Raw genomic sequence first — 144,179 nt, 5'->3', positions numbered from 1 at the left:
GTATGTGTTCTACTATGTGCTCAATATTTGTGAATCACTACGTGCTTCCGGGCTTTCTCTTCCTCCAACAGGACACAGAATCCATTACCTTTGTTATATTACAGCTCTCTGAATAATTAAAATACTGAGATGTATATTTGATATAATTTTCATGATGATAGGAGTTAAAGCATGTTATTAAACATGGGAACACGGTGGCGCAGTGATAGTGATGAGCTGGCGCCCTGTCCAGAGATTGTTCCTGCCTCACGCAAGATGCCTGTGCCGTGCGTGACCTTTGATGAGATAATCTATTGCAGCAGTACTGTCTCTTTCAAACGTACTAACCCCCAATTCCTGTCCTTCCTTTCATCAAATACCCAATCACCACTCAATCAGCTCACTAATGGACGTTAAGCCATCTATAAGCTTTGTGATGGACAGCCGGGTCCCATGCCCAGCCAGGACACCTCTGCCGCATATGTTCTGGGGGAGCCACTTTGGGCAGCTCAATACCTCTCCCGGGACGCTTGGTGGCAGCCTCCCTGGCCAATGTTCGTTCCCCAGTCTCCTGCATGGCTCCTTGGGACATGGAGTCCTCCACAACCTGGGTGGGAGCTGGGGAGGCCGCTAGGGGTGCTGCAGAGATTCGAGAACCCGGCTGGACGAGTCATCAGCCCCACCCGGAAGTGCAATTGGGACCAGGTGGTCAAGTACCTGGATCACTTCCGGGTGGGCTATAAAATGGGCCAGCCTCCACCACTGAAGGGCCAGAATCGGGAGGAAGAGTACGAGGTTACCTGAGAGGAGTGGTGGTGCAAGGCGGAGAGTTGATGCTTTTGGGACTGTGTTAGGCCTGTGGGACACGGGGAAGACGTGTGCCCACGGGTGAAGAAAAATAAAAGCCTGTGTGATTTGTACACGTGCCTCTGCGTAGTCTGTGCTGGGTCGGGCGCTATATAGCGCCTTTATCACAGCTTAGAACTCTGATTCTTCAAAACTTTTAAGGATCATTGAAATATCTTCGTAGTACATGTTTAATTATTCTGTTCATCTATCCTTCCAGTGTCGCGCCAGCCCCAGCAAGAATACAGCGCGAGGCAGGAACAACCCCTGAACGGGGCGCCAGCTCCTTGCTTGCGCTGCAACACCGTGCCCACACATGTTGAATTATTAACAATATAGATTATTTAAATGATGTTAACATTTTATTTGTATAATATAATAGACATATTTTGCTGCATTTCTTCTTAAAAATGATATCGTCATCATATGTAAATACGTGCTTTATAAAGTGGTGCAGGTTGTACAATATTATAACGGTATCACAGGTTTACAGTGAGGTAATTCTACTTATAAGTACAAACAGTTCTACAAGGAGCAGACTGAATGATTGCGTTTATAGTTTTTGGAATGAAACTGTTTCTGAACCACGAGGTCCGTACAGGAAAGGGTCTGAAGCATTTGCCGTATGGGAGCAGTTCAATGGACTGTGCACATGTGCTTGATGCTGTATACCGATAATTCTCTTTCTGATCAGCTGCTGTACATCTGTAATTCACACTCAGATACAGTGATATAAATACTCCGAGTGGTGCAGTGAGAGTAATATGGAAAAAGATGATCCGCTGTGGCAACCCCTAACGGGAGCATCTGAAAGAAGAAGAGGAAGAAGGTGCAGTGAGTGTAACAACGCTAAATCAGTTATGGTATTTGGAATAGTTTGACCATTCTGTGGACCATTATATTGTTACGGGCTAATTACAATCAGATGCCTTAAACTAATAAACAATATGCAGTTAATTTCAGTGTATATCATAAAGCCGCGTCAGGGATGTGGATCTAAAAAAGAAAGGGAAACCACACTGGAACAAAAGCACTGCTTTGACGCTGGGTGCCGCCAATTTGCAAAACTGAGCAGAGAACTTGCGTACGCCAGGGTTTGAGCTACTGTGAAAATGTGCGTGGCTTTACGCCAAGTTTAGGTTTTATATACTGCAATTTCAGCGTGGAAATGGGAGTACTCAACATTTTTGTGTGTACGCACCGTTTATACACGAGGCCCCTGAAATGTAGAAACAAAATGCTGTAATGCAAAAAATTTATTGACTCATACATTGCAAGTGTCTCTTTATTACTGAAAAAATAACAGAAACCCTAAAGTGTTTCCAAATAAGACCACTGGTCTGAAAACAAGGAGCCCACGATAGGCAGTGCATGGTCGGCATTTGCCATTTGTGTCCGAATTTGGTCTTTTCAGGTCAGAGGTCATAGTTTAATTGTCATTGATGGCTCATCGCACACCTGACTTTGCAGTGTGTTCTTAAAATTGCCTTTGCAAGTGTGTTTTTACCTTGAAAGATTAAGAGTTCAAACTATGCTAGGTAGTAGAATGCTAAATGCATAATCCTGCTTTCTGCCACCTTTCAATCAAGAGCCTGCATGTTCATTCCAAAAAGTCTCTCATTTGCCTGTCATTCCCATAACCTTCTGAGGAATTAGTGCTAAATAAATCATTTTAAGAGATATGTATTTTGTCAGTCAAGGGGAACAGTGCCTCCTTTGTCACGGGCCATTTGTTTTGACAGATCCTTGCTATTCACTCACACACTGAATTACATCAAGTGTGTTTTTTTTTTCTTTTTCCTTTGCACAGTATGAATTGCAACCAATATCTTTCCTAAGGGCTAATGGGAAACAATCAGCTATTGTATGTTTCTTTAAAGAGTGTCACTTATTTGAAAACAGCTAAGGCTGGGAGTAACTCTCGGACTGGCAGTGATATGAGCTGCACATGTCGGGCATAATAACCTTAAGCATAAATAATATGAACATGATGCAAAAAAATGTAAAGAAAAATATAAAGAATGATGTTGAGAGCAGTATGTCCTCTATCATGAAGAGCATGCAAACCGCAAATGACAGTTTTCCTGCAGCCATATGGCAACACACCGGACGAACCAAATATTAGGAACTGCACCTGGAAATGTGTTTGTTGGAAGTTTTTAGGCGGCCCACCTGTCAATTCTCAGCCTTCCCATTTTCAAAGTGGAACTGAGCTGTGTGAACTGTATCATGATTGGTTTATTTCTAATAAGCTTTCCAATGAGAATATTGCACTAAGTGATCCAAACATCTAATTCCATCGTGCTTGTTGAAGCAGTTCTCATGATACAGCTCAGCTCAAGGCTATTTTCCTCATTCCTTTTTATTTGCATCTTCTTACAATATCACCATAAAGATGTCTTTGGACAGTTTTGTAGTCCAGGTGCCCACATGTCAATTATGACTAGGGCATATGTCAGGCAATTGCATAAGTGACTTTACCAGAGATTTTTGAGCACATTATGGAGAGGATCCATGCTCAGGATTGGGGCTCTATATAATAGTAGTGGGATAAGAGCTTGATGATAGGAGCAAAGGGAAATCTGACAGGAATGGAGCATATTGCCACACCAAGGAAAGAGAAGAAGTAATGCTTCAAGGTACCTTGAAAGTACGTAGTAACTTCACAAGACACTAACAAAATGGGGGGCTTATTCAATAATGTAGTAGAAGATGAAAGGGTGCATTAATTAGGTTCTCTGCTGTATTTGGTTTTGGGAATACTACCTACAATTTGTGTGACTGTTACAAGGTGAGCTAAGTGGCTTAAAAACACCTGGATCTGATACTGAGAACTCTAAGAAGACAGGCCAATGACATCCAGAGGGCATTTCTAAACTAATGGACACACCTTAGAAGTAATTTCCTAAAAGTATAATTGCATGCCATCCAGAAAGGTAAAAGTCTATTGTACTTAGAAATCAAGTGTACTATAGAAATGTCAATGTAGATGCTTTCCAAAGCTTCAACTATTGCTTTTAAACAGCCCAAATTTACGTACAAGTCTATTGATCAGGATAAAGTGATACAGAAGTGCAGTAGTTAGTATTGCTGCTCCGTAATTGCATTTTAGAATGCATTTGTACATTGTTTTGCATTAATGTATTTATGTTTTTTTTCTCTGAATTCAATCTTTTGTATCATTTGCAATGCCCGTTCACTTCTCCACTCAAATGAAGAGTGATGATCCTATTGGTAAGCACTGGTGTCACAAATGTGCAGTGCCTATAAAACGTATTCACCCCCATGGAAGGTTTCACATTTTATTGTTACATAACATTAAATCACAATTAAGTTAATTAGCTTTTTTTGACACAGATAACAGAAAGACTCTTTATTGTCAAAATGAAAACAGATCTCAGTAGTCTAAATTTATAAATCTAAAACAAAATAGTTGATTGAATAAGTATTCAGTCAGGATATACCGTATATACTCGCGGATAAGTTCTTCAGCGGATAAGTTGGGACTTGATTTTACCATATAATTTCTGGTACTTTATAATGTCAGTCGTATAAGTCGAATGCGGAAAACTCACGCTATTGGTACAAGGGATTATGATATGCTAATGCCCACCTGAGAGAGTAACCATGAAGCACGCTGCCATTTGTTTTCTATGTATTGTGCCTACGTGGCCACCTGGTAATACCCAAACTATTCCCAAAGCAACGTTTGCACTGATTTGTGTTTTTTGTATCTCACACCCTCATACACCTTTATCATAAGAGCATCCCTTATCTACAATGGAGTGTTTGATCAAAAGGAATATGAAGCTGGTTTTAAATTTAATATCGTTGAAGTAGCGAAAGAAATTGGTAACTGCGCCGCTGCAACACAATTCGATGCATCTGAGAAACTGATGCGAGATTGGAGGAGGCAAAAAGATGTTAAAAAAAAACAAAAAACTAAGTGTTGCATTTTTGAATGGGTGTATAATTCGGTGTCTGATTTTATGATCGATTTTTAGGGTTTCAAGACCCGACTTATATGTGAGTATAACAATAGTAGATGCACCTTATAGTCATGATGGAATTGACTCTGTATGCGTAGATCTCTCTCTGTCTTTCTCTCTATCAGATTTGTATATCTGAACACAGCTAACTTTTCCTATTTTTCTTTGCAAAATACCCCAAGACTTGCCAGCTTGCATAATGATAATGAGTGAGCAGCCTTTTCCAAGTCCAGCCACAAATTCTCAATTGTATTGTATTCTGGACTCTGACTTAGTCACTCTGGACATGGCCTCCTTAACGTATGGGCACTGACCGGGGGCCCACAATGTTTCTGTTTTGCTATCAAAATAGAGGATCCAGCACACTACTTTGCCCGGGGGCCTATGATGCTGTTAAGACAGCTCTGACTCCATAACATTAACATTGTTGTTTTCAAGCCATTTCTGCGTACCTTTGGCTTTACGCTTAGGCTTGATGTCTTGCTGAAACACAAAGCGTCTCCCAAAGTGCAGGTTTTCTCCAGATTGCATCAGGTTGTTTCCATCTCCTTTTTTAATATTTATTGCTTTTTCTTAAGTTTTCTAAAACACCTTAAGTTTGTCTGAACAGAAATAGATATGTACAACTTAATTTTTTTATAAAACTGTCTCCTTTGACAAAACAGTTTGGTTCTAAATTAGGGTTTGACACTTTTGTTTTTAAATCTTTGTTAATGAACTTGTTAATAGCAATAATATATTTTAACTTACTATATATTTTAAAAATATCTATTCTTTGCTTGCCTTCTGTGTGAAATTTCTACATGTTTTCTGTGTGGCTGTAGATAGTTTTCAAATAGTTTTCTTCCCACATCGTAAAGACAATGCGACTTGAAACTCTAAAACAAAGGTTAACACAGTTTCAGGGTCCAGTGGATTTTGCAGTTTAGTGCAAGTGATTCCCTATTTATTTTTTTAAAGGCTTTCTTATTATTAATTTACACGGTGATGCAGATGGTGCTGCTATTACCTCATAGCTCCATGAGATTAAAACTGGTTATTGTTTGTATGGTTTGTCTCTCTATGTCATTTTTAGTTTTTCTCTGCTACTTTAGTTTTAATAGCACACTGCACTAAAAATATTGTCAGCATCATTAACATTATCACCATTAAATTTGCAGGAAGTGTGGCATTTTAGATATGGAGCTTGAATCTGAACCTTGAACTTATTGGTTCAGTTCCTGTGTGACTCTGCAAAAGGTCACTTAACTGGCTGTAAGGGAAATTTTCTGTGTGCTTATCTCAATTGCACCCTGATGATGAAACCGTCTGATACTTAACTCTGTCATTAACTGTAGTATCTATATCAGTAGTTCTTACTCAACAAAACAATTTCTTCCCAAAAAATTTAATCTATCCAGATATTTTGGTGTCTTTTTCTATCCATACAAGGTATGTATAAGGTGTGAAGTGGACAAAATTATTCTCTTTTCTTTGATTGGAGCAAACTGTTGTGTTTTATAGGGATGTTATTAAAACTATCTCAGCCTTTATAAGTTCAAGTACTTCCATAAAAACACACTAGCCAGATGAGAACATTCATATGATTATTATTATCCAAAATCCAATGATTCATTTTTTACCTGCTTATCCAATTTATTATTATCGTTTGTCCTTAGGACTTATTTGCCCAGTGGTCATAACTTTAAGAAGCAGGTGGGCAGCTCCAAAGAGGGTGATCTTCTACACCTGGGCAGCACTCGGTTTGCTTGCCAGTTGATCTAATTATGACTGGAGTCAGACAAGCCTCTGTGTTCCACATGTGTGAAATCTCAATTTTGAGGTCTTATTTGCGGAGTTATTCTAGCACTTTGATATTCACATTGCCTGAGATGAGTAGACATCATTTCTTGCTTCTGTCATGGATAATGTGGTCTGGGTGGTTGACTCCAGTGGTACAATTGGTGTTCACAGCCTCAATGGTTTCAGGCTAGTGATCACATCAATGATCTAGCACTGGGAGGGCAAGCTCACTGAGCACTGACTAGATCATTTAGCTAGCTATCCAGTTGTATTGATGAGCATATTCCTTAGGCAATAGCATTATTATTATTATTATTATTATTATTATTATTATTATTATTATTATTATCTGGCAATTGATTTTAGCTCTTTTTATTTTATTGTTAACATTTTTCAATTATGACCTGGGATATGAAATATATACTCTCATAGCTACTTTCTCATTGCCCGAAATGAACAAACAATGCAATCCAAGACAAAGAAGCCTCACATCCTACCATCTCATACCAAAAACTGGACACTTGATTTTGTTATAGACCTTTTTTTGCCGTAAGGAGAAGCATAGGTTGTCCCAAAGCCTTTGGGAATATTGCCATCTGAACACTGAAATCTTTAACTATAGATGAAAGGAAAGCCAAACCTGTTGTAGCTCCTTAATCATTTACAAATGTTTAAAGCAACCTACAATTAAATGAACACTTCCTTCTCAATATTCAGTGCCATCAACCACAAATCTTTCTGTAGGGGCTGCAGCAGGAATTAAATAAATAACAGCAGCAGAAGGTTCACCATGTACAGTAATTTTGAGGTGCACAGCCATCATGTAATTGGGCTGCCATGTGTTAATGGGTCATTACAAGTAATTACGAAGATTACATCTTCAGCCTGCTGTTTATCTTGCCTAATCCTTTACAGAAATAACAAAAAAAGGAAGCGGGGGAAGAACCAATGAGAGGGCAACCTCAACTAAACTGATAATAAGGATGAATCATATTTAGAATTTGAAATTGCTCTGAATAAAATGCTTTTGATGACAGAAGACATGACCAATTTTATGCTTCAGCTTATCTGAAAAGCTCTCTGCATCAGTAATAAAAAACACCTGTTCATTTTAGTGTACGGCATGATGCAGGCTATAGTCGTTACGTTATTTTTACACATTAACGATAATGTGAATATAATAATATTCAAAGTCCTTACAAATTACAGCACATGACTCATTTCATTCTGTTGCTTTCAGTTAAAAAAGCATCATCCTGGAATGCAAGCAGCCATGAGAGAACAAAGGAGGTGAGCTGTACAGAGCTAACCTGATCTAAAAGAGGAAATTGACGCATGCAGTGTCCTTACAAGGATGACTGAGAGGCCAGAGAGTATGCATGAGTGAACATTACATTCAAATTATATACAACATGTTAATGAAATAGAAATATTGTAATATTGCAGGTGGAACAGCACCTAATGCTTCTGCTTTGCAGCTTCACTATTCTTGGCTCAGTTTCTGTCCCAGACATTGTCTTAGATGACTTCATGGCTTTTCTTTGGTTGGTCTGGTTTCCTTTACTGTCCTAACTGTATGTTGTTTACTTCATTCTTTGAGTGAGTTGCGTGTCCATCCCACCCCCTTAGAGGGAATGCCACTCTGTCTAGAGTTGGTCCCTGTCTATTTCACAAAGCTGCTGGATACAGTATGCTATGACTTTGGGACCCATGGGTAAAGAAAGTGGATGGATGGATGCAATCTAACTTCTACTTTATCCTCATTGCTTGAGATATAAAGATTGTATTGTCTGTATTCATTTTATATGGTATAATACTGTATTTCATTGTGAAACATTTTAATACTGTCCTATGAATAAAAGATTAATAAATGGATATTTATTAACTGTACCTAAACTAAAGAAGATTCATGTCCTACCATTCGTAATTGTACTTACTGCGTTTCATCCACTCATTCATTTTCTTCATCTAGGTTTTATTAACAAGGACATTACATTGTAGAATTAGTTTTATCTTTATAAAGCACATTTCCACAATACAGTATCTCTCTATTATAAAAAATAAACTTGTGACGAGACGTGATCTTTTGAAGCGAGACAGTAAAGTCACGTCATACTTACAACGTTTGGAAGCTAGTCCCATGATACACATGCAGAGCAGGTTAGAGATAATGGAACTAGGAAAATTCAAAAGTCTCAAAACAAGGGGAGTAAAGATTGCATTAGCGCAAACAAATGGAAAATATTACTCTGTGAAATAATGGAACAGCTAAAAGAGAAAGAATAGTGTTTGAGGATGAGGATGCCTGGGGAGAAGAGAGATGAAATGCAGATCACGCAACACAGCAGTAGCAACAAGCAAGCAACTGATCGAGCAAAGAGGAGGTAAAAAAAAAAACTGTATTTGTTTCCCATTGTATCACCATTTAAGAGGGGCTACGTAGGAGCGGCCGAGTCTCCTTGGGGTGCATTTAGCCACCCTGTTCACAATGGTGCGTAGCGCTGGCGGGGGAGGGGAATGGGGACAGGGGTTGGTGAGCAAAGTGCTGATCACACGGCACTGCAGCAGCAGCTGATCGAGCAAAGAGGAGGTAAAACAAAAACTGTATTTGTTTCCCATTGCAGCACCATTTAAGAGTGGTTTCAGAGGAGCAGCCGAGACTCCTTGGGGTGCGTTCAGCCACCCTCTTCACAACGGTGTGTAGCACTGGCGGGGGGCAGGGGAACAGGGTTGGCGAGTCAAGCCCCCTAGTCTCTAAAAAAAAAATTCTTTCCAGGGACCTGAGAATTACTGCCTCTTGAAGCTCATTTGCTTTCAGGTGTTTCCTATTTTATGACTTTGGTAGTTTGTAACAGTAACGGACATAGGATTAATTAGTCATAATAACTGATTTAACTTGTCGTTACTTTTTGCTAAACAGAATACAATAAATGTTCATTGACCTTCCACATTGTGGCACAATGCAGTAGACTCACATTTTGAGAGGCCTGGATTCAATTCTTCCAGCCCACTCACTGCCTGGACTGGGTTTGCATGTTCTTCCTGTCTCTGGTTAGTTTTATTCCAGTTACTTTGCCTTTCTCCTGCATTACATACTGTGTATGTCAGGTTACAATACTTGGAGACTATCCAAGCTGAATGAGTATAGAGCCAGCCTTGACCAATTTGGTGCCCTACAACAACAACATTTATTTCTATGGCACGTTTTCATACAAATGATGTAGCTCAAAGTGCATTACAAGATAATTAAAGAAATAAGAAAAAGTATAAAAATAAAATTTGGCAATGCTAATTAACAATGAATAAAGTAAGGTCCGATGGCCAGGGAGGACAGAAAAAACAAAAAAAAAACTCCAGAGGACTGGAAAAAAAATCGAAATCTGGAGGGGTTCCGAGGCCACGAGACCACCCAGCCCCCCCAGGCAAGATTTTAGCAGGTGCCCCTTATATTGCAGTCAGTTTCATTGTAAATAATTGTACTCATGCATTCAGATAGACACTGCAAAACTTTGTTTTTTGAATTTTTCTTTATTTTAATAATAAAAATTAAAAAACTGTAATAAAGTGGCAAGCAGCATAAAACAAATAAATCAAATATAAATAGGGCAGTTCACAAAATAAAATAATAAATAAATCAGTGCAGACCTAAAAGGACAAAAATGGAATATAAATAAGGGAATTGCACAAATCTATGTAAGGCAAACCACAGACCAATATGAATAAGCACTCTAAGTATTTTTCTATAGTTTTTCCCATCTTGCCTTGCTTCGAGCAAAGTCATCAATAACATCGTCCTAAGATAGCACATGTGAGACAGCATGATTAATACTAATGATGGAAAGTCCTGTGAGACATTCTTGTGTCATTGAAGACCTTAACTATGTTTTAATGAGTCTGAGCTTAGAGAAGCTCCTTGTAGCATAACCCAATGTAACTGGAGATTCTTAGAGCAACCCACATATTGGGGTAGATTTCTGATATTTCTTTTTCAAAAGTTCCATATTCATTATGCTTTTTGATGGCAAATTTGGAAAATTTTGCATTTCAATTGTATGTTCCCTGCCATCAATATCTGGCGGCTGCTTGTCATGGTTTAGAGCAGTGCTCAGGGTTTGACAGTCCTCTAGCAGCTCTTTTTTTGACATGCTGGGGAGGATGAGGAGATTCTACTTGTGTCTTTCACTTCCCCCAGGTTTTGAAATCTGTCTTGAAGTGAAGACAGTGCTACAGTATATCCACAGCCATATTAAAACTGTGTTTTCATTTTATTAAGTGCATAACCAATAGGCTCATCTACTGGAGCATCATAAGCAAAGTGCCTTTTGGTGGTTCTTAGCTATCATGTTCATCTCCTCACACATCTCCTTTGCAGATATCAGTGCATCAGCAAATCCATTGTTTCTGTGGGTAGGTCCATCTAAACTGCATTAACAACTGTATTTTTTTTATTGTACTATATATAATCTCTCTCTCTCTAACGCAGTATAATGCCAGCACAACAAACAACCTCAACAATACAAAATTGCATCACATGTGTTTGAAACAAAACATTTCACAAAGTTAAAAAAAAAAAAATGTAATAATCAACTTATAAAATTACACCTTTTACATAAAGGGTATGTCAAAACAAATTAAAGAAAAATAGCTTACAACTTATTATTAAGTTATGGAAATGGGAAAAAATATTTTAAGGTAAGAAAATGATAGCGTTGGATAATCCAATGTCAATAAAATTGTATGTGTTTTTCTTGAAGCATCTTATGTATGCTTTTGTGCAGCTCAACTAAAAGAAACAGGCCTAACTGTATTTCTGAAAATTACATTGTAAGCACTAGCATGTTATTTTGTCCTAAACAGTCAAGTAATTTTTTCTAACTTTTCCTATCAAATTTACTATTTTACTATATAAAATACAGTAATATGGTCATCCAAGGCAAGCTAGTACTGCGCTTCAAGGTTTAGACACTTTCAAATACAGTAAATAAACTGTACATTTACCTTTGTCTCTTTCCCACTTCTCCTCCTGTGCTTTTCTTCTTTTTCTTCCATGTGCACCAGAGGGTTTTGGTCTTTTTTTACACATTCTTATGTTATTTATAGTTTATTTTTAAACTTAGCCTAATCATTTACTATCGAGTTTGTTGGACACTCTCTGATTGAATGTAATCGCCCAACCCCTACGATTTTTGGGGTGGGTGTTGATTGTAGTGGAGCAGGGGTGAGGAGGGGTGGTGGTGTATTGCGAAAATCCGTAATTATATCATACCAGTAACGTCGCACTGCACAATAACATGCAGTAAATACGCTTGACTTATAGTTTTCATTCTCTTTCTTTATACATTTAGCATTCATTCGCTCAGAGGTTGATACGCTTGCTACTTCATGAGCAGCTCTTCTTTTCTCCACCCTAGCAGCCCACTTCTTCTCTTCTTCCATCAGCATCTTTTCGCATTAAAACTGATTAAGTCAGCTTTTGTGTTGCAATTACTTAGTGCGTTTGCTTAATTTTTCACTTAAGCTGTCACTTACATGTTCAATCTGCCTCAAGAATTATTTATAATATGAAGAGGTAGGGGAAGTGACGGCAAAAGATGGCTGAGATGATTATACAGAGAGCCGCCTCTGCATGGCTGAATTCTTATTTACTTTCCATCTACTCCAGCGTTTGTTTCCTTAAACCCTCTGCTGTTGGCTGAAAAATGTGAATTCAAAGAAAAATGAATTAATGTTTGGTAATCAATTCATTGTCAATTTCTTTTATAGTATTTTGTAGTATTAGGCCTTATCAGTAATGATGATTTAACATATACGTAAGAGATCTAGCACTTAATTATGTGGTGTTTCAACAATTACCTGGCCTTAAACATCATGATAACCAAGGAGCTCATTATGGACTAAAGGAAGCCACACCCTCATCTTCATTAACAGGACTGTGGCTGAGTGTTCCTCCAACTTTATGTTCCTGGGCTTTCACATTTCGAAGAATCTTTCATGGTCCTTCAGCAAGTCCACCCTGATCAAGAAGACACAGAAGCAACATTACATTCTGAGGAGGCTGAGGAAAGTCCAACTGTTTCGTCAGAGTCTAGTGAAGGTCTGTCTGTGCACTACCAAGAGCCTTGTGACCAACTATATCACAGTATGGTGGGGTAACTGCACACTGTCAGATCAGATGTATCTACAGCAAGTAGTGAAAACTGCCCAACACATCAATGGTGCCTTTTTTCCTGCTATTGATGGCCTTATTAGCATTACTTATATCTTGTGTCCTAAATACTTTGTTGATCACAAGGTGTGACACTGCAGGTATTTAATGAACATTCCCATTGATGGAAGTACTACTGAATATACAGTATCTAATGGTTCAACCTCTTTTTAACATACAGATACATTTTTTCCCAGTTTCCTAGATGTAATGTCACATTTATTTTTTCAATAAAGTGAATTGTTCAGGCCTTTAATGACCTCTTGGGCACAGCCATTAGCAGTGTGTCTGCTGCAGAGAGAGTATTGACCTCGTCGAGAGGCTTACTTACCTCAGCAGTGACATTCATGTCTCCGGTGACTCTTCCAATGAAGTCAGTAGATGGATTGGGGAGAGCATGAGGGGTTATGAGGTCGCGTGTGTGTGGTACTCCCGATATCTATGCAAAAGGACGAAGGTCCAAGTTTTTAGAGTCCTGGTGCTTCCTGTCTTGCTATATGGTTGTGAGACATGGACAATATCCAGTGACCTGACACAAAAACCGGACTCGTTCGGTACTGTGTCTCTTAGAGAGTCCTTGGGTACCACTGGTTTGACTTTGTGTCGTATGAGTGGTTGCTGAATGAGGCACATAACCTGCATTGTGAGGGAGCGTCAGTTACTGCACTACAGCCATGTGGCGTGATTCCTCAATGGTGATTCGGCTTGCAGGATCCTCACTGTTGAGGACTTGAGTGGCTGGACTAGTCCAAGGGGATGCCCACGTAACTCCTGGCTGCAGGAGACAGAGGGTCATTTCCAAATGGTGAGACTGTACCATGAGTCTGCCTGGAGGGTTGCCAACCAGGATCCCAAACTGTTTTCTTGTGTGGTGGGTGCAGCAACATGCTGTACTAGTACATGCTCCCCAACCTGACCTGACCTGAATTGTTGAGTTACATTAATATACTATGGACTGTATGAGCATGTCAAGCCCAGGCAAAACTTTCAGATTTCATTATTTTTATTTCCATTTCTTTTTTTCAGGTTGCATGACTGTTGGTCCACTCAAGAGCAGAATACGTTCAATGCCAAGTTTCATGAATTGTTTTTAGAGCACACTATTGTACTTGCAATGCTATTTCTATTTTTTTAGGTGAGCTATGTTCTGTTATAATGTTGTTTTTGTTGGAAACCAAGCCAACTCCATAAGGAAAGTGAGCAAGTTAGAATTTGAGCCACAGACTCTGGAGTAACAGTCCTAACCACTGCGCCACCATACTGTGTAGAATGCAAGGATATTATTTATAAAAGAAAACTGACAGTACCCGTGAAAATTTTGATTTGAAACATTCAGATGGGATTCAAATGTAGAAAAATCTCTAAAAAAGAAAAAATATTTATTCCTGCTGTTTTTCATTTATTTACAGGCATATATTTTGCTTTGGTTTCTCTCTATTTTTTTTTTTTTTGGTCAAATTAGAGCAGTGCTTGTTTTTAAGGTTTTATTTTTTCTATCTCTCACTTCCTCTCTCTCTCTTTTTCTGCTGAATTTGCCAGTGAGAAAAAAAAGGAAATAAATAAAGCCTTGACAAGATAATTATTTTGCCCGAGTTGCAGATGATGTACATATTTTTAAATTTACCTGCAGATTTATTGATTTGGCATTTCTTCTGCTCTGTATATGACCAGCCTCAATAAACAACAAGAAATTTTGACTCGGGTCAATAAATCTTTTTTGCAGTTGTGGAAAGACAAGATAATTGTGTGTGTGTGCGTGCACGTGTATACATGTGTGAATGTGTGAAATAAACTGAAAAATAAATCTTACGACAAAGGATGGCTGGGATTGGAAGGCAATGCAGACATAATTTATGATGAATATTACAATTGTAAATCTTTCATTTTTTTATTTCTGACAAATGACATGGCCCACACCAGCTTAAAGACTGCTGCTATGCAGACCTGAAAGCAGCTCCGGTGTCTATTCCAGTGATCGGCAAGGTTGGAAACCTGACATGGGTCAATGCTTATCTTCAGCTGTCTTTTGTTCTGTTGTAACAGGTTATGCAAACAAGTTTACATTTAGTTTCGACATTTAATGACAGTCGAGAAAGTTAAGTGAAAAGCTGGAAACATCACGTCTTCCATCTGACAAGCTCTTAGGCTGATTGGAACCATTCCAGCTAAACATAAGCAAGTTTATAACTGGTCAGGTGGAACAGAGAAAAGGCACAATGGGCTTATAGTTGTGAATGGATAATTAGAAAGAATGAGTCCACTCCTCGACAGGGTTATAGAACATGGGGAAGAACAGGGATGCCATTTAAAGAGACATCACACTCCAGGATGGACCTCCTGACTTTTATTATTATCCATCCACCCACTTTTGAACTTCCTTAATGCAGTTCATTGCTTCAGGGGTTGCAGCCTGTCCCAGTCCTGGACTACAGTGGATTCAGAAAGTACCTTCACCTTTTTGACATTTTTCTATGTTTCGGTCTTATGCAAAATACATTTTGTTTTCCTCATATAGCAATTCTCAATACCCCAGAATAACAAAGCAAACACAATACTTTAGCAAGTTTTGCAAATTTATTAAAAGTAAAAAACTGAAATATCCCATTGACACAAGCATTCAGACACTTTACTCTTTACTTAGTTGAAGCTCCTTTGGCAGCAATTACAGCATGGAGTCATCTTGGGTTTGAAGTGACAAGCTAAACACAGCTGCATTTGGGGGATTTTCTGCCATTTTTCTTTGCAGATCCTCTCAGTTGTTGTCATGCTGAGACACTGCATTGGTTCAGTTGAGCTAAAAGAGATTATTGGTGGACAGCTGCTTTCAGTTCTCTACAGAGATGTTCATTTGGATTAAAGTCCTGGCTCTGGCTGGGCCGCTCAACAACATTCTCAGAGCTGTTCCCCGAGTTGCACCTGTGTGGTCTTTGTTTTGTGCTTAGGGTCACTGTCCTGTTGGAGGGTGAACCTAATTTTCCAGTCTGAGATCCAGAGCATTCTGGACAAGGTTTTCATTAAGGATATCACTGTACATTACTCCCCTCAAACCTGACTAGTCTTCCAGTTGTTGCCACTGAAAAATAACCGCACAGCATTATGCTGACACCACCATGCTTCACAGTTGGAATAGTATTATGCAGGTGATAATCAATATCAAGTTCCCCTGGACATGATGCTGACCTTGCTTTTATAAAATCAGAAAATCTTGTTTCTTACAGTCTGTGAGTACTTTAGGTACCTTTTTGCAGACTTCAAGTCTTTTACTTTCTGGCTGTTTTGCCATAAAGCCAAGATCAGTAGAGCATTGCAGTGATGGATGTCCTCACCTCCACAAAAGTTCTCTGGGGGTTAGCTACATGGACCATTTGGATTATTGGTCACCTCTCTTACCAAGGCACTTCTCATTTGATTGCTCAGTTTGGTTAGGTCGCCAGCTCATGGCTTTTCCAAACTTCTTCCATTTACTGAGGTCACTGTGCTCATGGGAACCTTCAATTTTTTTTTTTTTGTAGGCTTTCCCAGATCTGTGTCTCAACACGGTCCTGACTCTAAGTTTTGCAGGCAATTCCCTGACCTCAGGGCTTGGTTTTTGCTCTGATGCACATTGTCAGCTGTGGGACCTTCTATAGACAGATGTGTGCCTTAACTAATCCTATCCAACCAATTGAATTGACCACAGGTGGACTTTAAAGAAGGTGTAAAAACATCTCAAGGATGATGAATAGAATGGGGTGCACCTAACTCAAATTTCAAGAGACATAACAAAGGGCCTAAATACTTATGTCAATGATACTTTTCTCTTTTTGTGTTTAATATTTTTGTAAACATTCCTAAAATCCTGTTTTCACTTTGTCATTCTAGGGCTGGGGTCCTCATTCATGGTCCTGAGGGGGCTTCAGTGGCTGCAGTTGCTTAATAAGAAGCACTTATTGCTCAAATGACACTTCTGCTTCACTTTAGTTGTCTCGCTTGTTAAGAATTTTAACCCTTACTGCTTATTTTAGTCTTAAACAGCTGTAGTCTTGGTTTTCAATTGCTCCTTATTAGCAATAACATGCAAATAACAAAAGAGACCAGCATTTCTCAATTTAGCTTCTTACCATTTACACCACTATGTATCTATCATGCACTATTGGCTTTAATTAAATACTTGGAAGGAAATTGAAGAGAAAAAAGTGAAGGACTGAGAATTACCCATCCATTTTAACCTTCAAGTCTTTTGAATGATATCCTTAGAAAGGGAAAGGAAATCTAGGGTATGCGAATTACCTGAGATAGGAGAGTTAAAGCACTAACAAGCCATGAAATTCAATTATTGGCAAGGATCACTTTCTAATTAAGCAACCGGGTTAGAACAAAAACCTGCAGCCACTGCAGCACACCAGGGGCCTCATGCATAAATGGTGCGTACGCACAGAAATGTTGCATAAGAGCGTTTCCACGTTCAGATAACAATGTATAAAACCTACACTTGGCGTAAAGCGACGCACTTTTCCACGGTACCACATACCCTGTCATACGCAAGTTTTTTGCTCGGTTTTGCAGACTGGCAGCACCCAGCTTCAAAGCAGTGCTACTGTTCCTGTGTGGTTACCCTTTGTTTCTTAGTACCACTAAATAAATACACTGCAACTAACCACATATTGTTGATTAGTGTAATGCATCTGATTGTAATTAACCTGTAACAATATAATCGCCCAGGGAATAGCCATAGTATTCCAAATACCATAACTGCCTTAGCGTTGTTACTCTCACTGCACCATCTTCTTCTTCTTTCAGCTGCTCCCTTTAAGGAATGCCACAGCAGAGCATCTTTTTCCATATTACTCTCACTGCACCACTCACAGTATTTATATCACTGTATCTGAGTGGGGAATCACAGCAGCAGCTGATCGGAAAGAGAATTATCGGTATACAGCATCAAGCACACGCTGCCAAAGCCACGGCAATACGTTTGAAAGCCTTCCCTGTACGGTCTTCGCGGTTCAGAAACAGTTTAATCCCAAGAACTTTAAATGCACTCAATCAATTGCTCCTTGTAGAACGGTTTGTACTTATAAGTACAATCACCCCACTGTAAATTTGCACTACAGTTATAATATCGCACAACCTGCGCCACTTTATAAAGCGCATATTTACATGTGATGACGATATCATTTTTAAGATGAAATGCAGCAGAATATGTTGATTATATTATACAGATAAAACTTTAACTTCATTTAAATAATCTTTATTGTTAATAATTAAACATGTGAGGACACGGTGTCACAGCGCTAGCAAGTTTGCGTATTGTTCCTGCCTTGCACGCTGTATATTTGCTGAGGCTGGCGTGACACTGAAAGGATAGATGGATAGAATAATTAAACACGTACAGTATTATGAAGATATTTCAATGTTCCTTAAAAGTTTTGAAGAATCATCGTTGTAAGCTTACAGATGGCTTAACGCCTATTACAGAGCTGATTGTGTGGCGATTTGGGGAAAGAAAAGTAAGGACAGGAATTGTAGGTTAGTATATTTGAAAGAGACAGTACTGCTACAATAAATTATTTCATTGAAGGTCGTGCATCGCGCAGCAGCATATTGCGTGAGATATGAACAACCACTGCGCCAACATGTTCCCATGTTTAATAACATGCTTTCATTCCAATCATCATGAAAATGATATCACATATACATCTCAGTATTTTAATTATTCAGAGAGCTGTAATATCACGAATGTAATGGATTCTATGTCCTGTCGGAGAAAGAGAAAGAACGGAAGCACTTAGTGATTCACACACATAGAGCACATTGAAGATCGAATACAAAACAAAGCATTTAACATGCTACTTTAGTTATGATGGGATTTGAGAAACTAGTAAATTAAATGAATTTAAGATGAACTTTATGATGTTCTACTTTAATGACAAAATAAACTAAATGATTAAAGTGGAAATTCCGAGATTAAAGTTGACATTTCGTGCTTTTTTCCTACTGTGTGCCTATTTTTTTTTTTTTTGTCTGTACCCTAATAAGCTCAGATGGTGGGCTACAACTCGCTTTTTCACGGCGACTTTGATATGTGACTTCTTTTTGATTTTGGCACTGTGTGACTTTGTGAACTTGAGCTTTCAAGTTTCTCAGACACGCTATGTCACTCGATCAACTTCCTTTTGTTGATTATACCACTCTTTAAATCAACAAATAGTATGTTTTTCCTTTGCCTCCACTTGCAATCACTGAAATTCTTATATTTTCCCCCGGGCTCTTTCCATTGTCTTTTCACAGAACGCTGAGCTTAAGAGCTATTTATATTGATTTGCAAATTCAAAGAGGCGTAATTCTAGGAGGAATTGGGGCGGGATAGCACGCGCGTGCATGAGCATTACTTTTCACGCTGACCGGGATTTATAGAGCGGAAGAATGCGAAAGTTGGAGTACGCACAGATTCCTGCATCTGGATTTTTCTGTGTGTAAGCACATTTCGGCTTTTGTGCTTATGTCATGTTATAGTGTGAATTCTACGCACAGCGTTATGCATGAGGCCCCAGGACTGTGACTGAGGACCCCTGCTCTAGGGTATCAAGTTTTGCTTGATGTGGAGAAAAATAAAATTTAAATGATTTTAGCAAAGACCGATATATAGAAAAATGTCAAAAAGGTGAAGGTACTTTCTGAACCCACTGTATGTGTTTAACTTTATTTTTTATATTGATGGAAAACAGTTTTAGTTGATGTAATAAAACAAAAATGTATTTATCCATCTTTTTAGACAGTCATCTTTGAGCAGACTTAGTCCCAATGTTGCATATCTCGTTAACACTGAGCACAGGGCAGGAAACAAACCCTTGAGAGAGCAATATATTTATCCATCTATCCATTTATTACTACACTTGAATAATGCAACTCAGTCTAGAAGGGGCCCACACCTGTCATAGCAGCATGAGACAAGTCAGGAAAGAAAGGAAACAGGGCATCTAACTTTTATTAAAATAAGTTAGTGTGACAAAACATTTGCATACCTGACTTCCTTAATTCAGAGTCTCGAAGGGATGGAGCAAATCCAGGCAGCAGTGGATTGAAGATAAGAGCTAATCATGGGAAGGGAATTTAATGTAACATTATCAAACCCATATAAGTGAATTCAGGCTTTTAGAAAATCAGAATTTATCCCAAGAATATTAGGTACAAAAACAGAACTAATCCTGCACAGGCTAGCAAACCTCTGCAGGGCCCACTCATACGGGCCAATGTAAACTACCAAATGTGTCTTAAGAAATCGTCTTTTGGATGTGAGAGAAAAATGAAATTTTATTCAACAGTAAGCTATCAGAAAATGTTACTGGGTGACATTTGTTTCCAAAAATGGTACAATTTGATCATAGGTAGCTTCAAGCTAAACACAAATATAATTTTAGATTGACTGTACCATGTAGAAATATGCAGAAACATGAAACTAACTTTTATTGAAACTGCTGTGTTTAATCACTTAATGATGCTGATACATTGCATTGGTTCAACTGAGCTAAAATGTTTTTGCTGCTGTTTTTCATTTATATTTAGTTGTTGCTTCTCATTTCTGTGTCCAATGATAGTCGGCCAGCATTGATGGATTCCACTTGCCCTAATAATGCCTATCTATCATTGTAATGTCTTGGTGAAACCTTTCACCATGTTCGAAATTGACTGCACCAAGATTAGCAGAAAAGAAGTCCAAGAGTAAATGCAAACAAGGGATCTTTAGCAACATGCTGCACTCCATAGTTTTATATGTTTGAAGCATGTTGTCATCCAGCTGGGCATATTCTGGTGCTCTATAGTTGTCCAGAAAATTCTCAACAACATCCCTGAGTGCCTTCCATTTGATTTCATCTTGCTCTTCGAGCAGATCTTCAAACTGCTTGTCATTGTTGTGTCTGATTTGTGGACCAACAACAATGCCTTCCTTAATCTTGGTATTAATTATCAGTGGGAAGATCTGCATCAAATGTCAAAATTCTTTACCTTTCCTGTTCATCGCTTTCATAAATTTTTCATCAGTCAAAGTTGCCACTTTTTTATCCTGAAACCAAATGCTTATGGGTCAATCTCGTCTGTATAATGTAATGAGACTCTTTAACATGGCTGTCCCATTTCACAAATGAAACAACAGGACCTGAGATATCTGAGCTGCCTTCCTAATAGCAGTGACACTACTTTTACGTCACCACAGATGCCCCAGTTGTAGTTGTTGTACTGTACAGTATATGTATTCTTTTATTATAAGAGGAAATTGCACAAATGGGAGATTGCAATAAAACTATAGACCGGGACAGGGAAATGTATTGGTGGTTTTGTGAACAATGGACAAAAATCCATAAAATACACGTGTTCAGGAAGCAAAATCTTCACTGCCCAATGATGCTAGTATTAAGACATTGAAAACAATTTATACATGTAAGATGGGAAACACTGAGCTTCAAATACTAAATTCTTAACAGAGATAGGGTGTTAATGTTGATGCAACCTTCGTAAGCCTCACTCTCTTAAAAAAAGCAATTCAAAAAGCAAAATAATATATTTTTAAAACTCTACCCATCTTTAGATTCCATTCATCCATCCATTTTTGCAGCCTTATTACTGGAATTCAGGGCATGCTGGCAAGGGAAAACCTTTGTTGCAGCATCGTGCAGATACCAGGACCACTTTTGGGCAGACAGCCAGACTCAATAATATTGTAAAAGTTGTACAATATAAATCAAGAGTACTATATTATGCTCCTACTTCACAAGACTGTGTCTTATTCTAGCTTTAACAATACAATGAAGACATACTCTGCAACAGAACTTAGACTAAATAAAGCAAACTCCGGGTACAATCCTCATCTAAAGGACAGCAGCCTCAAAGTCCTTGTTTAGTCGTAAGTAGAACGGATTTTGTGGGAGAGAGAGGGAGGTTAGGAACACACGCTGATACAGCGCATTGCCGCACCCACCACATGACAAACCAACTCAGTATTCCAGATTAGGACCCATGCAACAGGTGACACCTCAGCACCACATTAGTTCAGATGGAATGGAACCAATGTGAGGTTTTTTATGGTGGCCAGAGGCCAGAAGGTTGGAGAGCGTACATGCACTGCTGGATGCAGATTAACGTCATACTCAGGATGGAGCAATTGCAGGTTAAGGTCCTTACTCAAGGGCCCAACAAAGTAGAGTCACTTTTGGCATTTACAGGATTCGAACCAGCAACCTTCCGATTGCCAGTGCAAATCCCTAGCCTCAGAGCCATCACGCTGGGAACTACTGTTAAACTCAGTTGCTTGGCTCAACAGTGAAACTCTCTTTAAAAAAGTTGAAAATTGAATTTAAAGCAGAGGTGAATTGCACTCTGGTACTTTACCCACTCACAGCTATGTTAACACCCCTGGATGAGATAACCATACAAGTTGGTTGTTGTTGTAGCTAACCTAATTGAAGGTGTGAACTAATTGGTCCCCCGCTTGTTAATCCCCTTGTTTTTTAGTAATGCTTTAGAAGAGGGGATTTAAAGGCTTATTATAGACCATCTCTTAGTCACTTATTGCTACATAATAAAAACAAAGCCCCTGTTAAAATCTCGTTAAATGGCAGTAGGTGATTAATAGAGGCACTGTAACTGGCCCTTATTTGTAGTTTTGTCATTGATGCTTTACAAGTCTTTCGGTGTCAAGTGCAATGAACTGAAAGTAGCGTACTAAAGGAGTTCAACCCATAGTTACTGTGAAGCAGTGGACTAAACTTGTGAGCCATCATAACCTCAGCTGCAGCAAATCGTGGTGCTGAACTCCGTCCTCAGCACAGCACTAAAGCCATTCTCAACTTGCAATAAATGCAAAGCAACAGCTTTTGCCCTCTAGAAGTGACTAAAGTTTATTAATACAAATTGTCAAACACATGTGCTTGTGGGATATCTTTAGGGCTCTAATAACTTCAGAATAATAGGAATGGCGACTGGGGAAACACGGTTACTGACTGCTTTTCCCCTTCTACCTGTAGAGTGGAAGCAGAACCACCAGGGGAGCAATGATGTCACTTCCATTCCATTCAAAAAAGTCCTGCACCTTCTGCCTCAAAAAATATGTTAAAATTAAAGAGACTAGAAGACAGCATTCATGTCAGAATCCGTGTCTGAAGAAGCTTCTGGAATGACACTTTCTTATTTATTTTTGATCCTCATCCAGATTGGACTGATACTTGCCTAGTTTGTCATTTTGCCAGTTTCATTTTTCATTTTATCATTAACCAGGGTGCCGTGGAGGTCCTCAGTCATATATTCTATTTGTTTAGTCTAAGTAAAGCATGTATTAGTAAAAGTATCAGTAACACTCTTAGTTTAGATACTGCAAAAATGCATCTATTACACCTTTACTACTATGTAACAAGATCTTAATAAACACTTCTTTTGGTATTCATTACCTTTATAATCCAACCATCCATCCATCCATTATCCAACCCGCTATATCCTAACTACAGGTTCATGGGGGTCTGCTGGAGCCAATCCCAGCCAACACAGGGCACAAGGCATGAAACAAACCCTGGGCAGGGCACCAGCCCACCACAGTACTTTTATAATGCATCAGTAAACAGTTTATTCATCTCTGCAATGTAACCACCGAAGAGAAGGTCACTTTGAAGTGATCTGAGGTGGCCTAACTGAGACATATTTCTCTTGATATGACATGTAGTATTTAGTATAAGACCTGTGAATCTCTCATATTAAAAAGTCATTTTATCACCATGTCAATATGCTATGCTTCATAAAAAAAGAATAAATGATCTCCTGATGTTTTATAAGCATTATGAAGACCAAAAGTAGCCTTTCTTAAGGTCTTACGAGTAAATGAGGTATTAGATGCATTTTTGCAGTTCCTAAACTAAGGTGTTCTACCAAAGTATCATTGATTAATAAAGACGTTTAATACCATTTTGTATTAGTAGAAATGAAATACTTAGAAACTCACAGGGACAATCTTTTTTTCTTCATGTTATGTCACAATTTTAATTTCTAGTTCAGTTAAAAAAAAAAACTGTTGACGTTCTTTTGTAATGGCTTAGTAGTAACAATGAGTATCTTGTTAAATATGGGGAGTAATATCCCCAATATTATTTTGCTAAGTTAAAATCTGCAGTATCTCATTAGTTGCTACCTTCGTAATTCCAGTATTGCTTAGGGGAGATTTCATTTCTTAAGTTAAAAAGTAACAGGAAAAATATATGCACAAAAAAGGCAAGTTGTATTTACATATTGATGTAGCAAACATTTTATCTTGCTATAATTAGAACACTTGACAAGTTCTAACAGTGAGTTCTTATTACCAAACGAAGCTCAAATTCAGCTGTACTCCAACATTCCTCTGCATGTATTTAAGCAGTTAAGCTTAGAGCTGAAGTGATCTGCAGAAAATATCAAACTTAGTGGCCTGCAACTAAGCATGTGAATGTCAGCTAACTTCAGAGGTTTATTATAATCGATTCTCCTGCATAATAAACTATTTTATTAACATCTCATTACATATTAATAACAAACTAATAAAGGCTCCATAGGTAGGCCCTATTCTATAATAGCATTATCAGAGCCTTCATATGACCAAAGTGTTTATGAAGGTCTTGTTACATAACAAAGATTCACTATCTTCTAAAGTATTAGAGTTGGTTTCTCAGTCTTAAGACAAAGTGAAATATTTATAAAGTAACTGATTGACAGATGGACTAATAGTAGCCCCAGTTTTGTGGCTTAATTTATGTATTAATAATAATTCTTATTAGTAGCAACCGAAGCTTTTAAAGTCTTGCTACACTGCAACAATACTGGAACAAAACCTGAACCTTATGTATGCATCATTCTATACTGTTATAGATGCTGAGTTGTCTTAATAAAGCAAATAAGGGTTGGTGACATCACTTCATGAGAAGCCCACCAAATTCTCAGTTATCGGACGTACTCTGGACCCCTGCAGGTAGTAGGAAAGGAGAGAATTAAAACAAATGACTGCCAAATCAGAATTTTTTTTTTCATTTTCTTGATTTTTAGTCATTCTGGTGTGTCTCTGTGTATATACTGTATACTTATTTATCTATATTTTTATTTAAAGAACTTCTGTCTTCTTGGGGACAAATAAAGTTCTTTATTGTAGGCTTCACCACTGATGTGATCCTTAACTTGTAATCTTGTCAAGGAATATGAAAATCATGCTAAACACAGTACAGAGACTATCTATCTATCTATCTATCTATCTATCTATCTATCTATCTATCTATCTATCTATCTATCTATCTATCTATCTATCTATCTATTATATAGTGCCTTTCATATCTATCTATCTATCTATCTATCTATCTATCTATCTATCTATTATATAGTGCCTTTCATATCTATCTATCTATCTATCTATCTATCTATCTATCTATCTATCTATCTATCTATCTATCTATCTATCTATCCTTTGTTGCACAGCAGTTGTAGTTGTAGTAATAGTATTGTCATGTGTACAGAGTCGAACGAAACTCGTCATTATTCACCCCTAGTACACAAAGTGTACCGATTCTAGAGTCATATATTGCAGAGGCATCAGTTAATTCTAAAGAATTACCCAGGGCACAGGACGTGGACCAAAAGTAACGGAGGTGGTATTTTGGAAAATCTATGTGTTGTGATTACTACTAACTACCACCTGAATCCCTTGAGCTGCAACATCTAAGTTGACTTAATGTAATGTGAATTTTTTGGTGCTGATGTTCACTTGAGTGAACACACACACGTATAAAGCATTTGCTCATACAGAGCTTAGTCTACATGAATACATATGTTGCGGCATGATGTAATATGAATAATGCATACCCAGCAGTAGTAAGCTAGCATGCTGAATGTGTGTAGTATCTGATTGATAGGGAGATACTGGCCATACTTACTTACAAACCTAGCAAAACTCTCATAAACCTGTAAAGATATAGATTTTCATTTTGCCTCACAAACAACATTTGGGTTTGGCTGAATAGCACCCTCTAGAGACCACAACTGGCATACTTAATTAAAATGTTGCATACAGGAGTAGATTGTTGCTTGCATACCCAACCAACTTACAACATGTAGCCTCTCTCTAGTACCATGATAAACAAGAATGTAGGCAGTAAGTGACTAATGGGTGCACCTTTTCTAAAATATTACTTTTTTCTCATGCTGCTATCAACTCTAAAATTAAACTATACATTTGCTCTTCCTCTTAATTGGTTTACTGTCATTCACATAACATGTGTACCATAATGATTACAACCTCACAGCTCCAGGACAGTGAGTTTGAATTATTGGCCTGATCCATGTCTGCATGTAGTTTTCAAGTTCTCCCCACATATGCCTTAGATTTTCTGCCATTACTTCCGATTTCTCCTAGTTTAATTTCACTGGCAGCTAAATTGGTCCAGCATGTTTAAATGAGCCTTCAACCAGTCTTGGGTTGGTTTCTGCTGTGCCTTCAAGGCTTTCATGATAGATCTTGAAATTTATTTATCACGTTGATCAAATGATAAGGTGTATGATGTGTAGATGAGGGTGTCAGTAGCCTGCCCATGATACGTCGAGGAAAAATGCTACACATCAATTGATGGCATAGAAAATGAATTTAGGTTAATATCTTATGTTAGCATTCAAAACTGTATCTGATTTTAACATAAAATGCTTGTAACATTTTCAGTAATCAATTTTTGTTTTTGAAAGCAAATTATTTTGCATTTTCTTGTATTCAACATAACAGCCCACACAGGTTTTAGAGATGCAGCCTATCTCTGCAGCATAGGCACAAGGCAGGAACTGGACACCAGTCTATCACAGCAACTACTAACACACACAGACACATTCACCGAAACTGGACCAAGTTACAAATTCCAAGTAACCCTAAACATCTTTGAGATGTGAGAGGAAAAATAGACAACCCAAGGGGAAACTCACACAAGCCACCATTAGACATGATCCAAAGCCAAGATACTTGGGCAGTGAGGCAGCTGTATGCCAACCCTTTACTAAACTGGACAGATGCTGTTATATTTCCAACATTAAAATGAAAATCTTTGCAAATCACGTCTTTAACTTATAATTATGTATGCTGAGCAGTTGCCACAATTAATTTCTGACTTGCTCATCAGGCAATTTTTTACAGTTAGACCAACTCTTTAAACGACATGAAAATTCAATAAAATATACTGTATTTTAGTCGGTATTTATTGTAACGTTAACAGTAAATATAAAAATTGAATATAGTGCTATAGTGTCTTAAAAAGGCAGAATTAGATCCTGGAGTTTTAGCCAATTTTCACCCGATTTCCCAATGGCCATTTCTGGCTAAAATATTAGAAAGAATTATTTATAATCAATTGGTTTAGCACCTTAACTCCAATAATTTATTTGAGATCTACAAATCTGGCTTTAGGCGTTATCATGGTGTTGAGACGGCCCTCCTTAAAGTATTTAATGACATCTCTAGTATTACTGACTCAGGTGGTGCTGCAGTACTTGTCCTCCTTGACCTGTCTGCTGCCTTTGACACTGTTGACCATGAGATATTGCTGTTGCGGCTTGAACATCTTGTTGGGCTTAAAGGGGTTGCTCTTAACTGGTTCAGGTCATATCTAATTGGCGGACACTTTTCAGTGACTTTAAATTCCTCTTTTTCGCCTACTGCTCCTCTTAAATGTGGTGTTTCTCGGGGATCCATTTTGGGTCCTATTTTGTTCTCTACAGTGATCCCTCCTTTATCACGGGGGTTGCGTTCCAGAAAACCCCAACACCCACCACCCCCGCGAAAGGTGAAAATCCGCTAAGTAAAAACCATATATTCATACAGTATGGTTATTTTTATACTGTATATTCTAAGCCCTTATAAACTCTCTCTCACTCTTATAAACATTTCCCGCAGTTATACAGCATAAACCCTTTGTATTCTCTTAGATATTAGGTAAGATTCGTTTAAAGTATTATGTATGTAAACACACTGTTTATATACAGTAAAACCTAAATGTTATTTTAAAGATATCGCGTGTCTTCGATATCACATATGTTACAGCCATTACGATTGACAGATCATTTTGGAGCCGTAATGAAGGGCTTGACTATGCACAAAGATAAACACAAAAGAGCACCAAAGTTAACTCTTTACACAGCGAAACATGTTGATGCTGAATGAGCAAGACGAGGCTTCCTGGTTAACACAGCGCAACCAAATTCGGCGCTCTGTTGCTGACCCAATCAGCACACAGGGACTTAACTGCGTGCTCCAATAGCATCCCTTGTATGAAATCAACCGGGCAAACCAAATGAGGAAGCATGTACCAGAAGTAAAAAGACCCATTGTCCACAAAAACCTGCGAAGCAGCGAAAAATCTGCGTTATATATTTAGATATGCTTACATATAAAATCCGCAATAGAGTGAAGTCGTGAAAGTCGAAGCGTGATATAGCGAGGGATTACTGTATAATACATTCACCCTATTGGAGCTATTTTTAGGAAATTTAACATTTCTTTTCACTGCTATGCTAATGATACACAGGTTTATATTCCCGTCTGCAACTCTGCAATGAATTATCTGCACAACTGTCTTTCTGAACTAAGATCCTGGATGGCTAATAATTCTGTTGATCTAAATCAAAATAAAATGAAGGTGCTTACAGTGGGTCCATCAGTCTTTTGCAAACCTCAAGTCCACAATCTTGGTGTTATCTTTGATAGTAACCTCTCTTTTGAGAAACAAGTTAATTCTGTAGTCAAAAGTTGTTTTTTCCAGCTTCATCTATTAGGTAAGATCAAGCCTTTTTTTATCTTCTAGGGATCTTGAGAAAGCTACTCATGCTTTTATCTTTTCTAGTCTTGATTACTGCAACTTGCTGTATTCTGGGATTAGCAAATTAGGTTACAGTTGGTCCAGAATGCTGCCGCTTACTTTCTGGTTGGGGCAAGAAAGTCTGATTTTATTTTTTCAATAGTAGCTTCTTTACACTGGCTGCCTCTCAGTTTTTGAATTAATTTTAAAATCTTGTTGCTAGTTTTTAAATCTTTACATGGGCTTGCTCCTGCCTATTTATCCGAATTGTGTGTTTTACACCAGCCATCTAGAGTGCTTAGATCTTCTGGTCAGTTGTCTCTTGTTGTCCCTCATGGATAGATGGACTTTATTAACAAACAAAAGTGCCTTGAGCAGACTTTATTGTATATAATAGCGTTTAAAAAAATGTTAGAAAGTAAAGAAATAACTCCATATATTTTCTTATCTCGCTTATCCAGGGCAAGGTGGTGGGGTATCTGGAGACTAATCCACAATAATCAGGAGCAAACCCAGGACAGGGCAGCAGTCCATCACATTGTCAACACACACACTAGGGCCAATTTAGCAATGTCAATCCGCCTAAACTGCAAGTCTGTGGACTGTGAATTGAAACCAGGGCACCCAAAACAAACTGACATGGACACGGTGAGAAATGCAAACTCCAAACACGGAGTACCCAGGGCACAAACCCCAGACTTCTTATCGTGAGGCCACAGCACCACCATTGGACACCTGTGCTGCTCTAAAGAAATACAATCCACTACAAAGCAACAAGCGTGATAAATCCAGGAGTGGCAGTATATGGCTTTTTCAGAATATGAAGCTGCTTATCATTAGTTTGCCCAAGTGGTGCTCATTTTCAGCAATACATTGGACCAATTGAGAATTTGCACCTTGTTTCTGTGGTGTTGCTCTGGGTCCGGACATATCTGAGGCTGACTTATCAATTTGTATTCCATCCACAAGGTGGATCAGAGAGCTACAAGCAAAAGCAAGCACATTCACCATATCCACACAAAATCAAGAAGAATAAGCTGTTATGGAAGCTTCCTCAAAAAAGACCTCTTATAAAATGTCAGAAAACTAATACTTAATCCAAAAAAATCCATGACATTATTCTTATCAAAAAACTTAGGTATGGTGTGATTCCAAAGATTTTATTTCAGCCAAAAATTAGATTTCTGTTTAGCTAAAAAAATGTAAACAGAACTTGAATTATATTATAAGCCTTTTATTTATCTTAATGTATTTTGATGCATACTGAAAATGCCCAGTCAGACTAGACAGGATAAAGTGCTGAATGTCGGCTCCAACACCATGCAGAGTGGCTACTTTCCAGTTACTGACTGACAGCTGACAAAATAAACTGAAAAGTGCCCTCATTCAGCATGAAATCCCTGGTATTAAGACTTTTGGATCTGTAGCCAGATTGGCCAGGAGTAGCCACATGTCTAAAATTACACAGACAGAGTAAGTGAGAAACTCCCTGAATAATATACTGTATTAGATAGATAGAAGGAGCATAATAGAGAATAATAATATAAAAGGGACTATAAATAATTTCTTAAGAATATCCATAGCTCTGGATAGCTCTGCAACATTGGCAATGTTTGTGCAAGACCCAATGTGGTACAGGTGTACAGTATGTTTTACAGTTAATAAGAAAACTCTTTTCCTGCCATCCATCACTCCCATTTTCTCTTTTACTCATACACATACATAGCCTGAACTGAATAGATGGCACTGTGCCAAAGCTCCGGCAGATAAAATCTTGAAGGAAACATTACAGAATCACATATTTATGCAAATGACCCAAGTGTTTATAGCAACCAGCAGCATAATACAAGGCTGAGGTTTCAATTAGCAAAAAAAATGAAGCAGGCTGTTTATCCAACTGTGGTTTCTGATAGTTTTGACAAGTATTTAGAAAATGTTACTCAGGTGTTCACTGTTTTTGTAAAAGATGATGAACATTTAGACTCTGAAGTCCTTCAAATATAATATGTTTAAATTAAACAACAAAACATATAGTTGATGCTTCCAAATTTCAAAATTTGAACTGCAAGGAAAACAAAAGTTAAAAAAAAACAGTATAGCAATTATTGGCGTTCATCTGGTCACGCTTCATTTTAAGACTGGTAGAGATAATTAGACAGCAGACAGCTACATCTCATCTTTGTCCTAAATTGGACTGCAGTTTTAAAGATAGATAGATAGATAGATAGATAGATAGATAGATAGATAGATAGATAGATAGATAGATAGATAGATAGATAAAGTCACTGTTTACATTTTACCCCCTTTTTAGATTCTATAACTTTTTTTTTTTTTTGCTGAAAGATAACCTAGTATAGAAAGCTTGGTTCTTGGCTTCTGTTGAGTAATGTCAGGATAGGCAGACTGAATAACTGGATCACAAAATACATGGAAGGACTGATGGATGAATATTGCATTGATTCTGAGTATACTTCTTCTGTGGTTAAAATTCTGCAATGTACATTACTATTATAGAGTTTTTCTCTTATTTTTTTTCTACCTTGTGTTACACCCATTTATAATTATGACTTTTTATTACAGCCAGGTGTACATCTGTCACAGGTGATAATATTTTTCAAGATGGAAACTTGATGAACATTTTGTGTGCTGAAGCTTGTTTTTTCACTTTGGTATTCTTATATTTTGTACAGTGTGGCACCTAATGTGTGTGTGTGTGTTGTGTTACCATCTGCAAATTCTTAACAGCCTCATATTCTTTATTCTGCCATTCTTTTTCCTCTCTGCCCTGGGAGAATAACTTTTTAGGCTTGAGAGCTGTGTGTCTTTCTCTTCTTTCTGGCCTTTGCCACCCGTTAGTCTAACAATGCCCTTGGTCTGAAGCAATTAAACATTACTACAACACTAGAACAAGAAATACTACTGACTTATAAGTCTTTGATAATAAACCTGCTGTGCTTAAAGTAGGAAAAGGACAAACATGGCATAAAGGGTTAACCCAAAAAGATATAGGCACTACATCAACAATACACGTTTCTTGGAAAATTGGAAATGCTTTAATTAAGTTACTCAAATCTAGATCCCCACCACAACAAAAAGTGACTTTTTATACTTTTATGTAGCCTGCTTAATTACCGTTATTGTAGGTTACACCACTAAAGTGTTCATTAATTTGTAATCTATCTTTCTATCTATCTAGCTATCTATCTGGTTTACATAGTATCTATCTATCTATCTATCTATCTATCTATCTATCTATCTATCTATCTATCTATCTATCTATCTATCTGTCTATCTGGTTTACATAGTATCTATCTATCTATCTATCTATCTATCTATCTATCTATCTATCTATCTATCTAACATAATCTGCACAATATTAATATGCTTAATATGATCAGTTATGTAAGAGGGACGTTCAACAAGTTTCCACACTTTTATATTTTCATTCGCAACGGTGAAGGTGGGAAGAGTAGTTATTGGGAATTAAAAAGTCAGTATGACGCAGGGAAAATTGCATCACAAAGAAAGGTGACTATGTAGCAAAGTTCTCGTGATTTGTTTTTGAAATTCTTAATAGAGTTAAAAAAAAGTGCGGAAGTTTTTTGAACATCCCTCGTATTTCTAATATGCTCACAGATCAGTGTTATTCGTAAGAGTGAAATAGCATGAAGCTGTGGAGTTTTTCAATTTAGAATTATGGGCTCAACATCTTAACTAGGGGTTGTTGAGGAGATTGCTCCTTACATGGAGTTTGCGTGTTCTCCCTGTGTCTACATGGGTTTACTCAGGTGCTCCAGTTTCCTCCCACACATTAGGTGGATTGGCATTGGTAAATTGGCTTTTGTGTGTGTGTGTGTGTGTTCTCCTTGTAATGGAGTAGCACTCTGTTCAGGGGGTTTTCCCCACCTTTCACTTGATGATTGCTGGGTAAGGCTCCAGGATAAATGGATTAAGGAAATGGGAGGATCGATGGATTTCTTTACTAAATGTTACATCTGTAACATTTGTTCAACTGTACTATATGTGGTAAAGATTATCTAAAGCTCTTGTTTTGTAAATATAGTCCATCTCTCCATTTTTAGAACTGCTTCATCCAGTTCAAGGTCAGGTTGGGTCAGAAGCATTTCTTGGCAACATAGAGTGTAAAGGATGGATGGATGGGCATTTTAACTGGTAAATCACTTATCTGTTTAAACTGTTAAAGAAAAAGACACTTTCACAATACAATATTTTGAATGAAAGTTGAACATTTGTTTTACATAACATATACATCACCCTTTGCCAAATAACTTTTGCGTTTACACAGACCTGCTCCACACTGCCCAGTACTGTTGATATTGTTATTTCCAAGAGTGGAGATTTATTTACAGGCGTGTGATTTATACGCCAAGTGTTCACAAGCTGGGATGGCATTTCAGGGGGGTGCAACAAAGAGGAAGGCTGAGTCACAATTTGCCATAATTGCATTGAGGTGCATTGTTCAACTTTATTGTAGTGCAGTCAGTGTCTTGCAATGCACCATTATTAGTTAGTGCTCCTGTTCTATGATTTGAAAAGAATCAAGTATTGCACGTGCAAATGTCACCTGTGAATGAGCCACAGAAATGCCCGTTCTCACAGGTTCCTTGCTGCAGGCGGAGTGTTCATAAAGGCTAATAGCTTTTTTAAGAGAATGGAATTTGAACCTTGCAATGATCTGTAGTGAAGGGTGAGGTCTAATATTGATTTATATGCAGGCACTGATTGTGAAACATCATCGATTTAGAGGTTTGGATGACATTTTTTTCCTGGATTGGGGGCAAGGGGCCTGAATTGAATGCAACACCTGCTGCTTACACTCAGCCCATCTCTCCTACTGGTGGTACTGGCAGTAGTGCAGCAATTTTAAAGGTGTGGTGCATCTGTTTTTGAACTGTAGTGCAGGTGTTATTGGGGGATAAAGCTCGTTGACTGTATTTCATTGCTTAGCAGCGCACCAGCACCCCTTGCTTCACTAGGGTCTCCAGTCCTCCACACCTCTCGATCACTAATTGTGCATCATTTCTTCGCAGCACTTGATGCTTTTCGGGATACACCAGCCCTCAGATAATCAATTGAGTGTATAACCTTCACAGATAGATTGCTCAATTTATATTTAAATTTTATGCACCAAGTTAAAAGCTTTTTTTTTGAGTTCAGCTTGTTCACCTGGAGTACTGTATTTGGTTCAATTTGTTGAAAAATTAGAAATTTTACTTCTTCATATTCAAATGTGATATTACTTTTATAGGGAGTGTGAATGTAAATCAAACAATTTCTAAGGGTGTGAGGCATAGATAAGGCTGGGACCACTGATGCAGAGTTTACTGTTGCTGACACCTTCATGTCCTTTGTTGTTCCATAGCAATATGGATCCAGAACAGGTTTACCTGAGTACACTAAACTACAATTTCCCAAATGACATCTTCCACAGTATGAAAATATTCATGCCTTAGAGTTTTTGATAAACTGTTGCTGTTTTATCCCTCAGATCATCAGGCAGTTGTGTCTTCACACTCATGTTATGGTGTATAAGGTTGCAGTTTCCTAACGCACATGGGACGGCTGCCAAGGTTTTCAACATGGAGGTACACAGTTCTAAATGATAAAAATGTTTCTGAATGATCTGTAAAATGTGCTTCAATAGACAGGTGGAAGTTATCCCATGCAATGGAGAGTCTTCAATAAATCCATTTGGATAAGCAAAGAGATGCATGGCAGCATCTGGCTCAGGCAGACTTAGCATTGATTTAGAAGTTCAAACTTGAAACAGACAGACAAGTTCACATTTGCATTCTTTTGCGGAATGAAGTCTGTACTTCACAGTTTTGAAATGCTAAATTTGGCTAGAATTGTAAATGGTATGTAAGCTCTATGTGGTTACATATTTTTAAAGTCAATTTCTGCTAGTTTTCGCAAAGGTTATACAGGGGGTCCTCAGGTTACGACACAGTGATGTAACCTGAATGTTGGTGTAAGTCGAAACACACCCTAGCCTTAGTCACTTACCTATCCTAACACATTTGCGAAATCATAATCTAGAACATAAAAACACAACTAAGCCACAGATAAAGGAAAAAGACATAAATATACTGTACTGTAGTAACAGAAAAAAATGACAAAAAATGAGTGTAAAAAAATTCCTTACCTTCTCTTTACAATGTCTAATTTCACATCCATTGTGATGGCTTTCCTCTTTTTTGAAGCACTACCATCTGAAGATTTTGACTTTTGTTTAGGAGCCATGATAAGGGCCAAAAAGTCGCCAAACAAAGCAATTCAAATGGAACAGTTGTGCCGCGCACAACCAAACTAGTTTGCCAACTCTTTCACTCATACACCGTGTTACGGCATATTCTTCCACTGCGCACAACCAAACTAGTTCGCCCACGGAGTCTGTAAGTACAACACTAACGGCGTAAGCCGAGACACTCGCGTCTCAATTTTACATTTACATTTTTATGGGAGTGAGCATTGCAAACTCGAAATGTTGTATGTCGAGACATTGTAACCCGAGGACCCCCTGTATTGTCTTTGTAAGTGTAATTTTCTTTGAATAAATAATAATTGAGAAAATAACTGAATATTAATTAAAGAAATATGCTACTTGCTGCATCCTATGTTTACTATGTTACTGTTAAAAATAAGAAAAGTAAAGATGGCAATGGGAGCACACAAATCTGACGATATGTGTGCGTGAGGCTTTATCCTCGGCTTCCCACAGTGATGCAGAGCTTCTTAAATGAGCTGTTGATGAAACTCTGCAAGTAATATGATGGAAGAACATAGAAAATGATGATAATCCTGATTACTGTATCATTCCACATCCATTTCCAATTCAAATACAGTTTACCTCAAAGCTATCTGCCGTGTTAAACTGTCATTACATATTTTACATTACATATTAATTTACCTTATTGCATAATATTACATTTAATTTTATAGAGCTTCTAGTTGTATTAGTGACCACCATAACATTTTTTTTCAAATTTTATATAGTGAAAATGGTCATTTCACTGTGGGTCATGTTTTTTTGTATGGTATTATCATTGCATATCTGATCACACTGCTGTCTCCACCCCACGATTAGTGGAGAGCTCTTTTTGACTGTACCCAGAGTGGTGATGTGCTGCATATGCAAGTAAACATTTCACTGTACTCTGTACCGAAGTAGGGGGGGACATTCTGCCAGACTCTGAATTGGAGCAGAGTACCACACACTGCCCATTCTCCCCGGCATCGGCAAATCAACAGTGCGTACATTTTCATCAAGAAGATGGCCTTTGGGGTGGGTATATTTCCAAATAATTCAGATTCAAGCATTTAAAAGTAGGTCACTTTCAAGTTGCATATGACTTGATCGGATTTGGCACTGTAATAAAATTTGAACTAAATAAAATGTGGACTAAAAAAGTGTGATTCCATTTGTTTTTTGCTGTTCAAATTTGTTTAAATCAAATCTGATCTCATAGTCAACATACTGTGCCTATAAAAAATATTCACCCCTTGAATGTTTTCACATTTTATTGTCATGGAACATTGAATCATAATGAATTAAATTAGGCTTTCTTAATACCATCAAATCAGAGAAAGACCATTAAAGGTCAAAGTGAAAACAGATCACTGCAAAGTAGTCTAAATTAATTACAAAATACAAAGACAAAATTTAGTAGATGCACCTTTGGCAGCTATGACGGTCTTGAATTGGTGTGCGCAGGCCTCTCTCTATCAGCTTTGTTTAGCTGGACAATGCCATTTTACTCTAATCGCTACAAAACTGCTTAATCTCAGTCAGGTTGTATGAAGATCATAAGTGAACAGCCTCTTTCCAAAATCAGCCTCAAACTCTCAAACAGATTCAGACCAGGGGCCTCATGTATAACGCCGTGCGTAGAATTCGCACTATAACATGGCGTAAGCATAAAAGCCGAAATGTGCTTATGCACAGAAAAATCCAGATGCAGGAATCTGTGCGTACTCCAACTTCCACGTTCTTCCGCTACATAAATCCCAATCAGTGTGAAAAGTAACGCTCGTGCGTGCGCTTTATGTAACGCCCCAACTCCTCCCAGAATTACGCCTCTTTGAATATGTAAATCAATATAAATGACCCTTAAGCTCAGCCTTCTGTGAAACGACAATGGGAAAATCACGGGGGAAAATATAATAATTTCAGCGAATACCAAGTGGAGGCAAAGGAAAAACATACCATTTGTTTAGTTAAACCGTGGTATAATCAACAAAAGGAAGCTGATCGAGTGACATAGCGTGTTGGAGAAACACGAAAGCTCACGTTCACAAAATCGCACAGTGCCGGAAATAAAAAAGAAGTCACATATCAAAGTCGCCATGAAAAGTTGAGTTATAGCCCACTGTCTGAGTGTCATATGAAAGCTTATTAAGGTACAGAGAAAAAAAGGCAAACAGTGGGGAAAAAGCGCAAAATGTCAACTTCAATCTCTAAATTTCCACTTTAATCACGTAGTTTATTTTGTCATTAAAATAGAACATCATAAACTTCATCTTAAAATTGTTTAATTATCCAGTTTCTCAAATCACATCGTAATTAAAGTATAGCACGTTAAATGCTTTGTTTTGTATGTGATCTTCTATGTGCTCTACGTGTGTGAATCACTACATGCTTCTTAAACCGGCTCTCTTCCTCTGACAGGACACGGAATCCATTACATTCATGATATTACAGCTCTCTGAATAACTAAAATACTGAGATGTATACATGATATTATTTTCATGATGATAGTTTCCCGGCGCAGTGATTGTGTGCGACCTTCGATGAAATTATTTATTGCAGCAGTACTCATGGGCGGCTCTATGTCCAATAGAGAAAGTCCAGTGTCAATATGGTATCTTATGCACGGTGGATGACCACATCCGTTGCAGACACTTCATAGCCGCCTTGTGCTTAACTTTTGTCGAAATTTGCCGCTGCGTTTTTAGCTGTGCCGTCATTTTCTCTTTCTGTTTTATATTCAATATATTTTGGCATGGCCGCCCCTGCAGTCCTTGCTTTTCTTTCTCCAAGTAACCGATCACCACACAATCAGCTCTGTAATAGACGTTAAGCCATCTGTAAGCTTAGAGCGCCGATTCTTCAAAATGTTTAACGAACGTAGAAATATCTTCGTAGAACATGTTTAATTATTCTATTCTTCAAGCCAGTCCCAGTGAAGAATATAGATTATTTAAATGAAGTTAAACTTTTATCTGTATAATATAATAAACATATTTTGCTGCATTTCATCTTAAAAATGATATCATCATCATATGTAAATACACGCTTTATAAAGTGGCACAAATTGTGTAATATTATAACTGTAGTGCAAGTTTACAGTGAGGCAATTGTACTTATAAGTACAAACAGTTCTACAAAGGAGCACTTGATTGAGTGCGTTTAAAGTTCTTGGGATGAAACTGTTTCTGAACAGCGAGGTCCGTACAGGAAAGGCTTTGAAACGTTTTGCCATGGCTGAGACAGCGTGTGCTTGAAGCTGTATAATTCTCTTTCCGATCAGCTGCTGCTGTGATTCACATTCAGATACAGTAATATAAATACTCCGAGTGGTGCAGTGAGAGTAATATGGAAAAAGATGTGGCAACTCCTAATGGGAGCAGCTGAAAGAAGAAGAAGGTGCAGTAAGAGTAACAACGCTAAAGCAGTTATGGTATTTGGAATACTATGGCTATTCCCAGGACCTTTATATTGTTACAATTTAATTACAATCAGATGCATTACACTAATCAACAATATGCGGTTAGTTTCAGTGTATTTATAAAGCTGCCTCAGGAAAATAATGAGTAACCACACAGGAACAGTAGCATGCAGGTTTTATACATTGCGATTTGAACATGGAAAAGTTCTTACTCAACATTTCTGTGCATAAGCACCATTTATACATAAGGCCCCAGGACTTTGACTTGTCCTCCTTTGGAAATTAACAGTCATTTTTAAGCAATCCTTGTGTAGCTTTGGCTATATGATTGGGTCATTGTCTTTTTGGAGTGGAGGCTTCCTGCAGACAGCATCTATATATACAGTATATAACCGACAAAGTTGCCCGACCATGGGGTACTCACGACAGAGCCCCGCCCGCGAACTCTAACCCTCCTCCCGTGTCCACCCTCGCTCTCGAGGCACACGCACTGCCTGCTCATGTGCCCGCCTCCAACACCTTGCCAAACACATGTTTACACGCTGCATACAGCGATTCCCATCCGCGACAAACATACTTCTTCTTAGATGGTCCTGCTGGAACAGGGAAAACCTTTGTCTACAAAACCCTGATTCATACCATCAGAGCTAGGAAGCTAGGACCATCATCCTGCTTCCACCTCAAAACCGGTCCGGCCCACACGCAGCCGACATGGCATTTCTCGATTCCTATTTGTCCTCTTCCAAACCCCTCCCCATGCTGCCAGCGGCTCCTCTTCAAAACTGGTCCCACCCACACGTAGCCGATACGGCATTTCTCGCCAAGCTTCTGCAGTATGCTTACAAAATAAAGGAAACTCTACATGCAACAAAAATTTACTTCTCCAGCTAGATTTCATGCTCAGAACCATCAAACCGTTCACTAAATCATACAAACACATGTATAAAATCGCTCAGTCCAATCCAACAGCATCTGTATGAATGTTTTTCGAGGAATATCCTAGGCAGGATTTACGATGATACAATGCCTCGACATGTCACACCAATGTTGCAGCGATTTTCGTCGGAGAAGGTGGTGAACCGACTGCCGAAAGGGACATTTGCATCTGTCCCATAGGCAACTCCTGTAAACAGATTTCCACACTCAATATGAATTGCGATCCTATGGTTTACCCACTTTTATTCCCTTACGGAGACATTGGCTGACACAAAGATTTACAACATGTTCCCACTAAAAGAATCGCCAAGCAAAGAAGTCTTACTCAATGCCAATTTTATGCATACAGATTAGCAATGAGGACATTTGTATTTTGCACTCCAGCAGTGAACTATTCCAACAGTACGTCGTAGATGCGTATGTTAAAACAGAGGGCGCGCGTCTCAACTGTCTCAGATTAGATCAACAAGATTTGCACGTGGAACAATACAAAGGACTGTCAGACGCACTGCAAGCAAACGCTGAAAATAACAGCGTGTACATGTAGACAAAATGATCAAATTACCGTCCACATTTCCAAGATACATGCAACAAAACTAGCAGGATGCCATGACCATAGTACGTAAATTCGGACAGCCTCATTTATTTATCACTTTCACATGTAATCCTGCTTGGCCGGAAATTCTACATGCACTGTCGGATACACAAAGACAGGAGCACAGACCTGATATTGTAGTACGAGTCTTTTGGATTAAGATGCAGGAATTACTTAGAGACATTCTACAACAACATCTTTTTGAGGTTGTTATTGATTATACAGTATTTACGTAATCGAATTTCAGAAGCGCGGCTTTCCTCATACCCACATGCTGTTTACTCTTCACAGTAATTCTAACAACCAGTCTTCAGCCACGGTCAGTTGTACGTGGGTTTTTCTAGGGTTAGATCTTTCTACTCATTATTTGTCGTCACCACCAAAACACCTATTCATAACTGTGTCTTTCAAGAAGTATTTATTTCTTCTTGATTTCTGAATTCCTTTCTCACCGTTTTCCGTTCCTATTCTTACACTGCTGTATGCTACGGCGGGCTTCAGCTAGTTATGTTTTATTCCAGTATTTCCTCTGTATTTTGTTGCATTCATTTACCGTATATACTCGCGTTTACGTTCTCCTGCGAATGAGTCAGGGCTTGATTTTACTGTATAATTTCCGGCATTTTATAATGTCGGTTGTATAATTCAAATGCGGAAAACACACGTTCTCAGTCCAAGAGTTTATGATATGTTTTTTTTTCTATGTATTGTGCCTATGTGACCACACGGTAATACCCAAACTATTCCGAAGTGATGTTTGCACTGTTTTGTGTTTTTTGTATCTCACACCCTCATACACCTTTATCGTAAGAGCATCCCTTATCTACATTTGATCAAAAGAAAATATGAAGCTGGTTTTAAATGTAAAAGTCATTGAAGTAGTGAAAGAAATTGGTAGCTGCGCTGCTGCAACAAAATCCAATGTGTCTTAGAAACTGGTGCGAGATTGGAGGAGACATGAAGATGTAAAAAAAAAAATTAAGTGTCATATTTTTGAACAGGCATATAAGTCAGGGTCTGATTTTATGATTGATTTTTCGGGTTTCAAGACCCGACTTATACCCGAGTATATACGGTAACTCTCTACACTCACAAGCATGCTGCAGAAAAACATCCCTACAGCTTGATGCTGGCACCACCATGCTTCACATTGGGAATGATGTGTTTTTAGTAGTGTGCATTGTAACATGGAATTTAGTCTGTTGCCCAAAAAGCTCAAACTTGATTTCATCAGATCATATAACTTTCTTCCAACTGACTTCAGAGTCTCCCATGTGCTTTCTGGTAAATCCTCTGTGAAAGCAGAGTGGCACTGAACTTCTCATTGCTATTCTCCCATGAAGCTGTGCCTGGTGAAACACCCGGGCAACAGTTGTTGGCTGCGCAGTCTCTCCAGTCTCAGCTGCTGTAGATTATAACTGTTTCAGAATACTCTTGGATCATTGATGACCTCCCTCACTGGTTTTCTTTTGCACCATCACTCAGGCTTGGTGGTTGACCTGTTTTAGCAGATTTACAGCTGTGTCATACTCTTTCCATTTCTTAATCATTGATTTTACTCAACTCCAAGGGATACAAGGTAAGACACAAAAATAACCAGACTTGGCCTGGTGCTTTCCTGGAAAACCGTCTACAGGTCAGCTGGACGTGAATCATAAAACTATATCCCCTCCTACATGCCCTCTCAAACCGCCTGTCACCTAGGTATATCCAGTGAATAGCCCAGTCAGTATTTGCACAACAGTTGCTACACGAGTTGCCGCGATAATGTCAGGTGAAGATATCGAACAGTGAATCAACATCAAATTTCTCGCAAATTTTCTCTTTTTCCGTAATGCAGTTTTTGACTAACAAAAACATTCCTGTCCTTGATCATCCTCCCTATTCACCCGATTTAGTTCCCTCTGATTTTTACTTGTTCCCAAAAATCAAAAGTGACCTGAAGGGAACACATTTTTCTTCAGTGGTTGAAGTGAAGACAGAAATGGCAAGCCTGTTGAAGAGCCTCAAGCAAGAAGACTTCCAGCACTGTTTCAATCAATGGAAGATACATATGGAGCAGTGTAGAGATTGGGAGGGGGAGTATATAGAAGGTGACAATGTTGGTGACAATGCTGGAATTCATCAAAAAAAAATTTTTTTTTTATGTCTCACCTCGTATTTTGGTTATTTGGATATTTTCCTATCTCCTTCCCCTTACTTGTGCATTTACATAATTGTTTGGTGTATTCTTTAGTCTTCAGTGTCTTCATTGAACTGATTCTGTGACTTATAAAACCAACTGACTGTACTAATGCTTATTTAGGTGAATACTTACGCATCAGTAACTTTGTATTTTATATCTGTAATTAATTCAGACCACTTTGCAGTGATCTGTTTTTACTTTGACATTAAAGAGTCTTTTTCTATAGATCAGTGTAAAAAAGCCAGATGAAATCCACTGTGACTCAATGTTGCATAACAACACAACGTGAAAACTTTGATTACTTTTTAAAGGCATTGTAGTTGAATAGATCCTTTAAATTGCTCTTCATTTTCTTACCTTTGTTACCTTTCTTCCTACAAGACAACAGTCCCTTCTGTACTGCCCATGTGCGTTTTGCCACCCAAAATGAGTCTTTCTGCATCTCTTGCCACCACAAACCGTATGTGCAGTGCTTTTACTTATTTGTAATCTTAGAGGGAAAAAATGTTCATGTTGAGTAAATATTTTGAAATTTTCCAACAAATGATCAGGCTTGCTTTCGGACATCCTGAAAATGTGAACTTCATTTGTGGCCACACTCTGGCTGCATCCCCTTACATGGTAGAGACTTCAATCAATGTGCTCTTAGAGTAACTCAAGCTGGGTAACCTGTGATTCTGCCAGGTCCTGCAAGTCTATTTACAATTTAGAGAGCACAAAATTGTCTGTATATAGCTGTACCCGGTGATATTTTAGTGAAGAAGTGTCTATTCGTTTGCAAAGTGTTCTACCATGTCCATGTCCGCCCAAGTCACCAAGTTTCTGACAAAGAAAAAGTGGAATGTAGGAACCACCTTAAGATGAGATGGTAGTCCATTGTGTAGTACCCACATACCCACTCACTAAAACATTATACATGGCATCTTCCTGTTGATCAGTTTGGACTAAAGATCATTAAAGGTTGTTCCCTGCAGGAAATACCCATATAAACATCAATCTGTCCCGTGTCATACTGTCTAAACCATTCATCTCAGGGTAAAGCCACAGTAATGAGTTACTGTCAAAGCAGAGTAACAATATCCAGCTGATTTGAGCTGATCTTGATAACCCACTTGTCACTAACAGAATGTCTTTCCATATACACATTCAGTATTTTGTTTTTATGGTAGTGGCTGCCATCTGCCTGACAGACAGCTTATTAGCAGCGGAACTGTTTCAGGCAAAGCACTTCCATTATTCTGAACCTGAAGAGTGTTGGATGAGCTGATCGACTTTAGCCAAAGGCTATAAGGCATGAAAGACTGACTTGTTTGTATCTCCCTATGAAACACCTCCTCAACCCAGGGCACAACTGATATAAATCTTGCAATAAGCCCGTTATTATGTGTTGAGAAATAGATGATCCTAGAGTGACTACTGTCAGGTACTTCCTTTTGATTAATGGGACATATTTACAGTAACGCCGTAGGACAGGGTATGTTTTTTTTTATTATTATTGTTGGGTATTTGGGGGAGGGGAGGGAGGATTTTTTTGGATGTGGCACAGACCATTACCAGTACCTTCTTAGTAGCAAGGATGCCTTTACGCTAACACACCGCATTCCAACAGCTGGAAAAACAAAGGTGTGCCATGATCTGTAATAATGCTTTTTTTTATGTATTGTTTTTCAGTGTCATTACTTGTGAGTCTCTCTTCACCTATTCAGGTCATCCCATACATCCATCCATCAATCCATCAATCTACCTATTTGCTCATCCGGCTTGTTCCAATTAAAGAGTCACAGAGTTTACCCCTTGAAGATTTACCTAAACTTCACGGCTTTGGGATATGGGAGAAAAGACATGCAGAAAAGGCCACAGCAATATGGGGAGAACATGCAGACTCCAAACAGGATAGGACTTACACCAATTCTCATTCAGCTTGAGTTGCCAGTGGTAACTGTGGCACAACCCGTGCCAACTCTCATCTAATAGACTACAATTCTGAACAATCCTGTCCAATTCTGAGTGTCCTGGGAAGCAAATCAGGGACCAACTCTGGACAAGGAACCAGTTCATCAAATGGCACACCACAAATTTTGAAATTTAAGGTAGCATCATCTCAAATACTACACTTCATTATACCATAGACAGATTAAAATGGATATTATCCAAAAATAAGCTGTAGGCCATTCAGCTAGCCATCCATTTCCTTTACTCCTTTACAGACATTTTTAAAATAAAATTATTATTATTATTTTTTTTTAATATCATTCACTAGAAAAGGTTCACATAGCAAGGCAGGTTGTGGTTCTGATACCACACAAGTTTTAAAGAAGCACAATAAAAAGCTTAAGAGAGAAGGTACTTTGGGGATCTTTGGCGCTAATTACTCGTGGGTATCAGAACTGACAGCTGAAAGAATGCAATACCTCCCTCCTGAAGAAGAACTTTTCGTTGTTCGTATTTTGACCGCAGCATGAACTTCTGCCTCAGAGAAAATTACAGGGTTTCCAATGAGACAACAGATATTGCTGCAGGCTTTCTCGGCAACATGCCATTTACCAAACATTAACAGGACAATTACTTAGGTGGAGATAGCATTTTCCTGCTAAAACCTGTAGTTCTAAACTATACGTTACTGGGCTACAGCAGTATAATAACAAAAAATGTTCCATTTGTATCTCAAAATGGCAAACAATCTCCTCATTCATGGAGAGTTAATAGTACCTTATATCATTATTCCGATGAGAGTGTGAAACTCCAAACGGTTGGCTACAAACTCATATAGACACTGCATCACCATTTTAGAGTCAGACAGACAGCAAGTGACCAAACCAAGATATGATCTGACATATTCGTGTGAAACAGACGCTCCATTTTGAGTGACAAGGCCCACACACTCAGGTAATCAGTAATGACAGTGTAGCTAGAACTTAACTTTGGGGCCTGCCAATTTAACATATCCTCTTTTGGACCACCAGTAAGAAGTAGAGAAATGTAGTCATCTCATATTTTCGAAAGGAACAAGATACCAGGAACAAGATGGCCACCAGTGTTAAACTCTTAACAGTTTGTGTTGATTTCAAAAAAGCTGGCATTTTTACTCACTCAGATCCACCTGCTTTCAGGTTCAGGTTCAGGTTCAAAGCCGCTTAACCAATAAGCAACTCCTACATGTTCAGAGAAGTTTTTCAGCTTATCACACTTGGTTGTACTAAGATATGAGTTGATAACATCCTAGTTGTAAACCTATTAACCCGCAGGTATTCAACATCTTCATTGTGTGAAGTGCATCATTTTAATTGTTTATTATTATTTTTTGTGTAACCTTGGTGATGTTGTCATTTTGTTACATCATGCTATCTGTCTACATCTACCTGTTGGCATGGTGCCTTTGTGAATATGTCAATTGACATCATGATTGCTACATGGTTAATCTGTGAATAGTAATTAACAAAACTGACAAATTTAATTTTACATATAATTTTATTATACTGATGTTAAAATTAAGATTGTATGTGATATCACAATCACAATTATATTTTTTTTTTTTAGTTTTTGGGCTAGAAAACAAAGACTATTGCTCCAGATGGCCTAATTCTGTTTTTATCTATGTTTTATCAGCAAACATGGTGATAGGACACCAGTCAAATCAGTTCTATTCAATCACATATCATTATGGAGGAGTTCAGTGTGTTTATAAAAAGCATGACTTGCTGCATAATTTCAACATGAAGACACACTGGAAAACTGAGTATATGGAAGTAACCCCCTCATATCCTCCTCAAACCATCACCAAGAAATGACCCTTTCATGTTTCTGGATACATGCAAATGAAGATATTCATGTTGTAAGTGCTGTGGATCTTCAAGTTTTGTTTCTGTCCTAGACTCATCTTTAGGATTGTGGTTACTAAGTATGTCATCATAATTGGCAAAGTGGGCATTGTACGTCTAGAACAATCACAACACACATCTCATGACTCAGCTTCTTCCGTTTTGTTGTCATGTTTGAAAATTTTCTTTTCTCCATTAGAGGGTTTTGAACATTGTTTCTGCACTCGATTTTTCACTTGGGGATATTAAACGCCCTTGAGTTTAGTTGGGGTATTTTCCAAAACATTTTCAAGGGAACCATTATTTTTTAGGATCTTTGTATATTGCTTAGGCTGTTGTCGCCATGGGATAACCAAAGGTTGTGACCTGAGATGTCATCATGTCACAGTTCAAATGTCATCTCTACTCACTTCCTGGTATCTGAGTTTGGCTTAAAATGAAAGACTTCTTCATTGGAGTACGGATACCATGTTTGATTTTCTGGTACTCAAAATTCTTGCTTTGTTTTCCTACTTTGAATTTTTGATTACGATTAACTGCTTTGCTGAAAGATGAGACATCCTTTGGTTATCAGATTTAGGCTGTCTCACGTTTAATGTTTTTTTGGTCATTATTTTCCTCTGTGTCTGTTTAACTACAAACATAACAGTTTATACATGACACAAAATGAGTACGATGGTTGTTTCTGTTTTGGCACTAAATGCAGAAAAGGATTAAAACTTTATTTCTATCTCAATTGCTCAAATTGTGCAAGTCATAAAACACCATTTATTATGTATATATCTTTATTGTAACTGAAAACTTTGAGTTTTGCTATGAATTTAATTTTACACAAATTGTTTCATTCATCAACATCTATAAACAAAGGGCTGCTGTAATCTTTCTCAGAAATGTACCAAAAATGTAAAGGATAAACTATCTGCATACAGAAAACGTACATCTACAGTTCTTGTTTGTGTTCAAACCTCTGGCATTGAGCTCGATTTGCTGTCATTTATGAAGACGTTCTCCCTCTGCTCACAACTACTACCTGATGAGTCACATTACATTACAGTGAGCACACTATCATACAAGAGTTTGTGGTCAGAAACTGACACCCTTGTTACTGTCCAACATCTACTAATGTCATAAAAGGTATATCACGCTGATCACTCAGAGACATCCTCCAACTCATTATATAGTAACTCAACAGGATTGCCTCTTAAGGGATGTGAATCTGAATTTTAGAAACACAACATGTTCACACTGAAGCTCAACTCTGAGTTTTTTTTTTATTATTTAGATGTAACAAAGATCTGATATTTTTAAGAGAAGTGTGAACAGCAAAACACACACGTAATCACACATTTTTAGGTTGGATTTAGGCAATGTTGTTATGTAGTACCAAATCTGATACAGATATTTGCAACTTGAATGTCACCTTTGCTTGAATCTGAATCGTCTGGAAATTTATTTTTGCCAACTGGACGTTCCAAAGATCATCACCTTATGGCTGCCTGATGTAAATAAAAAAAATGCAGTATTGATTTGCTGACAAAAGAGAAGGTAGCGAGTTTATGACCCTCTGCTCCAATGCAGTGTCTTGAAGATAGATGTTGGCACAAGTAATCGAATGCCCCATCAACATTCAAAAATTGTTGCACCAAATTGTCCAGATCTACTCCCCGCACCCCTCCCTCTTGTGTCCACAGGTATCTACTGTATGTACAGTACACATAACATATGTGACAATGATAACTGCACTCAAATTAACAGTTGTTAATTTTCTGCTTTTTGTCCCTGAAATTAAGAGCTGATGAATTAGCAGGCATCTTTTACTGGAAACGTTATTAATTAGTGCAGCAGACAGCAGACTGCTGTTGCTGTTCATGTTGGTCTAATTGGACACATTTCTCTGACAAATTTGTTTTTATTAATTTAATATGTACAGGGTACTCCCAGGATAGATAACTGTTCATAGTTATATTGAATTTGGATCGTGTGAAAATTAAATTAAGAACAGTCAAAGAAAAAAACAGATTTCATCCAAAAATCAGAATTTTAGCTAGAGTGGCCTCTACATTTTGGCTTGGAACAGCTTTTCTATGTAAAGTGTGCACTCCATGACGTGTAGGGAGTACATTATATGAAAGTTACCTAATGGTTACGTCAGTGTGTATGACAGCTGTTAGAAAATGGCTGGTGGTAGGTCTCTAATCAGTACAGCTCATTCCATCTTATTACACAGCTGTTCAACTGATGTTTAGATGTGAGGCCTCTGCACTGTTTCAATTCATTGTAATGTTCCAAAAGCAAAAAGAATTTCTGAGCATTTTGCAGCATTATCCTGCTGAAAATGTAAATTCTCAGATAAGCACACTTCAGCAATGAAGAGACACACCTAATGAGTAACAGTATTGTAGAGTAATTTTAGGGTAACATAGCATTCTCTGTAAAGAAATAGCATAAAGGCTTAATAAATGTTAGAAACCTGTTCAGGCACACCAGGAAACCAGATAAAGGTCAAGTGAGCAACAAAATGTACACTGAAATGTAAGAATTGGTTTAGGAAAAATACTGAGATGGTCAAGTAAATAATGTACCAGAAGAAAGGTTGATGTGATATATAAAATGCACTGAAGGATGACTAAGCGATGACTAAGAAACCAGCAGATGTCCTTGTGGAGGCTGGTCCAGACACAGACAGGCAGACACGTTCATGTCACCCACAAACACGTTTATTTGCACTATTTACACAGTTCAAGGTGCACCACAAACCCCCAAAGTCCTGGCCACATAATGCCTTTCTTCCGACCGCCTCCTTCTCTCTTCTCCAGCTCAGTCCACTCCACTCCCGACTCTCGCCCTGAATGAAGGGAGGCGGCCCCTTTTATCATCACCCGGATGTGCTCCAGGTGGGTTCCGGCAATCTTCCACGGAAACACCCCCGTGTGGCGGAAGTGCCGGCTGCATCCCCGGAAGCACTCCAGGTGTCCCTGCTCCTCTTCCCCCCAGCACTACCTGGTGTGATGGAAGTGCTGATTTCCAGGGCTCCAAAGGCGTGGGGACGCCCCCTGGCGGTGACCACGGGCCCCTACAGGGTGGAGCTTTGGGGCCCCCAAAGAAACCAGGGCAGTCACCCCCAGATGGTCTGGGAAAGGCGCAAGCCCTCCTTCGGTCCCCCTGGGCGTCACCACCCCAGCCACCTCTGACAGTCCTATAAACAACAAGAATGGACAATTGTTATATGCACAGAAATATCAAGGGTGGTAGCTCATCTCAAAAGGTATATGAAGAACCAGAATCTTATATGTGAACATCTATGCATGGAAATGTGTGTGTCTGTCTGGCCCAGAAGTGAGAGGTGGAGTCGGGGTAAGGGCTCCACCTCTGAGGAAACAGAACACTAAACGTCTATGCGTGGAAGTGTGTGTGTCTGTCCATCCAGCCCGGAAGTGTGAGGCTACTACAGCATGAAGCTTAGTGAGGTGGCAAGGCAGCCCCAAGTTAACAAGTCAGAAGAAGACAGCGACTCTGTTGCCAAAGCAAAACCACAGAGAAAAGACGAGCGAGATAAGCACATCGGCAATGTGGTATCTCTTTTACTTTTTCTCCCACCGCTAATGCACAAGCAAGGTGAGCAAGTCAGCAAAACAAAACCCTGGAGAAAGACATCCAGTGTAGTTCCTTTCAAGTACCTGACATCTCTACATTTCCATTTTTTTTTCTGATGAATTTAATACTTTCTAGGACACTGGGCTTTTTACAGCATGGGCTTACATAGCTAGTATAATATAACAGACTTTTATTTTATATTAGGGGGTTCGCCCCCTGCACGCTTTGCTCGCCAACTCCCCTTTTCTGCACTAAACGCCAGCCACTTTGCATCTCTGCTGCTCGCGTTGTGAAGAGGGGTGCTGAACGCACCCCAAGGAGTCGCTCCTCTGAAACCCCCTCTTCAACGGTGATACAATGGGAAACAAATACAGTTTTTTTTTTACCTCCTCTTTGCTCAATCAGCTGTTAGATTGCTGCTGCCATGCTGCGTGATCTGCATACGCTTCAAACATTTAAAAGACTGTACGGCAGCTGTCCTATTCTTTGTCTTTTATTTCTGGCCCCGGGCATGGTTAAATCTCTTGACACAAAGTCTGGTCTCATGGGATGTGAGTTCTTGATATTTTTTAGTTTATAATTTAAAAATGGAATAAGAATCTGAAAATCTAACAACATCACATTAAAGTTAGGTAAATTCTGAAAAGAATGATACCAAACATATATATGTAGATTATAAAATAAGCCCAATTCAAAGCATGACAAAAAACGTGATATAAAAAGTCACATAAAATCGTTGCACAAAATCATTGCAGTTTTAGGGTTAGGATTTTATATATAGAGAGTAGATAAATCATTTGTGTGTAAATCAATGAACCAGGCAGAGTAACATGTATGCATTGATTGACACTGCTAGGTAAATTCAACAGTTTATAAAATGAACATTCTCTGACCATGCTGTAATGGACTGCTTTTGTGAATAATGCTCCCTCAAAGGCATCTTACTGAGTATTTAAAAGAGCAGCTTTTCTCCTGCCTGATTACTGAATTGTCCTGTTAAAGGACATTTCTTTCTTTAATAGCATGTAAAATTTTGACCACAATTTGTACTGTTATTATCTTGAAGCATTCAAGAGTTGGCGTGTTCATAATAAAAGACCAAACATGTGCCACAAAAACCCAATTGACATGATTAAACTAAATTGCCAGCTTTCATTTAGGACACATCAGGGTAAAGGATTCATTGAAACAGACCATACTGCCCTGCTCAGTAGTTCTGTTCTCACTGACATAAGTGGAACTCTGTTAAGTCATTGGCTACCATATTCTATCTACTGTATTACCAACTATGATGAGTGGTGTGTGTTCTGTCTCTTTTAACATCACTGATGTGCTCATCTGTCAATTACAACATACAAGTGTAAGACCATAACAGTTTTAATGGAAACCACAAGAAAAAGAGAGAATCTCTTATGCAAGCGAGACGAGCACATCGGCAATGTGGTATCTCTTTTACTTTTAAGACATAAGACATAAGTAAGACATGGCTTGCTATTTCTTACTCATCTGATGTTTCCAAAATATTGTCCAATTAAGATTTGAATGTCTCGAAGCTGTTTTTTTCAATTATGCCCCTTGTAATGTGTTTGTTATATGTATCCTTTCATTTTTTTCCTGTGAAGAAATATCAATCTATGTATGTGCAAAATTTAGCTTTGAGCAATTTACATGTGTGCCCTAAGAAAAGAATTTTAAAATAACAATTAGCTTGCATCCTACATTTCAAGTTCAAAGCCATTTTAGGGTTGCCTGGGGGCCTGAGCTTATTCCATCTGTAAACAACCCTGGATGGGTCCATTCACACTCACACACTGCAAATTTAGCACTGCCGTTTAACTTAGCACTCCAATGTTTGGGATGTGAGAGGAACGAACGGCTTTGCAAAGTCCGCACAAGTAGCAACAGCGCATATAATTCAAACCCAAAAATGCAGGATCTGTGACTCAGCATTGCTAACAACTACACCCTTGTTCTGCCTCCATCTTACTTGTGGCCTTCATAATTTAAATTCTTTAATCGTGTCACTTCTTAATCTCCATTTTACTTAAGATGATAAAACACATCACTTTCTGTCTTATCTAATACCCTGGAATATGTCTAATGCTTCTCACTGTAATCTTTCCAGCATAGTTAAATCATTCATACTGGACAAAATATTCTAGATGTAGCTTCAGACATTCAGTATGTTGCTCGGCTTAGCCATCATGGTTCTTGGCTTGTGCTCCACACAGTGCTATGTAACTCTGCATTCCAAACCTTTTAATTAATTACTTGTTTAGATTAGGTTAAATTATACTTTATTTTTACCTATGGAGAAATTAAAATTTTACAGAAACTCAAAAAAAAATGTCTATATTGTGGCCCACCAGGCTAACCCGACACAGACAAGCGTGGGACACAAGTTCAAGGCAGACATTTTATTTTTTATTTTTTTCCTTATGAGAAACGCCTTTGCCATTTCCCACAAGCACAGCACAAACACAATAGTCTTCCTGCACTCTTTTCCTTTCCACTACTCCAGTCAAGCTTCATCTTCCTCCTCCCGACTCTGACTTCCTGAGTATTGGCTGCTGGCTCCTTTTATAAGGCACCCAGAAGTGCTCCAGATGCTTGATTACTTATTTTCGTCAGCACTTCCAGGTGTGGCAGAAGAACTGCCTATAAAGGCTCAGCAGCTCCCCCTGGCGGCGCCTCCGGATCCCAACATGGCTGCACCAAACTCCAACTCCCATGAAGCCCTGCGGGAGTCCGAGGCCCGCTGCATCCCGGGGTTGCCATCTAGCGTCCCTAGAGAGGTAACGCTCTGGCCACGCTTGCTTCCCTGGTCTTCCCAGCGTGGAGGCGCCCCGGCCACATGCTACAATATATATTATACTTTGATGTTGATGTTACTTTGACATGGATCACCTACCTAAAGATTATTGCCATCCACATACTCCTCTTCAAAGCAACAGTATTCCCTGATGGCAATAGCCTCTTTCAGCAGGGTAATGCACTCTGCCACAAAGCAGAAATTGTTTAGGAATAAAATGACGAAAACGACAAAGAGTTCAAAGTGTTGACGTGGCCTCCAAATTCTCCCCAGTTCTCATTTCTGATCAAGCATCTGTGGGATGTGCTGGATAAGCAAGTCTGATCCATGGAGGCCCAACCTTGTCAAGACTTAAAGGATCTGCTACTAATGTCTTGGCATCATTTACCACAGGACACCTTCGGAGATATTGTGAAGTCCATGCCTTGATGGTTCAGAGCTGTTTTGGCAGCATGAGGCGGACCTACACGATTATCAGACAGGTAGTTTTAATGTTGTGGCTGACCGATATATAGTAGTAGTATTACTCATTTGTCTTCGTTTTTTGATCTTGTCGACTGCTGCTTTTGATGCACGCACCTTCTAATCATTCTTGTACAGTATGTATTATAACTTACTTCACTTTAATTAAAAGTGTCTGCTAAATAAATACATAATATTTATTATTATTATGTCACATTTCTAATCTTTCATTTTTGTGCTACAGTACATATTATACCATCCTGGTTTTTGCTTTCACTGTTTGCTGTAACTGTCTGTGAGAAATGTATTTCTTGACCTCTTCCAGGAGAAATGCTAAGAAAGTACTCTGTTTCCAGAGATTTCTAGAAAAATAGGTTTATTTTTATAATTGGTTTATTATATAATTTTTTAAGTTTTAAAAAGTGTTACGGCAATTGTTGAACCCTGCACATTGTGAAATGACAGAACGTGAACATCCTGACTGCTGCAGCTGCATTCATCCTGCCAAATTTCAAATAGGTTTCCCCAGAATGCCTGATCTTGTTTGTACATTGAATAATTATTTATTTCTCATTGTTTGTCGCTGTTGTTTTTAGAGCTTTGTTGCAGTATTGTAAGCGGAAGTGCCATTCCACACTGCATTTCTCAGCAGTGAATCTGGACGATCCATGAAGGTAACCACTACCTGCTGGACACAATCCTATCCTGTATGCGTTGTTCAAGGGGTTTTTTCTTAACTTCATGCAAATCCACTGAGGAGATCTGTTGTGTTTTCTGCCGTTTTAGGTTTTTGGCATTAACCCTCTAAGGTCTAAGCCATTTTCTTTAATATTTTGAAGTATTTTTGAAGTCTGCCTGTTTATTGCATGAAATTGGAATTTTACCCCAAGTGTTCTATATCTTTTTTTTTAGCAGAAGTTGTATTTTTCAACAATGACTAGTAGAGCTATTTATATAAAATATAGGTTAGATAAGAATCTTATATATAAACGTCTACATGTGGAAGTGTGTGTGTGTATGTGTGTCAATCCGGCCCAGCAGTGCGAGGCTACAGCATGAAGCTCAAAGAGCCAGTAAGTTAACAAATTGGAAGAAGAAAGAAGTAGAAGGCTACAGCATGAAGCTGAAAGAAAGTGAAATCGCAGATGAAAAACAAACGAGAGAGAAACTCGCTTAGCCGCTGATAGACAAGGGGGGCAAGCACATCTGCAAAACGAAACCACTGACTCTGCATTTCAATTTTTTTTAGGACGATTTCAATAGTTTCTAGGAGCCTGGGCTTTTTACAGCACGGGCTTACACAACTAGTATGGTATAAATGCTTAAAAATTGGTCAAACACCTTTCAAATGTTCAGTTCTTCATTAAAAAATTACAAAACATCGACATCGATCTATCAGTTTTCAGAAAATAAAATTACCAAGATGTGCCTTCAGCATGTTTTCCAAAATCACTGAGCACTTTTCATTCAAATCTCAAAAAAATGATCTTTTAGGTCAGAAAATCGGAACATTTAATTTACATACCCCACTGTTGAAAACAGTCCCTGTCCAGAATGCTACAAAGTGGCACATTACATTCATTACATTGCTCGCATTGCCAAGTGGTTTCCTGCCAGTAGTTAACATATTTCTTTGTCCCAGATGTCCCCTTTGTACTGGGACCGGTGACGGTAGAAACTCCAACAAACACATGAAAGGAGTGGGAGGAAGAATCTGCAGAGACACACCGCATCATTGAGCTGCTGAGTCCTCCACACAGTTCTTGCGTTTCATTGGCTTTGTGTCCTTTGCTTTGCATATCTCATTGTGAAGAATATTACAATTGGTGTTAGCAATGTCAATAAAATGTACATATAATGTGCAGTACTATATTAGAATTGGGTGATGGTTGATGTAAATACTAAGTAAGTTTATCAGAAGGATTAACCCCACTCATTTATATATTGCAATTGAATTACTGGTTTCTGGCATAGAATATCTTTTATACCTCGCTGTCCATTACCACCCTTCATTCTCCTTTTCAGTGTCCCCTGGATGACACTCATGAATAGTAGTTATAAAAATGTTGATGTAAACGTGAGTAAACGCAAAACAAAATATTTTAGGTGTTTACTTATCTTCACATAGATCCAACCACTCCTGAAAATAAAATTGTTCATTCAATGCCAAACTATCTAGTTTGGACAAACTGTGAGCAGAATCATCACTTTCAAAATAACACTTCTCTTTGGTCGCACTATTTCAATAATGCTGTGCACGTTATCAGTCTCTCCGTGTAAATGATTGTTGGTCCGTTTATTCTGTGGTAATACAAGCCCTTTTACTCTGCGGTAATCTGGGCCCTTTTCCTGACCTCTAGGACATGGAGACGATAAAGAAGAAGATCCAGAGCTTTACAAATGATGATTCTACCTGACAACTCTGTGATTGGGAGCACCTCTTACTTACGCTTGTATATCTTAGCCTCTGATTTGTCCAGGAAGTCAATTCCAAGCTTGAATGGTTTTCTAAAATGGTTAATGAGCAGATGTCAAAAAATATGATGGAATTCTTATTTTTTTTTTTATTAAATTCATTTAAATATACAAACTCACACATATACAGTAAAAATGGCAGCAACACTGTGAGAAATAAAACATTTTAACTTTTCCTTGTCAAAAAACATATTTTTTCATTGTTTTAGCTTCACCAAACTGTTAATTATTTACACCAAATGAAAATATATATTAAAACACAATACAAGATGCATACGGGCAGGCATGTATTTAGTAGTCATTTCACTCATTGTTATTTTTTCTTTGCTGGTTTCTTGCCATCAATCATAAAACATAAAGATTATGAATAAGCCACGTCTGAGACTGTCGGCCTTTTAAACCTGCTGATGCAAATCCCGAATATTTGTGTTCAAAAGCAAATTTGAGAAGGCAGCACTTAGTTAATAAAATGACATTTTATAAATGATTTTACAACTAGTTTTAAACTTTTTCATTTCTTAAATGATAACTTGAAAAGTAAAATAATTCATGATAAAAACATACAACCGTTTGCAATTTTACAAATTTACACATTTATCAACCTCTGGCATTGTATACAGCATGAACTGAATGGCAACAGAGCTCCCTTGTAAACACTGTGACAGTTTGTTTTGTTAGCGTGCATTACAAACTTGTTACATTTCTCTTTGGTTGCATGAGTGCGTCAGGGTAAGGGAGCAGTATCGTCACCCCAACATGGACAAAATTGCGACAACTGTTTGTTTTTCTGCCTATTGTAAGGCATGAGATCCATCTGAGTGGGTTGCTCCATGGATTTTTCTTGTTAAAGGGTTAAAATTTCCCTCTCTAGTTAGCTTCAGCATGTCAAATCCAGGATAATTTCCAAAACATTCCTCCCTGCCATGGATAGCTGGCATTTTGTTTTATCTTGGCATAGGAAGAATTGCTTGTCTGACCACTGCTATGCAATGTCTCTTCAGTTTCAGTAGGAACTTGAGATAGTCATGATATTTTTGTAACTTTTTTTTCCTGATCCTGGTAGAATCCACACTTACCCCCCACCAAATGTCTGAGCCTTCAGGACATAACTTGATTTATAGACCAGCATTGCAAAGCAACAGGAAATCAGAGCGCACTGCAATGCGTTCAAGTGACAGGAAGCGGATCGTTTCCGAGTTCTGTCTTGTTCGTCTATGGTGTGGTACTTCAGCTCACAAGCTGGTTCTCTTGCTGAGCTGAGGGTGCCTCTTCTGGTGTGGTGCACACTGGGCTTGAGGGCTGGCTTGTTTGTGATTGCTGTACATTGAGGGTCTGGGGCTGGATATTTGACAAGTCAGTCAGGGTTGGTATGGCCTGGCATTCCTGTTTCTCCTTGGCAAGTTGAGCTAACCTCTCTTCTGCTTCAATTTCTTCTGTTGTGGGGATAGAGTTTTTCTTGGGCCGCCCCTTGGGCTTTGTTGGAGCTTCTTGGCCCCCCTTCAACACCTGTAAGAAAAGCAGAAGCAAATGTAATCGGTTTATTCTGCTCATGGACCATTTTCTTATTATCAGTCTGTAGTACTAGGGTGTTGTACCGTGTTAGCCATTATGAATGTAGAGAAAAGCCAAGCAAAATGACACCTTTTATTGGCTATATTGTAATCTTTTTAGTTAGCCAATAAAAGGTATCATTTTGCTTGGCTTTTATTATTAGTCTGAAATTCATAACTAAGAACTGGTACAATCTGACATCTCATAGTAATATAGTGGAAGAAAACTTTATAGTCCTACAGCCATGTTGCCTTTTAGGATGAAACTTGAGAAAACACCAAGTAATTACAGAGAAACTTTCAAAAACAATTATCTACAAAACTTTGGATGACACTAGATACTAGCTGTTAGATGTTTTTAGACAGCATGCAATTATAGACTAAATGACACTAATAAACCTGTATATAACTGATATTTAATTTATGAGGGCATCCAGGCCTTGCTTAATCAAACAAAATAAACTTAGTTAATCATTTATGACAGGCACACTGAATGTTTTCTTATCTCTTTGCACTGCACATTGTGAGAAATTTGTCAGCAATCTGAAGTAGACAGTGGATGGTATAGTAGTGCAGAAATTAGCACTGCTGTCTGATTGCTCTGAAATCCTAAGTTCAGATCACAAACCATGCACTGCCTGAGTGGAGTGTACACACACTCCTCGAGTTTGCATCGTTTTCCTTTGAGTACTCCAGCACATCTCATAGATGTATGTGTTTACTGCCTACCACAAACTGCCCTCGGATAAATAAGCATGGGTATGATGGACAGCACCTTGCCTACTCTTGTCAGGATTTGCTGTGGCTTTTCATGACGCAGAACTAAATAAGAAGAATTAAGAATTGGATGGATGGATGGACGGACTGAACAATTGATAGATATAAAATGTCAAGGCTGCCTCGCAGTTAGGGGACCCAGGTGGAGTTTGCATGTTCTCCCCGTGGCTGTGTGGGTTTCCTCTGTGTACTCCGGTTTCCTCACACAGTCCAAAGACGTGCAGGTTAGGTGCATTGCCGATTCTAAATTTTCCCTAGTGTGTGCTTGGTGTGTGTGTGCCCGCTCTGGTGGGCTGGTGCCCTGCCCAAAGTTTGTTTCTTGCCTTGCGCCCTGTGTTGGCTGGCATTGGCCCCAGCAGACCCCCGTGACCCTGTAATTAGGATATAGTGGGTTGGATAATGGATGGATGGAAAATGTCAAGGCTCGTTTTTCACCATATCTAATTTAAAACAATGTGCATCCTTCATAGAATGTAACTTCAGCTTTTCATTGCCACTCATTAATAAGTCATTCAGTATTGATTGTATGCAATAACAGGTCATGTAATCAATATATTTTAACAGATTAAGTATTCAAAAATAGAATGCAAATAGAATCACATATTACATATTTACATATTACATCATATATCTGACCCATGACAATCAGCCTTACCATTTTTTTCCATTTCATGCGGCGATTCTGGTACCAGGTCTTCACTTGCAGTTGAGTAAGCCCTAGAGATTGTGCCAGATCCAGCCTAGAAGACAGTTCATTAAAATAAACAGATTATTATGGTATTCAGTATCTTCGCCTTCAAGTTAAACATTTTAAACATTGTGTATTAAAGGTTAATAAATACATCCACTAAGATTTAAAGGAGTAAGATCTCTAGGCTGTATAGTACTTGATGATACCCCTTCTGTCTTCTGCTGTTATGCATCTAAAATCTGAGCTTACTGATAGAAATTTGCCAGGCTAATACGGTGGAGCGCTTTAAAAAACTGCTAAAACCCCATTATTTTAACATGGCTTTCTCCTAGCTTAATTTTAGTGTAACCCTGATATTCTGTATATGCATTGAATTATATTTTTTTCATGGTTCCAAAATATATAAATAAAGTAGATGGATCACCATGAAATGCACAAACCACCTGTCTGTGCCACTATGCTGCCCTTGTTTAAAGCATTAAAATGGGCTGCAACCTGTTCATAAAACACAAGAACTGAACCTATCTGTGTATTATACAGATATAAAACATAGTATTAGGCCTTAAATAATTTCTAAATAGTTAATATTTTGCATGTAATTAACAGCATGAGGTGATTAGGTGGTTAGCTCTACTGCCTCACACGGTCCTATTCAAAGGAGTGACATGTCATAGGAGTGACATAACGAAGGAGTGAAACCTCAGATATAAATTTCAAAGGAGTGATAACCATCCAAACAACCATCCAAGTGGTAAGTGAGACGACAATTCTTTTGGCGAGAGTACTTTCAGTTGTGTGTGGTAGGTGACTCGTTATGTCACTCCAATAAAATGTCACTCCTTTAATACGGTATTTATGTTACTCTTTTGTTATGTCACTCCTATGAAGTGACACTCCTTCGATACAGACCCGCCTCACAATGCCAGTATACCGGGTTCAAATCTTGAAACATCTGGTCATCACCTTCTGTGTGTATTTCACATGGTCTTAGCATGTCTATCTGGGTTTTTCTTTTGATACTCTGGCCTTCATCCCAAAGAAATACCAGTAAGTTTTAATGCCAATTTAAAATTCACCCTGTATGTGCTCATGTGCTGGACTGATGGATGGATGGATAGATAAAATTTTATTTGTCCTCAGGTGAAATTTGGCATGACTAAGCATTTGACATACATAAAGTTTTTCTTTCTTTCTTTCTTTCTTTCTTTCTTTCTTTCTTTCTTTCTTTCTTTCTTTCTTTCTTTCTTTCTTTCTTTGTGTAACATTGTATACTTCTTGCATCTCAAAAGGTGGTACAAAGACTCTGCTGAGCTGTTCACAATACTTTGTAGAACTAGCCATGATAGAATTTTGGGCAATGGAAGTCTAAACTCCATAAGATTCCAGTCCATTGCTGTCACCTACACTTATGCTTATCTGATTCATTCAGAGACCACTAGACAAATATTATGTCAATCCATTTTCCAAAAAATGCTCTTTCCATTCCTATATTCTGAGAAAACAGAGCACTAATGGCATTACACCCTGACCTTGGACAAGTAGTCAGTCTGTCACAGGACACACACACATCTCCACACACATGCATACACCATCAGGAGAATAAAGAGTCACTAATCAATGCAGACACGCGTAGAAAGTGAAAACTCCACAAAAACAATGACCAGGCCAAAGTCTTCTAAAGTTGGTAGGCGGCAATCCTATCTGCTTCTCTACTATACTACTATCAAAATAAAAAAATAAAAATCTGGTCCTTGAAAATTGGTAAAAGGCAGTTAAATGTTCAATTATGTGTAAAAATTAGATCGAACCATGACTGGATCAAAAGTCATTCAATAAAGAATTAGGTAATGTTACTATCATTTACCTCTACTTTGAAATATGAATGTAATAATCTCTCACTCTTTGAGTACATTTCCTTTTTATTTGTTAATTGTCACTTTTATTACTGTTCAATGTGTTCATCACTTGTCTTACATGACGGCATGACAGAAAAGAACAAAAATCAAGGTTCAAATTTAAACAGCAAGGAAATCCAACATCTTACAGCTCTCATGTTTCTCCAGTGTACTTTTGCCTTAATTATCTGATTAGAGTTGGGTCAGATTTGTATGTGACATTAGCTGCCACCGTGCAACCGCTTATCACAAATCCTTATAGTGATTCAGATTCGGTATTAGTTGATATAACACACGTGCCTATGAGGATTTTGCAATCAGTTACTATTGTTAGATTGTGGTGTTTTCAAATCTCATCTTAGTCATCAAAGTTTGCATATTGGACTGACTACTGACTTCACGTTGGCCTACTATTAGCGAGCGTAGGTCCTCTGGGGTGGACTGGTATCGGTTCCTGTTTTGTACACAATGATGATAGGACAGACAGCCTGGAAACTTTAATGAAATAAGCCAGATCAGGAAATTAATGAATAGATGGATAATACAAAAAAACATTATTGATAGTTAATAACTGTGGTGGACTATTGCCCTGCCCGGGATTTGTTCGCTGCCTTGCGCCCTGTGTTGGCTGGAATTGGCTCCAGCAGACCCCCGTGACCCTGTAGTTAGGATATAGTGGGTTGGATAATGGATGGATGGATGGATGGATGTTATCTTTATATTTCAGAGGTATAAAGATTTATGAGATGAAAAATTATGTTTGCACACAGAAACTTTGTTAAAACCTTTCAGATTCAACCTTTTTGAAATGCCTCACAAGTCTGCATATCATTGTATTCAAAAATTTGAATTAGTGTAAGCTGCCCTCATTCTTGGTGTTCATAAGAAATGTAATGTATTACTTTATGAGGTATAAGTACAGAAGAAACAAGAGTCCATCCATCCATTATCCAACTCGCTATATCCTAACTACAAGGTCACGGGGACTGCTGGAGCCAATCCCAGCCAGCACAGGGCGTAAGGCAGGAAACAAACCCTGGGCAGGGCGTCAGCCCACCGCAGAGAACCAAGAGTAGTTGTAATAAATATTTGAAATATTAAAGTGTATTCTTTAATTTAAATATTTAAAGTATAAAATATTCTTTATTGTAAGAGAAAAAAATTATATCTATTATATTAATAATCATAATCACTGACCTTGAAATAGTCTAAAATAACACCAAACATGATTCTGTTTGAAATTTGTAATTTTTGACCTTCTGGGCGGGGCTCTAAGAGGGCTAGGACCACCCATAAAAAATCAAATATCAAATAAATTATATTTATGATCAGCATCCTCGATAAACCATTAAACAATATTCCATGTTACCTATATTACCTATCCTCTTTTTTGAAGTTGTGTGAAAAGGAGTAACTTTGACCCCTCATCCCAGTTGTGACTGGGGTTGGGGGGGGTCATTGGGGTAAGGTGATGTGGAGTGCACAACTTGAAGTATTTCTGACTACTCCTGATGGAGACACATATCGGTTTACTCTTTATCATAAAGGTGTAATATCTCACACAAAGTATATTCCAAAAATTGCCTAAAAATGAGTGTTTTTTGGATTTGAAAAATAGGGAGCTTGATATCTTATATAACTAGACTGGTATATCATATGTGGGTTTTTTTTTATACTGGTGAGTCAGGAGGTGCTGGAAAAAAAACCTGAAGTGATTTCAAAGCGTTCATAAGTAATTCTTATGAACTCAGATACTGTAGATCTGCTTACAATCACATTAGACAATTCTCTGCCCCTTGCTCACCTGTCCGGAGTAGAAAGGTATTTCTGTTTCTGGAATTTCTTCTCCAGACCCATAAGCTGCAGTTCAGTGAAGATTGTCCGACTACGACGGGGCTTTTTCACCCTGGAGATGGTCTGCTCCACATCTGATTCACTGCTGATGCTCAGAGGTGTCTCACTGTTTGCTGTTTCAGCCCGTGAGTTGGATGCTTGCAGTGGAGAAAGCAGTGGAATGACATGAGAGGAGGGTGAAGGCTGTGAGAGTTGAGACAGGCCAGGAGGCTGCCGTGTGATCACTGAGATCAGGGGGTAGGCTCGTAATGAGGAGGAACCTGCAAAAAGCAAGATCATCATCAATTCATGGAGGGAAAACGGACATATGAGCAAAATAAATATTGCTTAAAGATGCTACCTTTCGGCCATTTAGAGAGGAGATGCGTAAGAAACCCTTGGTGTTCTATTTTATAGACTGGGACAGAGGATTGTCTATGTGTCTGTATGTCTAAGATGACTGAGTTTCAAAGAAGCATACATAATTTTTAACTCTCTAGCAGTAAATGAAATGGTCAATGTGGTGGTAAGGGAGGTCAGTACCTTTGAAATATCGGTCCTGTAAACTCTGAAATCCCACTGGGATAACAATCACCACTCTGGCAGTCATCCCAAATCTTTTACTACTTTTATAGGCCACCAAATCCCATCATTGCCTAAAGTCATCCTTATAAATGATTTTATGCCACCTGTTCCATTTTGCTGGCAAGACATTACAGTTGCAGTCTGTCACTCTCATGGCTGCTGTTTTTGAGGCATGGACAGTGCCTAAAAGTCTAAAAAATGGCAGCAGCTGTCTAATATAGCAGACTGCCAGGACAGCTGAAATGCTGACTGAAAATGATTTGCAGCAGATAGTACACACTGCCTTATGGAAAAGGATTGTGAACAACACAAGCAAGTGGCATAAGTTAAAATCACTAAAATGCATTGGTGGTGAATGATTGCTGTCTTCTGCATGTACAATATTCCTTTTGAAAATTAATGGTAAGCATTTGTGAGTTTCTTTGTTGCTGTGAAAAAAGCATTCCATTACATTGCATTATATGGTACTTTAAATTAACAAAAGAATTGTAAAACTACACAGTAAACAAAATTTAAATTATTACCAAATTATAGTGTTGAGACTAAATGATACAGAGAATTTCATGCTGTCATCTATTCTTCCTTTTTCTAAATATGCCTTCTTCTGGTCAAGGTTACAGAATTTCACGTCACTAAATAATTTACAAAGCACATTGTGTTTCCTCACAAGCAAAATTCACACCATTAGCACATATATTTTAATTTTAACCGAAACCTTTCTCTTCATGTGTACAAGCATGGCATGGTTAGAGAGCACCTACCTACAGAAATTGTTAAAAACCCATTGGCCTGAGTAAGTAGCTGCTGAAGATCCGCCAGAAGGATTCTATTCTGCACTGACTTATGGAGTTGGGGAAAGTGAGCATAGTTACCTCTGGACCCAAAAGAGAAGTGTTTTGGCTACAGAATGACACTTGGGAAGCAACATTGCATGCTTTCCACCCCCAACAAATATAATAGTGAGTTTCAAATTTTGCAATTGCAGAATTACATGCAAAATTAATTTTAGGGCAATTTTGCAAAGCTTTTCAAAACAAAGCTCTGCTTTTCTGTTCCTTAGTGATAGTAATAATTAATATTCGCTATTACAGTTAGTCCAATTCCTGTCCACTGGAAAGCCAGTAATAGGATTGTTGCATACTGTAGCCTGGGAGTTCAAAGATCAGAGAGCTGCAGTCAGAGCTTTATATATTTTCACTTGTCTGCTGAATTTACATAAATACAACAATGCAATTATTGTATAAGATTACTGGTAACAAAAGCCATGAATACATTTAAAATGCTGTCAGTTAAGCATAAAAATCCGAAGCCTGTACATGTCCACAAATTGTACTTAATACTGTGTAAGTTGTTATTAGTAAGACAAGTTGGAAATTCAAAGCCACATTATCTTGACAACTGCTTTTCGGAAAAAATCCAAGAAGAGAATACATAAAGAGACAAAAAGCAACTGTAATTAACAAGACAAGGGATTGATGAGCTATTTATGGAAATAAAACAATTCCAAAATCTCATAATTCACTATGTTGTAAGATCGCCACCCCCTCCCCAGAGGGAATGTGCAGATGACTCAGTCTGTGTTGCAGCCTGCAGTTTCCAAACTCTTGCTCTCAGCAACAGAGTAAAGACTGTCTGCACTGTGACATCACTAGCTGGATGATCTCATCTTTACCGCACTGTGCTGGAGTGCAGTTCAGAGCAACAAGTCACAGCACATGTCTCGCTGACTTCACCGAGCACTGATGTACAGCTGGAGGGATCAGTGTTTCCTAACCTTTTAATATCATTGCTTCAGAGGCCGTGTAACACCAATGAGGTATGCTCCTCCCACAACACCCCTGCACCCAAAACAAACCCTCTCAGGTCCCAAGAGAGGAATATGTCAAAAACACTAAAGTGAAGGGAAAAAGAAATAGTGTGCCCTATAGCTGGTTGATCACTTAGTAAATGTCGCTAGATTTAAAAATAACAATACCTTGAAAGCAAGATGGCAAATTCCATGGTTATTCACTCAGTCCACTATACAGAAATACAGAAATGCCTGCTGTATGGGCTGCCCAGTGCGAAGATGTACAGTATATTGATTGATTGATCTCCTCAGTCACCTTTACAACCACTGCTAAGCCACCAAACACACGTTCAGAAAATGGCCTGATGATTTCTTATTGTAGATTTAAACAATAAATGAGATGTACTTAATATACAATTTGTGTGTGTGCATGTAACTCAGGTAGGTGTTTGTACTTGTGTGGCTCCTGCAGCATGCCAAATCCTGTTTATTTGGACTACTACCAATTTGCTGCTCCCTTGATCCATAATGGGCTAATTTTAGTTTTGCTGGCGGTCTGAACTGTGAAAATACTTCAATAAAAATAATAATTACAGTATTATCATTTTATGGAAGCTCAGCAAATTGGCCTATGGCCACTGACATGTTTCATCTTTGAAGTTTTAATTATTGGGATAAGACAGTATTATTATTCAATATGTTAATAATAATGATTATCATTGCTGTGTTATCATTATTAACGTAGCTGAGGGAAAATTACATTGTAGTTTCTGACCCGTCTCCTCCATATGTCCTACTTACTTATCTCCCATTGAGGGAATAGGCTGGAAACAGCATGACTCACATTTTGTATTAAGAGACCAAATGTGTTCCAATAAAACATTCCCAACAACAACACACTCACACTACCAGGCTGTACAATTGACAGCCATCAGGATCAGTCCATTGATTCATGCCATGTATGCCAAATTCAATCTCTGCCATTTACACTTTACAACAGAAATTGAGGTCTGTCAGTCCGGGTGATATTTCTCCAATGTTAATTTGATCAAGTGCCTACTTTTGCTTCATCTTAGCTGACAGGAGTTGAACATAATGTGATCTTAGGCTGCTGTTGCTCATCCATTTCAAGGTCTGATGCACTGTGTTCTCACAGATGCCTGTCAGCACACCACTGTTGTAAAATGCTATTTGGATCATTTCTATTCGCTTGATCAAAATTGGCCATTATCTTCTGACGTCACTCATTAACAAGATATTTTCATTCACAGAACTGCTGATCAATGGATGTTTTTGGTTATTACATCATTCCTTGGAAACTGTAGAGACTGTGCTGCATGAACATCCCTGGTGGGGAGCAGTTTCTGACATGTGGCACCAACATTGATATCATTATTAAAGTCTCTTACATCACAGGTTTTGCTTTACATACAGCCTCACAGGTTTGTCCCAAAAAATCACATGCAATTTTGCAATGGTAAAATTTACTAACATGAGATTTTGAGGGTTTGTAAAGTTTAACGGGGGTAGGATGCAAGAGTTAATCCATAGCCAAAAACACAGTCTTCTTTCTCTGCCAAATGATCTTCCACAGCTCCTTCCATGCAGCTTCATGCCTTGGATTTTAGGAGTGCCTTTGTACTATCTAGCTGTAACCCCCTATTCATGCTTTGCACCACAAAAAACTGTACCATGCTTTGTCAGTTGGAGAAAAGGGTTTCAAATGAGATGAAAAATGTATGTAGTAATAGTGCAAAATTGGTTTGTGCCGAAGTTTGCTCCATACATTTTTTTTATGAAGCAAAACTAAGTTTTTTGCACATTTTTTCACTTATCACTACTCTTGATACTGATATGAAGTTTTATTTTGATATTTTTTTCTCCTTTTCTGTGGTGAATATCTATAATCAGACACTTTTCGCTTGGGTTTTTGAGGTCAGAGAATCTGTTTATTGTATCAGAATAAAATTTCTGAGTTGCTAAGCTCATTAAAAGCAGAATATACAAACTTGTATATTGAACTGTAACTATATCATTGGCTATTTGGAAGGGCGGGCAATTTGATTTAATAAAGAGATGTACCCTAATGTGCCACCCAAATACATATTTCTTTGTCCCTAAATTTAAACTTAATCGTTCAGGCAGTCTAGTGTGTGTGTGTGTGTGTGTGTGTGTGTGTGCATATACACACACACACACACACACACACATATGTCACACATGTATGCCTTGGGGATAGCTTAAAGTTTCTGGAGGTGTATCTGCAGGGTGTTCTTGTGTTCTAACACCTCTTCACTTTTTCCCTCTGCTGACCGGATAATTAACAACCTTACCATTTAATAACCGAAAGTGTCTCCATTTGGGATGACTCACTCTTGAGACTCGCCTCTATAAAGATGTTTCTTTTCCTTCTTAACACATTTATAATTTGTGTTTTATTTTCATTTATATAGGGTTTGCCTGCAGGTGCCCCAACTCTTTACAATTGTCAATTTCTTAATATATCACATTTGGGCGTGTGAGTTGCAGAAAATATGTACATGTATATTTATACAAGGTTATTTATCCATGAAAGGTACAGAGGTTAAGAATTTAAAGGCTGCTAAGCAGCCTAACTGTTGTCCCCTATGTCCATCCATCCATCCATCCATTATCCAACCTGCTATATCCTAACTACAGGATCACGGGGGTCTGCTGGAGCCAATCTCAGCCAGTACAGGGCACAAGGAAGGAAACAAACCCCAGGCAGGGTGCCAGCCCACCACAGGTCCCTTATGTCTTCAGCCCAAAATAAGCTGACCAACCAGAGGATCCTTTACATCAACACTGTTCCATCACCCTATTCCCACCATTTCCAGTCTCTCACCTTTAAATAGTAATCCAAACAGGAAGATGTTGTATTTTAAGGTTCAGCTCAGGAGCGAAGCACATACACTTTGTCAGAGCCAGTGTTGCAATTTGTCGAAAACTTTTATCATTACATGGTGTAGTTTGTGGCGCCCCAGCATTTTGTATGGTATTCTTCCTTTTTCTTTCTTACTATATACTATCCATCCATCCATCCATTATCCAACCCGCTATATCCTAACTACAGGGTCACGGTGGTCCTATATACTATTTCTTGTTTTATATATAAACACATACACAGCATAAAACACTACTATTTAAAAATATAACACACTCATAAATAATAGTAGTATTTAGCCTGCATTTACAGTGTCCAGTTTCCAACCATCGTTCTAACGCAAGTTGTAATTACAGGATAATTTATGAATCTGCCTAGAATGGGTGACAGTGAAGGAATGCTCTAGAAGAGACTGTGTGATGAACTTCATTTTCCCTTTAATATGTTATTTCACATATATTCTATGACTAGAATAATTCTTAACATGAAAGTAGGAGTCTAACAATTCTATAAATAAAAAGAGAGTGTGATGAACAGATACCCCATGCCAGGCTGGTTGCTGCCTTTTTTCCATTGCCATCAGGTTTGGTCATGACCCTAAACTGGATTAAAAGGGCTTGATAATGTATAGAATAAGATATTTAATTGTGTTTTTTTATCAGTTTGCTTCAGCAGAAAATCTTGCCCCTCTTCTTTTTGTTAAGTGCTGGCTTTTAAGCTCAAAGACTAAAGGCCATTAATTCTTTTTCTAATGCCTTTGTGGCAGGTGCGAGGAATAAGCAAGTTAGAGCATTTGTGCTTAGCACAACTGAGCCTTGCTGCCCATCAAAGCTTCTCCTTCAGGAGTGAGGAGCACATGAGTCATCCCTCAACCAATGCCAAACTGGGATTAAAGTATAAAACATATATTCATTACAGCTGCTCTTGAAATCACTTTATGACTTCGATATATGTGGAATAAAATCCAAAATTTAGGACATGTCAGTAATTTTAACAAATAAATAAGAAGTTTAAATGAATTTCAATTTTTAGTGTTAATTACAGACTGCCTCATGCACCTTTAGATGCCATAAATAATTTTGCTTTTAGCTTCAGGCAACATTCTATTAAAATCCTTCTAACTTTTTATACTTCACTTTACAGTCAATGCTGATTAACTGATAAACCACAGCCAAGAGCAAAGAAACAGTCTTTCCCACTGTCTTTAGAGAGTGATTGAGCATTTAACATGTACAAATATCTTTGATGAGTGGGATTTGGCTCCACCCTGCAGGAGGAAAGGTACTTCAGATCACACATTTGCCCAGGTAAATACAGTGCACAAAAAAGCAAAGCTAAGCCACAAGTATTAGCTGATGAGGTATAATGAGGTTCGGTTACAGCATATTCTCATTTTATATCTAAAAAACGTCCCACCATTTAAGGCTGGTAATTGAAGCTACCCACCTACATCGATTAGTAATTACAAGACCTGATCTCACATATTACAAAGCACCACTGAAAAATTCACAGAATGGTAAAGTGACTTATTGCTACATAACATGATTGTAGCAAAGGCTTTGTTTGTATTTTGCAGCAATAAATAAGTAATTTGTGCATTAGAGCCAGGCTTTTACATACCCCATTCCTAAAGCACCACTTTAAATTTTACAAAAACCATATAGACGGTGGGAAGACTCTGTCAGGCAAACTGTGAAAAATCCCTGTACAGACTAAATACACATTCAAAATGAGGGTCAACAATGAACATGTAGGACTGCTTTTTTTGACCACAGTATGAAGATTAATTCAGTTATGGCTCATTAGCTACTTGGAATTAAGGAACCGCCTGTGAAGGAAAATTTCACAAGACTTTTTGTATGTCATGATAGCAACTTCTAACTGGCTCAATGCTTAGAACTGCTACCTCATCCTTGGCCTGTTCACTGTTTGTCTGGAGTTTCCTGTAGGTGTTTCTCCTGGTATCCCAGGTTGGTCTTAAAGTTAATTGGTGACCTTAATCTAGCCTTTATATGAATGACTGTCAGTTTGAGTGTGCTATGTAAAGGAATGGCACCTTATACAGTCTTGGATCCTATTTTATGTCAGATACTGCCAGGATATTACGGAATTACAAAAAGTAGATTTGTAAATAGGGGCATTAATAACTTTTGCATGCACTTATACTTGCAGAGATTGCAACAACAGAATTGATGGAGTTGGTAAAGTGAGAGTTACATTCTAGAACCATGAAAAGAAAGTGAGATCATCATCAAGGGTGGAAGATGTGACAGGATGCATTACTAATTACCAATTATTATGTACCTCAGGAATAAAGAAGGCATTCAAAAAAAGCAAAACATTAACTTGGGAAAACCATGCTTCATTGTGATGTGGGTCTGTAGAAAAAAGAAGACTGGACATCAAAAGAAGGCACTCAAAAAAAGGAAATATTCATTCATTCACCTTGTTTTGAAAGTCTTCTGATTTCGGCACATGATGTTGTTGAGTTTGAGCAAGGCCTGGAGTGACCACAAGTCTATAACATGGCATATTTACCCACTCAATCAGGTCCATTTACAATTGACAGTCAACCCAATCTTTGAAAATTTCAATTAAATCAGAAATCTTTAGGCAAATCTAAATACAGTGATGTACTAGAAAGAAGTTTCAAATGGTATGGGTGTATATTGAGATGAGAGGTAAACAAGGTGGGGAGAAGAATTATAACAGAGGAGAAGAGGACATACAAAGAAAAATTGGATGGACTGAGTGAAGGAGGATCTTAGAGAGAAAGGGTTATCAGGCGAGGAAGAGTTCAACAGGTGAGAGCAGAAGAGGACAGTCAAACAAAGCAATCCCACATGAAAATGGGAAAAGCTTTAGAAGAAGAAGCTTTTGGTAAACCTATTATATAGTTATTATATAGTATAGGCGCATTAAGAGAATGTGCAAACTCCACCAGGACAGGGTCAAGGCTAAGATTTGAACTATGCTCTCCAAATTGAAATGGAAGGTGAGAATGGTGGCACAGATGAGAGCAGAGGATTTAAAATTAAACGTCACCATTTGTGTTTCCCATATAGCAAATAACATGTTTAGCCAACAGTGGAATGGTCTAGATGTGAAGAAACTGGATGCTAGGCCACAAGCTGAGGAATCAGTGGCAGCACTTGGGCCAGTGTCCAAACCTGATCATACCAATTCGCTGTAATTCCTACTGGGCAGCACAGTGGTTAATACTGCGTAATTTAGAATTTCAAATCCTGCCCACATAGAGTTTATTTGTTCTTCCTGTGTATGTGTTTTTCTACTGGCATTCTGATTTCCCACCTGCATACCCAAAGATGTATAAGTTAGGTTAGATAAGGTTAATTAACCTTTTTGCTGGCCAACTAACAGGAAGTATGTTTACCCAATTTTGTGAAAAGGGCGAATTGGCAGTTCAAAACTGGGCTTTGTGTGAGTAAGAGTGTGATGGTGTGTGTATGTGTGTGTGTCCAGGACTCCAATCTGCCATCAAATACAGCCAGAACAGACCTGTGGACCCTGATCATGAACTGTATTAAAGTACTTATATTTTTGTTAAATGTTATTTTATATACTATGTATTATGTACAGTAAATAGGTGTTGTAGGGTTATGGTGAAGGCTTTTGACCTCAAACTCTGTGGTTATGGATTCAAATCTTGCTACTGACACTGGGTGAATATGAGGAAATCACTTCACCTGCCTGGGGTCCAATTAGAAAAAATAAAGAAATGTATTTTGTTGTACTTCAGATGTTGTACGCTGCCTTGATTAAAGGCAGCAGTCAAGTAATATATAATTTTGCATTAGTTAATATCTACATGAAGTACTCCACTTAAATGCAAAATGGAGTTTGTGCTATATGTAAAATACATTATTATAAACGTTAGTGCCAAAATGGCCAATTTGAAATGAAAGTAATGAGATGAAGCAAAATGTTTTATAGAAAGGCACAGAATATTAGAGTATTAGAACTATCCACCTATATCATATCGTTGCATCAATTACCAGGAGTGTTACTGTAGGTGTCAGGCACTTTCATTCAGCTTAGCAGAGCTTCTTCAATATGAGTAGGTGTTTCTCAAAAAAAACTATAGTACCCCGTTCATATCTTTAAAGTAAATTTTAGATTTTCAGTATCTTTACACTGCACTGCCCAATACTGTATTTCCGGGTAAAACATATACATGTCTCCATGAAAGCTTCACCCTGAAGATGTGCATAACTTTTTTGAAGTAATAGCTTTCTTTCTTTCTTTCTTTCTTTCTTTCTTGTAGCCCTCCTTTAACATTCCAGCTTAACTGTTGATGACTTATTAAGAAGTCCGGATACTTTTGTTATAGCATATGAATACCCCCTAATTCTTCAAAGGGATAAGAGATTTTAAAAGCACATAAATATATATAAGCCTTTTTGACACTTGGTCTTCAACTTTTTAAGCCGCTTATAAAGCAGCCATTTCTGTCTCTCTGTTAGGACATTTGTTGCCTTTCAGCAATCTGTCATATTAGGTTTCTGAAAACCAGTTCAACTGTCATCAGTATGTCAGCGGACGAGTTTGAAAAACGGGGGAGTTCACGCACACGAGGGCTGAAGAGTCGCGATGGGTTCTGCGGCACAGGAGCGGCACGGTAGCAAGTCGTCCCAGCTCAGCTGCGCCAATGTGAGCTAAAATACAATCGCCTACTGTTTAGAGCCAGTTCTGCCCGGGGAGGCCACGGTGTTTGCTTAAGGTGCGAAAGTCAAGCCAGACCAAGACAAACCGGTCTTAAGTATGTGTGTAAGTCGCAGCTGTGCAAACAGCTTGTGCTGCAGACTGCGCGATCTGTCACCGCTGCGAAAACAAAGGCAGCGATTGGGATTCTTCATAGAAAGAGAGAAGGAAAGAGAGAAAGAAATAGAGAAAAAGAAAGAGTTCGCCTTTCAAATGCATCATCTCATTATTCGTTTATCCTTGTACAAAATATGGAATCTTGGAGGAACAACAGGTGCAGACCAGGACAACACGCCAGTCAGAACCACAGACACACCCAATCCATCTATCTTCCTAACCCACTTATCCAAAGCAGTACCGCGGAATATATCCCAGCAATCATAGGGTGTAAGGAAGGAACACCTGGAAAGGGTACCTGTCCACATTAGGGTGAACGCACACATATACACACACATATAGCCTTTACAATGTGGAAGGAAACCAAAGCACACAGAGGAAACCCACATGGACATGAAGAAAATATGCAGGGACTAAAACCCTGGTTTACTGTGAGCCTGCAGCACTATGCCATTGTGCTGCCCCACACATATACATGAGCACGTTTGGAGTGGTGCAGGAATGCTTTAGAGAGGAGAGGAATGAAGGTCAGTATAGGATCAAGACAGAATACATGTGTATGAACGAGACTGATGTCAGTGGAATGGTGAGGCTGCAGGGAGTAGAGTTTGTGAAGGTGGATGAGTTTAAATACTTGGGATCAACAGTACAGAGCAACAGGGATTGTGGAAGAGAGGTGAAAAAGAGAGTGCAGGAAGCATGGATATTGTGGAGAAGAGTTTCAGGAGTGATTTGTGGCAGACAGGTATCAGCAAATGAAAGGGAAAGTCTACAGGACAGTAGTGAGAACAGCTGTGTTATATGGGTTGGAGACAGTGGCGCTGATCAAAAACAGGAGACAGACCTGGAGGTAGCAGAGTTAAATATTTTAAGATTTGCATTGAGTGTGAAGAGGATGGACAGGGTTAGGAATGAGTACATTAGAAGGTTAGTTCAGGTTGGACTGTTTGGAGACAAAGTCAGAGAGGAGAGATTGCAGTGGTGAGATGCTGAGTATATTTGGAAAAGGATGCTAGAGCTGCCAGGCAAGAGGAAATGAGGAAGGCCTAAGAGAAAGTTTATGGATGTGGTGCGAGAGAACCTGAAAGTGGTGGGTGTAACACAGCAAGATGCAGATGACAGGAAGATATGGAAAAAGATTATCCACTGTGGCAACCTTTAATGGGAGCAGCCGAAAGAAGAAGATAAATTGTTAATGAAACAGTTATCCGGTCAACAGTGCCAGGAAAATAGAGACAGACACCAGACAGATAGAGGCTATTACACAGCTAATCACCATATTAACCCAATATTAACTCAACTTCAAAATAAAATTAATAAACATAATTCCACCAACACCTACAAAATGCTTCATAAAATATGGACAATTGGCATTGAAGAAATGAAAATATAGCTGCCTTGAAGGGAAAAGGCCGTGACAGGTTCTGGGTAAAACAAAGATTGATTGACTGATAGTGCTTTATATTGAGTCCTGTCTAAGGTGAGACTGGGTGGTCTTAATCTAAAAGGTGACTTAATTTATGTTTTTCAAAATCAATCCTTATATCAAATAGAGTTGTAATTTCTTGCAGTCTTTATCCAAAGTGAGAAGCTCTCATAGTGGATGCAGAAAAAGGATGGATGGGCTTCCCAGCCAAAATAGATTGTGTTCATTCTAGTTGAAATGACACAATGGAAGGACAGAGCAGGGCCATGTGTTGACCCCCATCCAAATGCACCAGGTGGCAGCATTTTCTGGCTGTGACGTCCATGTGCACACCTGTTGTGTTCTTTGTGTGCTACTGGGGAGAGTGTTAGGAGAGGACTTATCTGTTTTACAGAGTTCCTGCCTGACCTGGAATTGCTTCCATGCCACTGAGAATCAATCAAGCAACTTGGAGTCAGTAGAGGAGGACAATGATGTTACCACTGCGACTGCATCTGCTACAGACAATGACTACAAAAACAAGCCTCCCTTGGTATGGAGTGGAGGAGAAGAAAGAATTGGAAAAGAATTCTATTGCAGAAGCAAAAAGCCTGTCTGAAGGTGACATCTTAAATAAAAATAAATCTTTTGAACCCAGGGCTTGTGTCTTTGTGATTGTGTCTAGGGTTTGTGACTCAGAGATGACCCCTAGTGATCATAATATATGTTTTCTGGTGGTGCTCAAAGCCTTATGGCTTTCATTAGAAAATGCTAGAACAGGCTCTGGATTTTATTTTAATTTATAGAAAACACTCAAGTTTAAAAAACACAGTTTTGTATTGCAAATGTGTATATGCCATGCTTGTAAAGAAATAAGTTTGACTTGAAAAATACCAAACTTATCCCTTACTCCAATTCAGGTTCAGGGTGACTGAAGCCCATCTAAGCAGCACTGGGTACAAGGCAAGAAACAGGGCGCCAGTCCATTAAAGAGACACTTCTCACCCACATTTGGAATTATCCAATCATAAGAAATCAAATTAAATCATTTGGGTACATTTCACACCCTCTTAATTCAACTGAGGTGCACAGGGACTGGACCTGATTTGAGCAGCACAGGGCTCAGTGCAGGAAACTGGGTACCAGTCTTTCACCCACCCTTGGGTACATTTGAAATCACCAGTTAACCTAACCTGCACATCTTTGAGAATGTTGGAGGAAGACCAGAGTACCAGAGGAAAACCAACACAGACATTTGGAGACCAGCTGAAGTCCAAACAGATAACATCTGAATGGAGGATTTAGAAATATAATGCTTAAGTCATGAGGGGACAGTGCTGACCTCAGTGCCATCATACCACCTTCCTTCCAACATGATCAGATTCATTAGTAAGGACTATTTACAGTTTAACAGCAATTTAATCACTAAGCCTAACTACCTGCTAAAGGGTTAACATTTGTAATTAGATGATAACATTTCTTAATCTACTACCATCCCACCTATTTTTAAGAAAATGAAAATAAAAATACAGGTACATTTAACTCTCATAATGCTCCATTCTGAGGAAGGTATAAGTCTCCTCTTCTGCATAATCACATCTTTTAAGTAGAAAAAAATACTTTTTTATTGACATTTCAATTATAATTCCCACCTTCAGCTTCTAGACAAAGTTCCTAGAATAACTTTGATTCTACGGTTCAATTCATCTTGAAACCTATTCATTCAGTCATTTCTTTTTTACAGCAAAAGAGTTTGTTTTCTAAAACTCCTCCAAAATTTGTTTTTTATCTGTTTAACATTTAGCCCACATATCACCTATTAGTCATATCAGAAAAAAACTTACCAAGACTAAAAAGCTCTGATTTAGGACCATCATGGAAATATCATATTGACATTAGACATGGCATTGGCCGGCCATTAATAGGCAATTTACCAGATGAACCTGAACTTGTGTCTATGTCCTCAGAGACCTGGACATATTAAAAATGTGGATGTTTTCATTTATTCATTCATTCTTCAAATCTGCATATTCCAATACAGAGTTGTAGGGAATTAAAGTATATTTCAGAATCATAAGGTACAAGACATTGTTGGTTATTTTATCACAGGGCACATTCACACTCACTCATATAAGACTAACTGAACTAACTCATATAGAAAGCAAAATTCTGGACAAAAACAATATAGTCACAACAGTGTTCAAAATCCATACAGACAGTGGGTTATGACTTAAATCTGATAATCTAAACGTAACACTTAACATCTTCATTGGTGCAGTGGCTGCTTATAGGCAGTAAAGAGTGCCAGTCCACACTGACTGATAAAGTCTCAAAAACATATGCCACTCTGTTTCTAGTGGGTAGAATACAAACATCCATCCATCCATTTTCCAACCCGCTGAATCCGAACACAGGGTCACGGGGGTCTGCTGGAGCCAATCCCAGCCAACATAGGGCACAAGGCAGGAACCAATCCTGGGCAGGGTGCCAACCCACCGCAGGACACACACAAACGCACCCACAAACCAAGCACACACTAGGGCCAATTTAGAATCGCCAATCCACCTAATCTCTTGCCATTAAATTAGGATGTGAACTGACTTTAGATGATTTGAGTGTGTGTAAGATGTAGTATAAAATGCAAAGTGATTTATTAACTTCTGTAAAATAGTTGTCTGTATGAATAGTTTTAATTTCTCCTTAGTGTTTTGGCTTCTATTGCCAACCCAATGATTCTACTTTCACTCAATGGCCTTAACCCATTAAGCTGCTTGCCAAATATACATGATAAAGGCAACCAATATATGAAAATAAAAAAATAAGTTGAAATCTAATCAAACCATGTTCATTTTGAAGGACTTCTTTGTTACAGTCTTGATCTTCCAATCAATGCAATCTTTCATTAGATTTTTTTTAAGTTAAATGCACTCACTTTTCTCTGTATATCCAAGAAAGATATCATAGTATCAATCCTATATTGCATTCAATAGACCATTACAATGAATAGATTTGTAAGATTCAGTAAAAGGCATAAAATTAATAATGATCCCCAGTGTTCACCACCATTGGAGGATGTTGATGCTGGTATAAGTAGTGTCTGTTTATCAATGACAAACTTGATGCTAAGGTAAATTTAACTTAAATTGAGAATGTGGGGTCATTTAGTTAGCCACGTGACACCTGTATTGTCTACAGCTACATGATACCAACCAAGTTTGCAAAGAGCAGAGGGTATGACAGATTTCACAGAATAATGACACAAATTCTTCCAATATAAAATGCTCAGTAAGTAATATTCCCTAGCAAATGTCTAATGGTTAAGGTTTTGGACTTCAAACACTAGTTTAAGGATTCAAATCCAACTACTGATGCCGTGTGACCATGAGTAAGTCAATTGACCTGCCTGTGCTCCAACTGGAAAACCAAAAGAAATGTAACCAATTGTATTATAAATTTGTATGTTTCCTTGGATAAAGGTGTCAGACAAATAAGTAAATATAAATGTAAATGTAATGCTTTGACGTAAAATGTTCAGTGAGTAATAATCTCCAATTTTCATTCATTTCTGAATAATGTCTATTTATATTAAGTATTTATTTACAGGGAGTGGCACAGTGGTAGCGCAGCTACCTCGCAGTCAGGAGACCCGGGTTCGCTTCCCGGATCCTCCCTGTGTGGAATTTGCATGCTCTCCCCATGTCTGTGTGGGTTTCCTCCAGGTGCTCCGGTTTCCTCCCACAGTCCAAAGACATGCAGGTTAGGTGAATTGGCGATCCTAAATTGTTCCGTGTGTGTGTGTGTGCCCTGCGGTGGGGGTTTGTTTCCTACCTTGCGCCCTGTGTTGGCTGGGATTGGCTCCAGCAGACCCCTGTGATCCTGTAGTTAGGATATAGCGGGTTGGATAATGGATGGATTTATTTTCAGATTTAAGTGATATATTTTTATATATACAGGCATATCTCAGGTTATTGTGGTCTCAGGTTATTTAAATTCCATAGATACAAGTAAATGCATACAACCTTCAATTTTTTCTTTTCAACTAAATTCTAATTAATTTTCGAGTGACTTTTTTTTTACTTACAAAAAAACAAGCTAGATATGACAAGGATTAGCAAGTGTCAGCTGTCAGTAACAGTGAAGAATAGTACTTCAGAATAATAGTACACTTCAGATTCTGCCACCATTTTCCAAAAATTGTGTGCTTTTACACGCAACTGTAGCTGAATGTAACTGCAGCACACTAAGCTCAGTCAACAATAAGCAGCTTGATCAGCAGCTGGCTGTTAATATAGGCAGTAGAAACTGTTGCTTATCATTCCCAGCATCCTCAAAATGCTGGGAGAGGGAGGTGACACTCTGAGTGATGCCTCAGAAAAGACAGTATGTCTCTGCTGATGGATCAGTTATCAGTTAGTGGTGGGTTTTCATGCCATCTTTATGCCTTTTACATAATATAATTATTAAAAACTGTAGAATGTTTAAACATAAGGTCAACATACTGTTGTTTTACTTTAAATTATTTTAAATATTTTTTCTGTAAAATAAGTAATAATTCATTGTGAACTATTTTCATTAATGGACATTTTCAATGTACGTTCCAACTTAAATAGCAAATTGGTTTATGAACATCAACAGGAAGAGAACTCATCCATAACCTGAGGGCTACATGTATTTAACTAGCAACTAAATGCTAAAGTAAACATTATTGATTTTCAAAATACTATATCAGTATATAGTAATTTAAATATCAATAAATATAACATATTCATGGAAAGTAATGCTGTTAGCCAAGTCCCTTTGTCACACACAATATTAAACAGATCTAGCTTTCTCATCATATTATGTAGACTCACTTTTAGGGAAATTGTTCTAGTGATATCCCATTTTCACTAAAAACAAGTTTTTATGTTTTTTTTTTAAGATAGTGGCCTTTTTCAACAATCTGTACACTGTGTTCTTTTGCTTCTACTTTTACCTAATCTTGTTCTCTCTTTAACAACATTGTATTCCTCAGATCTGGTTTTATTGCATTTACCAGCTCATTTTTGCTTTCTCCTTCTTACTTTTTACTTTTGATTCAATTCAACAATGCTTGCTAATTAACAGGACTATGAACACAAAGAAATTACTGCAAAATGATTGTATATGACCATGTGTGCTGGTTACATTTTTCACTAATCTCAATCACAATTAAGCTTTATTTATTAAAATGTGGGAGTTAAGTTGGTGGTACATTACATCATATCCAGTCAGAGAGGATGTCAAATTTGACGACTGGGTCGCTTTTCTTGTTGCTTGAGTACAGATTACAGAACTAGAATTTGCATGGCATGAAAATTGCACAGCTCTGTACTGACTTTCCAGCACAGTTTCTTTTCCAAAGTGTCATGAACTCACCCCTTTTTCTGAAAGCCAATAATGTGATCCCTGACAGAGCTGGTGCTTTCCATGCTACAGCAAATTGAACCACAATCTCAGTCCTATTTTTCTATTCTGTCATGATACATAAAACTAAAGACTAATCTTCTATTTACATGGTCCAAAGCACCTGCAGTCTTTACTCGTCATAACTACATAATATACACTGTATTTTCATCTGAGTGATCATTGATCCTCCCCACTCGCATACACACAGCTCGCTGTTACAACTGAAGACAAAATCAGATCTGTTTTTTGGGGAGATGCTGGGTACATCATACTATGCAACTGGTGGTCATGGAAGTATGTTCTGACTGCCTCCAGTTTGCTAAAATTATGTAAAGTGTGCAACTGAAAATTTCCAGAAAGGTTATGTAATAGGGCCTTAAAAGTAAGACATTCATTCATGATTCTAAAAAGACTATTTGAGCCAGTAAAATGGAGAGTAATGGAAAATAAAAGAGACAGTCATGATGCTTTACTGATTAAAAAAAAATAATAATAAGAGTCAAAGTAAGACATCCCTTCCTGATTGTGAAACAATGATGGGAGAGAATACTAACTACTTCTAAAAATGACACTCATTAACTGGTAAAATCCTGAGGGAAAGAACTCTGGATGGACAGTCACACACTTTTATCAGTTAAAAGAAAGAGGGGAACATTGATGGTTGCAAAAGAAAGCCATACTCTTTAACTGATAAAAAGTACAAGTGAAAATAAGACATTGGAATTAAATAAATCATGCCGACTTTGACAGGGGAACAGAAGGCCAACCAGCATATTAAACCACAAGTGGGAGTAAGGGGAAATCAATCAGGATAGAAAGAAGGACAATTAGCAAAGAAAGTTATTCACTTTAACTAGTGAAAAAGCAAGAGTGGGATGAATAAAACTGGGATTGTAAACCACATCTGCTTTACTGGTAAGAAAGTGGGAGTAGAAAGAAGCCAAACATGATATAAAAGTAAAATACTTTTAGCCATATAAAACAATTTGGGGGGAGATAATCAAGACAGAATGTCACACACTTTAATTCATAAAAAAGAAAAAGGATAAGCAAAACTGATTGAGATATTAATAATAATAATTCTTCACATTTTTATAGTGCTTTTCTCACTACTCAAAGAGCTTTTGAGACATCACTAACATATAGCATCAACCTAGATAATGCTATGGCACCCATTTTTGTGCCAGTACACTCCCACGCATTAGCTATTAGGTTATTAAGTGGTGAGAAAGAGATAGTTAGTGGGGATGATTAGGAGGCCAGAATGACAAGGTCATGGAGGGTAATTTGGCCTGGTCATCAGAATACACCCTGCTCTTTACAAAGGATGACCAGGGATCGTTTATGACCAGTCAGGACCTCAGTTTTACATCGCATTCAAAGGATGGCACCATTTAAACAGCACACTGGCCACGTCACTGAACTGAGGCATTGGGATCCACATTCAGACCACAGGGTAAATGCCACCTTCTGGCCTCTGAACACATCTTCCATCGGCAACCCAGGTTTTCGACAGGTCATCTCCCATTCAAGTACTGGCTGGGCTCAAACATATTTAGCTTCAGGTGGATAACCTCTTCTGAAGTGCATGTGGTATGGCTGCTAGCCATAGTAAACAGTAAATAGTAAATCACATCTGTTTTACTGATAAAACAGCCAGAGAGGGAAAAAAGCTTATTGAGAGAAAAAGTGATGCCTTCTTTACCAATAAAACAGTAAGACAAGAATGAAACTGATCAAGATTAAAACTAAAAAAAATTTGCTAGTAAAGAGTGAAAAGATATTTCAAAAGAAAACTGACCTGGGAGCTCAAACATAATAGGGAGTCATGGCACCTTCTTGACATATAAACAAAGCTGCTGACAAACACTGACAACTTGCAATAGAACATAACAGTGTATTAATGAATAAGCGTGCAAATAAAATAAAAGAAACAGATAGAAAACAGAACGAACTGCAAGTAAACTAAATTAGTCTGGTGACTCTAAGTCTATGACATGCTATCATAAATTAGGCAGTAGAGATTGCTGTTATCATTGTGGAAAGTTTTTGGATAACATTAACTTCTGCAAATGTGAAGTTTTAATGTAACATCCATCCATCCATCCATTATCCAACCCGCTATATCCTAACTACAGGGTCACGGGGGTCTGTTGGAGTCAGTCCTAGCCAACACAGGGCGCAAGGCAGGAAACAAACTCCAGGCAGGGCGCCAGCCCACCACAGATACACCATCCAGTGTGAAGCCAATACTTGCTTGATAGCTTAATAGGCTTAAATTGTCCAGCCTTTAAGACATTCTCCTTTGTTATCAAAATAAGTATAAATGGTTTGGGCATATGGGTGGTGTAACACAATTTACAGTCTAAGGAGCATCACAAATTTGAAATGAGTATTGTTAGATTTCCACTAAAAGTCTTTCTGTTATCATATTTTAAAAGATTCCCTGATCTTTTTTCTTCCCATGAAATTTGACTTGCTCTTTAAAAGGCAGATTAGTCAAATCTTACAATCAGCTCTCCCACATAATACAAAAATGGTTGACCTGCTTGTAGGAAAATGTCTCTTTCACTTTTTTTACATCTCTTTGTGTATTATTTTTTTACACACACACGCACGTTTTCCATCTCACACAGACTCCTACTCTCCCACCTTTCTTTAAACATTTTTTCCATCTTAACGCTTTCTTCATTTCATTCACTAACAGTTGTGGCATCTCTCTCCCCACCCCAATTTCTCTTCTATCTCTCTCTGTCTCTATTTCTCCTAACACTGTTACTTCTTTTTGCAGCCACCCCCAAACCTGCCCTACCCTTCATTTCTAAAGCCAGAGAGATTGATTCAAACCCAACGACTGCACTTTTTTGTTTGGACATCTTTCATCAGGCTGTCATGTTACTTATCTCCAGTGTTGATCTTATCTCCATCACTGCTTTTTCCAGCAATCCTTTTAAAAGGTTTGACCTAGGTTCTGATGAGAGATGAATTTCCAAATGAAAAATTATCGTCAACTGTTCCACTGTGAGATTGCTCTGTAAGATTGTTAATGATTGAGGGGGGTGATCGTTTCCAGGTTTCTAATGCACTGTTTATCAGTGCATCAAAATGAAAACAGCAGGCCTCTTGTAAAACATGGGGCAGTGAAAACTGGCTTCTGTTCCCACATTCATTGTAATTTGCAAGGAAAACAGCCCAGCATTTTCAATTAGATGTACAGAGGAGGAGAATTCATGGGTTGCATTAAATTATCAACTGTCAACAGCTTTTTTTAATGGGAGACATTTATATTACATAACAATTTTCGTTAGCCCGACGTATAAAGTGTATCAGGATACATACTTTCAGAGAAATAACTTTTTTATGCTCAAAGAATGTGCTGACAGTTGAGATCAGGTCATGTGACGAAATTTTTTTAGATCTGGGCTATGAAAGGTAGCCTTAGGTATCAGCAGCATCTGCAGTGAACAAAGTTGAAGCCTGTGGCATATACCTGGTCTAATCTCCTGAATGCCCAACAGTGAGATTCTCAACAAACTGAATTAATGGCAAACTAATGCACATGAAATACAAGTATGAACGTGAATTAGGAGTAAAGATGAAGCATCTCTCTGAACCTGAATAGACAAGAATAGAATGGTCCTTTCTGCAATAGCAAGAATGGTTACTTCCTGCCACATCCGACCATTCAAAGAGATCCTCTAACTGCATTTAGGTAATTTTCTTAAAATATTACAGTGTCCATGAGAACGATTTTGTCTGAAGAAGAATTTTTTTTTTTTGCCATTGAATCCAGTGGTCATCAAATGGCCTATTATGTTCAAAACCTCTCTCCCTTTGTACATTAGAGTCAATATTAATTTTTCTTATCATTTCTGAGGGCATTTAGAATGTATGGGGTTATGGTATATAGTATAAATACAGCTGCTGGTGAAAGATTCTTATTTAAAGCCCTGCATTAAAATCCCAGCCTGCATGTTCTCCTCATTTCTTCATGGGTTTCAAGGTTTTTTCCCAGGTAGTTCTTTTTTCCTCCTTCATTCCAAAGGCATGCATACTAGGCTCCTGTAAAAGACCCATGATTGACACCTAATGCTCTTGCACTCCCAACACTCAAAAATTGGATTATTCAGATTTGAGAAGAGATGATTGTACATGTTGTTTCTTTCTTAGATTTAATGATGACTCCAAATCTACCCTGCATAACGGAATATGTCTTGTGATGGAGTAATGCCCTAAGCAGAGTTGGTTCAACCTTAAAGAAGATCCTAACGTGGCTTTAGATTTATGCAGTGCCTGTTACTTTACTATGATTCTGTTTTCTTATACCAGTGTTTGAAAAAATCAAAAATTGACAAATAAATTTTGATAAATTTGTAATTTAAGATACTTAAATGTTTATTTTGGATCAGGAATATTACATTTTCTGTGGTGTGCTGGCGCTCTGCCTGGGGTTTGTTTCCTGCCTTGTGCCCTGTGTTGGCTGAGATTGGCTCCAGCAGACCCCCGTGACCCTGTAGTTGGGATATGGCGGGTTGGATAATGGATGGATGGATGTTACATTCCTTATAATTACAAAAATGTGCATAAAACCGCACAAATAAATGGCTGCCCGTTATATATGTTTATAGCTGTTGCTGTCTCAGATGAAACATAGTCTTAGATTCACTTCAAATTCTTAACTGAGGAGTCAGTCTTGACTTAATCTTGTATTTAAAGCAAAAAGTTCTATAACCAATGAAACAATAAAGACAGTCTCATACAAAGTTCTGGTACTGTCAGTCTCAAGGATTTCCTTAGCAACCTCATGGCAATCGTAACAAAATGGTGTCAAAAAAGATGCAAAAATATTTAAACTAATTTAAATACATTTTAGATAAAATCTTCAAAAGGTGTAATAGAAATGAAAAAAAGAAAAACAACATAAATGATTCAAAAAAGGGTCACAATGAAGACATTCATAACAATAGGATCATTTATAGGATCATTGTTGTCATATGTACAGAGTAGAGTGCATATGTGCATATAATGTAGATATAATTCATTTTATATGAATAAGTGTAACAAATTATTCTCTTTGTAATTTTAAATGAGTTAGAAAATAAATGAATTGATAGAAAACTCGCAACTACACAGGAACAATAAATGTTTCTGTGTCAGAGCACAGTTTGCCATTTATGGGATAGACTGGGAAAGAATCTGAGACTGACAAAGTGACTTACTCATCTTATTTTTCCCCTTCAGCCAGGAAGACCAGAACTCATAAGAAGACCAATAATCCTGCCTATGTGTCCTCCACTTCTGGTCCATCCCGGTTAAAGTAACATGACAACAGGAAATAACTATCATTTGCAAAACCATAAATAGAAAAGAAAGTTCTCTTAACTAAGTTAATATCATCTATTTTTTTTTTCAACTGCCATCTTTTAACCAGTTGGCTAATAAATAGGGTCATCACTTTGATAGCCCAAGCCTTTGTGATTTCTCTTGTGTTCTGTTTTTACTATATCTCCATCACCCATTTCTATGACCATGCTTGTCCATTGCAAGGTCAAAGGTGAGCTGGTGCCTATCCTGGCACTATTAAACACAAATTAGCAGCAAACCTGACCTGCAAGGGATGCCAGTCCATCAAAGAATACGCCCATTCTCATATCCTCAATTGCTCACACCAGGCCAATCAACCAAACATACATTACTTTGGTGCATGGAAAGGAACCAAAATACTCAGAGAAAACCAAAATGAACACAAAGGAAACATGCAGACTCCTCAGAGTCTTTGACTGGTGTAGGATTCAAGCCAGGACTGTCCTTGGGGCTGTGAAGTAGCAGTTCTAATCACAGATTTTATTATTTGGACATTTAATTCTAAAATCCCATGCATTTATCTTCTTAACCTTTCACCAAGACTGTATTGTCAACCAACCGATTAAATCCATAGTTCCATGTACTGTCTGTGTTTTGTTTGTTTTGTCTGATATATGTTTAATGTTTATGTTTAATGTTTTGTACTGGTCCCATCACACACACCCAGAGAGTGTGAGTTTAGAATAAACAATTAATTTAACAGATATATATCTTTGAGAAAAGGCTGGAGTACCTGAAGAAACACCTATGCTGATGCTAGAAGAACATGCAAATACTACACAACATCAACCAGGAGGAGGATTTGAGCCCATGATGTTGGACCTGTGAAGCAGCAGTATTTATGATACCCATAATACTTTGGTGAAATATCCTGTGCATTGTTGCCGTCCTAATAATAACATTATACATTATAATATTATTGAACTAACACTAACATTGTTTCATTCTATTTATCCATTCATCCATTTATCAAACCCATTCAGTCAATCATCCATTCATTTTAAGCTAATTTATTCCAATTTATAAGAAGTGGGTAGCTGGAATGTATTCTACACATTTTGGATGCAGGTCAAGACACCGTCCTTAACACAACTCCAACCCCATTACATGGTACACTTCATACTCACTAATTACCCAATATTGTATCTTTGTAATATCCTAGGCCTTTGTCCACAGTATGAAAGGAGCAATGGAAAGCTTATATTGCTAAATTGGAGCTTGGTTTCAGGTGGACAGTTCTCACCCAAAAGTATTGTCTGTCTACCCAATGAAAAAAACAATAAAAATACAGTTTTAGCTTATTTTGACATTTAGTTGCCCTCTTTACATATCCAAATACCCACCCAAGACACCACCCTAATAATGCTACTGATTTGGATTATAAGGAATATTTACACAGCCATCTTATAAAAGAAAAAAGGCACATATGGCATGATTCATATTTAGTCTTTTATGCTTCTTTCAGTAATTTTCTGGTTATATAGAACCCTGGCCTGACCTCTTGATATACTGACTGAGTTAATGTTTCAAAACACAGAGATATAACACAACTGAAACTCACGTATAACACTTGTATAAAAAAATCAGGAAATATTAGAGAAAGATTTTTATTCTTACACTTTCTTGCTTTCATTTGCAGGATCCTGCCTTTTACTGACACCTGCTGGATCCTGTGATTACTACAATCACATAACACACATGTTCACTCCATTGATGAGTTTGTGGGGTGTGTATAAAAAAGGCATATTCATACTATCTACCTATCTGTTACTACTATGTCATATTGAAAAGTAATAGTAACTGTCAGCAGAAATCTTATTAAATAACATAAATGAGAAGAACAATCTAGAAAGCACCATTATTGGGGGACAGAAAGGGAAATAGTCATTTCACTAATGCAAGCAATACTGAAAAAGATCTTCCCAGCTAAGTGCAAGTCAGTGCTTTCTATTTAAAAACACAGTAAACTTCATTCTTTAGACTGGAAATCTCTGAAACTACTGTAAGCAAATATGTAAGGTGCTGTCATACTGATCACACCCTTTTAAATATTTTAAGATTCCTTTAGAGATGTAAGCACCAAAATGATTAGTTTTATGTTACCAACCTTGAAAATAAAAAGGCTTCTACAAAAAAATGAAATCATTCAGTTTGTCAACTTAAACATATGTCTTTATCCATTGCTAAATCACATGTGTTCAGCAAACAATGTTTTTTAAAGAAAGCTTTTAAACTTTCCATGCCACATCATGAAGATCCTTGAACAAATCATCTATGCGTACCTCTGCAATATCACCCACATATCTTCAAACCAATGTGGCTTCACAAACAGTTGTGGAATGACTGATGCTATTCATTCAGCTCACCTGCTTAAGGAATGACATTGACAAAAGAACAAATTAATATATGTGGCATTCCTAGACCTGGAGAAAACATTTAAGGTGGTTCCATATGAACATACTGTACCTGTCACACCTTCCAATCACATACCATCTCTGAAACATACGTGCCTTGGATTTGACTCCTTTATCATAATGTCTCAAGAACCATACCCAGCTAGAGTGTTACCAGCTTGGTCCTTTGGCTTCTATTGTTTATGTTTAGTATGGACCCAGCAACCAATGATATCCAAACCCCAATTTATGGACTCTTCTTTATGCTGACTATGCCTTCCTCGTAAAAAAGAAACACACCAGGATTTTGATGGTGGCATCAATATCACCAGAGTGGGCCATATCAAGACCATACCATTTAAATACCTCAGCTCACTTGTCTGCAGTGATGGTAAAACACTCCCCAGCACCCAAGCACATGCCAAAGCTGCATGGCTAAAATGGCACCAAGTCACTGTGGTTGTCTGTGACTGCAGGATGCAGGAAGAAAAGGCCTATAAGACTGTGGTATGCCCGGTCACCTTCTCTGGTGTGGAATGCTGGTCAGTGCCTACTAAACACAAAAGAGTGAGGATGAAAATGTTACCATGGTCATATGATCTGACTTGACTCAACTACATCACAAACGAGGATGTCTGGAAAATGTCTGGAGTCCCTCCAGTTGCAGAATAGGTGCGCAAAGCTTGTCTTGATGTGCACTGCAGTAACACAACATTCAGTAGCAAAGATGGCGCTGTGTTTTTCCCCACCGGATGAAAGAAGATACTAGGATACCTTGAAACAAGTAGAGAATACCTGCATTTACATACAAAGTACATATCCATGTATATACATGTAGTCCCCGGGTTATATACGAGATAGGGACTGTAGGTTTGTGCTTAAATTGAGTTTGTATGTAAGTTGGAACAGGTACATTATTTTAATAAATGCTATTGTTGACCGACTGTAACCAAGTACTCTGCCAATGAATGATGGAGTTTCACCCCTCTCTGACCTTTTAATTATTTCTACTTTATTTTCAATGGTGATGGTTTTTCTCTTCTTTACTTTATCACCAGCACTTGCATCAGATTTGTGTTTCAGAGATATTCTTGAAGGATGAAGACAAAAGGTTAAGATGAGCTCTTCTGCACAGCGCTGTACACGCTATCACAGCAGGAAGGCACCCGTCAACACGTCTGATATACTGACAAGAGACAACTTCCTGCTATGTGCGTAACAGTACAAGCAGGCTTACTATTGAGAATAACTTGGGGCAACGAGGGGGGGTTCATCACTCGCCCACCACACAGTCAGCTCCACTTCAGTATGCTGCCTGCAGCGTCTGCCCACCGAGAACGAACATGGTGCGGCCAAAGGCAGGTAGTGAATCGCCCCACCCCAATTCAACAGGCAGCCATCCGAGGCACACTACAATGCTACCCCCGCCACCCCGTTCACCCTCAATGGCCTCCGTTCAGCCACAACCGGGTCAACGCTTGTAGCATTACCAGCCATGTTTGCTGGGCAGGCAGTGAAACGCCCACTCCATCCAGCCTGCGTCCAGTCAGGAGCAGTAGCTGCGGTGGCATAGTGGTCAGGCAGCGAACCATAGTCCTGCACACGAGCGATAGCTGTGGCCCTGGTGACTATGGACCATGGGTCACCGCTTGCCGTCGGGAGCTGCCTGAGGGACACTACACTGCGTGAGCAGTGATATTGCCCCCCTCCAGCCACCGCTTGCAGCATCCCCAGGTCAAAGATGACAGAGCGACAGTTACTGAGGCGTCGCAGCTGTGGCCTCATTTATAAGTCGTAGGTCGGATGTTCGTAACCTGGGGACTACCTATATACTAGTATACAGTGTGTGTATGTGTATACAGTACGTATATATGCAAGACACAGCTGATCCATGAAAAGGATGTCAGCCTATCATATGGTGAATACACACAAACATTAGGAATCAATTTAGAAGTTCCAGTCTTCCTAACCTGTGTGTCCTTGAACTGTGGAAGGAAACCTGAACACAAACAGAAAATCTAGGAAGACACAGGGGAAACATGCAAACTCCTCACATGGAGCTTCCAGAACCTGAACCTCAAGTCTCCTTGCTACCACTGTATCACCATACCTGTCTTAATATATCAAAATCTGGAGCCACTGGAGCGATTTTGCTCAAAATCGGTTTGCTTGTAGTATTTTACAATTGCAATAATAAATCTACCAAACTGAGTGATTTTTTTTTGAGTTATTCTGTTGTGACACTCATCAGTCTGGAAGTGGCCACTTCATGTTCAAGGATACCTAAACTGTAAAAATCCATTAAAATTTGGGCACAATACAACACTATCCCTATACAGTATATACTGGAACATATACTTTACAATAAATGTAGGGAAAGTAAAAAGACTTTTCAGTGCTTCTTTATATAGGAGTGGACATTCCCAAAAAACAAGGCACTATCTTTTTCTCAGCCATTCAGTTTCACTGAAGAAATGTTCATCCTGCTTAAGCGTCTTTTAAGCATCTGACTCTGAGTCTATATATACTATCATATACTTCAGAAAAATACAGCATGCAACTTGTGCATGTTTTTCTGTATAGTGTATGGTACATGCTGTATAATACAGCATGATATGATAAGACACTACCAACATTTTTATCTTGTCATTCATTTCCTTAGCCTGCTTATTTTAAGACATGGTGGTAGAAAATTAATGTCTGCTCAGCTACACAAGGCACAAACAAAGACCAATCTGTGGATAGGCTGCTACTACCTTCAGCCTATCCTCTGCTCATAGTCGTAATAATCAAAAGATGTCAATAATAGGACACTGGGAATAAATGCCACATTCTTCTTTATGAACAAGGAATTTGAAGATTTGTGGGTCAAACCTTGCTTATTTCATTGTATTATTTTAGCACAGAGCTTTTTGTTGATTTGAATCCATAACTTACACCCGCTATCTATAATCTATTTAAAAATACAATGTTAATGACCACTAAACATTCAATTTCATTTCTCTGATAATGCCACTTATTGCAGTCTAGGATAAGGAGGAGCCTTACAGTGTTAATAACAATATAACATTTTCAAATACACTTAACCTAGGTCAGGATCACATGGGCTACAGCCTATCTTGGCCACACTGGCAGCAAAGTAGGAAACAGCCCCGGATAGGATGCCAGTCTTTCACAGGGCACACAATTTAGAATTTCCAATCATCATAACCAACATATCTCTGGGGAAATGAGCAGGCATGAGAATCAGATCCAGTAGCAGGCAGGGATAAACACTGCACCACTGAATGGTAATAATTTGAATGATGTGCATTTTGTAATTGATTTCAGTTATTTTGATGAAAATTGACTTCATGTTTTATTTTTTTTCTCTATAATATTCCGACTTGTTTTATAATAGTTCTTAGCTTGAATGTTGATGTGCAAAATCAACACCAATTTACTATAAAAATTACACATCTCTCAGCAAACATTTTAGTTTACCTCACACTCTGCATGTGCATGAAGGACTCAAACTTGAGATATAGTTAATACTGATATGTCTCAATCCCCTATTGCTTTACTCCTACAATGAAGGTTGGTAAATGAGGTGGAGAGGAATATGACCATTACCAGCCATAAAACTCCCACCTAGATGAATACTTTGTAAGTTGTATAGTTATTGATCAATCATAGGCTATTTCAGCACAGACTCACTGACTGAGCAGAGCAGATACAGTATTCTGGGATGTGAGCTCTCAAACGTCGGTGGTGAAAAGGAAATCTGTATCTGTCATACTAATTGTCACTGTACATAAATTTAATTGTAATGCTAGATGTAATTAAAATAATAAATGGTGAATTTGACAGTATAGCACAATGTTTAACACAGCTGCCTCACAGTAACACTGTTGTTGGTTTCAATTTTTTTTCCATTTGCTGACTGTGTGATGTTCACATATTGCCTCCACATTTTTACAATTTTTCCCCAGACACTCCAGTTTTCCCTCACACATTTCAGAAGTTTACGTGTACAGCAAATTGGCAGTTTAAAATTAGCCCCGTGTGGGTGTGTCAGAAGAATCTGTGATCGTGTCCAGTAGTGATGAGCGACAAAGTCAAGTTTTGATTTGCACATAGTTTTGGGAAAACTGACACTAAAAATCATTTTATTGGCAATTTTGCAAAAAATTGATTTTTTTGGGTTGGTGTAGAAAACAATGAATGCTGCCTCCTGAAGACTCATTCACACTTCATGTTTATCTGTGAAACTACGTAAATCGAGTAAATGCCTGCACACCAGTAAAATGAATTCTATTTATACTTCATGTTTACTTGACCAACAAGGGGCAGTGTGTTTTTTTATTTTTTTTATTTTATGCGTTAGATATTTTTGACACGAAGACACACCAAAATGCACCATTGTTCAAATTACTACATTTTCCTACACAGAAAATCATTTGGAGCCCCCTTCCTGCCCCCTTGTTACAACCTTTACCTAGCAACTGCCATTTCCTTTTTCTTGATTTCTACATAATGGAGGTTCAAGTTTCATTTCTGTCTCTGATACATCTTTATGACTGTGATCACAAACACTGTCAATGTAATTGGCAAAGTGAGCATCCTCTTACCAGTACAAACACAATGCACAGCTGTGGGTTAAAAAAATGTCTTCATGTCACAGTAAATTAGGTGATTTTTTTCCTTAATAGATATCTTTATCTAAGTAATAAATGACAGGCAAACGCATGCAGAATGAATGCATGGTTACGTTTCTGGAAAGGAAGCGATTGTGTCAATGGTGCAAATTTTATAGGAAGTAAAAGACCATGTGAAATATGATTTAAATTCAATTGCAAACAAATCATTTCATTTATCACTACTGTCCAGAACTGGTGCCTTATACCATTATATTGTGAGGATGGGCTCTGGTCCCAGTGAACTTTGTGAATGATCAAGCTGATCTGAGAATGCTATGTCCTGTTATGTTATGTACTGAGGTCTAATATCAGTCCAGCAGAACGATCAACTCACTTTGTGACACTGAGAAAATGTGTTCATCTTCCCATTTTATTATTGCATAAAAAAGTGAAAAACAATTATTAGGTCTACAAAAACATGAATGTATCAGGTTATAGCCCAATTATATAAGCGCACATGTGCAAATTTTCATTACATTTATATCTGGACTGTGTGGTAAATGGATGAATGCTGTTGTTTGATAAGTAGTTAATCCTTATTTATTTCTTCACTAATTAAATTATTTGTTTTTTGTAAATATTGAGAATAGCATTTTTAATTTAATGTGTATGTTTAATATATCTTTCATCTCATCCTGTATAATAATGCTTTTTTTAATAAAGAATTTGGTCACATGAAAATAAGGTGCAAAAAGTTTATTTGGGAACTGCTTCTATGATTATGATAGTATTTTGTACTATAAAGTTATGTGGTAGTAGTATTAGTCATGGTAGTACTGTCACATGTGCAAATAAAATTATTACTTGCATGTTTCTGGCCAACATGCAATATCAGTAGTGCTCAGTAATACTGATTATTTTATTCATAGTCAATCTAATAATTTATTATTTAATCTCAGTTTCTCTGTAATAAGTGTACTGTATATTGCTTGTTAAATTTTCATAAGTAATCATTATTTTTTCCATTTTATTATTTTAATATTATAATTATTAACTTCAATGTTGTGCAAGCATCAGAGTAAAATTTATATTGCATATGACAATAAGTATCTATTAATTAATTTCCTTTCTGTTAACTTGCACTACAGGAGATGTCCAATTTTGGACAATTTCTAGACAAAGAGAAGCAGCTCTGTAGATGGAGACTATTCAATGGATAGAAAATTGCATTGTCTAGCAGAGGCCTCCTCCAGCCAACAGGTCTTCTGAGATACAGGACAAGAGGTCATCTATTAGTCAAACCAACTGTGAGCATTGAACATGATTGAAAATATTAAAAAGGGCAAATCAAAACGCACAAAAAAGAATTATCAATACTATTGTAAAACCTTCAAAGTTACAACAGGTCAATCTTCCCACCCTGTAAAATCTACAGAACGGAAATGAATTTACTTAAAACATGCCCCAGGAAAACAAAAGATGTCTATCAACAATTTTAAACTTGCTTGTCAAATTTCTGCCTCCTGGCATGTTCAACTTTTTTCACAATAAAAACAATTCTAAAGATGTCTTGGTACTGATAAGATCACACAAGTTTCGGTGACCATGTAACATTGACATGCATACTCAGTTCTACAACATTGGCTGCACAGGCAGTGGCTCTATTACTAGAAAGGCAACTGAAATAAATGACAAAAACATTTTCCGATTTGCAGCATTTAGCACTTAGAGATAGATAATAGATAGATAGACAATCCTCATTAAACACTTATAAATAGAATTATATAAATAGGAAGACTTGGTGATCTTAATTATCCATTGTTCATAGATAGATAGATAGATAGATAGATAGATAGATAGATAGATAGATAGATAGATAGATAGATAGATAGATAGATAGATATGACACTGTTTTAAAATGCAAGCAATACATGAGCTTGTTCTTTCACATGAGAGGTCATCCATGTATCATAACATTCTCAAATGTATTTAATCTGTTTCAACATCATCTGGAGTTGAACTTTATCATACCAGCCCCAGACACATGGCATGAATCAGTCCTATACAGAACACCAGTGCACGCACTCCCTCACACAAGACAAATTTAGAGTTACCAATTCATCTAATATGCAAGTTTTTTACATGCAGTAGACAAACTATATTACTTAAAAAGAGTTCATGTAGAAAATAAGTAAAACCTGTAAACTCCATAAAGATAACAGAGACTGGTAAAATTCAAACTCATTAAACTGAATGCATGAGGCAGGAAACATTAACTAACATGCTACTGTGATACCCCTATATAAACTTTATTATACTTCAGTTTACACATGAACATGTAGGTTAATTACATTACACAATACATAATGATTTATGAAAAAAAAGGGTTGTAATCTACATTAAGAATATTTTTTAACATTTTTTCCACCATTTATTCTGCTGATGAGAAGGAAACATAAAATGCAGTATTGTAGTACTAATGTTTTTATAAAGGTATTTTAGTGATTTTTGTTATGAAATGAGCTATATAATGTAAGTAAAGATAAATTCAATAAATGAATACATTAAAAGATTAAACCTTTTCCTAACAAATATTGATTGAGGGATTGTTTGATTTTAGCTTAACAGCATACTCTGTGGAGGTTAAGATCAATTACAAGAAAAGAGTCATAGCAATGTAAAATGATGTATTTCATTTTTATGCACAGCTGTATTCCCTCTGCCACCTTTACCTCCAGGCCAAAACATTAACTGTAAAAAGAATTATTTTGTTGCCTTTTTAAAGAATATAGTTTGCAACTCAAAAAGTATGACATTGTGGCTTTGTGTATTGCCATACTTCTGTCCTTGTGTTTCTTGAGATACAGACTAAGAGTAGGATGAGGAAGTTTAAACTCCAGGAAGAATTAAACTCCGGTAAAACTGAGTGAACTGGATATGGGGAAAATGTATGTGGCTTATCAAAGCCACAATGGTGAACTCTTACTACAATAAACAGTTTAACCTAAATAGTCAAAATATGAAAGAAAAAAAAAAACAAGAAATACGATTCATTAACATCATGTTGCGGTTAGTTGTTCAGTGAGTAAGAAACAGGTTCTGTTCATACTTAATGCGAAATGTACTGTATTCTTTATTATACTGAGGGACTTAAACACCACTTAATTAATACTTACTTTACTATTAAAGTTTGCTCAGGTGATTAAGTTGTCACATAAAACTGTTCCACTAAATACAGACTTTCCTTTTTTCTTCAGAAGAGCTTCTAACAGTATAATTGTCATACATTAACACTTTGTCACAAAGCTTATTTTGAGTACAACTGCACAGGCAGAGTGGCTTAGCGGTTAAAACTTTTGTCTTACAGCTAGAGGAAGCTGTAGTCAAATTATCTGTCTGCTCATTACATTTGTGGAGCCTGCACATTCACTCCATATTTACTTTTTTTTTCCTGCAGGTACTCCAGTTTCCCTTTCACTTACCAAACATATTTGTGTTAGGCTAATTGATCCAGTGTGAGTTATTGTGGACTGGTGTGTAAATGTGTCCTGCAAAGAACTGGTACTTCATTCGAGGTTCTACCATTTACTAATTCTACCAGAGTTGTCTCCATCTCCCATGACCCTAAATTGATTAAAGCAGGTGCAGTTAATGAATGAATGAATGAATATATAAGCATATTCTAAATATTTAAAATATCAAAACTTAACAAGAACAATATCTGATTAGTTCCAGTGTCTGTTTGTTCACACCTCTGTAGAAAGCAACAGTGTTTCATTTATGCATACTGTAAATGTACCACACATTGGTTTATATAACTTTGTTATAAGAATGTTTTTATAAAAATGCAATGCAAGTAGATTTTTTGAAAGTTCTTCAGGATAGATAGATAGATAGATAGATAGATAGATAGATAGATAGATAGATAGATAGATAGATAGATAGATAGATAGAATTCATGTTTACCAATGTTAATATGTTCAATATATCCTGTTGTGTATTCCTGTACTTACTGAAGACCTCTGCGTTTTAAGCTTGTGGTGGCCTGAAACAGTTTGGCTTTTGAATTTACAACTTCAGGCTTCACTTCTTAGCAGCCAGACCACTGAGCTCTCTAGACTCTACCTAATTGATACTGACATGATCATTGGAAAGTTATTTTTAATATTCCAAATACATGATATTAAAGTATACTTACAACTAATTCAGTGTTTCTGTTTCAAGATTATCATGAAATAAAGTATTATAGACAAATGTAGGCTATAAATGGTAAGAAATGGTATCAAAAACACTGCTTTCGCTTTTTCGTTTAATACATACTCACCCATCTATCTATTTTCTCAACCCACATTTTTCATGACAGACAGTGTGGTGTAGAGGTTAGGGCACTGCAATTAATTAGGCCATCATGTTGATAATAACCCTCCACTAAATCTGTGTGATCCTAAGCAAGTCTACCATGTGCTCTAACTACAAAAATACATGTTAGAAGCTATATTCTACCCTGACACTGTATGTCGCCTTATTTAAGGATATCCACCATGTGCCATTATAATAATGTTTACAAAGTCACAGCTAGCTAAAATCTATTCCAGGAGCATTAGGACCACTAGACAAGACACTTACTTTACAGTAAAAAGTTAATAATCCTAATAAGATGACTTTGGACAGGGAGGGAAGACACACAAACTTCATTTGGACATTCCATGTACCTGGAACAGTGAGGCAGCAGCACTAACCACTGTATTGTTGTGCTGCCTATAATTCCTTGACATATGCTGTAAATCTTCAGTAAATTGTCTGACACAGATGTTGTTTCATAACACTGATATTGCACCATCACATTTAAATAAAAAGTTTCCATTGTTTTAATGAGTAAATATGTGTAATCACACTGAGCAGCTGAAAAACAGAGTTTGTCATCTCTGCTAAAAATATGTTTAGACACGTTCTGTCAACTTATTTCCTGATGATGCTCAGAAAATGAAAATTTAACAGTACAGCACCACAATAGCTTAACAGAACAAAAAGAGGTGCCCTGAATTAGCTCATTTCTGGTTAACAAAGTACAAAACATTTATAGTTTAAAAAAAAAAAGAAAGAGTCCACATCAGTGTTAAAAGGGTTGAGCAAACAGTCCAATCTAGACCATCCTCAAACGCTGTATACCACACTTTTACAGAAATCAGAGGACCGTCAGGTTCAGTGACCAGCTAAGAAAAGGTGAGATTGGAAACCGAGTCTTTAAAGTTGCCATTCTGCCACACTGTCTACCAACTTATGCATTTGAAAAAAAAAATATTACAGTAGGGTGACAGTGTTCCATCTGATACAGCACACCTGTAAAGCTATGTATTAATATTTTTCTTTATTGTACTCATTTTGCTATAATGAAGGGAAATCTTTAATCTTAATGAGTCTAAAGCAGGGGTTACTGTTGTACAGAGACACTGAGTCTTTCATTAGAGCTGTAGCTCTTGGCAGATGACTTCATGATTGAGAGGATATGTCAAGTGCAATTTCAAGTGTAATACTGGTTTGTTTGTTTTTAATTTTCCTCATTTGGTTAGGGAGAGACTTGTTTTTATAATCATGATACATCAGACAATAGTTTTATGTGACTTGTACTCAAAGAAAGTGAATCATCTTTTGTAGGGTCTGTGCCCAGTTTCGAAAATGTTATTGCTTTGATGTTTGCAAATTATTTTATTGGGGATGAACATTTCACATCAAGATGACTCTAAACATATCTAAAGATTCAAAAAAGTACAGCACATTTTTAATTTAACATTGGTGCCAACACTCAGGTGGGACTCTATTACCTAATAGGTAAATATAAAATTGATTGTGCTGCAGGCTCCAGTGATACCAGTCACGTTACAGTTTAAAATGTTCACTTGTCAGATCATACATGATACATCGACAAGAAGCATTTCAAGTAAACTGTACTATGGCAATACACTAAGTAGTGTTGTCATCTTACAGTCCTGGTTTGATTCTCAGAGCCTACTTTGTAACATTCTCATGCTTTCTCTTTGTTTGGGTTTCCTCTGATTTTGTCAGATGATAATCAGTATTGATCTGAGTGGGATTGGTTGGTTTTTGCTTTGAGCCCACTCTTTTCAGAATCACCTCTGGCTGTCTGTAACTCAGGAAATGGATGGAAGGACAGGACGGAGTAAGACAGAAATGTCGCTTTTCAGGGAATGTTGCTTGAAATTATTTTTATTCAGTGTTTCTTATGATATACTGTTCTTCCAAAGTTATTTGCGCCTTGTGATTTTAGTATTAAATATAATAATAAAAGCATTTTATTAAATCTTTTTGTTATTAATACTCTTTACATGTTTGTGTTTATTGTTAATTTTAGTAAGAATTAGATTTCATGTATCCACTTTTTATATGTACTTTCTAAATCATAGTCACATAATTATAGTTTAGGTATTGTAAATGTTAATATCATTATCAGTGATAAAGGTAATGCAGGGATATGTTGTCGCTTAAATAATTTTAGTGAACAAACAGAACAGATTACCACATGCAAACATAAATCAGATTTTTACAATTAAACCCAGTCTAGTAATTTTTGCGATTTTCTATAATTATACTGTAAACTCATTTTATTACCAAGAATAAATCCCCACAAAAATAAATTTTTGTTTGGTGCATAATTATTGTGTATTGATAGTGATGAACATATTATGATATGACTGTACAACTGTAATAATAATACTAATATTAAACCTTAATCATATATGAACATCTAAAATAAACTCGCTTATAAAAATGTGTTTGCAAAGCTTGATATTAAATTGTGATTCTGGTCAAAACCTTTCATTGATATCTGTTGAAGATACTATATTATTCGAAACAACTTTAAAATTAATCATAGATCTTGGCATGTCTTAAATGTATTTGAGTTAACATTTAAAGAGTTGCTTGTAATCTGTAATCGCAAAGGCACCTGACGGCACCTAAAAATTAGAATCGTTAAGGGATACGTGTGCTTTACCGCTCTGAAAGTAAAGAAACACATTTCCTCGAGAATGTAATAAATAAAATGTATTCAAAAAGACCGGATCACACACCTAACAGTAAGTGAACACACGTTATATAAAATATACAGCAACGAAACTATTTTCATATTTTTACACGGAGGAATCCATTGTACTATAAAGACAACCCGTTCTGCAGTTCTGTCACTTTCCTCTTTTATAAAAATTCCTAAGACACTGTGCAAAGAATCGACCCTAATGTCGCACTTAGTGTAACGATTACGGTTCTAACCCCATTCTGCACTTCACACTTCACGAGATTCGCCCAGATGAAGCGCAGACGGATTAATCGATTTCAAATTCTAAACCTGTGATTTAAGTGCTCAGCTTCATAGCCAATGGACCACGCCGATTCCTCTCTACGAAATTATCATTCACAAAACCAACAGAAAGACCATAGGACACTCTACTTTATGGACGATATTTCAAACTTTAATAGACATTTATTTGAGTCTATGGAAATATCAATTTCTGACAAAAAGATAGCGTGCCCGTTTCTGGCTGTCAATTTTACCTTCAATTATAACACAAAGTTTAAAGGAGGAGCATCATTGTTTGAACCTCTGGTGAGAGTTCACTGAGGTGAGCAAATTTTGATGTTAAAAGCCTGACTTACCTGTACATGAATGAAGAGGCTTGGGTCTGACAAGCAGAGAAGGGCACACGGAATATAAGGAAAGTTTTTCAAAATAGTCGCAGGTCTCTTTGGACAGAATTTCGTCAATCATGAAGGTCTTGTAGCGCCGCCTGGCTGTTTTAAGGTTGCCCGTCGAAGGCATCCTTGACTCGGTTTGGCAGTGCATGATGAGTCGCTGCAGCCGTAGTAACAGGCTCAACTTTATTGAAGACCAGGTGAGACCAAAGTAAAACAAAATTCAGAAAAAATTCTCAAAAGTACTGCTTATATATATATATATATAAAACGATTTAAAGATACAGGCTGAATAGAGGCAGAAAAAAGAATTTCTCCAGTCCAGTTTTGCAGCAAGAATGTCCTAAGTGTTAAAACACTTGTAAGATCTTTTATATAGTAGCGTGTGCTGTTGAGACGTTATAAAGTGAACTGGAGTTGAGAATGCCCCCGAGCCTCTCCTATATAAACCGTCCCCAGATAAACATCTCCACCATCCCGACTCAGGACAGTGAGGCTGTCAATCAAGTGCTCCGCTTACTCCGGAGGGGCTGCGCCGCACGCTGCTGAGCCGCTCTGTCTAATTACCGCGGCGCGTCAGGCTGCACGGCTCGCACCAAATAAAGCAGCGCGCCCTTTCTTTTCCCTCCCCACCTCTCTCTCTCTCTCTCTCTCTCTCTCTCTCTCTCTCTCTCTCTGTCTCTCTCTCTCTCTCTCTCTGTGTTTCTCTCTCTCCCACTGTACTCTCTTATTTCTTCTATGTTCGTTTCTTTAAACTAGTTATTATTCGCGAACATCCAATATAAATCCGCATTTCTCACACATCATTTCTGAACATACACATGTATTAATTTTACTTAATAAACAAAACATTTCATAAACAGAATTTGCCATCCCGAACTAAAATGGTAAGTCAAGGTTGACTGCGTACAATTGAACGAGACGGGGCTAAAACTGCTCTATAGAAAAGTAGAATAGTAGAAAAGTTACTGAATATTCGTTCAGATTAATTATTTTAATGCATTGTTCTTAAAATTCAGAAAATATGCTTTTAAGAAAAGACTTATTGCTGTTTTCGAAAGAGGTTTTATTATGTTTTTCAGTTGTAATTAAATGCGTATCATGGAAATGTGTTTCCGTGAACTCCTGGTGTGACTGTATACATTAACCAAGGTGTACTCTCTTTTTTAAGACATTTTAATATTGAAGATGGATAGATTGAACGTTTTTATTAGCCTTGTTAAATATATCAAAACGTTCTAAAAATCGAAAAGAATGTTTATAAACATTAAAATAAACGAATTTAACTGGTACATATGTTTTGTAGAGTTATTTTCTTTCTCCATGCTCTATAATCAAATTACTTACACTGTATGAAGGACAGGTATGCAGTGCAATTGTGTCAGTTCAATTATTAGTTGAAATCTGGTCAATTCTGTACGTCTACCTTAATGATAACGAAAGATTCAGAAAAAAATTATACCTACATTAACCATTTAATCTCCTTGTGAAATGAGCCATAAATAGATAGATAGATAGATAGATAGATAGATAGATAGATAGATAGATAGATAGATAGATAGATAGATAGATAGATAGATAGATAGATAGATAGATAGATAGATAGATATTTTATTGGCTTGTCCTTAAATAATTTTCACTTTCTTCTTACCTGTCAAAGACGTATGTAAGCTGACCGCAAGCTGTACTTGACAATACGAATATGCTCTGTGCCTGTTTTTGTCATTATTATTATTATTATTATTACCACACTCAGTATTTTGGTTCTGTATTGTGTGGTTCCACGTAAAACCTTTGCTCGAACAAGAACCATTTTGTTCTATAAAGGGTAATGTACGTGTGAAATTTGCCCCTTTGAGGTTTGAAAAAGTTGTTAATATATGAGCAAAACGGAAATATTTAATGTATAGTAGACAGCTAATATGATAGTAACGGATCAAGAAAATCTGATCTTAGCAAGTGTAAATGCAGTGGTATTTTATAAATAAGGTACCATCTATTCATGGGTACGTGTGTAACTTATTACGGACTTAAACAAACAATAGGCTCCTTTCTGCATCCTTCATGTAGATGGCTCTTTTGGTAGCCAAAATGGTTCCCCTGTATGGCTGCGTTCTGAAGAACCATTTTGGCACATTTAATAGTACTTAAAGTATTTATTATAAGTACTTGAAGTATTTATTGCTTTATTTAATTTAAAGTATATATATTATATATAGTATATATAAATAATAATAATAATAATATTAGTCTATATTTGCTTTACAATTACAGATTTTTAACACTTTTATTTTGGACACAGTCTGGGGGTATTAAACAAGCAATATGACTTAATGACTAGTCAGTCCTTCTTCGTTATAATGTTCTCTTATTTACATGATCAAGTTATTTGTGCAAAACATCGTAAATATATAATGGTTGTTGTAATACAGATATGCATTGCGCGTTTACTCTCAATAAAATAATGACAGCACGTAATTATTGATTTTTCAATATTTTATCATTACATATTTCAATTGTATATTTACCATATGAATATACAAAATTCAAAAATGTATCTTTATTGTTACTTCATAAATATAACAAGAAAGTTATCTTTATATATAAAATTTTGTTGATTTTATTGTCATTTTGTATTATTTTGTTTTCGTAAATCATATATCGGCTTTTACAATTTAACTTCTACCCCCAATATTTTAAGGAAGAAGTGAGATTTTTTTCTCGTATAAAATTGATGAAATAATGTTTTATTCTTTTACTATCTGGTGTAATCATTTTTGTTTTGGCCTAGTTTAAATTCTATTTGCGATCTTGCAATATATATATTTTTTTAAATTTCAGAATAAAAATTATTTTATTATCCTTTTTACTATCAGCTGTAATCATTTTACTTTTGATCTAATATGTGTTTATCTCTGTTATTCTTTTACAACTAATGTTTCTTTGAGTTTGCAATATTAAACTTGGCACTTACTAAATTGCTGATGTTAAACGATATATACATATATATACATTTTATCAGAGACATGACATCTGTATTAGAACTGTCGCCTCAGAAGAAATGACCGAAATATATTGCACCTGTACACTTTTAAACAAATCATGTGTAAAACCCTGCGCATTACAGATGTTTCTTGATGACAACTTTAAGTTGATGTTCCTTTCCGCAAGAAGAAATGTAAAAGGCTGTTAATGCGGGTTTTAATAGTGTTTTGTCTATCCGCAGGTTTTTATTATTAATTAGCTGATTGAACGCAGCGCGCGCTGTCAAAACATCTCTCCAAACGACTGTCTCCGAGTTGAAATATGAGCCGCTGCTTCGCCCTAATTACCCTCACAATCCTGTGAATTTCATCTTCAGTCAGTTCATATATGAACGGCTTCGTATGGATTTCCTGAGATTTTAAATGGAAATCTTACTGTGGCAACTTGTGCTCTAAATATTCGAAGCGTTTGGTACAGCAAACAGGTGGATGAGTTTCTTAGCTAACAGGTGGATACGTTTATCACCGTTTCGCCTATTCGAAAGTTTAAGCATTTTAAAAAAGTAAAAGTGGGATAGATAGATAGATAGATAGATAGATAGATAGATAGATAGATAGATAGATAGATAGATAGATAGATAGATAATCAAGCGTTATTAGAAAACCGTGCATTTATTCAGGAGTTGATAACATAATAGTGTTTCCATCATTGTTTTAGAGAAAAGCCAAGCAAAATGACACCTTTTATTGGCTAACTAAAAAGATTACAATATGCAAGCTTTCGAGGCAACTCAGGCCCCTTCTTCAGGCAAGATTACATTACTGAGTTGCCTCGAAAGCTTGCATATTGTAATCTTTTTAGTTAGCCAATAAAAGGTGTCATTTTGCTTGGCTTTTCTCTACATTCATAATGGCTAACACGGTACAACAACCTAGTACTACATCATTGTTTTATAAATTCTGGACTTTTATTTAAGTGCATGCTTCCTGCTGCATTGTAAAACTACTTCGTCAACCTTATATTTTCATATTATTTTTGCATCGTCATGAAGAACTTAAAAGATCTGTAAGCTCTGTAAAATTAAAGGTCAGTAAGTGAAATACTGACTGCAGGCTCGCAGTGTGTTGTTGATCAATAAATTCTATGAATATACCTTTTTCACCTGGCAACGTATGTATTTTAGAAGTTTTTAAGGAAGTCCAATATTCTCGAAGAAAAACATTTTTTCTCGGAAGCTTAGCTTTTCGCTAAACGGGGTGTAGATACCTCATTATTTAACCTATTCTTCCCGTAGGGCGTTTCGTGTGCTAATTTAATTTCCCTTTTGATCTCTCATGAGATGGATGTGTGAACAGAGCAAAGTGAGAAAAAAAGAGAGAGAGGAATAAGCAATAAAAGGGGAAATGTCATTGCACGCAAATGTGAAAACGAGTATACTACAGAAAGATGTAATTGATATGTTATTTTACTGTTTAAAAGATGTTACAGTATGCAGTTTTCAGAATAAATACAAAACTTGTGCATATAATTTTAATTCATGATTTTTGTAGCATTAAGAATCAATAGCTTAGATTAGCTGCGAGCAATTTAATTACATTAGAATATTAAGACAGAACGATATCCAGTGATGTGCACCTGGACCAAATGTTCCTAACTCTAACCGAACACGTCGCCCGGGTGTTCGTTTTATATTTAATACCGCGCACATTCACGTCATCTATTCTAGCCAAAGCCTCACCGAGACTTGTAAAAACTTTAGCCTTGACTTGAGCGCACGAATGACGACTGTAATTTAAGGGAAACGAATAAAGTGAAATCTCGCTATAAGGTATAGTTTTGGTTCACAGTGGAGTAAAAAAGCAGCAGGCTCACTTAGAGCAGTGTGGCAATGGCATCGTCTGAACACTTTTCTCGATTTTCAGGGCACTGGATTGTTTTTGCTCAGAACAAACTGCTTTCTTCGTAAAGTGGTGTATTCTCTTCAGATGCTGTAATGTTTACTTTTGCAGAAGACTAAACAGTGAATTGCTCGGAGAGGATAGTACGTCTGCACGGGTTTCGTTTCGTGCATTTTTGAGTAGGCTGTGTGTGTTTTGCCTTACAAGTTGTTTTACAGATTTTTATATAATCTGACTAAGCCCTTCCAGACTTGAAATCCGCATGACACATTGATGACAGCAAAGAAGCACAAATATTACTTTAGTGAATTTCTGCTTTTATTATTGTTTCTATTCAGTAAGGCTTCACTGAAATCATTGATAATATGCAATGAGAGATTTCGTAAGAAGTAATACATTAAATTCAAGTTAGAAATAAGAATAATAAAGTATCTTGCATATAATAATTATAGTATACAATAGCCATCTAAACCATTCAGTATCACCTAAAGGGAATACAAACACCTGGGATTTTAAGGATTTAACCAGAGGGTAAGTATTACAATATATTCTTCACTGTTAGCCAAAAACTTGACATCATTTTTTTTTTTTTTTTGTGGACACGCATGAAACCTCCAATTAGAAAATGCATCACCTTACTTAGTAATAAGAGGACTAGTGCAGAGATATACTATGGTGACGGAGTTTCACATATACAAACTCTTAACATTTGAGTGCAAATATTGAAGACATTTACTTTGAAATTTGTATGATTTATGGGGGAAAAATTAACAGAGACCATATTTGTGTCCATCTTCAAAAGAACACATACGTATTTATAATTAATGTTTCTTAAATGGCATTTGACTGGGTTGTGTGATACCTTGTAGAACCATTGCTTGGCAAAGAATTATGTTCTGAGAAGTGCTCTTTCCATATGACATTAGTTTTTTGGGCTTTGAAAAGGTTCCTAACATGTGGACAAAACAGAAATCTTTAACATATCCTAACCTAACAAGATACCGAGAGATCAAGAAAACCTGAACTTATCCTTTGTCACTGAATGCCGCAAGAATCCTTTTAAAATCATGAACTCATGGGTATTTCACAAATCTGTTATCGTCTGTTCATGGCTACTTATTACTTCTGGAGCTTGTGGATGTTTTTCTTTTGTTTGTTTTGTTTTTATTTTTAAAGCATCAATATAATTGACCACTCTGGCAGCTTTATTTGTAAGAGTGGCAGGTCTCTTACAGCTTCTGTCCTGGACGACCACAGTTTCAAATTCAGAAGCCAATTAATATTGCGTAAGCAGTTACAGCTTGACATGTTAGTGCCTCATGTTATTGACATGCTTGTTTAGATTCCCAGCGTTTAATATCTTCTTTTTCTGCCTTCACCATTTTTATGCTCTTCTTGTGTTCTTAACCAGCTGCTAATCAACAATGAGATGCAAATAAAAAAAGAAAACAGCAACTTCTTGTCCAAAATGGAACCATTTACTCTTCTGAGTGTTAGTTGTGACATATATTTAAAAAAAAAAGTATTTGGAAAGAAACAGATGACCTGATGTGGCAGAATGAAAGCCATAGAATTAAATACCAAATTTTGGTATTGATAAGGGTGGTCTTCTAATTTAGCAATTGGGTTGCAACAATAAACTACAGCCTTCCTGGGCAGAACTTGATAGTCTTCATGAGGTGCATAAGTGATACAGATGTTTAAAACATTGCATTTCTTTCTTTCTTTCTTTCTTTCTTTCTTTCTTTCTTTCTTTCTTTATGTATGTATTTATTTATTTATTTTGGTAATATTTCATCACAAATACATATTCCCGAGTTATTCCCATATTTACAAATGCAAAGCTCTCAATTTACCAGTCGATCTACGCTCCTACCCTCACCTATGGTCATGAGCTATGGGTAGTGACCGAAAGAACGAGATCGCGAATACAAGCGGCTGAAATGAGTTTCCTCCGCAGGGTGTCTGGGCTTTCCCTTAAAGATAGGGTGAGAAGCTCAGTCATCCGGGAGGGGCTCAGAGTAGAGCCGCTGCTCCTCCGCATCGAGAGGAGTCAGATGAGGTGGCTCGGGCATCTGATCAGGATGCCTCCTGGACGCCTCCCTGGTGAGGTGTTCCGGGCACGTCCAACCGGGAGGAGGCCCCGGGGAAGACCCAGGACACGCTGGAGGGACTATGTCTCCCGGCTGGCCTGGGAACGCCTTGGGATTCTCCCGGAAGAGCTGGAAGAAGTGGCCGGGGAGAGGGAAGTCTGGGCCTCTCTGCTTGCTGCTGCCCCGCGACCCGACCTCGGATAAGCGGAAGAGGATGGATGGATGGATGGATATCTGAAATCACTTTTTCAACCCCCATAACCATATACTGCATTAAACATGTTAGATAATGGATCAATGGATACGTTTAAAGGGTATTTCTCTGACAAAGATTGTATAATTCAATATTATCATAATATGAAATGTTATGTGCAGAATTATTAAGTCAGTAAAACAACTCAGTTTTTTTTACAGAATTAAGCATCATTACAAATACCTTTAGAGAACAATCAAGATTATGATTAGTCTTGTAGCATATGATTCATCTACGTGATGTTTTTATTCTTTTGTAATAAGAGCCTCCTCTTTCTTATGTTACAGTGTTTGTATTAAATTTTATTGCTGTCATATAAATAATTAATTATTCAAATTTCACATTGTAACAGTCAACAAATTTAATTCCATGTTCCACAACATTTTTTTCACTAAGGTGTACATAATTGGTTCTCGGAATAACACAATGATCTGTATTTCTATCAAGTGTGAGTAATGGATTTCAGCTTGCTGCTATATTCAAGAACATGTCCCATTTAACAGACTTAAATTAATGTACAGTACCTTTAATTGGTTGAATAAATATATGAGGACAAGCTATAAATATATAAGTACACATAACAATAAGGTCAGAATTAATTTTTTTTTGTTACTTTTCACGGTGAAGTTAAATTTTACATATTTTTTCACACATAGGCAATTTTGTGCATGTCGCTCTTGCAAATGGCAGTATACATTTTAAGAATAATGTCAAAGGAATAACTTCAAAACATATTAAACTCTTGACTTTCTGTTCTTTTTTCCCTGATGCTGCTCGGTCTGTCCTTTACTAAATCCATTGATTTGTTGCTGTACAACAAAAGCCGTGTAAGAGTTCAAATGACATGGAGATATTAGCACTGTCATACAAGTCAAAGAAATGATCCTGCTGCAACATCAGGGCAGCATGTAAACAAGTGCAATACAGGGAGAAATTTAAATGGTGCTAAAGACAAACTTTTTAAGTTAACACAACACACTACATAGTGTGCCATTTAAAATATTTACACCCCATATTTTTTGAACTTGCAAGGCTTGGGGTGAGGGTTGTCAGGTTTAATACATCGAGGTCCACATTACCCGCCGTCCTTTACAAGAAGCACAGATAAGTCAAAAATAGTGACTCTAGAGAGAACCCAGGTAACATTTTAGTCTAATTATTTAAGCATTTCACTGCATATTGTACTCTATGTAGAGTTTGTATGTGAAAAATAAAATTTGATTCGAATAAGAACTTAACAAAGGCTTCTTTTTCTCTTAATAACACTTAAAAAGCATCAGTAAATTGGATATTCATCCCTTTGCCCACTAAAGTTGTTCATAGGCCCTTTGTTCTTATTGGTACATTTATAGCTTGTGATTAAGCTTTCTCAGGTAACTGCATTTCCACTACTGGATCAATTTTTTGAGTCCTAGGAATACGTAATGGAGCTGTTGACTTCTAGTGGATGACCTTATTGAATTTCAGATGCCTAGGGAATGTTTTTTCTTTCTTGACTTGAGTTACTGGATGGCAAATTTATACATTTGTCAAGTTTAGTCATGTGTTTATGAAGAAGAGGATCCATTTTAATCTCTTCTCGAATTTAGATCTGCTCCACTGTTACACGTATTAAAGGTTACACTCTTGCTTATGATCCTTTTCATTTGGGTTGGAGTTGCTAAATATTGTACATACTATCATATGCAAAAGGAGGGTGCAAGGCTTATGGGAACTATATGAAATCAACACCAGGGAATAATTTAGAGGTTTGACTGCAGCAGACATATTTGCCTGGAATAATTATTCTGAGGTCATGTTTAACCCTCTGTTGACCCCATCCACTTGGGGTCAACAGCTTACACAACACTGAAGGTCCAGGAAGTGGTAGCAAGTTAAGACAAACTCCTAACGACAGCACACTGGTGTGGCTCAATGAAGGAATCCCATTGTTACCACTTTTTTCTTTCTTGACTAACAGCAAAAATAACATGTAAAGAGCAAGAATCCATTGGGACAGTGTTGGCAAGTACCAGCCCAGAGCTACAATATACAGAAAATGTATACATACATTTCTTAACTATTCCTTATTTTAAAATTCTGAAATTCTACAACACATGCAGTATGTTCTACAGTCACACGTAATTATTTTTTATACATAAAAATATGAAGCAAGTCTGTTTTTTGTAACTTCAAAATAAGTGCAATATGATGTCTGCTAAAGAGATGGACATTTAATGTCAATTTAATTTAATTTAACTCTTAAATCCATGAAGGACAATTGTATAATACATCAGAAAATTGTTTACAATTGTAGATTTTCTTTTTTTTCTTATTTTTCTTTGACAAGTATTTTCATTCACGCCATCAACAATATTTAATCTGTTCTATTCAGACAGACAGACAGACAGAACTTTATGTGCCCTCAGGGGAAAATTTGGCTTTTTATGGTAATAAATAAAGAAAACATTTGAATTGGCTATAGATACAAAGAGCAGTCACAATCACAGTAAGACATTATATAGGTGTATTGGTATAAATGAGCCCCAGTAGCTTTCCTTGACACACTTAATAATTTGTTGGCTGAAAGAACTCCATGATAGTGTGCCAATAAGAGGGTGTGAAGTGCTTTTCATAAATTTAATTTTATAAAATACAAATAAATAAAAATGTATTTAAGTAATAAGCAGATAGCAAAATTATAAATAGAATGATGACTGGTAAGACTATGTTTGCCGAAGACACCAGATGGTTTCTAATTAAGGAAATGTTTGACTAATGCATTAAAATGGTGTAATGTACTTTAGCCGTCTAATACCAGACTTGTCACTTAATTGTTTCAATGAATGGCACTTTTCATATGCAAATCGTTTAAGGAAATAATTTCTTGCTTTGCTACATTCTGTTGATCACCAGCCTTGCAAAAGGACATATCATCCTTTTTGCCCTCATGTCCTCGACCTGGCAGATAAAGCTAAAAATCTGGAAAATGTACAACTACTGGCCCAATTCTGTCTTGGGAGGGTCTTGAGACCTTTCAGTTTCTCTTTGCTTTCATTTACATAAATGTTTGCACTCTGATCTCCAAGGGGGAAGCACCTCAATTGAATATGCAAACCCTTGAGTCAGCCCTTCTCCTGAGAGTCCTTATTTCCTTCTGTGTTCTCCTTTGTTTACATAGGTATCTGCCATCCCTGATCTCCAGCAGCCTATATTTTTGTATCAAGTATTCTTTTGATTTATAATAAAAATTAAATATGTATATATATTAGGTACAATGGAGGGAGCAATGGGTTGCACTACTGTCTCACAGATCAAGTATTTTGTGTTTGAATCCTCTATATATATATATATACAGTGCATCCGGAAAGTATTCACAGCGCATGTTACAGCCTTATTCCAAAATGGATTAAATTCATTTTTTTCCTCAGAATTTTACACACAACACCTCATAATGACAACGTGATAAAAGTTTACTTCAGGTTTTTGCAAATTTATTAAAAATAAAAAAAATGAAAAATCACATGTATATAAGTATTCACAGCCTTTGCCATGAAGCTCAAAATTGAGCTCAGGTGCATCGTGTTTCCCCTGATCATCCTTGAGATGTTTCTGCAGCATAATTGGAGTACACCTGTGGTAAATTCAGTTGATTGGACATGATTTGGAAAGGCACACACCTGTCTATATAAGGTCCCACAGTTTACAGTTCATGTCAGAGCACAAACCAAGCATGAAGTCAAAGGAATTGTCTGTAGACCTCCGAGACAGGATTGTCTCGAGGCACAAATCTGGGGAAGGTTACAGAAAAAATTCTGCTGCTTTGAAGGTCCTAATGAGCACAGTGGCCTCCATCATCTGTAAGTGGAAGAAGTTCGAAATCACCAGGACTCTTCCTAGAGCTGGCCGGCCATCTAAACTGAGTGATCGGGGGAGAAAAGCCTTAGTCAGAGACATGACCAAGAACCCAATGGTCACTCTGTCAGAGCTCCAGAGGTCCTCTGTGGGGAGAGGAGAACCTTCCAGAAGCACAACCATCTCTGCAGCAATCCACCAATCAGGCCTGTATGGTAGAGTAGCCAGACGGAAGCCACTCCTTAGTAAAAGGCACATGGCAGCCTGCCTGGAGTTTGCCAAAAGGCACCTGAAGGTATCTCAAAACATGAGAAACAAAATTCTCTGGTCTGATGAGACAAAGATTGAAGTCTTTGGTGTGAATGCCAGGCGTCATGTTTGGAGGAAACCAGGCACCGCTCATCACCAGGCCAATACCATCCCTACAGTGAAGCATGGTAGTGGCAGCATCATGCTGTGGGGATGTTTTTTAGCGGCAGGAACTGGGAAACTAGTCAGGATAAAGGGAAGGATGACTGCAGCAATGTACAGAGACATCCTGGATGAAAACCTGCTCCAGAGCGCTCTTGACCTCAGACTGGGGCGACGGTTCATCTTTCAGCAGGACAACGACCCTAAGCACACAGCCAAGATATCAAAGGAGTGGCTTCAGGACAACTCTGTGAGTGTCCTTGAGTGGCCCAGCCAGAGCCCAGACTTGAATCCGATTGAACATCTCTGGAGAGATCTTAAAATGGCTGTGTACCAACGCTTCTCATCCAACCTGATGGAGCTTGAGAGGTGCTGCAAAGAGGAATGGGTGAAACTGGCCAAGGATAGGTGTGCCAAGCTTGTGGCATCATATTCAAAAAGACTTGAGGCTGTAATTGCTGCCAAAGGTGCATCGACAAAGTATTGAGCAAAAGCTGTGAATACTTACTGTATGTACATGTGATTTCTCAGTTTTTTATTTTTAATAAATTTGCAAAAACCTCAAGTAAACTTTTTTCACATTGTCATTATAGGCTGTTGTGTGTAGAATTTTGAGGAAAAAATTAATGTAATCCATTTTGGAATAAGGTGGTAACATAACAAAATGTGGATAAAGTGATGCGCTGTGAATACTTTCCGGATGCACTGTATATATATATATATATATATATATATATATATATATATATATATATATATATATATATATATATATATATATATATATATACACATATATATATGTGATAGAGGTCCGGGGACCTTACCCCACCGTTATGCCTGGAGACGGGAATGTCCAGGAGAGGGGCTATATCTCCACTAGAACGCAAGAGGGCAACCTCCCTGTATTGTATGGGGGCCACAGAGCATGGAAGCTCAACCTTATGGGAGAACGTGGCCACCACCAGGGGGCGCCCAGACAGCTCCAGAACTGTGATTTGCAGCACTTCCGCCACAACTGGAGGTGCTGCCAGAAGAGGAGCTTGATGCCTATGCATCACTTCCGCCACACGTGGAAGTACTGCCAGTTGTTAATTGGGGAACACCTGGAATACTTCTGAGTGCGTTATAAAAGCAGCCGCCTCACTCCATTCCAGGAGCCGGAGTCGGGAGGAGGAAGACGGAGCTTGTGGGGAGAGGATAAGAGGCGGCAGAAGAGAGAGAAAAAAGATCATAATTGTGGCTAGTTTGTGCACTGTGGGTTGTGCTGAAGATAAAACATGTGTGTTTTGGAACATTTGGAGTCCATGTCTGTCTGTGTCCGAGTATACATATACTAACTGAGTTACATGGTCTTGCCTAGGAAACTTCCTAAGACAATGAGCCTCAGATATAGTGTTGAGGGATAATTGGATTTATCAGAAGTACTATGTACTGTAAGTAAAACAGTACTTTTTGTATACATTATTTGTTATTTTTTACAAGGAGCTAATATTGTTAGTTCAATTAAGCTCCTTCCTCTTAAACTTGCTTCATACAATTGTACCTTAATCAAACATTCCTGCCAGAGGTCAATTCTTGCTTTTGTTGATGGTCATTGAAAAACACAATTTTAGAGGAAACGTTTTAATTCAAACAATTAATTAATAGGTTGTCATAATTAAGAGTCCAAGACATTATAAAGATTTGGGGCAGCCACCCGTATATTGTTTTTCCCAGCTGCAAAAGGGTTTTTTGAATCACAAACACAATGTGCATATCACAGAGTCCAAAACAGAACTGACTATAGTAGCCCAAGATGGAGGCTTTAACGGTCTGAAGAGGAAATGATGTCATCAGAATGGCCAGAACCAGAAGTGACATCAGCAAAGAGGCTGGCTTCAGAAGTGACATCAGTAAAGGGTCCGGCTTCGGAAGTGACGTCTTCTGAGGCGCCAGAACCTTGCAGAATTTCCCAGGAAAGGTCTGTAGGGAACTGAGAAAGACAGTCAGCGCACTCCGCCGCCCCCCGGTCAGATGTTTTATTACACTTACTCAGACCCTTTAGCTGCCTCCTACTCGCATGTGTGTGACAAGGTATAATGAGAAAATTGAGAATAAAAATAATTTTATGTTGTAGCAGTTGTCACAATACTGAATTATGATTTCTATCTTATTACAATATAACATTGACATTTTCAGGCTGAATATTTACATGACCCATGTAATGAACTAAACATTTTAATAATTTTATATATGAGAACAGGTGAAAAGAAATAACATCATGTACTATGTACAATGTCTACCTCCACTATGTTCTGCCTGTGGAGGGTCCCTTTACTGAGCTGCACAAGCATTTAAAATGATCAAGACATGCCGTCGCTTCTGGCTCATGTTGTACATAGGGCTTGCAGTGGGCTTATCCACTGTAACAACAGTTCCCTATTTTTGCTTCGACCAGAGCATAGCAGCACATCTCAGTTTGGACTTCAAGGAGAATTCTTAGTTCTTGCAGTATTGCATGTATAATAACAACAAATCCCCCATTCTTGTAAGTGTATGTATATAAAAGCACTCAACAATCCAATCCAGCATACATTTCTATGTACTTTATTCCGCATCGTGTTGAGTAAGCAGAAGCCAACATAATAGGGAGTACTGCATGTACTCAAGGACACCACTTGCTAACCACATCTTCTTTGAGTTTCACCTAACTTTTCTTCATCGACTTTGCATCTCCATTTCCATGCAGCTTGCCACCTCTTCTCTTTTATCCTGTGCAGGGCAGCTGCCTTTTCTCACTCACTGTCAGCCCCATTTCTCATCATGATTACAGCCTCAGTTGACTATATATATAGTCAGCACCATGGGACGTGGTAGCACCTCAAAGTGAATAAAAGGTTTATTCTTACAAATACCTTCCATAATGGCTTCAAAAGGGCATAAACCAAACACAATACAATTCCACTACTCCAGGCAAGGTCTGTCCACTTCCACCCAACTCTGACTCACCTGATTGAGGTCAAGCAGCTTCTTTTATGCAAGACCAGGGAGTACTCCCAGTGCTAGGTCATAGCCCGATGTAAGTACGTCTGGGTAAATTGGAATACCTAAAAGTAGGGATTTTTAATCCCTTCAGCTCCCCCTGGCACCCCTCAGATCCAAACAGGGCTGCCTCACAGGACTACAGGTTCCAGTATGCTCTGTGGGCATCCGTGTGGAGATCCTAACCTAAGAAGGCTGCCACCTAGCGTATTGGGGGGGAAAATATTTAACATCTCCCCCAGTCTTTCCATTGCACTGGCCTGCCGGGATATACTTCATATTTTGTGCATGCTGTTTACAGTTTTTGTATGTGTCTGTGTTGGTACTGTATTATTGCCAACTTTTCAGAGGAGACATGTAGTTTCATTGTAGACTTGACAAAAAACTTGAACTTTATATTGTGAATATGTAGTCAATGCAGAACAGTCCTTTTTATGCCAAAAGTAACAAAAGAGAACAGCTATTTGTTAGTGTTATCGTATCATGTGTGTTTGTATTTATGTGTGCTTCTTTTATTGCAATTATTATATATTGGGGAGTTTTAGTAAGCAACACCTGATTCCTTTTTGTGGTCAAATTTTTATTATTAATAATTTTATAGAGTAAGTAATTACATCTTTAACATTAAATATCTCCATATTTGCTGGATAAAGAGGAACATTTTTTGCAGGGCAGCTGTACATTGTTTCCTGGCCTAATCAAAATGAGGAGGGTCACTGGGCACTGTATCTTTTTGAAAACTTCCATTTACTTTACAAGAAAACATCTCACAAATAAATCCATCCTTCTGTTTATTATTAGAGAGTCAGCGCCCATCATAATAGCATTGGAAACATGATGAATGGGGGGCTTGTCCTTTGCAGAGAGCACTTATGGTCACATCCATGTGATCAGTTTAGGTTCACCAGTTAACTTGGCCTTCATGTGTTTTTGATATTAGAGGAAAACCAAAGTGACTAGAGAAACATTCACACAGGCATGAATTTAAACTCAGCACTTTCAAGCTATGAGGCAGCAGCTTAATCCACTTGATCACTGTGAATTTTATGAACTTTAGAAAAATGTTTTACTTCTCCATTGATTGCTAAGGATAACCTAAAAAACAGTAGTTTTTAAAATGCATTATTAATGGACTACTCAAAAATATTATAAAATATTGGAGTTCCTTGATTAATGTATTGGTGTTTCACCTTCTGTTTTCTTGTGTAAAAGAACACACTGTAATTCTTAGTTTGTTTGCAAATTATTTATTTTTTGTTTACATGGCGGTAATGTTCTCAAAAAATGGAAAATCATTCACATGCCAAAACTATATATTTTAAAGTCCTAGTTTCTACCAATAGGTGTCACTGTTTCACAAAAAATAAGGAATTTTCACCACCTGAGATAGATGTTATTGCTTTAGCAAAGAAATGTAAAGTTTTCCGATGTGATTCATACCTTCCAGGTTACTTCAGTTCTACATCTGCCACACTTGTTTATACCTCTTCTCCACATGTGCAGTAAACCCCCAGGAATATCAGTTTCACAACAGTGACAGTGACTGTGACTGTTGTGTGATGTTTACCTTAGTAACTCATACCAGTTTGCCTTTATTTTTTTATATATTCTTAAAGAAATACCCATTTGTTGAAAGTTTGCAAATAATTACAGGTGGCTAAAGATGTAAAATTTCTGCTGAAGATGTATGAGACACGTGTAGTTAATGGCACATGTCTCCTTGAGAATCCCCAGCTGGCAGTTTATTTCTACAAAAATTGCAGGTGGACACTCATTCGATAGATAGATAGATAGATAGATAGATAGATAGATAGATAGATAGATAGATAGATAGATAGATAGATAGATAGATAGATAGATAGATAGATAGATAGATAGATAGATAGATAGATAGATACTTTATTAACACCAAGGGGAAATTCACATACTCCAGCAGCAGCATACTGATAAAAAACAATTTTAAATTAAAGAGTGATAAAAATACAGGTAAAACAGAAAATAACTTTATATAATGTTAATGTTTCCCCCAGATATTGTGGGGGAGGAACGATCTCCTCAGTCTGTCAGTGGAGCAGGACAGTGTTATACATTATAGACATTATGTTATATTTGCAATCTGATCTGGTTGCTATCTAGTGCAACACTCTGAAACATCCATTAACAATTCATATAGCCGGAGGATTACATTTTTATATGTATTGCTTTTTTAGTATATCTGTTATTGGATTGCAAGCCCAAAAAAAGTATAAACAAAGTAGTATTAGCATCATTGGCAGATGAGCTGAGTCAGTAAAATTACTAGTTAAATGTCAGACCAACAGGCGCCATGATGAACTAGAATGCACTATTGACAGCCCATAATTTAAAGGGTCACTGGTGCTTGGTAAGCCTCATACAAATTCATACTCCTCCATTTTCTGCACACTATATTCTGGTGTAGACGTAATGTGAAATTGATGTTTGCCATTTTTCCATCAACTTAATGTTAAATTGATACATTTGCCATTTTTCCATCAATCTAAACTCAATAACCTGTAATGGCAAAGTGAAAACATGTTTTCAGAAGGTTCTCAATTTTAAATAAAAATCAAAAACTGAACTCTCTTATTCATATACTGTGAGTATTTAGACCCTTTGGTGTGGCACTCCAGGTTGTGGTCAAGTGCTTCCTGTTTTCTTTAATTCTCTTTAAGATGTGTCTACAGCCTGACTGGAGTGCAACTGTGGCAAACTGAATTGATTGGACATCATTTGGAAAGGCACATTCCTGTGTTTTGTACAGAAGGTTCTACAATTCAACTACATGTCATGACCAAAACCAATACATGAAATCCATGGAACCTTCTTCAGACCTCCACAATTTAATTGTGGAGAGGCACAGATCAGGGCATGGGCATAAAAACATTTCTAAGGCTTTTGGAGTTCCCAGGAGCATGGTGACCTCAATAATTGTAAAATGGAAGAAGTGTGGAACCACCAGGACTCTTCCCAGAGTTGGCCATCTGGGGACAACTGAGTTACTGGGCAAAAAGAATCCAACTGTCACTGTAGCAGAGCTTCCAGCCTACACAGAGTCTGCACATATACAGGTATAAATCCATATTAACACTAAAATACATGCATAGAGATGTGTGAATATTACATAGATAGACTGTGCAGGAATGCCTTCAGTTTTCTGCCGCCATGCCAATTCTTTCTTGTGTTTCAGTAGGATGATAAAATTTACAGGATTCGTCTGATCACAGTTTGGAATGGCATAGCAAAGGGTCTGCGAATGTGTCTATGTGTCTATGAATGAGAGATTTCACTTTTTCATTTTAATCAGAATTATGAATGAGAAATTTCACTTTTTCATTTTAATCAGAATTATGAATAAGACATTTCAGTTTTTCATTTTTATTAAAATTATGAATGAGAGATTTCAGTTATTCATTTTTATTATAATTGCAAACCTTTCTAGAAACATGTTTTCACTTTGTCATTATGGGTTACTCCTGAGTGTGGATTGATTTAGAAAATGACAAATGTAAAATTTTGAAATGAAATTCATAACATAATAAACCATGCAGAAGGTGAAGGTGCCAAAGTACTTTGTGAACCCACTGTAACTTCTCAAGCACTGAAACAAATGTCAAAAAGGATCTGCCACAGATTAATTAAAATTAACTCATTCCTGATCCAGGATCCAATAAACATTTATATACCTTCAGGAAAATACATTAGGCTTTGTAACAAGTGGTACAACAATTCCTTCATGGTAACTTGCAAAGTAGAAGCTTCTTCAGGCAGCTGTCAGAGGTTAAACAATTGAAGGTCAAATTCTAAACACATAGCTATTGAAACATTTCCAGTGTCTAAGCAGTCATTTGCTGGTGAGCAAGGCGACACGATAACTGAACAGAATTGTGAAACACCGACAAAGTGTGCTGAGTAACAGTGTACACTATTTGGGAAAATTATGCCATTGTGTATTCTGCAGTATTATTTTAGTGTTCATTTTAAAATGAAAATATTATAGACATTTTTTACTTTTCTATCTATCTATCTATCTATCTATCTATCTATCTATCTATCTATCTATCTATCTATAAAATGTTTTTTTTTCAAAGTGTACTGTTTAACATAATCTATACAATTATGCTGGGACACAATTACTGTATATCACAAAGATCACAGAAAGACAGCTGGCCACATCAGACTGCAACCTTTCACTCTGATGTTGATCATCATTGTTCTGGGGAGGGAGAATAAGGGCTTACCATCCCTGAAAAATGCTTTGGGGTCCCAAGAAGCATCCAGCTTGTGTGTACTGGGTTCTCAGTGAGGATCACCTTCGACGCCACCATTCATGGCAATGGCTTCTATAAAAGTCCAGAGAAGGGTGATCAAGAGAGCCGCTAAGCCTCGTCCTCTAGGCACAGAGACGCCAGGCAGATTAATCAATTTAAAGAGCTATGCTGGGGTTAGTCTTAATAGCGACTTTCCTGGTAGCTGCTGCTATGTGGGGGTGGGGATAGTGGATATCCTTCATTAGTTGTTTTCCCAAGCACACATTGAAAACAAAAAAAAAACTTTAATGTCAGCTCTTACTAATTTAACATACAGTAAACAAAATAGTAGCATTTCCCTTTATATGCTAGGTTAACATTATGCATCAACAAAATATAAGCACTTGAATTGTGATTTAAGTGAGTTTTGAAAAGCATTCACGTTATGTCTACCAGTTACCTCTAATAATCAGCACACCACTAACTAGCTGGACTTCAGTCCCAGAGGAAAAATGAAGAGACTGTGTCTTCATTAAAATACCTTATCTGGAAATAATAAATGGTGACAGGGATGCCAGGGGCCATGACCCGGCCGGGACGTCATGAGGGACCGGATGTGGGTCTGTGCCCACCCTGGATCATGTGGAGGTTGCCTTCCGGGTTGCTCTGGGGGCCACGGGTACATGGCATGGAAGCTCCACCCTGTAGGGGCCCGTGGTCACCGCCAGGAGGCGCCCCAATGCCTTGGGGACCTGTTACCCCAGCACTTCCGCCACACCAGGAAGTGTTGGGGGGAAGACTTTGGACGTTACCCGGAGAGCTGCCGGGAGGACAACCGGCACTTCCACCACGCTGGGAGGAATGCCAGGAACACCTGGTGCTCATCAGGTTACTGAATAAAAGGGGCCGTCTCCATTCATTCGAGTCGGGAGGAGGAAGGACGAAGCTCAGGAGAGCTGAGGAGGCGGCCCGAAGAAAGGCATTGTGGCCAGGACTGTGACTTTGGGGTTTGTGTGCACTATTTTGGACTGGGTCTGAGTGACCAATTGTTGTAAATACAACGTGTTTGTGGATGACATGAACGTGTCTGCCTGTCTGTGTCTGGGTCAACTTCCACAATGGCTACATATACAGTATCTGTTCTTGAGCTGTGGATTTAACTGTTTAAATAAGAAATCCACTCAAATATAATCACATAAAATTTATTGTAAGTGCTGCATAACTTCTCATATGCACAAGTGTATTTCATAATGGTGCTTTTAGTTTTTGAAGTGCTGTTTAATGTGCAAAATATCATCTGCTTAAAATTCAGGACAGACCTGAAATTAACATCATCACGTCACATTCTAATCACACAGTTGCTTACTAGTACTATATACATACAAATACTATACATTGTAAAGGACATCAAGGACATCATGGATGGACTGCCATAACGAGTGTGATGGATGATTCTCCCTTACCTGGCTGATAGGTTGACATAATGAATAAAAGGGGATGACTACCTCCCAGGCCCATGTGTTTCTCCTAGTCCACTGGGTGGCAGCATTAGTCTGGTGTAGCTCCCCTCAGACACCAGTAGGGTCTCATGGAAACTGTAGTTCTGGAGGGCAGCCCTGACATTGTCCTTGCGGACCTTAGAAGGTACTGTTGGGAGGAATCTTCCCTGTCTGACCTGGAACTGCTTCCTGGGTTGATATAGTTGCACAGGAAGTACTGCCAGGTCCAGGTTGAAAAGAGTGATGAAGGACTAAGCTTGCCTGGTGATGAGTGGAGGAGGAAGAGAAAGAGGAAAAAAATTAATTGTACTGCAAAAGAAGCCAACCTTAAAAAGGTTCTTTTTTAAATCAAGAAATATTTATTTGAACCTGGCACCTGTATTGCTGCAGTTGTGTCTGGGGTTTGGGATTATGAAGCGCCCCTAGTGGTCACAATTTATACACTGTATGTACATTTTCCTAGTTCTATAGTAATTCATGAATATTTTACTAGATGACAATGCATAATCTATGGGAGGTTCCTATAACCCCCATAAGCAGAATTGTAGTGGTATATTCTTGCCATTTCTAACAGCTTTGAGTAAACATTATACTTAGTTAGTGACAGCCTTGCCATGAGTAAGGTGTGGAAGGCATAAGGTTTTAAACCGTGCTAACCGGCCTATGGGCCTTTTGAGTGTGTGTGAAGTAAATATGTAAGAAAACAGCACTTAATTTATGTGCTGTGCTGTACATTTAAAACGTACAGAAGAAGAAGCTAAGAATCTTTAAGTATATAAGAAATTAAGAACCTTTAAGTCTAGAATATAGAAGTAAAGAACTTTTAAGTACAGAAATAACTAAAGTTTCTCAAGAAAAGCTAAGTTTATAGAAAATACATTTTTCCTTTTTTTTGCCTTTTATTCTACATATGTAACTATTTTTTCTTTTATTCTTGTGTGGATTATTTGCATTTAACTTTCACTAAATATTTTTAAAACAAACATTTGGACTGTGAGATTTCTTTCGGCATTTGTTTTACCCATGCTTGACCTTACCTTACACTTCAACGGCTACATACAGTATATACTATATTCACACTGTATATATTCAGCACAATTGGGCTGCACTCTTGCTTTTTAGAGCTAATTAAGTTACACAGAAAACACATTTTCAGATAGGTGCTGGTTTAGTAAATGCAGGATGAGCTGCAGATTTACACAAGTCTCGTATCTCAAGGTATCAAAAACCTTCGCAAAGGATTAATTGCCAATCCAAAGCAGCTCCCCATCATGTTCTTCACTCCTACAGACTGTCTGTAGTGCTTGTGACTTTGATCCTCTACAGGCTGATAGCGCTGATGGAGATGCCCTTATATTATTTTAATTTTTAGGAATTCACAACTGGAGTCATACAAGCAAAGAAGTTTATCGTGTTCACTGTGCACCTTTAAAAGACTCCAATATTGTTCCTTCAAGTTCAAGAATAAAGTGTGTTTAAAAGGACTTTTCTGTATTATTTGTGCAACTCTGAACCCAATATGTGACAAGATATATAGAAATATTCCAATCAGCCACAACATTAAAACTACTGACAGGTGAAGTGACTAACATTGATTATCTCATTACAATTAATAGCACCTCACCTGTCAAGGGTTGGAACATATTAGGCAACAAGTGAACAGTCGGTTCTTGAAGGCGATGTGTTGGAAGCAGGAAAAGTGGGCAAATGTAAGGATCTAAGTGACTATGACAAGGCCAAATTGTAATGGTTAGAAAACTGGGTCATCAAAATATCCCCAAAACAACAAGTCTTGTTGAGAGTTCCCTATATACAATGGTATACCTACCAAGAGAGGTACAAAAAAGAACATCTAGCGAACTGGCAACAGTGCCGTGGCCACCCAAGACTCAGTGATGTGCGTGGGGAATGAAGGCTAGCCCATCTAGCCTGATTCCACAAAAGAGCTACTGTAGCACATATTGCCGAAAAATGTAATGCTTGCCTTGAGAAAAAGGCGTCAGAGCACACAGTGCACTGAAAGAGCTAACAATGATCATGTGAGTGTCAGAACTTGACCATGGAGTAATGGAAGGGGGTGGTCTGTTGTAATGTTCACTTTTCTTTTATATTGTGTGGAAAGCTAGATGCATGTGCATTGTTTATGTGGGGAAGACCTACCTAAAGATTGTTGCAGATCCTGTACACCTACCAATCATAGCAACGGTATTCCCTGATGGCAGTGGGCTCTTTCAGTAGAGCAATGCACCCTGCTGCACTGTAAAAATTATTCAGGAATGGTACGAGGAATGTGACAAACAATTCAAGATGTTAACTTGGCCTCCGAATTCCCCAGATCTCAATGTAATTGAGCATCTGTGAGATGTGCTGGAAAAACAAATCCATGATGGCTCCACCTTGCAACTTACTGGACAAAAAGGATTTGTTGCTAACGTCTTGCTGTCAGATACCACAGGACACCTTCAGAGGTCTTATGGAGTCCATACCTTGATAGATCAGAGCTGTTTTGCCAGGACAAGGGAGACTAACACAGTATTAGGCATATTTCTTGTGTGTGATGTGTTAGAAGCAAGAAAAATGGGCAAGCATAAGGATATGAGAGACTTTGACAAGGGCCAAATTGTGATGTCATATGCACACATACATACATACATACATACATACATACATACATACATACATACATACATATTGCCATCAGTGGTAATATCTTTTATTTCAGATATTACATTTTCAAATATTTTTGCTTTATCTCTATTCCCTGGAAATTATGCGATTCTCTTGAAGAAATAGAGCCTTACGAAATGCAAAATGTCTGGTGTCTGCTAGTGATGTGGGGAATAGTAGTGTGGACCAACCTCTCAGGCTGAACCCCTTCCTGGTTGAAAACTATGGGTGACTCTCCTTGTTCCTTTCCCATTTACTTTTATATTGACATGTAGTCATGTGAAAAGAGGATACAGTTCACTGTCTTTTACTCCAGCTTCAGCTCTGGTTTCCTGAAACATCCAGTGACCCTTCTGGGGCAAAGGAGTTATAGGGCTGATAAAAATTAAAAAAAAAATTACCCCAGAGAGTACTTCTAAATTCCATTCTGGCAAGGCAGGGTCCATTAGAGGTACACATGTCCTGTCACTGTTATTGGTGCCCAGGATTTAAATATAAAAAATTAATATTGAGTTGCATGCCAGCATAACTTGTTTAGTCCAGTAGATGGCAGCAGACATCATTCAAGTAATGCAGAAGGGACTCTTTCTAATGAGAATAGGATAGAATAGAATCGAATGCCTTTTGTCATTAATCAGAGGAACAACAAAATTTTAATGTATCCCGTGAGTAGTACATACAATATAATAAAAACAGAATATTCAACATATGTTCTGCATTTTACAATATACACATACAGTACATTAATAATAAGAATCCTTTGCATTTATTTAGCGCTTTTCTCACCACTCAAAGCATTCAGCAATTGCAGGTTAAAGGCCTTGCTCAAGGGCTCAACAGAGCAGAGTCCCTTTTGGCATTTACGGGATTTGAACCAGCAACCTTCCAATTGCCAGTGCAGCCTCAGAACCACCACTCCACCTAATTAAAATGCACCAATAAAACAATAAAACCAATAAAACATTGAAGGTTGAAACATATAAATAATAAACAGTAGAGTAGTTCCATTTGCCATGATTGCAATGAATCTTTAAGAGATTGCACTTTTGTGATTTTTGTCTCTAAGAGAAAGCTGCCCATGAGGTTTTGCTCTTTCATGTCTGTTTAGGACTCAGGTGTGCAATGAATCCAGAGACTACCAGAGGGCACTTTTAACAGGCTGCCATCTTCCTTCAGAAGGTCCCTCCTCAGCACAGAATTAATTCTATTGATGGCACCTAGTCTTGGGCTGTGAGGTGAGCTTGGTGAGTTCTCATTTGCAGAAGAACAAGTTGTCTGGTAAAAAAAATGGTGAGTATGGAAAAGAGATTGTGCAATTGAAAGGTATGAAGTCATTCCACCAGATAACCAGGGCAACCAACCTGTTTCTGTAAACCAGATTTAGCTTTGACTTGTCATTTCCTGTGATACTTTGCTTTGTACCTTTGAATATTCCCTTTATGTGCTCTTTGAAATTTTGCACATTCATTATCATATTCTGCATATTATATGCATACATGTATACAAATATACAGTGTACATGTCCACCATACTTATGCATATAGACAGCACACTGATTAAGAGGCTAGCACTGCCTCCTCACTGAGTCAGTGTCTAAGGTTCAAAGATTGTGCCCAGGTCTTGTCCATGTGGTTTTCACACTGTCACTTGGTCCATGGGCGGAGTTTAAGGGTTAGTCAGGGGTTCATGGCACCTCCTAATGAATGATTTTCATCATTAAAATAAGTCTGTAATAAAGAATATTTCATTAAAGCCACAGTTAATGTAAAAGAAGCACCATCATCTGGGAGAGGCTCGGAGTAGAGCTGCTGACCCTCAGCTTTGAGAGGAGCCATCTGATAGAATAACCTCCTGGATGCGTCTCTGTGGATATTTTATGGGCATGATCAGCTGGGAGAAGTCCCCAGGGAAGACCCAGGGCTCACTGGGATTATTATATCTCCCAAAAGGCCTGGGAACTCCTTTTGATCCCACAGTATAAGTTGGCAAATGTGGCTAAGGAGAAGGGGGTTTGGGCCTCACTGCAAGACTGTTGCTCCCACAACCCAGCTTCAGAGAAGTGGTGGAAAATAAATGAATGAATGAATAGAGCAAGTTGATGCAGTGATATCACTTCTTCCTCATAGTAAGGAGTCTGGGGGTCTCATCCAATGTGTTCCCTGCATGGAATTTATTTATGGGTCTGTCTGGTGCTCTGGTTGACTCCAAAAGTTCAAACACATGCAGGATAGGTAAATTAGTAATGCTAATTTGTCTCCTGATATGTGTGTGTGTGTGTGTGTTTTCATCATTTTATAGGCTGGCACCTTGTCAAGGGGCTGTTCCTACTTGGGTCCATTGCTTGCTGGGAGCGTTAACTTCAGCTTCTCACTGCAGTGAACAAGCAGGTTTAGCAAATGAAAAGACAAACAAATACTTTTATCCTTCCTGCTGAAAGCAACTCTTTTTTGGACTTTGCCTATCCTTAAAACAGACAGAAAAAGAGCTTGTACAGTTGCAATTGCATTTTAGGTTATTGCTTCAGATTTGGCATAAGAGAGGTTATTTCAATTTTCACTTTTTGTATTCAATATTGTCCTCCCTTGTTGATTAAAGAGATCCTCAGTAGTCACCATGAGCGACTGAAATGCCCAATACTTATACCTGCCAGTACAATGAGCGACGTGACAATCTGAGCAAATCTCTATCATATCACACACCCTGTGACAAAATATTTAACAAGCAAAAATGTAAGTAACAGAAAATATTCTAACTTCCAAATCAATTAATTACTTCACACTCAAACGCTATGCAATATATATATTTTCTGATTTGTTAAAATAAAACAGGTTATTTTTGCCACAGTTAAAATATGTGGAACAAGTAAATTTGCTTCACCATCTCTGACTGTGTTTAAAAAGAGATTAAAGACCTACTTCTTCCAATGTTCTTTGAGTGGTTTATAATGGTTAATTATTTTTTACAATTCTTATTTTAGTATGTTCAAATATTTTCTGTATTAATAGAAAGCACCTAGAAATGACTATTCTGTGTGCAATATAAATACAATTTATCTTTATACTACTTTTGTAAATGCAGATTCTATATGAACAAACTGCCAAGCATCTTTTTAACCAGCTTACCCTGAACAGGGATGAGGAGCAGTTTGAGCCTACAAGACCAATCAGTGGGCACAAGGAACGAACAACATCTGGACAGGGATATCAGTCTACAACAAGGCAACCACACACATACACGGGCCAATTTAGCATTGACAATCCTCCTAATCTGCATGTCTTTGAATTTTTGGAGGCAACTGGAGCACCCGGATGAAACCAGCATGGACATAGAGAGAACATGTAAACTCCATGAAGGAAGCACCTGGAGCATGGACCCCGGTTTCCTTTCTGTGAGACAGCAGCGCTACCACTGTTCTACAAATGAGAAATCTTCTTTTTTTATTAATACCAAAATCTGGCTGTTACTTAATTAACAGTTCAAAATTGGTCTAATATGACTGAGAGTGTTCTAGTCTTCTAAATTGTAGTCTAGAGTTGAAATCTAAGTGAGGAAGCATTGGTGACCTTCAGATCTACAAAGCTGATGCAGTGTTCACATGATACCAGAGTAATTCTGCTAGATTACAGAGTACAGAGTAACGGGGATTATGGAAGAGAGATAAAGAAGAGAGTGCAGGCAGGGTGGAGTGGGTGTCAGGAGTAATTTGTGACAGATGGTTATCAGCAAGAGTGAAAAGGAAGGTGTACAGGATGGTAGTGAGACCAGCTTCGTTATATGGGTTGGAGATGGTGGCACTGACCAGAAATCAGGGGACAGAGCTGGAGGTGGGTGTGACGAGGATGGACAGGATTAGAAATGAGGACATTAGAGGGTCAGTTCAAGTTGTATGGTTGGGAGACAAAGTCAGAGAGGTGAGATTGTGGTGGTTTGGACATGTGCAGAGGAGAGATGCTGGGTATATTGGGAAAATGATGCTAAAAACAGAGCTGTCAGGGAAGAGAAAGGCCTAAGAGAAGGTTTATGGATGTGGTGAGAGAGGACATACAGGTGATGGGTGTGAGAGAGCAAGATGAAGAGGACAGAAAGATATGGAAGAAGATAATCTGAAGGCAACCCATAACAGGAGCAACCAAAAGAAGAAGAAGATTCTACTAGAGTATTCAATGTCACTGCTTTTCGTTAAATGAGATTTGCGTTTGGAATTTAATGTTACTTGGAATCCCCTTGTAATTGTTTTGAACATTGATGTAGTTTAACGTACTGGCTGCTTGTTTCTTTCTCTTGTGGCATCTGCCTTCTGTATGTGACTTTTGGTTTTCTGTTCTTGTTCTAGTAGTTCTTATGGTTTGTTCAATTTTATTTATAATTTTGCAGTTTTCGCAGAATTACTTTATGTTAATATTACACGTGCATCCAACAGTATTCCCACAATAAAATGTTCCCAGCAATTAGCATACATTTTGTTATAATTTTAGTGAATGCAGTTCAAAGAATACATAACAGACTTCTGTAAAGAACTGTGCATAACTCAGCAAATATTTAATCAGGAGTCAATAAAATGACAAATATCATACTCAAAGATATTTATCATTTGAACTCATCTTATTAGTAATGTGTTAATTTTTTGATAGCTCTAGGATTTTTTTTTTCTTAAGTACTCCATTTATATCCCACCAATGGCCTGGCACCCCTTCCAAGGTTCGGTACTGGTTTGTGTCTGATGTGGCTACAAAAGGCTCCAGTCCCCTGACACTCAGTTGAATTAAACTGGTTTAATAATGGATGGATGGATGGACAGATGGAGAGATTGATAATGTATAGTAATGTTCTAAACAGGCTTTTTATACATATGTCTAATTTTATTCTGAAAGGCATTTACAATGTTTTGATATTACTGTTTAATTTGGGTACAGTTTCGAGTGGTTTGTGGTCAGTGATACTGATGTTTATGTGTACAGTTTTGATAAATGAGTTAAGTTTAATGCATTGTGCTTAAATTTGTGTAGAATACTATAAGAATAACTGACTAAGTCTGTGGTTTCAAAACTCAGTTCTGGGGACACACTGGTATTTGTTCCAATCAACTTCTGTTTTTTATTGAACTCCCAGCCTAAATAAGTTATCTGTTATTTTGCAATTCTGTGTTTTGGGGTCAATTGTAGAAATTACAAAACAAAGTTTAATCATTATTTTTCTATTAAAATGTACTAAGGAGTTGTATGTGTATAATATTGTTTCCACTTTTTTTGTTTTCTTACTTTTTAACAATGTCTTCATTCTGATTTTCATTGGTTACTTAATCCATTATTTACTTTCATCGTGCAACATTGTTTGCCTGGGTGCCCTACTAATTGTCATTATTAGGATACAATGATGGGAGCAAACTACTCAGAAAAAGGACAGATTAATAAAAAACAGCATTAGACAATTAAGCATTTAAAGCTATAGCAAAAACAGAAATATTTCTAAAGGTCTGATAAAAATAAAAATCATACTGCTGTGTTTTTCTGAGTGCAGAATCGGAGCAGAGAAATAACACCAGCTAATTAAGTGAGCTCAGGTATTACCTCTGATTGTGAACCTGATTCAGCATCCAACAGCAGTTATTTTCCTTTGTGTCAGCAGAGGGCGATATCTGACTTTATCTTGTGCATCACTCTTCACCTAATGCAAAATGTCAGAAACAAATATAATGTCATTGGTGTTACATGTTTATGTAAAAAGGGTAAATGATGACTGAAACAAAAGTAAATAAAGAAAACAACTTATTAGATTATTAACATTTGTATGTACTGTAGGTAACATCACAGAGCATCAGACTCTCAAAGACAACAACAGTGTCTGTGCACTTTTATTCCAGTCCATGTGTTTCCATCTCAGTAGCCTTTAGTTTATAAGAAACACTTCCAAAAAGAATGCAGTTTTGAAAAAAATGGGTCATGAAAGGGACAGGAGTTGCGAGGAGGGGAAATAAGAAACAAGAGCCACATGACATAATTACTTCACTTATGCGTTTCATGAATTCAAGGACAGAATATCTTATGCATTGGAGTGCCAATGACTTACAAAATCTCATCCCATTGTCATGAAGTCATCTTTTTTGTAAAGGTAGCTTGGGGAACGATAAAGGCAGCAACAGCTGCGCACTGAGACTTACATCATTTGTTCTATGAATGTCTAAATATTTCACAATTTGGAGGTCAGGAGGAAAAAGAAGGAGAAGAAGAAGAAGAAGAAGGAAGTCACTGAACACAGCTGAAGTCTGCCTTTGATTAATCCATTTTTTTCCCAGTGCATTATTCTGGTTAGTGAGAGACTGGATTAAGTAAGACACAAATTAGCTCTGCAAAGATGTTCAAAACTGACCTCCTGTTTGTCCAAATAACTTAAGAATGACTTTTTTGTAGACGTGTACCACAGTAAGAAAACTAGAACTAAGCATCTAACACCTCAGGTCTTCATCCAGAGCAACAATCATCAGCTTTGAGGCCAAAACACAACAATAAATGATGATATGTATGAAAACTATTACCGCCAACCATTACTATATAGGTCTATAGGGATCATTATTGTTAGAGTACAGTGTAATCTTAACACTATCTATCTATCTATCTATCTATCTATCTATCTATCTATCTATCTATCTGCCCTCTTCCTGATTTCGTCTATTTTATGTTTATTCATGGGCAATATACTGTATATATTTTTGGTTATTTTTTTCCTTCAATAAATCAAATGAGGTTTCTTTTCCATTTTACTAAATTTGTTTGGACTAAGTAGAAACAGAGGAAATTAGGAAAGGGGTAAAAACTTTATCAATGTATTGTGTACTGGTTTTCATTTTGGCTTCTCTGGTATTCTGACTCAGATTGTCTTTTTGAGCATGATTTCTCATTTCTCAGTCATCTCCTGGTTGTTTAATGCTCTCAATAATCCTCAGCACTCTGCGTCTCATATCATATTCTGGGCATTGCTCATCTTGTTGAGATATTGAATTTCAGAAGGCATTAGTTTAGGTTCTTTGGTCTAAGTTTTTACCCTTGTTTGGGAAATTCTCCCTTTTTCATCTTCTAACCTTCACAGCTAATGAAGCTACACTGGCTTGGTTAATTCTTATTGCACTTTCTGTGGGCTTTTTAGAACCTATACATCCATCCATCCATTATCCAACCCGCTATAACCTAACTACAGGGTCACGGAGGTCTGCTGGAGCTAATCCCAGCCAACACAGGGTGCAAGGCAGGAAACAAACCCCGGGCAGGGCGCCAGCCCACTGTAGGGCACACACACACACACACCAAATACTCACTAGGGACAATTTAGAATCGCCAATGCACCTAACCTGCATGTCTTTGGACTGTGGGAGGAAACTGGAGCACCTGGAGGAAACCCACGTGGACATGGGGAGAACATGCAAACTCCACGCAGGGAGGACCTGGGAAGCGAACCCCAGTCTCCTAACTGTGAGGCGGCAGCACTACCCACTGCGCCACCAATCATATAACATTCTCAGATAACTTTATCAAGATCACAAAGGACTGGAGCCTAAACTAATATTAAGTCATGTTTTGACTTTATATTTATAATATGTTCCTAGATCCCATCATTGCATGCAGAAACTGAAATGTTAACTTGTCATTAACTTAAAATAGTCTGGAAATCCTGCTGATAGTTTATTAAATCCTTCTGTATCCATTTAAATGAATACATAACTTTTTTTAAAACACTTTTAGCCAGGTAGGGCCATTGGTAATAAGATCTGGACCGGTGAGTTTAAAAGATTAATATACCTGTAAATTCCTAATGCAGTATAATCTCTATAGTAGTTTTTAAATATGACCAGCAGGTGGCACTATTGGAATAGTTTTATGTTATAATACAACTCGTAAAGTAACTCCATTCTATTGGCTTTTTGCTTAACAAATTGGAAAGATTTCTAAATGTTTATATATTATATGGTTTATCTGATTCTGCAATAGGAAATGGATACAAAAGGTTAGTTGCATTACAGGAATGATGTAAGACTCGACTGGACACAGTGGCAAAAAATGAGGATGGCAAAGTCAGAGTCAGTAATGTTTAACTCTGCTCATCCTCTCAATGATGTGTACACCCTGCCAGTCCTTAAGCCATCAGCTCATTCCACTATGATGTAATAAGAGGTGCTGCTGCTTTTGCAAATAAGCAACAGACTATATAATACCTCCTCATACTGTTCTAATCTTCACCTTGGCCAGATACATTGGCACGCAAACAATGTGCCTTTATATTATTATTTTGGTATTTGGTATTAAGTCATTCTTATTATGTTTTTTGTATAACTGCAGGTGTTGCTCTACTGCAATAATTTGAACTTTGTTTTACACTGATTTTATGTTCTGCATTGCTGCTGAAGCAAGTAAATTTCCCTTCAGGGATTAATAAGGTACTATCTATCTATCTATCTATCTATCTGTTGTGAACCACCGGGGCACATACAGCCACCCTAACCCAACAAAACAGGCAGACACAAGTTTGCCACACAACACATTATTTATTTGCAATCAGGGAGCATATCTTTCTCCTCATGGCACAGTCCCAAAACACTACAATACAATAAAGCACAGTCCTTTAGACTCTTACTTCTATCCGTCTCTCAGTTTGTCCTTCTGCCTCCACTCCCACTCCCACTCAGGCAAGATTTGTCCACCTCCTCCTAACTCTGACTCTCTGAATGGAGTGAGGTGGCTCCATTTATTCGGGTCCTGGGAGTGTTCCATGTGGCTCATCAGTATTACCTGGAATCATTCCCAGGTGTGGTGGAAGTCCTATATAGGGCACTGTAGCTCCCCCTGGTGGCCCTCACAGAACCCAACAGGGTTGCACCACACTCCTACTCCCAGCATGCACTGAAGTAATCCATGGTGTCACAGCAATCCAGGAGGGCTGCCATCTAGCGTCCCATGGGTGGTATTGTCTCAACGATCCTCTCTCCCCAGGGGCCTCATGTATAAAGGGTGCGTAAGCACAGAAATGTTGCGTAAGAACTTTTCCACGTTCAGATCGCGATGTATAAAACCTACACTTGGCGTAAAGCCACGCACTTTTCCACGGTACCTCATGCCTTGTCGTATGCAAGTTCTCCGCTCGGTTTTGCAAACTGGCGGCACCCAGCGTCAAAGCAATGGTACTGTTCTTGTGTGATTACTCATTATTTTCATGACGCGGCTTTATAAATACACAGAAATTAACCGCATATTGTTTATTAGTGTAATGCATCTGATTGTAATTAACTTGTAACAATATAATGGTCCAGGGAACAGCCATAGTATTCCAAATACCATAACTGCTTTAGCGCTGTTACTCTCACTTCTTCTTCTTCTTCTTCTTCTTCTTCTTCTTCTTTCAGCTCCTCCCGTTAGGAGTTGCCACAGCGGATCATCTTTTCCATATTACTCTCACTGCACGACTCGGAGTATTTATATCACTGTATCTGAGTGTGAATCACAGCAGCAGCTGATCGGAAAGAGAATTATCGGTATACAGCTTCAAGGACACGCTGTCTCAGCCACTGCAAAACGTTTTAAAGCCTTTCCTGTACGGACCTCGCGGTTCAGAAACAGTTTAATCCCAAGAACTTTAAATGCACTCAATCAATTGCTCCTTGTAGAACGGTTTGTACTTATAAGTACAATCACCTCACTGTAAACTTGCACTACAGTTATAATATCTCACAACCTGGGCCACTTTATAAAGCGCGTATTTACATATTTTTAAGGTGAAATGCAGCAAAATATGTTTGTTAAATTATACACATAAAACTTTAACTTCATTTAAATAATCTATATTCTTCACTGGGAGTGTCGTGAAGGATAGAATAATTAAACATGTACTACGAAGATATTTCAATGTTCTTTAAACGTTTTGAAGAATCGGCGCTAAGCTTACAGATGGCTTAACGTCTATTACAGAGCAAATTTCGACAAAAGATAAATGCTTGCCATGAGCACGAGGCTCATGAAACCCATTTTTAATAATGTGCTTTAGCTCCTATCATCATGAAAATAACATCACGTATACATCTCAGTATTTTAGTTATTCAGAGAGCTGTAATATCACAAATGTAATGGACTCTGTGTCCAGTTGGAGGAAGAGAGCCAGTTTAAGAAGCAAGTAGTGATTCACACACATAGAGCACATACGAGTAGAAGATCAAATACAAAACAAAGCATTTAACGTGCTACTTTAATTACGATGTGATTTGAGAAACTGGTTGATTAAACGATTTTAAGATGAAGTTTATGATGTTCTACTAAATGACAAAATAAACTACGTGATTAAAGTGGAAATGTCGAGATTGAAGTTGACATTTCGTGCTTTTTCCCCACCGTGTGCCTTTTTTCTCTGTACCCTAATAAGCTTTCATATGACACTCAGACAGTGGGCTTACAACTCTTCTTTTCACGGCAACTTTGATATGTGACTTCTTTTTATTTCCGCACTGTGCGATTTTGTGAATGTGAGCTTTCAAGTTTCTCCAACACGCTATGTCACTCGATCAACTTCCTTTTGTTGATTATACCACGGTTTATTTGAACAAATAGTATGTTTTTCATTTGCTTCCACTTGGTATTCGCTGAAATTCTTATATTTTCCCCGTGCTTTTCCCATTGTCTTTTCACAGAAGGCTGCGCTTAAGGGCGATTTATACTGATTTGCATATTCAAATAGGCGTAATTCTGGGAGGATTTGTGACGTTACATAATGCGCGTACACGAGCGCTGGTCGGGATTTATATAGCGGAAGAACATGGAAGTTGGAGTACGCACAGATTCCTGCATCTGGATTTTTCTGTGCGTAAGCACATTTCGGCTTTTGTGCTTACGCCATGTTATAGTGCGAGTTCTACGCACGGCGTTATACATGAGGCCCCTGGTCCTTCCATTCCATAGGTATCTATCTATCTATCTATCTATCTATCTATCTATCTATCTATCTATCTATCTATCTGTTATAGACTGCTTTACACATCTTTTCAATTATTTTTAGATATGCACATTAATTTTTGGAAAGTATTTCATTAAACATTGCAAATTATGCTCAGAAGAATCACTTATGAAAGCTTTGAAATCATTTTTTTTTTCAGCATCTCCTGACTCAATAGTTGCCCTTTAGAGCCACAAATCCTTAATTTTAGGCTATTTTGTGATCAAATTGTGTGCAAGAGGTTATACCTTTATGATAAAGAGTAAACCAATAGGCATCATCAACAGAAATCAACAGAAGGACTTGAAGTTGAACATGCAGCATCAAAACCACAAGAGTTTACCCCCTAATAGCATACACGGGACCAAATTTACTCCTTTTCACAACAACTTTGAAACAATGGGGATTGGTAATATAGGCGTGTGGAGTGTTGTTTTATGCATTTTAAAGTTGATTTACCAATATGATCACATTTTTTATATTTAATTCTTTATGGGTGGTCCTCGCCCTCCAAGAGTATTATAAGTATTATTTTAGACAATTTCAAGGTCAGTGATTGTGAATATGATGTTGCTTTTGATCATTTACTAAAGATCTAGCCTTCTATGGACCTCTTTCAAAGGGTGAAAAATAAATAGTTTCTATTCCAATAGAGACTGTCATATAAGAAACTTTACACATTTAAAGTAAAGCACACATCTTAATATTTCAACTATTTGACACAACTTTTATTGTTTATTGTGTAAATAATTACATCTATTTAATCCATTTTCAGTAAAAAAAAAAAAGCTTTACAAAGCAATTTCTTGCCATCGGTTAGCCAAACTATGTCTGTTAATAAGTACTTTTTTTAGACATATAAGACAACTCTACAAACTCTACAAATTGGTTATTTCCCTCAATATTTGAAAATTTAGAAGAAGGTGGCTTTGGACACAATGCTAAATGTAAGATCCTTCAGCAACTGAAACAAATATACTGTTTCTTTTTTCTTTAATTGTCAACTCAATCAGTTCCCTTAATGGGCCCAATTTATAAAGCCATATTTTCTCAGTTTTTATTGTCCCTGAACACACGAGCCAGCATTAAATAAGCTTTTAATTGCATGGGAACAGTCTTCTAGAATTCAAGCTAAATAATGTAAGATCCTAAAATATCCAGTAGACTCAGATGAGCCTCTGCTAACTTCATGGTTCAGGGCTCTGACACAGACTAACCTTTGTATCTTTATAGCGCTTCATTTACCCTGCAGAGAACAGAATCATCCTGAGTTAGTTAAAGTCAGTATAAATTAAGCATCAGGCCATCACAATTGAGTTTGCCTTCCAAAATTTTCCAATAAAACTCACAGCAAACAAACAGTACCACCTGTGTAAAGACCCTAATGGGGATGGAGTGAAGATTTTTTGTAGCCGTTATGTATCCATGTGCCCTGGCAGTGTTGAGCTTCCATGCTCCAACCCCATGGCATTGTAGCAAGCCAGGGGGCTGTCGTTTGTTGTACCAGGGGGCGATACCGGGCTTCTTCCCCCAATCCTTCCCTTAAGGCGCCCTGGTTGTCCATCACAGTGTCTATGGCTTGCATTGTACCAGGAGGTGAAGCAGACTATTCAATGTATTACTTTTATCTATAAATATTATTAATTTATTGTTGAAGATCCAAATAGCAATAATATAAGTAAATAACAATGCAAAAATATAATACATTAAGAATGGCTGTCAACAATGGAGAGGAAAATTAAATTTCAGTATGTGTGTATGCAGAAGAAATCTAAACCTTTGTCTTTAGCTTTGAAGTCTTCTGTTGGATTTTATGTATATATTTGTAAATGTGTAAAAGCTTGTAAATGGAAATGTGGTGTATAAGAATGAGTTCAGTGAAAATGAATGCATTTCAATTGTGATGCACTGGTAACTGATGCAGAAACATTGGAATCTCAGACTTCACGTGACCCATATACTGGTTACAGATTTCAGAAGTGTCAGTGTTGGTTTTTCTCCATGTAATCCTGTTTTCCTCCACCTTTCCAAAGGCATCCAGAAATATGCGACTATAAACTGGGTCACTAGCTAGTATGTGTGTGAATGTGCAGTCCATCTACAGTACTGTAGGTATGGCTAGTGACTTGTACTCAGTGCTGACCTTAAATAGGAATAAACTGGTTTGATAAATTACAGTGGGCGGCACGGTGGCGCAGTGGTAGCGCTGCTGCCTCACAGTTAGGAGACCCAGGTTTGCTTCCCGGGTCCTCCCTGCATGGAGTTTGCATGTTCTCCCCGTGTCTGTGTTTGTTTCCTCCCACAGTCCAAAGACATGCAGGTTAGGTGGATTGGCCCTAATGTGTGCTTGGTGTGTGGGTGTGTTTGTGTGTGCCCTGTGGTGGGTTGGCACCCTGCCCAGGATTGGTTCCTGCCTTGTGCCCTGTGTTGGCTGGGATTGGCTCCAGCAGACCCCCGTGACCTTGTGTTCGGATTCAGTGGGTTTGAAAATGGATTTATAAATTACAGTAATGGATGAATAAGTGAACGGTTGCTTTGAACTGAAATGCTTTATAGACTATAAGACAGAAGTGAGTAAAGTCATTGACAATCACCAGTAATCCAAAGGACAGGCAATAAACTAACCCCAAATCCCCTAAATACCACTCCCACCCTGAATCCCACCCAAAGCAGTTATTCATACTGGGGCAATATTATGATGGAGGAGCCTTTAATGCCTCTTGGTCTGAATCAAATTGCAAAATTCATAACCAGCACTGGGTTAAGCCTCATGCAAAGGTCAAAACATAATCTCTAATGCTAAGTATAATCTCGGATCTGGATGTACAGTAGTGCAGTAGTCTTACATTAATTATACAGGAGTAATCTTCATGTCAGTCATACAATAAATTCAATCACAACTAAATAGACAAGTGAGAATTTTTTGATACCGTAGGCCACCTGAAATGAGCCCATACTTAACAAAGTGATGCCTGAAAATAGTGATCGGATAGACAGTTTTATCTAAATTGCACTATAAATCATACACATTCTTTTACAGACATCAAGTATAGGAATAGCAGAAGAGAAACTCACTAGCAGAATATTCAGAAAATAAAAAATGCTTAGAACTTTCTGTATTTTTGGTCCACCACATTTCTAGTCCAAAGACACTGTCCTTAACTTCTATGACACATACAAGATGTTGAGTTAGCCATACTGTGTTCAGTAGTGTTTTCAATATCTAGATAGATAGATAGATAGATAGATAGATAGATAGATAGATAGATAGATAGATAGATAGATAGATAGATAGATAGATAGATAGATAGATAGATAGATAGATAGATAGATAGATAGAAACGGGCTCTGTCAAGGTACGTAATGACCCGCTGAACCACATGCAGGCATTCTTTGTTCTCCTTCTCTCCCTGCTACACAGAGAATCTGCACCTAGCCTTACTCGTTCCAGTCCCGTGAGAGCATAAGCACCAGACTCCCGAAAGTAGGTGCCAATCACAAGAAGGAAATACTGCTAGACAGAGCTCCAAACGTTTGAATAAAAGCCTCTGAAAACCCTTTCTGTTTCTTACAGAACTTGTGGCAAGGCATTTCCATTAAATGAGACTACCAGGTTGGTGCCCCTAATCATCCTGAGGTCTTCTGTCATTCCTGTACACGGCCACAATGGATTGGGACTGATGATGAACACAAATGCCTCTCATACAAGAAGGCTTAAGTCCTCAGCTTCTGACCATACTTCTACAAAGTAAAATAAATTGATTTTGTCCCCTTGTATCGTCTTTAAAAGTATTCTTCTTTAATGAAGGCTTTGATCAACTGCATCTTAAAAACGTGACATATTTTAATTGTTGCAGAAAAATGTAGATTAGGAAAATGAAGGTGAGATGCCGGCTAGTATATGAAATTCATGACCATAAAAAGTCATATTAATAGGCATGCTCTTGACACCAGATGGCATGTTGAATAGCACATTCAAGTAAAAATTTCACAGTACCCAATACATGTAACAATATTGACTCATCAAAATTTTGATGACCCAATAATCAAGTCTATGCCCACTTTACTGATAAAATGTGTCTGGTAAGAAGAGCCATGGGGGTAAGGGATGTGTGGGATGATGTCAGCACTGTTTGGTTATTTTCTTTTAAGACTTTCTATTTCTCGAAGTAACGATACATGTGTTGAAGGTGGGTGAAGGACTTCACTGAGATTTTGAAGAATTTTCAAGTAAAGGATATTGAGGTGCAGTCAAGGATTGGAGAGCATTCAGCTAGGTGCCTAAGGGTAGCAATTCTGTTTGGTCTTATTTGTTTATGGTCCCTGGTGACACACATATTCAACTCACCATTAAGCTCGTAACACAGGTGGGATGAGGACTAGTACCTGAAAATCTCATTTTATGGTTCTTTACCAGAAAATACTTGATGATAGCAAACAAGAAAGTGAAGAACAGCTGCTGCAAATCCCATGGGAGCCCTTACACAAATGAGTGTAGTTAAGAAAGTGAAGTTGAGTCCTGGATTGATAAACATCAGGAGTTTCAAAGGCAATGCAGTGATCTGCGTGACTGAAGAAGAGCTGAGCTTCTGTTTCACGATTTCAGTTTACAAACCGATCAGTAATGACTATCACTTAAAAGGGCCACAAAGGCCAGTGAATCAAGTTACTTGGAATCTGTTTTGGAAAAAGGGGAGTCTGTCCACTGCAAATATAAATATGTACAGATGGAGAAATGGATGGATGGATTTCTATGGCTTTCTGTCTCTATGTTGTGTATCCTTTGTAACAGAGACACATTATTCAAGCTTAACCAACATGCAAAAAGTACACTGATAAAAGATCATGCTCTCAAATCCAATCCAATTTAGAGTCACAAGGATGATTAGCCAAAATGAATATATATATATATACTGTATATATATATATATATATATATATATATATATATATATATATATATATATATATATATATATATATATATATATATATATATATATATAGTGAACTTGGCCCGGACACAGACAGGCGGACATGTTGTTTAAAAACACCACACGTTTATTAAACACAATATTTACAATAATAGGTCACTAAGACCCCAGCCAATGGTCACTCAGACATCAGTCACGTGCACAAACCTCAAAACAGTCACAGTCCTGGCCACAATGCCTTGTCTTCGGGCCGCCTCCACAGCTCCTCTTGCCTCGTCCTCCTTCCACCCGACTCTAGCCTCGAATGAAGGGAGACGGCCCCTTTTATACAAGTCCCGGATGAGCACCAGGTGTTCCCGGCATTCCTACCGTGGCGGAAGTGCCAGCTGTCCTCCCGGCTGCTCTCCGGGCGCCGTCATAAATCTTCCCCCCAGCACTTCCTGGTGTGGCGGAAGTGCTGGGGTAACAGGTCCCCAAGGCATTGGGGCACCTCCTGGCGGTGACCACGGGCCCCTACAGGGTAGGGCTTCCATGCCCTGTATCCGTGGCCCCCAAAGCAACCCGGAAGGCAACCCCCACGTGATCCAGGATGGGTGCAGACCCACATCCGGTCCTTCCTGTCGTCCCGGCCGGGTCATGGCCCCTGGCATCCCTGACAATATATACAGAAGCAAGATCCATCAAGTTCACTTTGAGTTAGAAAACAATAATATAAATCTATAAAATATAAATGTCGACTGTCACTTCAAGTGCCTTAGGAGTCCAGCAGGTTTTACATATTGATTGACTGTGACTGAATGAAATGGAAAGTATGAGCTAGCTACAGTAAGAAAAGCCAACATGAAAAAGGCACAGTTAGCATTGCTGTATTTGGAAAATCAGAACAAGATGGCTGTTGAGGAGGACTGTCCATGTATTGTTCAAAAAAAAAAAAAAAAGCAAAACTAAAAAAGTGGAACTTCATCCTGGGCTGAAACACAAGAACTGAATGACCATCACTTGCATTGACTGATGAATGGTTCTAGAATATACGTACATCCCGGTGTAGCTAAAACTCTAGTGGAGACTTATCTTCTGATAATATTTTGATTACTGTCATCCTTTGAGGGAAAAAAAAAAACTCTTTCCAGTGTTTAAACAGTATAAGTTCTTAAATGAGCACAGTAGAATTTCACCTTCTTATTGCATATCAGCAAAGAGGAAGACTTTGATGTCAGACCTACATGCAGAAGAGTGACACGTGTTTTTAGATATGTTTTGTGCGGTGCTTAAGGCAATGTTGTGTAATCAGCAATGCTGTTGACTCAGTCCCCATCTCTGACTGACTGTGTGACACTGGACAAGCAACTTAATCTGCCCATGATATAATTCTGGGGGGAACAATTAAAAAAAATTAAAACAAAGCAAAGGGTAGAATATGATGTCTTTAAAACATAGACAGAAAGATAATCCTCATTAAACGCTTATAAATAGAATTATATAAATAGGAAGATCTTAATTATCCATTGTAGATAGATAGATAGATAGATAGATAGATAGATAGATAGATAGATAGATAGATAGATAGATAGATAGATAGATAGATAGATAATGAAACTTTTAATTTATTCTTATCCCTTTTTCCCCAAGTTACCAAAATGACTAAGTAATTATTAGATAATAAAAGTATGCCATTTTATAGTAGAGTTATGAAATACTGAGTGAGGCTGTCTCCCCAAAAGGGAAGATTGACACAGATATGTTAATTTAATTATAAAGGAACACTTTGTGATTTTTAATAAATAATCACCAGTCTTGATCATCAATCAGAAGAGTTGTTCTACTGGGACATTTTACTTCAGTCTCTTAATTTCCTGAACAGTTAATTTCAGATCAGTTCATAGCAATATTACCACTGTTAACTTAGCACTTAAATTGAATGCACAGTATTGAAGCACTCTTTCCAATTCATTTTAAGGATTACTTCAGTACTGTAAGGGTTTGGTGCTGGTAACTTTATTGTGTAATTTATACTGGAAATGAGGATGCTGTGCTAATTAAATGTATCCAGTTTTCATATAGTGTGGGTGCACATATTTAAAGCATGACATGTTTTTGCCAGCATACAAAGGCAATCTGCAGCAGTGTATGGTTCTCCTAACTTAATCAAAGCAATTTACTGCACTCATACTGCAATAATGAATGAACCTGCTTTTGTTAACTGTGAGCAGTGACAGTCCATTAACACAAGTCATCTGTGATGCCAAGATGATACTGACTAGTGTCATGGGTCAGTGGCCTGGGTCAACCCATGATTCATTTGTTTTTGAGGCAAAACAGGTTTGGCAAACATGATAGTATTATACATGGGAGCAGACATGTTAGTTAGGTAACTGACTGAACTATCAGTTTTTTATATAGCCTGTATTATTTATTGTAACAGCAAACAAGTCATTACATATGCCAGATGACAGTGGCTACCCATCAAGAGGCCAGCGCATAACACCATTCCATCACTCCCAGAACACAGAGAGGCACTATAATGCTGCAACATAATCTTGCACTTACTGTTGCAGTGTGCAGCCAGATATTCTTTAAGCAGGTGGCAATGTTTCAGTGCATTAGAGGGAGGCTTCTGTGCCAGCCAATGAAATTCTGCAGCATTTGATTGCATAAGTATGAGGTTATTAGCATGTTCCATATATGGATGTTTTTGGATGGTGTTGGTGGTGAATTCACGTATACACATTTACAAGGTGATTGTGATTTATGAAGAGTAAATTAGGCAAAAATTTGCATATGCCAGGTTTTCAAAATCTGATTTATTTTTGGCATGTGCATTTTCCTGTTTTTTGGTGTTCACATATTTTCACAATCAAACCCACACAAAGTTTTATGAATGAGGCCTCTGGAATTGCTGACTCAATCTCAATCCAATTGACAATTTGTAGCTAGACTCGGTAAAGACTCTTCACTCATGATCTCCATGCACCGTGATAGAACTTGAACAGTTTTGTAAAGTAGAATGAGGAAAAATTACAGTCTCCAGAAGTTCAAAGCCGATAAAGACCTGTCCACACAAACTCAAAGCTGTCATGGCTACCAAAGGAGCATCAACTAAATACTGACTTTAATGAGATGAATATTTATGTGATCAATTATTTTGTTTTATATTTATAATTAACTTCGGTTGGCTGGTGCCGTGGCTGGGGTTTCCTGCCTTGCGCCCTGTGTTGGCTGTGATTGGCTCCAGCTTACACCCATGACCCTGTAGTTAGGATATAGCGGATTTGATAATTGATGGATGGTTCTGAAATTAAATTAGACCACTTTGCAATGATTTGTTTCTGTTGATCAGTACCAATAAAGCTAAATTAAATCCACAGTGATTCAATGTTGTATAACACTTTATTTTTGCAGACGGCTTGCTCTAGACAGATTTCCAGTGATTCTGTTCTTTTTCTATTTCAAAGTGATTGATTTAACTGGACTCCAAGGGATATTCAGTGACTTGGATATTCAGTTTTCATCCAACCCCCAAGTTGTGCTTTTCTGTGACCTCTTCTTGGGACTGCTTGGAGTGTTTTTGTGTCTTCATTGTCTAGGTTAGGCCGTGATACTGACCCACCGCAAGCTGGATCATCCAGATAAGGTGCATTAAGACTACAATCAGCTGGACTGCAGACAAGTGATCTCCATTGAACTATTTATGGATAAGGGGTCATACTTGAAGGTAGTGAGTACATATACAGTCAGTTACTTTGGGTTTTATACAACCCCAAATCAATGGGACAATATGGAAAATTAAAAAGCGGCATGATTCTTAAATTTACTTTGACTTTTATTTCTTTGCAGACAGTAGTGAGAAGTCAAGCAGAATGAAGGGGCCTGAGTTGCCTTGAAAGCTTACATATTGTAATCTTTTTAGTTAGCCAATTAAAGGTGTCATTTTTGCTTGACTTCTCAATACATTCATAATGGCTAACATGGTACAACACCCTAGTTTTGCAGACAATATGAACCCAAGATATTTCATGTTTATGTCAACTTCATTTCATTAATTAATATATATCGCATGTTGCGTTTCAGGCAACACATTCCAAAAAAAGTCTGGATGGTGAAGCATTCACCACTTTGTAATGTCAGCATTCCTTCTCACAACACTTAAAAAATGTTTTGGCACTGAGGATACCAAGCAATGAAATGTTTTAGCTGTTATTTTGTCCCATACTTCCTGCAAACATGACTTAAGGTGCAACACTACAGGGTCATTGTTATCGCTTTTTTCATTTCAAAATTCTCCACACATTGTCAATTCAGACAGGTCAGGACTGTAGGCAGGCCAGTCCACTACCCGTACCCTCTTCTACTCCAGCCATGCCTTTTTAATGTGTGCAGAATGTGCTTTTGCATTGTCTTGTTGAAAAATGCATGGATGTCCCCAGAAAAGATGTCATCTTGATGGCAGCATATGTTGCTCTAAAATCTTAGTGTATTTTTCTGCATTAATGCTGCCATCACAGAAGTATAAATTATCTCTGCCAAGAGCACTGATACAACCCCATACCGTGACAGCCCCTACCTTTGGGTCTTGTTGCTGATAACAGTCTTGATGGTTCTGTTCATTTTTGGTCCAGAGTTCATGTTGTCCATTTCTTCCAAAAAAGATCTGGAATACTGATTCTTCTGAGCACAATACACATTTCCACTGTATGATGGCCCAACGGAACATGGTTAACATAAGGCTTTTTTTTTGCATAGTAAAGTTTTAAGTGACATTTGTGAATGTAACCCCGCATTTTGGTACTTGACAAAGGTTTGCCACAGTAATCACTAGCCCATGTGGTTATATCAGCTATTGATGAGTGACGGGTCTTGATGCAGTGCTGCCTGAGGGGTTGGAGATCACGGGTGTTCAGCTTAGGCTTGTGCCATCGTCCTTTACACACTGAATTTTTCCAGGTTCCTTGAATCACTTGATGATGTTATTCACTGTAGGGGGAGAAATATTCAAATCCCTTCCCATCTTTCTTTAAGGAACATTGTTTTTGAACATTTCAATAATTTTCTCACACATTTGTTGACAAACTGGAGATCCTCTGCCCATCTTTGCTCCTCAAAGACTCAGTCTTTCGTGGATACTGCTTTTGGACCACATCATGATTACAATCACCTGTTGACATCACCTGTTTGAAATCACATTGATATTTCATTTTTTTGCCTCATTACTGGTACTAATTTGCCGCCATCCCGACTCTTTTCCAAATGTGCTGCAGGCCAGAAATGCAGGAATGGATGTATATTGACAAATGAAATGAAGCTGACCATACAAAACATGAAATATCTTTGGTTTATACTGTCTGCAAAGTAAATTTAAGAATCACTGTTTTTTTTATTATTATTTGCATTTTCCATACCACCCCAACTTTTTCTGATTTGGGGTTGTATTTGTACTCAACTTTAACCACTTTGCAGAGATCAGTTTTCACTTTGACAATTTAGCATCAAAAATGCTAAATTAATTCACTATAATTCAACGCTGCATGGCAATAAAATATGAAAACTTCCAAGAGGGTACATACTTTGGATTGGCATTGTAAAAAAATGTTTTGCAGTACAATTTACATCATTATCATTTTGCAAAAGTTGCTGTGTCCAACATGACAGCAGATATTTGGACCCTTGTCTTAAAGCAACAGATGCAAGAAGGACATGGATCAGAGGCCAGTCTATTTCATGGCAAATTCAGACAATTTTAATTCAGCAGTTCATGCAGTAGCAAGTTTTCAGACTGTGCTAGGAAACAAACCCACATAGGATGAACATTAAAAAGTGAAAAGTAGAAAGCCCATTGATAACAGAGAAATCCCCATGTCTGCACTATATGGAGCACTAATGCTGTGCTATGGCACTTTGCACTTTCAAATCAGTGTTTGTTTCGTTATTGCACATTTCATAATGAGGAGTATCACTAAGAAATTAAGTCACACAGTCTAGCTTCATTTCCAATTTTGCTACAAGAACTATCAAAAGATCACTTGAAAAGACTTTCTCACTACCTTTCAAGAATGAAACAAGCGCGTGCAGAAGGAACTCCGAGTCCAGCTCAGGGCGGCAAAGGAGCAGTACAGGAGAAAGCTGGAGCAGAAGTTGCAGAATAACAGCATGAAGGAAGTGTGGGATGGGATGAAGATCATCACTGGCTGCAGCTCGAAGTGGGGTGCCACTATCAAGAGAGACGTGGAGAGAGCAAACCAGATGAACAACTTCTTCAACAGGTTTGACCACCCTAACCCACTCTCACCTTGGAGCACTGCACCCTCCACCCATCCTTCTGCTGATACCAGCATAGGAGAGACATCCTCACCCACAATTACAGCAGCCCAGGTAAGCAGAGAGCTGAGGAGACTT

The 144,179-nt window shown here is 37.9% G+C and overlaps 1 protein-coding gene across 1 annotated transcript; it reads right to left on the bottom strand.

Moving 5' to 3' along the window:
- Positions 1 to 55,314: 55,314 nt before the first annotated feature.
- On the bottom strand, positions 55,315 to 99,537 carry barx2 (BARX homeobox 2). Its single transcript, XM_039764048.1, has 4 exons — positions 98,923 to 99,537; positions 61,897 to 62,206; positions 58,162 to 58,246; positions 55,315 to 56,685 (listed from the first exon to the last, which is right to left on the bottom strand). The coding sequence occupies exons 1-4, from the start codon at positions 99,107 to 99,109 to the stop codon at positions 56,407 to 56,409; spliced, it is 861 nt and encodes a 286-aa protein (XP_039619982.1). The 5' UTR covers positions 99,110 to 99,537; the 3' UTR covers positions 55,315 to 56,406.
- Between the last annotated feature and the right edge of the window lie 44,642 nt (positions 99,538 to 144,179).

This window comes from Polypterus senegalus, chromosome 9 (assembly GCF_016835505.1).
Source record: "Polypterus senegalus isolate Bchr_013 chromosome 9, ASM1683550v1, whole genome shotgun sequence".
Lineage (NCBI taxonomy): Eukaryota > Metazoa > Chordata > Cladistia > Polypteriformes > Polypteridae > Polypterus > Polypterus senegalus.
Note: the sequence above shows the minus strand (reverse complement) of the source record. Positions and strands in the feature narration are given on the sequence as shown.

Coding starts and splice junctions, on each gene's coding strand:
- barx2 (XM_039764048.1), bottom strand. CDS start 99,109: ATGCACTGCCAAACCGAGTCAAGGATGCCTTCGACGGGCAACCTTAAA. Junction 58,247..61,896: donor TACCTTTCTACTCCGGACAG/GTGAGCAAGGGG, acceptor ACTGTCTTCTAG/GCTGGATCTGGCACAATCTC. Junction 56,686..58,161: donor GCATGAAATGGAAAAAAATG/GTAAGGCTGATT, acceptor CTTTTCTTACAG/GTGTTGAAGGGGGGCCAAGA.